A 144,179-nucleotide genomic window follows, 5' to 3' on the forward strand; every position below is an offset into this window, starting at 1 on the left:
GTGTGCTCCTAACAGATTTTGACCAAGATGGTCCCAGGAGAAAGAGCTGTTTACTTATGGGTTCAGATTTTTCCCTTCATGATTTACCACTGACTCTTTAGAAGGAACATGATTTTCAATATGGAAATAACATCTGGGGGTTGGAAGTCCAGAGTATTGCTAGTTTTAGGCTAAAGCAGAATTCGGATACAGCAGTATTGTTTATGGGTTGGTGCCCAGTAATTACATACAGTTAGTGAGGAGAGTTCCAATCTGCTTTAATTGCTCATAATGTTTTATGGTAATGATCAGATAATTTATCAGCATCCTACATTTGTCCAGCACAATTTCTGTTCACCGCTTTGAGTTGTGATTTTAATGGATTGTTTCTAACCAAGGTGCAGGATGTTTGTTGCTTCACTGTTACTTTTAAGTGGAAAGACAATCACAGCAGCCTGTCTCTTGTTTCTTTTCTTAAAATTTTTTTTATGACACTATTACATATATCTTCATTTTTGCTCCCCTTTTCTGTCTCCACCCATCCCCAACCTTGCCTTCCCTCTGGCCATCTCCAGACTGTTGTCTGTGTCTATGAGTTATGAATATATGTTCTTTGGCTAATCCCTTCACCTTCTTGTTAGCTTGTGTATGTGTGTGTGTGTGTGTGTGTGTGTGTGTGTGTGTGTATGTGTTTGTCATTGTCCTTGAGAAGCTTGGATGGATAATACTTTGCCTGCTTTGTTCTCACATATCTTTGATTATATTCATTTTCTCCCATAAAAGCATTCATTTGACACTCTGGTTGACTAGGTGCATAATATTTATCATTAACTAAGAATTAGAGTAATAAAACTAAGCTAGCAAACTAGATACTCACTTTTTGGAAAAAGTCAATATGGATGTGAAATGTACCAATTTTTCATAGAAATACAGTTTGGAAAAAGTTGTATAGATAATTAAACCTCAGTTTGCCTATTTCTATTTTCCCCAAGGTCCAATAGAATATGTTGGCTAGAAAAACTAGCAAAGTGAATTTTAAAATTTAACTTGTAACTTATTTGGCTTAAGGACAAAAGCACATAAATGAAGCTGGATGCCTTTCTCCTGAGAGAAATGGAGAAGGACTAGCACATTACTAATTTGGCTGTGGTAGCTGAGTTTATTACATGTTTATACCGCTGACTTAAGTACTTCATGCAGAGAAAGTGTAGCAATAGACAAGCTTTGCTCTTTAATCTACAATGTAGCTGTTTTTAGCTTGGCATTAAAAAGTAGCAGGTGGCATCACTTTATGCAGTAGATGTAGTCTGGAAAACGTGTTTGCAAATTGAATTTTTGTTTAAAAATAACATTAAATTTTCTGGAGGTGGACTTTTAAAATATTGTTCAGTTGCCGTTCATTTTCAATATTATTTTGTATTGGTTTCATGTGTACTGCTTAGTGGTTAGACAATCATATACTGATATTTCCAGTACCTAACTGGCACCATACACAGTTATCACAATATTATTTAGTATATTCCCTATGCTTTACTTTACATATCTGTGATTATTTTGTAAATACTAATTTGTATTTCTCACTCCCTTCACCATTTTCACCCAGTCCGCCGACACCCAGCTCCTCTGGAAACCACCAGAGTTCAGTCTCTGTGTCTATAAGTCTGTCTTAATTTTGTTTGTTCCTTTACTTTGTTCTTTAGATTCCACATATAATGGAAATCATATGGTATATGTCTTTCTGACTGCATTTAGTGTAATACTCTCTAGGTCCATCCATGCTGTCACAGATAGTAAGATTTCATTCTTTTTTATGGCAGAGGAATATTCCACTATATATATTTATAGTACTTTTTTATCCACTTATCTATTGATGGGCATTTGGGGTGCTTCCATACCTTGGCTATTGTATATAACACTGCAATGAACATAGAGGTGCACATATTCTTTTGAATTTTGGTTTCTTCGGATAAACAGGAGGTGGATAATTTTTAAGGGAAGATCTGTAATGATTGTTTTAAAAGGTAAAGCTAGTAATTCTTTTTATAACTTCAATCCTAATGTTTTAATTTTAAAACAGTATCATATATCAGGGGCCAAGAGAATGTAACTTAACCATCAAAAGAACTGCATTCCAATCCCATTGCTATTTCATTACTTTGTTACAGAATTGAGAGGAATGTATTAGGTGATATCTAAGAACTCATTAACATCTAAAATTCAGGATTCTAATCTCAATGTTTTAGTGGCTGGATTTGTTCAAAATAAAGGAGAATGAAGACTCAAAAGATGTTAAAATATTCTAAAGCTGCCATTTAATAGAGTAGCCACTAGCCATATGTGGCTATTGAATTCTTGAAATATGTTTGATCCAAATTGAGATGCACTATAGGGATAAAGTACACATTAAGTTTCAAAGACTTAGTAAAAAAATGGCAAAATATCTCATGAATTAACATTTTTATATTGTCTATGTGTTGCAATGATAATACCTTAGATAAATTAAGTAAAGCATATTAAAATGAATTTCATGTGTTTCCTTTTTATTATAAATGGAAACCTTTTTAAGTTCAATAACTTAAATTTAGGCAATTAATATTCTAATAAATTTAAAATAGAAAACTTTAACTTCCACACATACATCACTTTATGTTTTTCAGGGCAGCTCTTTTGCAAAAGGGTAGGTGCCTTACAAAGGAAGCCTCCTGAAGAGTAGGAGTCCTCATCACTGGTGTCATTCAAGGTAAGCCTTGATGATGTGGAAGAAATTCTTTGAAAAGGAGATGAGAACATTATTTTCAAAAATATAGTTCACTGAACACTAGTCCTACGAGGTGTGTCACCATAGCCCAGTGAATTTAGGCAACACTGTGCTGGCTACCCAACCCCCTAAATGATGCGTAGCATTCATTAACACCACAAAGCTCAGGGAAGCCAGTAACACAACCTGCTTTTCTTGCATTAAGCCACCGTTTCCCAAATTCATTTGAAACGAACTTATCATTTTTTTCCCTTAAACGATAACTAGTAGCATTTGATGGACTAAAAAGTTACTCTGGGAAATGCGGGTGGATGGGATAATAGCCAAGTCCCTTTAGTCTGCTGTTTATAGGCAGTTTACAGGCACTCATCTATAAACAAACCACAGTTACTTCTGTGTGTGCATGCTTCTTTCTGAAACAATCCTTTCTCCAGTCTACATATTTTTTTTTTCACTTTTCTAGGCTACTTGAAATATCACCAGTTACATGTGTTTGTATTATCCATCATCCTCTTAAAAATTTCTGACCCTGGCTGCTGTGCCTCAGTGGATTGAGTGTCAGCCTGCAAGCCAAGGGTCGCTGGTTCGATTCCCAGTCAGGGCACATTACTAGGTTGTACGTCAGGCCCCCAGTTGGGGGTGCAAGTGAGAGGCAACCACACAGTGATGTTTCTCTCCCTCTCTTTCTCCTTTCCCCCTCTCTAAAAATAAAATAATAAATAAACAAACCAATAAATAAATAAATTATTTTTAAAAAGATTCTGATTTTCCCCAGTCCCCAAAGAAAAGATGGAGTCAAGGATTGAAGGGACAAGGGGAGGGGGCACCAGCATGTATGGGAGAGATACCGAAGGAGAGGTGAGAGGATGATGAAAATAAATTTGTCCTGTTTGAAATGTTATGTTTAATGTAGTCCTCACTGAGAAAAGTGCTATGTTATGGGTTAGACAGATTTTTATGGACTAGCTGGAAAAACTAAATCTGATTTATAACTTTGTTTTCCAGAGAAATTGCATTCAGCACTCCCAAAAGCCAATTTACAAGCAAACATTAGGAACATAAATTATATTTGGACATTACATATATATACTCAGAAGCTCAGGAAATAGAAGTAATCAATATCCTGTATGTGTTTCAATGTCCTACCTTGCTTTTCATAATAATCCCTTTGCTTCCTCAAGCAATGAGAAGATGAAAAGGATAACAAGAAAAAGTTTTTATGATCATGTTTATAGGATCTCATAACTCATAAAGGTACATCACGAAGGCATCACCAAGCACTTCCCTAGGTTATTGAACAGTGAGGTTTTTGTTATTAAAAATACTCTGTCATAGAACAAATGAAATTATTGTCTTCACTCATGAAACATGTAAGTAGATTGACATGTACACATACACACAGCCCCAAATTCGGAAAGCCCAAAGACTTGTTCATGGTTCCTAAGGAGAATTAGGACGGTTTAGGTACACAAGAGAACAGAATGGCACATTCACTTGCAAGGAGTCTCCATTGACTGGAGGTCCTTTAGTCAGAGAGCCTGAAATGTATAGGCGCATGGAGCATTTAAGTGACACTATTATTTTAAATATGGTTACTTAGTTAAAAGTAGACAAGATGCATATTAAAAACCTATTCTGAGATGCTGAATATTTATTTTCAGTAGATTTCAGGATGGCTTTCTCTGACTTGTCCTTCTGCTGAATTCCCAAATGACAGATGTTTCTTTTCCTAATCAGCAATTTTGAGGTATAATTTATATCACCCAGAAGTTTCCCTTGAGCCACTCTTAACCTCAGACTCTGGTGATCACTGACCTGCTTTTACTACTGTGTTCCTTTTATAGAATTGTGTATAGATGGAATATTATCATATGTAATATTGATGTCTGGCTTCTTTTACTTAGCATAATGCTTTGATAATCATCTAATACTATGACTTTTTTATTCTTTAGTAGTATTTCATGGTGAAGATACATCATAATTTGTTTATTTACTCACCCATGAATGGGAACTTACTTGGTTGCCAGTTTTGGGGCTCTTTTTTTTTTTTTTTTTTTTTGGCAATTATAAGAAAAGCTACTGCAAATGTTAGCAGACAGGTCTTTATGTGAACATAGATTTTCATTTGTTTTGGGACATACTCAGGAACAGGATTGCAAAGTTGTGTGTTAAATATTTTTATCTTCGTAATTACATCCCAGACTGTTTCACAAAATGACTGCACTATTTTCTGTCCCCACTGGCAATGCATGAGAGTTCCAGAATGCAGACATTCTCACTGATATATGTATTGTCAATCTCTTTGTTGTAGCTATTATATTGGGTGTGTACGTTGTGGTTTTAATGTGCATTTCTCTAATATCTAATGATGCTGAGCACCTTTTCATGTAATCATTTGTCATTTATATATCTTTCTTTGTCAAATATCTACTCAAATCATTTGCCCAATATTTTAACCATATTATGAATCTTGTTGTTGAGTTCTCAGAGTTCTTTATATATTCTGATATACATTCTTGGTGAGATATTTATTTTCCACATACTTTTCTCCCCATCTGGCTTCCTGTTTCATTTTCTTAGCATATTAAAATGATTAATTTTTAATTTTGCTTTATTTGTACTTATTGTGTTCAAGAGATCCTTGCTTAGCTCAAGGTCAGAAAGATTTTCTCCCATTTCCTTATGGAAGTTTTTAAATTTTAGCTCCTATATTTAGGTCAATGATCCATTTAGAATTTAATTTTTGTACATGATGTTAAGGATGGGTTGATATTTATTTATCTCGCAGATGGATATGAAATTATTCCAGCACTAATTTTTGAAAAGAATGTACTTTTCCCACTGCTTTTGTCAAAAATCAATCAACCATATAAGTGTGGTTCTGCTTTTGGTCTTTCTATTCTATTCCATAGATCTATATGTCTTTTTGTACACTCATCGTCATCGTCATCGGCAGCCGTCCGTCTCGAGAGACGATGGTGTAGCTTCTTAAGAGTCTATCTGCACCTCCGAGAATGGCTGTGCAGTCCGACTCGGGAGTGACATGGTATCTGTCTCCTCCCGTGTTGAATCGACATCTTGCGATGACGCTGAAGCTACAGAGCCTGGGCAGGGTGATATGGAGGGTCTGCTGTTGCCCATGCAGCAGACACCCCCTCTCTTCGCAGCTGAAGGGTCCAAGGGAAAGACGGAGTCAATACAGCTTGGGTTCAGGTGCGCCGCAGGAGTTGCCGGTGTTGACTACAACATCAAACCGCCTTAGGGACTCCAGCTCCGGATTTTCTGTCGGGGTTTACTCCCTTAGCCTTTCCCCTGAAGAGGTATGCCACAAGGCAGCGGAGGTTTTTTGGAATCAGAGTTTTCCTTCTCTGATGTGCCCTGACTGGAAGATCGAACCAGCGACACTTAGCTCGCAGGCCGACGCTCAATCCACTGAGCTAAACCAGCCAGGGTTTTGTACACTAACAACATGCTATCTTAATTAGTGTAGCCTTATAATAAGAATTTAAAAGGAGGTAGTTTAACATTAAAATAGAATCATATATATGGGAATAGAGAGTTTGCTAAATGTAGCATTTCAAACCTATGGAGAAAAAAATACTTATGCCATTATTTTTCTCCCCTCAGAATCTTCCAGTAGGTTATTAGCTCAGGACAACTGAATTCAACTTGACTGATTAATTTTGACCCAATGAACTGGCTACTTTTTTATTATCCTCAAAGTGGAAATAGGCTGTTTTAATAAGAAAGCTTGGTTGGTATTATACTTAGAATCAAAGATGCTATGTTTATTTACATACATGTAAGTAGTACATGTTACATAAAAGGAAGGTCCTGAATGATGGGGTTTTCCCCTCAGTGCTGTGAGGCATATGAGCACAAACACAATATTTAAGAATAAAGTCTTTAGAATCTTAAAAGTAAAGGAAAGCAATACAAACAGCAAACACTGGTCGTGGTAGTGTGGTGATAATAAACCATATTCAAGAACACACAGGCTTCCATCATTAAAATACTATTTTAAAAACCACAACTGTTTATAGCCTTCATTTGTGGAAAAGCCTGGGGCATAAGAGGAAAAAGTAATTTATATTTGTGCAATATCATGTTCTTGTGTAATGACCAGTTGGCACTTAAGCCAGTGATTCTATGATTTTTTAACAAGCCTGGGTTTGTACGCATATGTCTAGAGAAGTTGCTGGTGTAGGTGACTATGAATTTCACTTTCTTAGTGTTTGGCCCAAGATGGCACCCATATATTTCATTATGTCTCCTTAGGAGCTTGCTCTTAGTAAGAACTGGCTGAGCTTCATCCCCAAGTACAGTTATGAGAGTATGAAATAGACTGTAATTCTAGAAGATGGCAACATTGAAAAAAATGACTTTATCCTGCTTTCATTTTCCCTTCCCTGTCTCAATGGACATTACTGAAAGTCAATCACAGCTAAGTCAGCTATTAGGGTCTTCAATACATGGCACCTAACTTTCAGTTTTATGAATTTTTGCCTTTTTTCTTGCTTCCAAATCACTTATTTTTTCCTATTAATTCCTCCCCTCTGTTATCCTTTCCTGTTTATCCTGAGAAACAATATATGTGGCTCTCTAAACTGCTTTTAATTGCCATACTTACCATCACCTTTCAAATCGCCATATTTTAGTTTCATGCTCTCCCTTTTGCCTAGAATACTTCCATTATCTAATTTTCCTGAAAAGCTTCTATATATTCTTCAAGGTTCTGCTCTGACACAATCAAATGAACTAATTTGTGTCAAGTTATATGTCCAACTTATATATAAATATTTGTTAATGAATAAATAAAAGCATAAATGAAGCAAGTCTTTCCTACAGTTTCTTCTTCCTGTGTTTTCATCTTTACAGCTTAAGAACAAGAGTCATATCTTAGTTTATTAATATTTCATGAATATCAGTATGGGCTCCAGGGTCTGATTTTGCCTCTCTGGATTAATTCCTGGTTCTACCCTCTAAATAACTATGTAAACTTGTTTTTTCTTGTGGCTCAGTATCTTCATCCCTGAAATTGTAATCATTGTACTATCTCTCCCATAAGATTATTGTAAGGATTTGATGAAATAATACAAAGTGCCTAAAACACACCTAAGCACTCCAAAAACAGTAGCTATTATTACGAACCAAAGTTTATTTTTTAATCATATTCACTTATTCGTCAACTCTACAATTCGATTGTCTCCTCAAGTGTCTCTTAGAATTATGAACATTTCATGTTTTCACAAGAAAGACTGTCCTAACATGAGAGAATGTGAAAATTATGCTTTTTATTATATTCACATAAAATAGTTATACCAAGTTATACAAATGCACTGGTGAATTAAAGCCTCCAACTCTTACAAATTTTTATACATATATCTATGCATTTATAAATACACACATATGTAAAAGATATATATTTTATTCTAAAATAAAGTGCCCAAATATTGACATATGGGGGCAATAAGGAAAAAAGAATCACAAAGTTTTATCAGTTATAGACTTTATTTTCACAATATAAGAATCTGTTTTATACATACTTATTCAGGTATAGTGAATTTTAATCACCCATTTTTTTTTCTGAATTCTCCTAAGTAAATTAATTTATCCAAAATACATGGTGGGGCAAAAGCAGGTTTACAGTTATGAGTATGTGAAACAGAGTTTATCCTTGTATTATTATTTATTAATTATTCTATTATTTTCCATATGAATAGCTGTAAACCTATTTTTGCCCCCTACTCTATTAGAAGTCATATAACCAACTTAATGAATCAGAAGCTATTTTTTCTTACTATTTTAGCACAGAGTCGTGGGTCCCCAATAGAGTGGTAGTTTAGCTTCATTCTTACTTTTCCTGGTTTTTGGATTGTCTTTCTGTGAAGGTGGTAAGCAGAGAGAAGCATGAAGCAGACATCTCCAATTCTAAGTCCTCTGTTAGGCTTCAATAAAGTCAGGGTTTGGTGACAAGATTTCTAGTGTCTTTACATCACCCTGGGCTGGTTGAGAAAGGCACCAGCAGGATCTGAACTGAGGGGTCCTGCTGCCTCTTTGTAAGGAAATCTTGTTGGAGCTACACAGGAAGAATTAGGGGTGATGATCAATAGATCTTCAAGAGAACCAACTCAAATTGAAATGGAACTCTTTTACACAATGGAAAACTTTGTGACAACATGTTAGAATTTAAGAACAAAATATGAGTTCAAGAAAAACTAGATAGTTTATGGTGATTTAGAAAAATCTATTCCCTTTTCCAATATTTCAGCTACTGTTCCTGCATTTTTACTGTATTTTCTATTATGTTAGACTTAAGGTGATCATTTGTAGACTTTGACAGGAAATGAAATTTGAAAAAGCCTTTGAAAAGAATTCAACCTACTGAAGCAAAGTGAAGATACCTAAAAATAGCGTAATATGAACCCAGCTATTTCACAATCTCTGGTGATTACATGTTCAAATTGCAATAAAGCACATCTTATTCAAGCAGGAAAGGGAGTAATTGCCAGCACTGTGCTGCATAACACACTCTGTAGCTGCTCAACATACAAGAGGCTGGGAATAAGGGGAAGCCCAGACATTTTCCAGAGTCAGAATAAGGAATGGAGTATTTTCTTTGGGGGGAGAAAAAAGGGACAAGGGCAAGAAAGCGTTTCCAATCACCCAACCCACCTCAGTAGGGCCTTCACAAGAACAGAGCTGCCTAACTACTGATTTTGGTGAGCATCTTGTTAATGGCTTGCTTGACGTGTGTGGTGGAGCTGCGTCGCCTTGTCTTGCCCTGGACCATCCTCCGGCGACGCACCTCTCGACACAGCTCATAGAATATCTCCGTGATGTTCCCTTCTCCAGTGCAGGCAGAACACTCATAAAAAGCACAGGCCATTTCTGTGGCCAGCTTCTCCCCTTCTTCTGTACTAACCTGTCTGGAGTGGTCCAAGTCAGCTTTGTTTCCAACCAAGATGAGAGTCACGTTCTTGGGCTTTTTGATCTCATCCAAAATGTTTTTAAGTGGCAACATTTCCTCAAAACTTCCTCGGTCAGTAATGTCATAGACCAGCACAAAGCCTTCCCCCCATCGCATGTGTCCTTCCCTCTGAATGGTGTCTTCCTGATGACAAGAAAAAAATAGCCGTCAGGAGACTTGGAAATAATCCCAGTGTGTAGATGTTGCTCATGTTAATAGTGATCCTTTAATTGCTATTCCTTCAATTCTGTGTCATTAAAATTTATTGAACTTTTGCCTGTACAAGCTTACCCTCTCAGTCAGTTTGGAATAGAAGCATTACTTAGTCATAGCAAGGTATTTCAGGGAGCTAAACATTTTCTATCTGCATAAACCTTAACTTTCTGCTTCTGATTTTGCATGGCACATCATTAAATCTTGAATCACAAGAACCATAAAGAAAGCATCATCCTAGTTGAGCATATTACCTCTGAGAGTTTTCATGACAATTAAAGGATTAACAAAGAGGTAACAAAGTGGACCTTACCTCACCCCTCTTAGAGATCAGAATTAGAGGCAGCATACTGAAACGGTTTTGTTTTTTTGTTTTTGTAACTCTTCATTCTTCAGATTATGGACTCTTACCCATCAGGGGCAGAGATACTGAATAACTCTATAGAGAGTCAAACTTACAGCTAGGGGCATTTGCCCCCCACCATCTCAGTACCCCCCAAATATTATGCAGTCCCAATAACAATAGAAACTCATTTAAAGCAATTTTCGAAGGGGGCAATCACTCCCTTCTAGGAAGGTAGCGTTATGATTTAGAACTGCATTGCCTTCACAGGCTCAAATCACCTCTGCCAGCATGCACTTCTCTGCTGCCTCTCTAGAGTTGTTCTGGGTAGAAGATGAGAGAATGTATAGAAAAATGGTGATGATGAGAAAGAAAAGTGTATAATTAGTTGCAAGGATATTTCTTGGATTAAATACTTTAATTCAAGTCTTCTTGGAGTCATAGGTCACTAGTAAACACCGTGGCATCCACCAGCCTCCTAATTCTCATTCCTACCTTTTGGAACTAAACCTCTCTATGAACCTGTTTGTCATCTCAGAACTGACTGACCTCAAAGCAAATTTACACTACTTTCCCTTAAAAATAAATTGTTATTGCTCAATGATATGGCTCAAATTTTTAATAAGATATTGTGAGGTCTAGAAAGATATTACAGGAGACATTCCTAAAATAAAATAGTCTGAAAAAAGATTCTGAGATCATTTAAGTTTGGAATATAATATATAATAAATCCCTTAAGGAGTCACCTTACACATAAGCATAATAAAGGCCCTGGGAACTTCCCTAGTAAAGATAACTGTTTAACTTTATCAGAGCATTTCAAGAACACTGTCAAATTAAAATCTACTAATACTTTTCAATCCCCCCAAAACGTAGGTGGGCAATGTGAATGTTATGGTATTTTCAAAACCTCTTTGAAGTACTGGGTAATTCACATAAGGGTGCATACACAGCCTGTTGCAAATATATTAACATTTCAATACTTAAACAATTAAGGAAAAATGTCTTTATACAGCATGAGTTAACTGTAGGAAAGTGCCCTTCATTCATATTATGCACATCTCATTTTTATTTGATGAAGAAAATATTTTAGCTGAACGCCTTAATCACCTGACCAGCAGTATCTAGTATCTCCATGGTGACAACTTCATCATCGATGGATGCTTGGTGGCGGTAGGTTGATTCTGAGGAAATGAGCAAGAAAAAAAAAAAAGATAAAAAAGTAAATAAGATCATGGTTTGAGTTGATCCTTAAGATTACAAATTAGTCGCAGGTGTATGTCTGTTGTGTAGCATAAAGGAATGTGCACACTGGGAGGGAAAAGATGGGTGTGCAAAGATGTGTCATCTCTGTATTCTTGAAGCTCCTGGAAGTAACACATAACAGACTTCCATGGTATAGCATTTGAGAGTCTCTTTGCCTCTTTGCTCATTTTATTCTCCTATGAGGCCAGCTTCCTGATGCTCTCTTCCTTCTAAAATAAGGCCTCCACATCCTAAAATCAGAAAGTTATTCCTACAAAATGCATCCTATTTTGATACTAAAAATCCAGTTTTGGGAAATCATTATTAATTACTGTTCCTGACAAGATGACATATAAGCAGGAGATGCTAAATTCTTTCCAGACCTCAACCCTAGAAATGTAATAGGCATTAGAAGAAGGTGATGGTTATCCATGTGAAAAATGACCATGTAAAGCCATGAGAAACCCTTGTGGCAGTAGACGGTGGTTGGTTCCTGGTTTGGAATTTGTGAGAAAAATAGAGGAGGGCTGGGCAGCATGCAGGGAGATGGAACAGAGCAGACTTCTCTGGCTCATGTTGCCCCTTTAAGGTAGAAAAAATGATGGCAGCTCAGCACCAGCTGGAGAATGGCCCCAAGATCTATTGGGGAGAGAAGTTAGCATGTGCAAGAGCTTTGGGTGGCTCTGAATGGGCCCTTCATCACATGAAATGGAAACCAGAGATTAAAGTAAATACCAGCTGGTGCTGCTCTATGAAAACCAGAAGGATTGAAATAAAGAACTCAGCAAATGATTCACTGAGCTGATGAAGGTCAGGTTGAGGAACTCTCCCAGAAGATATCAGTAAACGATAAGAAAAAAAATGTAAGAGTAAAACATAAGAGATATAGATAAAAGAAACAAGCATGTTATTTTCTCTTATAACATGAGCCTCAAAGAGAGAATTAAATACACAGAGGCTGTAATAACTGAGAGTTTCCCTGAATGAGAGGCATTAAAAAGCTTCAGAACAGAAGGACTAATAAGGTACACGAGGAAGTAAGTCCCGCATCTCAACCCACTACAGCATAATGCAAGGATATCAATGACAAAGAGTAAAATTCCAAAGGAGATAGAGGGAAAAAGCACATCCTCTACTAAAGTACATGACTCAGATTGACACTGGATTTCTCACCTGCAAAACTGAATTCAAGATCCCAATGGAGAGAAGTAAAGCAATAAAACTACATGAAAAGCATACCAGTGTTACAATTCTAGGTAATACCAATTATGTCAAAGAGGAGGTGGGGGAAGAGGCCAGAGGCAGGTTTCAAAGCACTTGTCTTATTCTGGAAGATGAAATGATAAAAAAAATTTAAAAAGAGAGAGCGAATTATTCAACTTAAATAATTAGAAGAGGAAAGCAGAATAAATTCAAGAAAAGAAGTAAAAAAGAAAACAGAGGGGAAAAGGTAAGTTTAACAAAACCAAAGCATGGTGTTTGAAAAAATTTTTAAAAATAAAAGAGATAGGAAGAGAGGTAAAAACCTGGCAATGTTATCCAGTAAATTAAGAGAGAGGGTGTGATTACACATAATTTAGCACAAAAAGAGGAAATAGCTACATATTCTGATGAAATAAAATAATATTATGAACTGTACACCAACAAATGTCAAAACCTGATAAATTCTGTGAGCAAAAAATGCATAGATAGTAGTAATAAGAAGTAGAACACTTAACTAGGTCATAGATAGTAAATACAATTAAATACTAATAGTGGATCTCTCCTAATCATAAAAAGTGATTGCATACAATCGACTTTATAGGATATTCCTATTAAACATTAAACATGTTCTAGAAAATAAAAAAAGGACAGCTACCCAATTCCTTTCATGGGACATTATGCTGGCTCTCATAAGACATATTACAAGAGTTATAAGACAAAAAAGGAAAATTGTAGGCTCATTTCATTCTTAAAATAGATGCAAAAATTCTAAATAAAATATTATTCAATTCAATCCAACAGTTGTAATAAGAAGAGTACATCATGATCAAGTAGAGTTTATTTCAGGAATGCAGAGTGTTTAAAATCTACCTATGCCATTTAACACATTAAAGGACTGAAGGGAAAAATAACATAATTACCTCTAGAGGTAAACTGTATATAAACTTAAAATGTATGTATACACAAAAAATGCTTTCTTCAAAAATGAGTTACCACATAATGCTTACTATTTGAATAAGAATTGTTCTAAATGCTTTATTCATATTAACTCATTTAACTTTTACAAATATCTCCTGAAATATGTATTACCTATAGATCCATTTTACGTGAAGAGACTGAGGCACAGTAGCATTAAATAACTTGCTGAAGGTCACACAGCGGTAAGTGGTAGACATGAGATTGGAACCCAGGAAGACTGGTTTTAGAAATTAAAGCTTTAACCACAATGCTGTTTCAAACATGTTAGATTATATATCTATGGGAAAGAGGAGGGCAATGGGGTCAGAATAGGGGATGTGAGAAAAATAAAGTGAAATAAAGGCTTTACATACAAATGACATGGTGCCAGGACAACAGCAGTATGATTAAGTATTAATTTAATTAGCACAGTTATTTTCATGTAAACTACCCAAATCACTAACCAATCAACAAACCTAATCAACCTACAAGTTTCTCTGTCATCGGGGTAGCTGTTAAGCTAGTGCTTTTAGTTTTCCCTATTTATTTCATGTTTCTGACTTTCATTTCTTCATATTATCAACTATCTTACTGTGCTTTTTTGAATACAGTTTTATGTTACTTTGCTGTAAATATAATGTACTCAAAACACACACTGCAGAAAGGAGGCTTAGCTGAGTAGCATAACCTGACATCAACCCTGCATGATAATAATCACAGGCATGGCGCATTGCTGACCTATTTCCTGAAAATTAAAATTTAAAAATGAAAGTATGGTCAATATATTTTAAGAAGTGTTTTTTATATTATTGTCATTCTCCTGGAATATGTCATCCATACGTGGTATGTCTGATTCTCAACTCTAGAACATTCCATCCCCCTACCCTAAGTTAAATGGGAGATTATTTTTTTGTATGATATAATGCTCTAAAATACCATTTACAGCAATGATTCATCTATATGTGTTCTCTCACTTATTTCCTTCTTCAGGTCCAGAGTTTCAGCTTGTGGAGGAGAGGCCCTGAGGACAGCACACAGGCTAGAAGCCACACCCTTTTTGTCTCTCCCTCCACCGTCTTTAGTGACCTTTGTGCTGCCTTCGTTTTTAAAAGGACTGGCATCAGCTGTGGGGCCTGGAAAACAGAGTTCTGGGCTCTAGTCCATCTCTTTGCACCAAAAGTCTGACAGATGGGGACATTTTTCTCTGCTGCTTCCATGATAAATAGGATATGCATTTCAACCACAGAAGACCGCAGTGGGGGGAAACAGAATATAACGAAAATTGGGTGAAGTTGTGTGATTCTCTGGCTGTTTGTTAACTGAAAGGAAAACAACGAGGACACGCAGGAAATGAGGGAACGTCTGCTACCGACAGAGCCGCGGGTGGCAGCAGACTTTCATCTGAGCTGAGGACTCGTTTCATGCCATGTTGAGCATTTTTTCTTTGAGTCTCTTCTCTCCTACATTGGGAACCCCTGTCTACATGTAAAACAGCGGAAGTGTTGCCCAGAGAGGCAGAAGGTTGTACATCTTTGTGCTACCTTTTCTAGAGAGAATTCTAAAAAATATATTAGGTACTTTTTGGAACTAACTTCATTTTAGAACATTGGAGAAAATGTGTGTGTGGAGGGTAGAAACATTTCATTTTGTTCATACTAACAGAAAATGGTAATTTTGAGTGTTTTTTTTTTTTTATGAAGGGTAGGAGGATGACTTTTTAAGAGGTATTTCTAAATAAACCATAATGTTGTATACTGTAAGAACAATATTAGTTTTAATATGGAATTAAGCATATTAAAATTATGTCTGGATCACACTGTATATGAGAGATACATGGTTTAAAACCTACATTTAGTAACACTTTTATAAATAGAAGTATATTTTGTATATTCTACGAGAAACTGAGCCCAAAGGGATGATGTATATGGTTAATCTTTTCAATAATTTAGCTTTTTTGGTGAATTGTAACATATTAATGTGGACAATTGGCCAATACAGTAAAAACAATAGTTAGTAATGCTGATTTATGCTAGAGTGGAAATTGTACTGATGAGTTCTATTGCTAGTCTAACCACAAACTGGCCACATAATTGTGGATAAATTTACTTGGTTAGATTTGTTTTCTTATGCCAAGTGCCAATCTCAAAATTTCTTTCTGTGACAAAATTCAAACTGCCAATATTAAAGAACTATCCCATAGTTCTTTGAACTGGTTAAGTACTGCTGCTTTAGTATTCAGTTCAGAGCTTTGTTCTGGGTGTGTCCCTCTCTTTGTATGAGCTATTCCAAGCAAAGGGAACTGTAGAGAATGCAGGCAGGAAGAAACCAGTCACAAAATAAAATATCATTGGGTCCAGTATGTCTCCCAATTCCTACCCTCATTCTTGTCTGAGTCATTACTGAGCAGACAGACGCCACGATTTATTGAAATACAGAGCCAGGTGCCTCCATGGGGCAGAAATAGTGGTCAGTGCTGAAATGCAATCTCTCCCTCTGAATACCCCCAACACACACAAACACACACAATTGCACATGATCTAAGCTTTTGTCTGCATTGTCTGCCATGTTCAGCATTTTCAGAGGGTACTATGACTCTCAGAGACATTCAGTTCTCCTATGGGACCTTAGCAGAACATGGATCCTATTGTTTTGCAACCAGAACATTGTTGCTACCACCATCAAGGGGTTTTGTTGGTTAGATTATAGAAGTCCAAGATCCCATAGGCTGCAGTGGTGATTCTCAAATGCTATATACATAAACCAGCTCTGGCCTCTGACAGAGATTTCACTGATACACAGTGAAAGAGAAAAAATTCAAGGAAAACTACAATTGTTCAAATGTAAATAAGTGATTGAACATTTTCTTAGGTTATTACATCCTTCAAAACTCCTAAATACTAAAAATATTTCCTTCTTTCATGAAATTCAAATGCCTATAAAAGGAGTAAGTTTAGTTCTTTCTTATCCTCTGCCCTTTGTTTATATCCCTAATTGTAATTCCTATGATGTTCCCTCTCCATTAAAAAACCAACACCAAGACAAAAGCAAAAACAAAAACAAAATTATTGGATCCTGAAGCTAAAGGTTTGGAAATCATTTGGTACTATAGTAGCAAACATTTCCTTCATAGAATTATTTCAAAGCAGTAAATATTCCAGTTTTTGTTAATATGTTGAATGGTGTTCATGGTCTTCATGGGGCAATAAGTAATTGTGTTACAGGCTGAAAAAACAGCCCCATGTTTCTAAGGACAGCACTGAATTAAGAATTCAAGATGATTTTTTTTTGCAAACATACCACATGGCTCTTTTCAAATTTTATTTTCCAGTTAAAGTTGACATTCTATATTATTTTACATACGTTTCAGGGGTATAGCATAATGGTCAAACAATTATATAATTTACAAAGTGGTCCCCCTGATAATTCAAGTACCCAATTTTGCTTTTTAATGTAACCTTCTCCTTTGGTTGTGGGTTTGAAACTCTATGAAAGTATGAAGTTGAGTCCAGGAAATGCCAACTGCTCTTGGATAAAATGCATTGGGGACTCCTCTAGGCTAGAACATTAATGACTCACACATGTACACACACAAATCCACTTTCCACCATGAGTTAATGAAACCCTCACCTGGGAGTGACTCATAGATCTGATATTCCTGAAGTCTGCTCATCGCTCTTGTTGCTTAGCAGCTGCAATCCTTTTAGAGCAGTACAGTACAAGGCCACTCAATAAAGTTTCATTATGCTTAGTGAAGGAAGCCTGCATTATAGGTAACTGACGCAGGCAGAATCCTATTAATAGCCGTTGTTTTTCAGAATGAATAAAACAAAAATAAAAGGGAAAATGGCTCACTAAGACATTAAAAATATTAACATTTGTTGCTGAAACATATTCAGAAGAGTTAAAAATTTTTATGAGATCACTTTTATAAGTTGCATCTTCAGTTGAGATGTACTGGTATAACTAAAGAAAATTAGTATTTTTCTACTGAATTCCCATAAATCATCAACAGTCTCAGGAACTTTGGAAAGGGTATGTAAGTAATAAAAATATAAGAGGAGAGTAAATATTTACTTAGGTGGAACAGGCAATAAATAACAAATGATATTTTTAATCAAATACATTTTTAGATCCAAATACATCATCTTAAGATTAGATTCTGGCAACACTAAAAACACATTTAAAAAATTGATGTTGAAAAACAATTTACTTAAAAGCAAGGACAGAGGCAAAGATCTCTTAAAAGATTGAATATCATAAAGATGTGAATTTTCTCAAAGTAATTTATAGTATTAATGAAATCTCAATTAAAATTATATCATGTTATGACATAGTTTTAAAAATTGACCTGGAAGAATAAACTGGCCATCATAGTCAAGATCATTTTGTAAAAATGCAAAGAAGGAAGACTTTCTCTACTGGGTATCAGTGTGTTCTAAAGAGCACACAGTTACCAAGAGTGTACTACTAGTGTGGGATATGAAATCTAGAACTGTATCCTGGTGTAAATTATCCAATACACTTGCATCTGCAAGTTCTACATTCATGGATTCAATTCAACCAACTATGGATCAAAATGCTTGAAAAGAAGCTACGTGTTGCTAATGTGCTTATATAGTTAAGCCTATGATGGTTGCGTCCGTACAGAATATGTACAGTTTTATCATTATTCCCTACACAATACAGTGTAACAACCATTTATATTGTATTGGTATTATAAATAATCTAGAGATAAAATATATGAGAGGATGTGTGTAGGTTATATGCAGATACTACATTATTTTACAGAAGAGAACCAACCCCTTATAGATACCAAGGATAACTGACCATAAAAGGCAGTATTGGAAGTAGTGGGGAAAGGTGGGACTATTTAGTAAATAATAGGAGAATAATTGGTCAACTATTTGGAAAAAATGTTAGGTCTTCACCTTGTACTTCTCACTAAAATATGTCCCAGAGAGATTAAAATGTTAAAATTAAATAAACAATAAAATCACTCTATCCTTAACTGTTCAATTTTCCTTCATAATACTTACCACCCTTGACATGCATTTATTTGTTTATTGACTTTTTTCTTTACTAGACAACAAACTAAAACAACAAAAACAAAAACAAAAAACACAAAGACTTTCTCTTTCTATTGACTTATCCTTAGCACCTAGAATAATCTGACATGTAGGAACATTTAACAAACACAAAGCCCCAAAACAAAAACATACAGGAATCATCTCTGCCCATTTCAGCATTTTGAGTAAGGCTAGCTTCTCCTGGAACACCGTGCCTGGGAGTGAAATACCGCACATCTTTCCCTCTTTTGCATTTCAGAGTTGTTGCCCTTCAGGATACAAACCGTGGTCCTGAAGCTTAGCAAACGAAAGCTCAAAAGCTCCACACAGAGTAAAACCTGAAGCTTAATTTAGAGCCCATGCATTTTTAGCATTATTTTGGAGACAGCTATGAAAAATACGTGTGATAAACACTTCATGTATCAACATCATTGCTGTTTTCAAGATACATGTATCACTTTTTGCTTCTTCTTCTGTACTTTTTAAATGGGTTTAAAACAGATTAATTGGCAATAAGAGGGGAAGCAACACAATTTACTTCTACATTTTCCCCAAATCAGTATTCATAAGTTTTATTCCACTATTATACTCCCCTCAACATGCCATCTTGTCCCACATCAAACTAGCCCTGTCTACTGTGTCCTCTGTCTACCATTGGAATGTTGCTACATTTCTGAGTGGAAGAGCATCATTTCTACCTATTTCCTTCTTGTCTCTGGTTTGACCTGATTAAAATCCATGCAATATATGTCTAGCTTCTTAGAGGAAGTCTTTGTATGATTCAATAAAGCACTTCCAAGACATTTGCAAGGTGTTTAAAAATGTTGTAACAGAAAATGCCATTCTCTCTTTTGAGTCATAAACTTCGATTGGAGAGTAAGAGAAAAGAAAATTTGACTTACCGAGGGTGGGATCATATTCCCAGATGAACCGTTTGGTCAGAAATCTCACTACAAGAGCTGTGGGAAAAAAAGAGTAACATTTCAAACAAATTTGCTAGTTTTCTTAGTTTATATCCTTGTAAGGAAGGAGAATTAGCCCATCAAACTATGTGCATTTTATATTTCCTTGGAATACAAACCCAGTACATTTATTTATGTTTATTTAAATACTTTTTTCAATTTTATACTGTGGCTTAAAAAACTGGTGTAATATTTTACTGGCTTTATTGTGCATTAATCAAGAGCTTAGATTTTTTTTTTTGTAAAAACAAGCAAATAAAAAACACCACAATGTGAAAATGCTCACGTATAAAAATTTTAGCCAAACAATGAATTCAGACATGAAGTATCACAATACAGGTATCTAAGGTTTGAATATTGATAATGATGGATAAAAGCAAGGTTAAAATGTGATATAATTTTTCCTGTAATGAAAAGACCACTAACTGGTAATTTATATTATACAAAATTTTCCAAATTAAGGATTGTATTAGTGACTAATTAAAGCTCCTCAAAAGTAATGCTGCTGAAATACTTAAAGTCAGGGAGTCAGGGTCAAGATCTGGAACTGTGTTAATGATGTCACTTACATGATCTCCTCAACCCTCACTTCTTCCCTAAGAGGCAGGTACTAGGATTGGTCCATTTTTTTTAAAGTATATTTTATTGAGTATGTTGTTACAATAGTCCCAATTTTTTTCCCCTTTGATCCCCTCTGCCCAGTACCCCCCTTCCCCCAGCAATCCCACCCCCCTTAGTTCATGTCCATGGGTCATGCATATAAGTTCCCTGGCTTCACCCTTTCCTATATTATTTTTTTAAGTTAATTAATTAATTTATTTTTATAACAATAAAAATAACAATCCCTCCCTCTCAGACTTAAGACCCTTTATAATCTTATGAGGGCCAATGGGCGAAGGTCTCATGCTCCTCTAGCTGCTTCAAGCTGGACATGGTTGTCGTCCTACCTACCCTTTGGTCCAGAAATCCCTAATAAGAGTGGGCGTGTAGTGGGGAAGGTGGCCTTCCCACATGGGGAAGGATCTTGCAGACCCCAGGTCAATTGGCTGTCCCCGGACAATGGTGTGCTTGGTTTAACAGGCTGGCATCCTTGTTGTATTAGACAATCACTCAGGTAATGAGATCATAGGCGTATGCCCTCTGGTTCAATTTTGCTCATTTGTGTTGTTCATTAGTCTCCTGTAATAGGTGATAGCATATGATATTTTTCTTTCATTGCCTGGCTTATTTCGCTAAGCATAATTCTCTCTAGTTCCATCCATGTTGTTGCAAATGGTAGAAGTTCCTTCTTTCTTTCTGCTACATAGTACTCCATTGTGTAAATGTGCCACAGTTTTTTGATCCACTCATCTATAGATGGGCATTTAGGTTGTTTCCAGTATTTGGTTATTGTAAATAGTGCTGCTGTGAACATAGGGGTGTATAAGTTCTCTTGAATTGGTGTTTCAGGATTCTTTGGGTATTATCCTAGCAGTGGAATTGCTCATTCAAAAGGCAATTCCATTTTTAGTTTTTTTGAGGAAATGCCATACTGTTTTCCATAGTGGTTGCACCAGTCTGCATTCCCACCAACAGTGCAGTAGGGTTCCCTTTTCTTCCCATCCTCGCCAGCACTTGTTGTTTGTTGATTTGTTGATGATGACCATTCTGACTGGTGTGAGGTGGTATCTCATTGTTGTTTTTATTTGCATCTCTCTGATGGCTAGTGATGCTGAGCATTTTTTCATATGCCTTTGGACACTCTGTATGTCCTCTCTGGAGAAGTGTTTGTTCACGTCCTTTGCCCATTTTTAAATTGGGTTGTCTGTCTTCTTGGTGTTGAGTTGTGTAAGTTCATTATATATTTTGAAGATCAATCCCTTGTCTGAGGTATCATTGGCAAATATATTTTCCCATATGGTTGGTTCACTTTTCATCTTGCTGATGTTTTCTTCAGCTGAGCAGAAACTCTTTAGTTTGATGTAGTCCCATTTGTTTATTCTTTCCTTTATTTCTTTGCCTTAGGAGATATATCAGTGAAAATATTGCTACATGGGATATCTGAAATTTTCCTGCTTATGTTTTCCCTTTAGGACTTTTATGGTGTCATGGCTTACATTTAAGTCTTTGATCCATCTTGAGTTTATTCTGGTGTATGATGTAAGTTGGTGGTCTAGTTTCATTTTTTTTTGCATGTCCCTGTCCAGTTCTGCCAACACCATTTGTTGAAGGGCTCTCTTCACTCCATTTTATGTTCCTTCCACCTATGTCAAATATTAGTTGACCATATAGACCTGGGTTTATTTCTGGGCTCTCTATTCTCTTCCATTGATCTATATGTCTATTCTTATACCAGTACCCAACTGTTTTGATTACCATGGCCTTGTAGTATAGTTTGGTATCAGGTATTGTGATTCTTCTTACTATGTTCTTCTTCCTCAAGATTACTGTGGCTATTTGGGATCTTTTTTGGTTCCATATAAAATTTTGAAGTATTTGTTCTAGGTCTGTGAAATATGTCATTGGTATTTTAACAGAAATTGCATTGAATCTATAAATTGCCTTGGGTAGTATGGACATTTTAATGATGTTTATTCTTCCCATCCATGAACATGGTATATGCTTCCATTTATCTGTATCTTCCTTAATTTCTTTCTTCAGTCTTATGTAGTTTTCTGAGTACAGGTCTTTTACCTCCTTGGTTAAGTTTATTCCTAAGTACTTTATTTTTCTTGTTGTGGTACCATTTTTTAGATAAGAAAAATGGAATAACACCTGAGGTTCTGAGAGGTTAACTAATTTAATTGAGCTCACCTAGCTAGTTAGTGGTAGAGGCAGGATTTTCATCCAAGAAGTCTGTTTCCAAAGCCTCTAATCTATCCTTTGTGCTAAATTGAATTTAAGGCCTAGGCCATCTGAATAATATTTAACTAGAAGATGGGTCGAAGAAAGAGAAGCGCTGAGATATATGGATGCTATTGTCCTTAAAAATGGATGGGAAACATGCTGAGCATTTTTTTATACTTGTAGTTGAAAACAGCAGTGTCTTTAAGAAATTTTTTTTGGAGGGGAGTGTCATAGACACCATAAAAATGCGACGAAAGCTTTGGATTCTTTCTCCGGAGAAATGGGTACACACACAGCTTGGCATATAATTTCAGCGGGCTCACAAGCCCTCCAAAGACCCTGGATTGTTTTCCTTGGATCCCAATGACCCTGACTAAAGCATCAATGTATGTTGTATTTTCCGCTTTAAAATATATTTATTATTTGGGTACTTTTATTTTTATGGAAATGCCCTGTATGTAGTAGTCTAAAGATACTCCTTAAAGAAACGAGACTGGTCAGTTGAAAGTTACTGTCAGTCTTTATTGCCTGAGTTAGAACACCAGAGGTCAATACCAACTACCACCGTGGCTGAGATGAGAGAGCACAGTGCAACTTGGAACCTCATAAAACAGACCACAAGCATATGGTGGCTTGGCTGGAGACTAAAAGTAGCAATGTTGTTTCTAATTACAGAGTGTAAGGCTGGATTTGAGCCGACATTTTTGCAGTGCCTAAAGTAGCGGGCCACTGACCCTGCAATGCTTCCCACAGTGAGCGCTGGGGTTTTAGCTTCAATTTGCAGAATCTATCACAGCTCACTCTCCTGAGACTGAGTCTTCTTTTTTTTGCATTAAGAAGTAGAAAGCACTGGACAAATATTTCTGTTTTTATTTTTTAATTTTTTCCAACTGTTGAAGAAGTATTTATTTATGTTTTTTAAAGGATGATGCAAATATCAAATAGAAATCTCATTTAGAGCCTATTGGATACATTTAAATGAGTAACATAAACAGTCTTATTTTAAAATTGTCAATATTTACAAGATATCAAAATTTTTACACTTTCTGTAGTTAAATTCACAAGGAAAAAAATTAGATGTAAATTTAAAAATATGCAAGAGGTCACATAGTTTTCCAAACTGTTTTTTAGGAAACATGCAAGCAAAAAATAAAATAAAGACTGATTCATCCTATTACTGATCTTTTTTAAAAAAGTTGAATTTATTGGGGTGACATTCGCTTTCAAAACCATACAGGTTTTAAATGTACAGCTCAATAAAACATCATCTGCCCACTGCATCATGCATCCACCTTTCTGTCCCCATTCCTTGCCCTCTCTTTGTCCACCTCCATGAGCCCCCACCCCCTTTCCCTCTGACTAACACCACACTGTTGTCTGTGTCTCAGTTTTATGTAGCTCAGTGGTAGGGCACTTGCTTCACCTGTATGAAGCCCCAGGTTCAATCCCTGGCAGCTCCACAAGGGTCCTTCTGTTTTTAAATAAGCAGCATCAGTAAACATCACTGCCTGCAGGATTCAAAGAGTTTCATCTTTTGGTGGAAAATGTAGCTTTAACTCTAAAGGTTACAATGTAGAAAAATGCATTTATCTGGCATCTTCTAGCAAGGCACTATTAAAATTAACAAAAATTTCTACATAACTAATGTTGGAAGTACTCCAGTTGCAAGACCATTAACACTTTAATCATTTCTCAAAGAAATATTTCTAAAATGTATCATTTCTCAAATAAATGTTTCTGAAAGACTCCATCGTCTTTCACAACTGAGAATACTGAACATAATTGAATCATTTTTAAATGTCCAGATCTTAGTCAAGAACCTTGATTAGTGCCCTGTGCGGTTATGTGGCAATACTTTTAGAAGCTGTAGAATGGTTGAGACAAAACAACTCTATAGAGTGCTAGGGCTTTGAGTATTTTTCGTTTTGAATATATATATTTTATATATACATAAATGTAATTTTTGCCTCCCTCAAATATTATAGCTTTCTCTTTTTTTGCCAGTCACTGAAACTATCTCTAATAACCTATCTATTCATCTATTTTGTTATTTTTATTATTCCAAAGACTGATTTGCCATATTAACAAGCTTGTTAGAATTTTGTCTAATATTGGAGTAAATTAAATTAGTTTTGGGGTTTCATTCTTAAGAACTTGTTCTGTTGATGTAAACATGATTCTGGTATACCTTTGAGATAGGACATTTGTTGTGATTAAGTGGTTCCTGCTGACTTCTTGGTTATTGGATCAGTTTAGCCCCCTTCCTGCAGGGCAGTGCTGCTGGGCTTAACTAATGAAATCAATATAAACATTTTTTGATGGTTGCTTTAACAACAGAATCATACATTTGTTTAAAAACTCAATCTCTTTCAAGTGAAAACATAAAAATCATTTTGAAAAAATTTTATTGTTCAATTACAGTTGTCCCAATTTCTCCTCATTGCTCTCCCCTGACCCACTCACCCCACCCCTTTTCCCACAGTCAATCCCCACCCCGTTGTCCATGTCCATGGGTCCTGTATACTTCTTCTTTGACTAGACCCTTCCCCTTCTTTCCCCATTATCCTCCTTCTCGTTCCTCCCTGGTCACTGTCAGTCTGTTCCTTATTTCCATGCCTCTGGTTCTATTTTGCTCGTTTGTCTTTGAAAATTGACATGTCATATGCTTTTTCTTTGAAAATGTGTTTTCATCTCTCTCACAGATTAGTCATGGAAAAGACAAATATGTTTTCTATTTTTAGTTTTTTAGTAATATTTTATTTTAAATTACTAGTCCAAGGATTGAAAATAATTTTACATCTGTGGATGTGATACCTATTAAAGTCTCTACTGTTACTTAAATCGTGACTGAGGTATGTGGGTGACATTTCACCATTTACTGATGTAATTATAAAATGTCACCAGTATTATTTAGTCCCCAGTTATAACTTTATTATGGCATACCATTTCCATACTTGATATGTCCTAGCGTTTCTCACCCCCACCATTACCACTTTCATCATGTTTTTACCTGTTAACAGTAATGTTCTTATTCCCTCAATGGCGCCCTACTTCAAGTGCACCCCATAACCCCCTTACACTGTTCTCCACCCAGAAACCAATGACTGCTAAAACTTAAACCACCTCCTGTCACATCTTTGCCTCCAATTCTCCCTGATCTCATCTCATTGGCTAAATAGTTATTAAGTACTTATTCTAAGTGTTGGGACTAATCCAGCAAACAGTTCAGATTAAGGTTCCTGACTTTACAGAGTTTATATTCTACTAGGAGTAAATTAGATACTACAATAGATTAGAGGTGATACATGCTGTGGGATTAAAGTATAGAGCAAGATAAGGGGGATTCAGCAATGGGTGATGAAGGTGTGAGTTGTTATTTAAGATAGGGTGACCAGGGCGATCCTCACTGAAAAGATGATATACAAAAGAGATGAGAGAAGATATCTGGGGAAACAGTCTTCCAGGAAGAGGGCACAGCCAATGCAAAAGCCTTAAGGCAGGAATGTGTGATTCATATGCTCAAAGAACATTATGCAGGCCAGTGAGGCTAAAGCAGAATGAGCAATAGCCAGTATAGTAGGAGATGAGGTCATTTCCTGCTAGTCTTCTGGTCAGGCATTCCATAAATACACTACTAACACCATCAGTAATAACAACAACAACAACAACAACAATAATAATAATAATAATAAATTAAAAAAACAAAACAACCAGAATGCTTATTTATTATTATTATTTTACTTGATTCCTTCTTTAGAATGTATATTCCATGGGGGCATAAAATTTGTTTTATTCATCACTGTTTTCTAGTATTGAGAAGAGTGTCTATCTGGCACACAGTAGACTAATAAAATACTTGCTAAGTAGATGAAAAAGATATATAAGTCCAGGTCACAGCTTACTCTCCTTAACCATTAAATAATAAGCAGGCATTGAGAGAATCAACAGAAAAATAACAGAACAGAACTCACAGCAGAACCATGTCATTATTCTACAATTTTTTTCTTAAAAGTTTACAAGAATATATAATCTAAAATGCCTTGCCTGTTTCATTATTTTAATACAAATTATATGTTTATAGTTTATTAAAAGTTACTATAAACTTGATCTGATTTTCTTTTTAATACCCTGCCCTCTCCATCCCCACTATTTTGAGCAAGTTTTTCTTTCAAAATAAAATGATGGTATTGATAACCTTTACTTTCCCTAGGAGTCTAATATAAAAAGTTGTTTCTTCAGAAATTTTAAGTTTTAACATGTTTGACTGGTTACAGTCAAGTCTCTGCATTCTGGAATGTCTGATTTTCTTTCCATTGCCTTAAAAACCCATACCTTTCCACCAAATAAGCCAAACATGTCTAATGGTTAATCTAGAGAAGAACATTTTCCTCATTTTGCCTAATTTATAACCTATGTGGATAATTCTTTCTCATATGTGGTTTATTTTTGGTGTTACTGGCACTAAATTTCCTTACTATCAATAAAAGCCAGTTTCTAAAAAATGAAAAATTCACTAAGTAGAATTTAATCCATTGAAATATTATTTCAAGTGACATCAGTGTAATAATTCAATAAGATAACATTCTATATATAAGCAAGGGCAAAAAAGCAAAATTTCTACATTAAAATAGTCTTGCTATTTCTAAAGGTTAACAAGTCTGGGCTAATTAGTCAAAATAACTCATGATGTCGTTATTAAAAAGAGGCAGACATGAGAAGTATGAACTTTAATGATCAAAATAATGTTTTAAAATAAAAATTAATTTGATATGATCTGTACAATAAATCTGCTTTTAAAAAGACATGAACTTTTCAAGGTAAATAAAAACAAACACACATGGTATTCTTATACTCTAAAAAAAAATTAAGTGATATATTTAAGAGAAATTCAGAATGACTTTCAAATGTTACTTTTTCAACTCACATTCTAAAAATACTTGTTATTTTATTGTTCATTTATACAATTAATGCAAAATGTGATTAACAGTGTATTCATTTATTGGATTAGCCAAAAAGTTAAGTTTTTTTTTCCAAAAAATAAACACATTTTTCACTTTCACCAATGACTTTATTGATTTGGATATTTTGAGTATGTCAGCCAGCTCCCACACGGTATAATGTTGATTGTTCTCAATTAATGTCTCAATTTGATTGCTATCAACTTCAACTGGTCTACCCAACCACAGAGCATCATTCAGCAAGAATTCTACCCTAGATTTTGGAGATAGTTTATTTCTGATTAAATTATTTTTGTGGAACTAAATGACTATTTATTAATCATATTACCTGTTGCTTTAAAGTATATATATATATATATATATATATATATATATATGCTTAGAAAATATCATTAGGTAGGTTTAAATAAACACTACTGGGACTTCTGGAATGCCAAATGTCAAAAGGGGAGTTTGTGTTGAATACTGACTACAAGCTTATTTATTTTTCATAAACACTCTTACAAGTAGGAATTAATATTCCTATTATGTACATTAAAAAACCTAAACTTAAAAGTAAATACATTTATCTATTTTACAGAGCTGCTAAGTGAGAAACTGAGATTGAATGCAGGTATTTTTAACTTTAAAACTCATATATTTTTTCAATATTTACCACTATATTTTAATATTTCTATGAATATGATTTAATTCTGATTGGTTGAAATTATTTTCCACATGAATATTTACCTTACAGAGAGGTATGCTTTGAAAAGTGCATTTTTGTTCATGACTAGATTTCTTCATCTTTAATGGAGGGAATATCCATGACCAGAAACCATGGCAACACAGAAAGTGATTATGAATTTCAAGGAGCAGGAAGGAAACTTATATAAATAAGATTTTTGTTTTTCTCTTGAAGAGGTCTTTAAGGATTCAGCAAAGGAGGAAAGCAAGAATATAATGATATAGACATAGAGTAGTATGTGATAAGCAACTGTTTCCTCACTTGTTTTCTCATTTACAAGTTCATTCTTTCAACAACAACAAAAAAAAAGATGTCAGGGACCATTTTAGGCAATGAAGACAGCAAAGAAAATATGATACAGCTCCTCTTCTTGAGGAGTTGAGAGTCTGCATCTTTTCATGTCCCAGGAAAAAATAAAAAGATACATGGGTAATTTAGAATATTATCCTCTTCAGGTCCTATAAAGATGCCTAACTGAGAAAAAAAAAAAAAAACAAAAGGCAGACCACACTAAGGTGAGTCTAACTGACTTAGTGCCTTAGAAAGGGGAGAACATCAAACCAATACATGTTTTCTGGGAGAGAAAATGTTAAAAGACAAAATCAGAGTAATAAGTATAAAGTGTTAATTCTGTGACCACATACATGAGTATCACACACATTCATTTAACCAATACATATTTATTCAACACTGTGTTAGGCACCAGGAAAAAGCAGGACAGCCAAATCCGCTATGCGAGATTGGGTGTAACATTATTTTCTGAGGTAGAATATAATAGGGAAATGAGTTAAAGTCAAGTAAGGTTGGACTTGAACCTGCTGAAAACGAGACATTAATGAAAACATCCAGATAGAGAAATACCATCTACCCATCCCACTATCCGTTTTTTCATCTATCCCCTATCCTTCCATTCATACATTCAGTATATATTTATTGAATGTCTATCATGTCCCAGGCACTGCTTGACACTGTCCCACAGGTAGCTGACATCACAGCCTGAAGCTGCAAGAAGTTATCATTGACACTTCGTAGTGACTGGTAAATGCATTGGGCATGTATAAGATGCCCCATGTGGATAGTTTAAAGTGAGAGAAGCTGATTTAGCACAGAACTTTATTTTTAGACCCCATTGCTTTCTTGTCTTCCCCACCTCAACTCCTCAAAATTTCTAGCTGAACAAAAAAAGTTACAGGATCAGCTAGGAGACAAAAGTTTGTTCATATAGCTGTAGTTTCTGAAGTAGCCCCATCCCGACCCCCTACCTCACAAGCTCCCTTGCTCTATTCCTGTACCAGTCAAAATAAATTGGCATAAAAAAACCCTAAAGCCCCATAAAATGCCAACATTAAGTACTTTAATGGAAATTTAAAATTAATGCAATATAAAAAGTGGATGCTTTATAATGCCAGAAGTTAAAATGAGAAGCAAATAAATTCCAAATGGGGGGCTAGGGATTGCTTTAAAGTTATTGTGTTTGTTTAAGCAAGAAAATTTTGACTTATCTGACAAAAATATCAGTCAGAGAAAGAATTACAGAATAAATTATCCTTGTTCTGTGCAAAGAAGTTCCTAAAGATAAATGGTGTAATCTCTAATAACTATTAGGGAAGCACTTTTGTTTCTCAAACTTAGCCCGGTAGTCTCGCTTCAGGGCATTTCAAATCCTGAAATTGACTTTTTGCTATGGAACGGGAAGTAAAGTTTCATGTGTGTTAAAGAGCTATTCTAAAACTACAGAAGGAAAAACAAAACAACAACAAAAAAAAGACAGAATGGCTCCTCCTTTGCTCCTATCCATTAGTAACTGTGTCAGGCCATGATTAGAATTTTGCAGTACGTGATCAATTCAGTCTGACTTATTTCACTTAGCAATGTGCATTTAAGGTTCTTCCACATCACATCCTGGCTTGAGGGCTTATTTCTATTTATTGCTGAATATTCCAATGTGTGGATATATGACAGTTACCAACTGAAAAACATCTTAACTGCTCCCTATTTTTTGGCAATTATGTTTTGGCTGTAAACATTTGCATGAAGGTATTTATGTAGACATAAGTTATCAGACAGCTTGCGTAAATATTTAGAAGCATGATTGTTGGGTTATGGTAAGATTATGTTTAGCTTTCTAAGAAACTGCCAAACTTTCCCAAAGTGGCATTTCCACCAGAGATGAGTAGTCTGTTTTTTTTAACATCCTTCTAGCATTTCACATTGTCAGTTTTGTTTTGATTTTTTTGGTTTGGGGGGAGGGGGGTGCGTGCATTTTTACCATTCTAATAGGTGTGTGTTATCTCATTTCCTTGCAATTCTCTAATAAAAAATGTTGGGAATATTTTCATATCGTTGTTTGCCATCCATATATCTTCTTTGGTGACGTGTCTGTTCAGATCTTTTGCCATTACTTTAAAAACAGAGTATTTTTTAGAGCAGTTTTAAGTTCTCAGTAAAATGAAGCAGGAAATAGAGTTCCTAAATACCAGCTAGCCCTACACATGCACAGCCTCCCTCACTCTGAACATCCCACACCAAAGTGGTACATTTGCTACAATTCATGAGCCTACATTGAGACATCATTATCACCCAAAGTTGGTTGGTTCCATTATGGTTCACTGTTGGGTTGTATATTCTATAGGTTTTGCAAGTGTATAATGACATATAATCACCATTATAGCATCATACAAAGTAGTTTCACTGCCTTTAAGAATTCTGTGCCTATTCATCCCTCTCTCCCTCATAACTGTGGGCAATCAACTGTGTCTCCATAGTTTTTCCTTTTGCTAGAATGTCATATATTTGGAATCATATAATATGTCACCTTCCCAGATGGCATTATTTACTTACTAATATGCATTTAAGGTTCCATCATGTCTTTCCATGGCTTGATAGATCATTTCTTTCTAGTATTTAATAAAATCCCACTGTCTGGAAATGTCACAGTTTATTTATCCATTCACCTGCTGAAGGACATCTTGGTTGATACCAAGTTTTGACAATTACAAGTCAAGCCACTATAAACATCTATGTGCACGCTTTTGTTTTGTTTTTGTTTTTTGGATATATGTATTCAACTCCTTGGGTAGATACCAAGGGGCACAATTGCTGGATTATGTGGTCAGATATGTTTAGTTTTTAAAGAAACTGTCAGAATACCTTCCAAAATGGCTGTACAATTTTCAATTCCCACCAGCTAAATGAGAAGTGCTGTTGCTCCACATTCTTGCCAGCATGTGGTGTCAGTGTTTTAATTTTGGCTGTTTTAATGGATGTGTAGTGGTATCTCACTGTTTTCATGTTCAATTCTGTAATGATGTAAGACATGGAGCATTTTTTATATAGTTATTTGGCATCTGTATATATTCTTTGGTAAGGTGTCTGTTTAGATCTTTTGCCCATTTTAAAATCAGATTGTTTTTTTGTTTTTGAGTTTTAAAAGTTCTCTGTATATTCAGTGGTCCCCAACATTTCTGGCACCAGGGGACCAGTTTTGTGGAAGACAGTTTTTCCATAGACCGGGTGTGGTTTGGGGATGATTCTAGCGCATTACATTCAAGCTCACCTCCTTCTGTGTGGCCTGGTTCCTAACAGTCCCAGACTGATACCAGTCTGTGGCCTAGAGGTTGGGGACCCTTGTCTAGATAAGTCCTTTATTAAGATGTCTTTTGACCCCTGACTGGTGTGGCTCAGTGGGTTGGGTGTCATCCCACAAACAGAAGTCACCAGTTGGATTTCTGGTCTGGGCACATGCCTGGGTTGCAGGCCAGGTCCCAGTTGGGGCTATGCAAGAGGCAACCAATTGATATTTCACACATTGATGTTTTTCTTTCCCTTCCCCCCTCTAAAAATAAATACAATCTTTTAAAAAGTCTCTTGAAAATATTTTCTTCTAGTCTACTTATTCTCTTGACAGTGTCTTTCACAAAGAAGTTTTTAACTTTAAAGAGGTTTAGTTTATTTCTTTCATGGATTGTGCATTTTGGTGTACTTAAAAATCATTGCCATACCCAAGGTCACTTAGATGTTCTCCTGTGTTGTCTTGTAGGAGTTTTAAAGTTTTACATTTAGGTCTATGATCCATTTTGAGATAATTTTTGTGAACAGTATAAGCTTTACATCAAGATTCTTATGACTTCTAGCCAAGATGGAGGCGTAGACAGACATGCTCTGTCTCCCTCCACAACTAAGAAGGAATACAACTACCTCAAAACTAGAAACAACCAGAAGTTCCAGAAAATCAAACTGCATGAAAGTCCAGTAAAGCTATAAAGAAGAAATACTCATCCAAACAGGCAGGAGGGGCAGAGCCGGGGCGGAGACGACATGGTGAGGTGGTGGCAGAAGCAGCGGCGGCAGTGGCAGGCCAGCAGAAAGCGCAGTCACACATTTTAAAAAGTCAGGAGGGACACCTGGGGAGCATTCCCAGCTCTTTACCAGACCTCCCAGCCCACAGTTGCGCACCAGGGAAAATCAAGCCTCATTGCTTCTGACTGTGTAGACCAATGGGGGTTGGGGTGGAGGCAGAAACTGCCAGTCTCAGCAGAGTCCACTTGTTTAAAGGGATCCACAGTCCTAGAATGTTCAAAGACCCTCCCACTCTGGGAACAAAGGCCAGGGCAGCAGCTAGAGGGGCGCCAGTCCGGTGTGGAAGTGGGAGAGGTGCCTGGAAAAGAGATGAGTGCTGGGCAGGCGGCATTTTTCCCTCTCGAACCCCTCCCTCACATACAATGCCACAACATGGTGAAACAGGTTGCCCTGTTCTGAGGAATCCCTAAGGCTCCACCCCTTACAACATAACAGGAGCAACAGTTCTACCTGGGACGTGGAGGCAAACAAATACAGAAGCCTGTCAGAATGAGGAGACAGAGAAGTATGGCCCAAAAGGGGAAACAGGTCAAGGTTCCAGTGGGAGAACTAAGCGATGAGGAGATAGCCAACCTAACAGATGAGGAGATAGACAACCTAACAGATGCAGAATTCAAAACACTGATGATAAAGATGCTCACACACTTTACAGATATGCTTGAATACGGCGAACACATAAGAGAAGAAGTGAAGATTATGCTAAGTGAAATGGTAGAAAATCCACACAAAACCAATGGTGAAGGGAAGGAAACCAGGGTTCAAATCAATGATTTGGAACATAAGGAAGAAAAAAACAGTCAACCAGTGCAGAACGAGGAAGCAAGAATTGAAAAAAACGAGGGAAACTTCCCAAATTTTGCGAAGGAGATGAAAAAAGAGGTCCAGGAAGTACGGAGGGTCCCAGGTGAGCTGGACCCAGAGGGGACCACACCAGGTTGCATCATGACTGAAATGCCAAAGGTGAAAGATAAAGAGAGAGTCCTGGGGGCAGCAAGAGAGAGGTGGAGAGTTGCCTACAGGGGGGTGCCTATAGGGACTATCAGCTGATTTCTCAGAGGACACTTTGCAGGCAGAAAAGGACTGGCAAGCAGTATTCAATGTGATGAAAAGCAACCTACAACCAAGATTACTCTATCCAGCAAAGCTATCATTTAGAACGGAAGGGCAGATGAAGTGCTTCCCAGACAAGGTGAAGCTAAAGGAGTTCATCATCACCAAGCCATTATTATATGAAATGTCAAAGGGACTTACTTAAGAAAAAGAAGATCAAAACTATGAACACTAAAATGACAAGAAATTCACAACTATCAACAACTGAATCTAAAAAATAAAAACAAAATTCAACTAAGCAAACCAGAATAAAAACAGAACCATAGATATGGGGATCATTTGGAGGGATATCAGCTGGGAGGGGGGAGGGTGAGAAATGGGGAAATGGTGCAGGGACTAAGAAGCATAATTAGTTGGTACAAAATAGACAGGGGGAAGTTCAGAATAATATAGGGAATGGTGAAGCCAATGAACTTATATTTATGACCCATGGACATGAACTAAGGGGGAAGAAATTGCTGGAGGGAAAGGGAGTACTGGGCAGAGGGGAGCAAAGGGGAAAAATATTGGAACTACTGTAACAATATAATCAATAAAATATACTTAGAAAACAAAGATTCTTGTGTGTGTGTGTGTGTGTGTGTGTGTGTGTGTGTGTGTGTGTGATTGTCCAGTTGTTTTGCTACCATTTATTGAAAAGACTACTTATTTTTCAAAGATAGTTAATATTATTTGTGTGGATTAATCTCTGGGCTCTCTATTCTGTTTCATGGATCTATTTGTCTGTTCTTTCACAAATACCACCCTGTTCTGATTACCATAGCTTATAGTAAATCTTGAAGTCAGGCAGTAATAGTGCTACAACTTTCTTCTCTTTCAATATTATGTTAGCAATTTTGAATCTTTCATCTCTCCATCTAAGCTTTAGAATCAGTTTGTCTGCATCCACAAAATAATTTGCTGGGGTTTTTATTGGGATTACATTGAATCTATATATTAACTTGGGAAGAACTATCATCTTGACAATTTTGAGACTTCCTATCCATTAAAATGGAATTTATATAGTTCCCTTTGATTTATTTTGTCAGTTTTGTAGTTTTACTGATCTACATCTTATACATATTTTGTTAGAGTTGTACCTAAGTATTTCATTGGGATACTAATGAAAATGACACAGTGTTTTAGGTTAGTTGTTTCTTGCTGATATATAGGAAAGTGATCGACTTTTGAATACTAACCTTGTATCCTGCAACCTTGCTATAGTCACTTATTAGACCCAGGAAGTTTTTTGATATATTCTTTCAGATTTTCTACATATGGTTACATCACTGTGAACAAAGACTTTTATTTTATTTATTTTATTTTATATGTTTATGTTATTTTATTGTCCTGTTATATTAGCTAACACTTCCAGGCCAATATTGAAGAGGAGTGGTGAAAAGATCATCCTTGCCTTGTTCCTGATCTTAGTTAAGGATAATGTTAACTGTAAGTTTTTGTAGCTGTTCTTTGTCACACTGAAGAAGTTCCCCTCTATTCCCAGCTTGCTTGAGCGTTTTTATCATAAATGGTTGCTGGATTTTGTCAAATACCTTTTTTTTTTTTGCATCTATTGGTATAATCATTGTTTTTTCCCTTTCTTTTGCCTCTTCATATAATATATACATTAATTGATTTTTAAATGTTGAACTAGCCTGCATATGTAAAATAAATCCCACTTAGTTGTGATACATAATTATTTTTATAGGTTGTTGGTTTGTTAATTTACTTTTAACTTGTATCTTTATATTTAAAGTACAATACAGTAGTTGGTTTTCTTTTTTGGAGACAATATATGGTTGTTCTTTTTTAAAATTGACTCTGACAATCTTTTATTTGGTATATGGAGATCATTCACATTTAAAATGATTATTGATATAGATGAATTGATGTTTACCATGTTTCTAATTGTTTCCTATTTGCTGGAATTATCATTTTTAATTTCCACTTTCTTCTTTTTCTGGTTTCTCTGGATTTAATAGAGAATTTTATATAATTCTATTTCCACTCCTCTCTTAGCATACCAATTTACTTCTGTTTGAAAAATTTTAGTAATTGTTTTAGAGTTTACAATATACATGTACAACTAAATCCAATTTAAAATAATACTGTACTGCTTCATAGGTAGTACAAGTTACTTTACAGCAGGGTATTTATAATCTCACTCTCCTATCTCTTATAAGATTAGTCATTCATTTCATTTATCTAGATGCTATAATTACCCAGTACATTGCTCCTATTATTACTTTGAGCTATAGTTATCTATTAGGTAAATTAATAATATGAAACAAAAATACTTTACCTTCATTTATTCTTGTCAATGCTTTCCATGTTTTAGTGTAAATCTGAGTTTCTGAGCTTTATCATTTTCTTTTTCTGTGAACAACTTCTTTTAGCATTTCTTGCACAACAGCTCTGCTAATGAGGAATTCTGTCAGTTTTTATTTGTCTGAAAATATCTTTATTTTTCCTTCACTTTTGAAGGATGATTTCACTGACTATATAATTCTAGCTTGGTGATTATTTTTTTCTTTCAACAGTTTAAATATATCACTACACTTTCTCCTTGCCCTGTTTCTGATGAGAAATCCACTATATAATTCTTAATGTTTGCTCTTCAAAAGATGAGATAACCCCACCCCACACCCAGCTTTTCCAGTTTGAATGTATTATGCCTATCTGTATGTTTTTGGTGTTCTCTGAGCTTTTTGGATTTATGGCTTTGGTGTCTGTCATTAGTTTTAGGATATTCTCAGTCGTTATTATTTCAAATTATTATTCTGCTTCATTCTCTTTCTTTTCCTTATGATATCCCAACTATTGCATTTTACACCTTTTGAAATTATTGTACAGTTATTAGCTATTCTATGGGATTATTTTTTTCATTCTATTTTCCCCTTCACATTTCAGTTTGGGAAGTTTTTATTGACATATAGTGGTGCTTACTTATTCTTTCCTCAGTTGTGTCTGGTCTACTGATGGACCCTCAAAAGCATTCTTCGTTTCTGTTATATTATTTTTGATTTCTAGTACATTCTCTTAATTGTTTCATAAAGTTCCCATTCCTCTACTTATATTACCCATGTATTCTTACATGTTGTCTACTTTTTCAATTAGAGACCAGTTCATAGTTCCATTAGCTTCTGTCCAGGTAAACTAAATTTGGCTATGATTTTCTGTATTTGCCTGTCTCTCTCAAGATTTGAGGATATGGTCGATTGTCCTGCAACTTCAAATTTTTAATGGTCCAAGAAAAGCAATGATTTTGTTTGCTCAGCATTTTTCTTCTTGTAAGTAGGTTCCAGAGCTCCCTTACCATGTTGCTATCACTGCCTCTTCAATATTTGCTTCCCTTTCTTTCATTATATGTATTCTAAGATTTTTTAAGTGTATTGTAACACTAAGATGAATTTCACTGATCTTCATTGGCACCATAAGGCTTGAAACAGAATTCAATGATAAATATTTAACATTTCCCAATTAGTTTTATTTAATTTATTTCTAACTTTTTCAAGTTATTTATATTCATCTAGCTCTACAGATTTTATAAGAATATGTAGTATATATATGTATGTATACATACTATGCATATATAATCACAAACTCCTGATTATGCTCTATTAATGATTAATGATGTATTAATTTTTTCATATACTCATCAATTTATGTGTTATCTTTTAGCCTTAATAATCCCAGAGCCATTACCTAATTCAAATTAGAAGGTTGCACTTCAGATTAACTTTGTTAATCTTCTTTTTTTCCCACCATATTCTCCTGCTAGCAACGTATTAAAGATTAAATTGTCAGACGAGGTCAAAATCTAACAGCTAGATATATATGGACACAGAACAATAATTGGAGTATTTTATAATAAGGTTTCACTTTAGAATTCATCTGTTCAATTCCTTTTATTCTGAAATAAATAAATTTTAAAAGCTCATCAAGTCATTATCATGTTCATTTGTTTACTGTGTACATGATCCTTATATGGATGTATGGTTGATAAGACCATGTGGTATGATTTGAATATTAATTATAGGTTATTGGTAGTAATTTATCAATTAGCCTTTTTTTCTGTTCTGTTTTTTCTAACATTTCTCTGGAGAAGAATAACATTTTGAGTCACAAGGGAGAGAAAAAGAAAGGGGAGGGGAGGAGAAGTAAAAATTGTAATACCAGTCTCTGTCATTAAACCACCTTAAAAAGCCATTGGCATATCTTTATACACACACTGTGAAATCATATTGTCATCTGTTTTGTTCTACTTTTGAAGTAATTGGCACAGATTTTGGTGCATATGTTTATAAAAGTCACACAACTTAACCAGCTCTCTTCTGGCTGTTCCAACCTCATTCATTCTTCACAGTGTGGAATATAAAAGCAATCTGCACCATAGCAGGTAGTACATTTGTATACAGAAAGAATAGAGTGACCTCAAAGAACCTTGATTTTAAATCCAAGAGATTTGGCTCTTCATTGATGTATGCTCTTCTGGGGAGGCAAGGGGAATGAATGGTATATTAAAGTGGTGGGTCATGTTGGTGGCTATTATCAAATTATATTTATATATATGTGTATATATATATATACATATATATAAGGGTGTGTGTGTGTGTGTGTATATATATATATATATATATATATATATATATATATATAAATAAAATGATGACATGATGCCAGGCTTGTATTGAGTTGGTCAAAAAGTTCACTTAGTTTTTTTCCATAAATAATAAAAGACACATTTTCCACTTTCACCAATAACTGCTGATTTTTTGATTTGGATATTTTGAGTATGTTAGCTATCTCCCACAAGGTATGACATTGATTGTTCTCAATTAATGTCTTAATTTGATCATTATCAACTTCAACTGGTCTACTCAACTGTGGAGCATAGTTCAGTGAGAAATGTCCAGCATGAAACTTCACAAACCACTTTTGACATATTTGATCAGTCACAGCACCTTCTCTATGCACTGCTCACATCTTTTTTTATTTTGTATTTTAGTTGTGTTTTTACCTTTCTTGAAATAATAAAGTATAGTATGCCAAAAATCTTGCATATTTTCTTCTCTCTTCAATGTTAAAATGGCTATACAAAAATTTACTAATTTTGCTTTCTTTTTAAATGCATGCTGATATGACAGCTATTACAATACAGTCTAACAAAATTGCTTCGAATGAAGTTAAAGACAACTAAACACTACTAGAGCCAGCTTACAGAAAAAAGAAAAAAAAACGAACAAACTTTTTGGCCAACACAATACTTAAGTGCACTAAAAATGAATTCAACAGTAATTAATGACTTCTTCCATAGAACAACCATAGAACAAATAAATCAAGGATACATATTTTCTTCTATGAGTTTTAGAGTTGGAGACAAATGCTCATAGGTGTAACTGATTTCGTTCATTCATGAAAGTCTTTACTAATCACTGTTATGTGCATGACATTGAGTGAGCTGGTTGCTAACAGTACTACCCCTGTGGGTTTTTTATTGTTATTGTTCATTCATTCATTTAATATTTATGGAAAAACTACAATGCCCCAGACTCCTTTAGGACCTAGAGAGGTAACCAAACAGACCAAAGTTTTGTCCCTGAAGCTTTATGGTGTTTAGAAAGACAAATATTAAATCCAAAAACAAGTAAATAGTGTGCTACATGGTGATAAGTGCTATGGAGAAAAAGAAAAAGGGGAAAAGAAAAAGGAGTGAAGGGGTTGGAATGGTGTATATTTTAAGAACAATGATCAAGAAATACTTCACTGATGAAATGTCATCTTGGCAGAAACCCAAAACAGGCCATCTCAATATCTGGGGAAGAGCAAATGCAAAGGCCCTGAGGCAGAAATGCACCCTGCATGCTCAAGTAAAAGGAGGTAGCTTTTGTGGCTGCAGTAGAGGTAACGAAAGAAAGAGAGGAAAAAGTGAAGCGAAGGGTGGGGAGGAGGTCATGCAGAGCCCTGCAGATGAGTGTAAGGATGCTGACTGGGGCAGAGAAACATCAGACCCTCCTGAGGAAAGAAGTGATGCAATCTGATTGCTGTGTGGATGAGAGCCTATCAGGGCTAGGGTGAAGGAAGTAGCAGGGAGAACGAGGAGGAGGTTATTGTGATAACTGAGATCATGGCAGCTTGGACCAGTGAGCGGCAGTAGAGGTGATAGAAATAGATTTGCTTCTGGACAGGCTGTGGAGTGTGAGAGAAAAAGAAGAAATTGGGAGAATGAAGTGCCATTTCCTGGGATGAGGAGAGACTGTGGGTTTGGAACGTTGTAGAGAAAAGGTCAGGAGTCAGTTTTGAACAAGATAAGTTTCTGATATCTTTTACACATTCCATGGAGATGTTGAGGCAGTGGGGTGCAAGGGCCTGGAACTGAGGGCAGAGATCCAGCCCAGAGACGTAAATTTGCAAGTATGTCAGTATAGAGATGGTATTTAAAGACACAAGGCTGGGTGAGGTCACCTGGAGTTATTGTTTTGTTTGATGACACTATTGTGAGTCACACAAATTTAGTGAGATGTATAGTCAGTGACTATTTAGTAGTGTACCAGATATAGTTTAAATGTGCAATGCTATAGAACCAAGGCTAGAACAAAATGAGAGTGGGAGATAATGTGGTAAAGCATTTACTTAAATGTTTTCTTTTTTTTCTTTAAGCAGGATATTTCTTGGATTTTTTTCCATTTTCTTTTCCTCTTTAAACTACCCCCCACGAGGGAAGGTAGGCCAGAGCACAAACACAAAGAGAAACCAGATCTTTATTCCTGGCTTTAAAAATTGGATGATAACCAGAACCCACTTCTCACCCCCAACCCTTAAATACCCTCATCCTCAGACGCCTGAGATAAGCACTTTTTCTGGCCTAGAAAGAGAGATGTGGGGCTAGAGAAGAAAGGAGCAGAGGAATCCCTAAGTAGGTTCAGGGCACTTAGAACATGGAAGGGGGCATCCCCTTCACAGCCTGTCTTGGCCCTGAGAGCTCTCATTCAATACCTCATGGCTAAGGAGGGACAGTAGGGGCAGCTCATGGGATGACCGAGAACTTAACTCATAAACAGGCTAGAGAGCTACTGCTCAACTAGAACCCTGGGCACAGCCAAATGCTTGCTCTAAGGCTCAAAAAGTGCCAGCGGTGTGCCGTCAAGAGTCAGCGGGCCTGGGCCCATCCTGTGGTCTGGCAGGGTGTTTCCACAGCAGACGTGCTCCAGTTCATCAGTGGACGGCTGCACAGTGGAAAAGCCACCTGCAGACCAACGCCGTAGACACCTGGAGGGGTGGATGGTGAAGAACTTCCAGTGCTTGATGTAAGCCCGCATTTGTATCTCACTATGTGCAGTAAAGAGGTAAAAGCAAAACTCTACAGCTGCTGAAGTGACCATCCATCTACTACAAAAGCCCTGAAATTACAAACCAGACTCACATAAAAAGGGACTATTTTAAGTTTCGGGTCAGAACACAAAACAAGACTTAACGTTAAAAGTAGGGTGCTTTAGAGAAACTGACCAACCACATGAGACCATAGTTGTGTAGAAAAGGTGTCGGCAAGCTCCTTGGGAGAAATTGTGCTGTGGAGGAATATGAGACGCTACTGGGAATGGTAAGAACTGAATTTGAATCCTAGCTCTGTCCCTTTCCCTAGAATCTCAGCAAGGTAATCATGCTCCCTGAGCTCAAGTGCCCTTCCTCACAAAAGGAGCACAAGCAGCCCTGGCTGGTGTGGCTCAGCGGATTGAGATCTGACCTGCAAACCAAAGGGTCGCCGGATCAGTTCCCAGTCAGGGCACCTGCCTGGGTTGCTGGCCAGGTCCCAAGTTGGAGGCGTGCGAGAGGCGACCACACATTCATGCTTCTCTTCCTCTCTTTCTCTTTCCCTTCCCCGCTCTCTAAAAATAAATAAATAACATCTTAAAAACAAAAAGGAGGACAAGCAAATACACCTCACAGGACTGTTGTGATTATCAAATGCCATAATATAGGTAAAGGTGTTTTATAAACTCTAAGGGTTCCACAACAAGAGGTAAAGAAACTGATACCAGGTGCTGCAAAGTACCAGGTTCCCTGTAGTGTGGTAAATTTCTATGTGTTTTATATTATATATTTATATTTAATATACAGGATGGGGCAAAAGTAGATTTAAGGTTGTTTGTGTGAAAAATAATACAATAGTTAATAAATAATAATACAAGAATAAACTCTGTGTTTTGTGTACTCACAACTCTAACCTACTTTTGCCCTGCCCTGTATAATATATGGCTATTATATTATATTATATTATATTATATTGTAATTGTATTATATTCTTGACTTTCCTGAGATAGACTTATTGCACTGCTATTGTCTTGGCATAAATTTTAATAATACCCCTTTCACTCTCAAAACCATTTTGGTTTGGATGATAAATTACATGGTCACCCTATGTATACAATCTCCTTGCATGGTTAGTGGGTTTTTTTTCCATAGGTGAGGTTTCTAAAGCTTAAGTAGCTTTAGCAATTTATCTGTGCTCTCACAGCTGTTCGGGCAGCTTATTGTAAATCAAATCTAGACCCATCAACTTGAAAGGTCTGTTCTATTTACTGTCCTATCCTGTAAGGTATAATATGAATTTTTTGATTTGCCAAAGAGTAGTATTACATGTGTGTAAATTGGAGCACTTTCTCTGAAGCACAGAGCACGGGTCCATTCAGACTGACAGCCACACGTCAAGACCAGAGCCAAGGCTTATCCTTGAATTCCTGAGCGGGCAGCCTCCCAAGTCCTGTTTACCTTCAGCGATTTGGCCTTTGCATTGGCTTGGGAAGCAGTACAAAATCATGCAGATTAGCTTTAAGCAAATAACTAAAAATTATTACATTAATGACCCACTTCTTGAGTTTTATTTTTATTTGGGTTTTATTCAAATATTCTTGAGAGAAAAATCTACATCTTCCTCAACTCTGCCTTTTTCTTGGCATTCTAAAGCTTTTAATTGTGTCCAGCTTATAAATCTAGTTTAGTGAACCTTCAAAAAAAAAAAAAAAGAGGCTCTGTTTGCTTCAGTTAAGCCTGGAGTGAAGGTTTATGCCAGATCTCTTTTGAACAGAATGAATTCACTATCCCCTGGTAAATACTGGATAAAATTTATAATTATACTGGTGACCAGAAAGAGTCTCTGGCTTTGGCTTATCAAATCATATGATCTTAAATTAATATTATAAATCAAAAAGATTAAAATCTGTATCTGAAAATGAACATTATTCCTATTGTAAAATTTGCTTCAGGCAAAAACGCATTTTGCATCATTGTTTAACTAAAGCTGGGTCAAACGAGATTGATATTTGAGGGAATAGTCTTTAGTTAATCCAGGCTGAAATAATCTAACAAAGATGGAGGGAAAGAAGAATCATTTTATAACTGTACTTATGCAGATATAGTCATTATTAGAATAGCAAGGACATAAATTATTATCCTCTCATACTGATAAAAAATGAAAAAACTGCAACTGTGTTTCAAAATATATGTATATGTAGACCATTATGCCCATTGACCCACACACACTGCTATCAAAATGTGATGAACATTCAACATCAAACAAAATATCACCCCAGAATGATTAACTGAAGACAACATTTAAATTCATTAAAGGGTAGACTGTGAGGAATGTAGGTATTAAGATGCTGAACAAGAAAAGAGAGACACTGAATTGTTTGCTACTCGGGAAAATGTATGTTTATAAAATTGAGTCTAATCCTTCTACAATTTATTTACAATAAAAAGGTGTTTCAGGGATCTAACAGTACCTCTACAAGTGTTGATGAATGCTAATAAAAAACCATATTAAACATAACATGCAAAGTACATTTGATTTCCTCAGAGGCGCATGGAGCAGTGTCCAGATCTGGGGACTTGCGCCCTGAGAGAGTCATCAGATAGATCCAAGGAAACACTGCAAAAGTCTCAAGCAGTCTTACAGGCCAGGGAGTGAGTGCAATACAGTCTTAGATGGTGTGAACTGAGAGAAAGAAAAGAAAAAAAAAAGCCAGAGGGTGATGTTTTCCAGAAGACAAGGTTACAGGTACATTCAAAGCAAATTATAAGTGAGTTGTGGGTAATAAAGTTAAAGGACACCCAGAAGTCCAGGCAGAAACAGACCGCTGGAAGTGCTAACTGGAATAAAACAAGGAGGGGTGAATAACGAACGCAGACCTGAAAACAATGACCTCAAAAGCAGCAAATGAAGGAGAATACCAGTAATGACCTGCTCCAGCGAGCCTCCTGTTCCTGAAAGGATGTGGAGCTGAGTGCTGCAAGAATCAAAGGTAAAGACACTGGGAAACATATTTCTATCTATGTCAGCACAAGAAACTTTGTCAGGAATCATTGTGTATTCATTATTAGGGAGTAACCACTGATGGGGGACATGAAGTGAATTAGATAAAGTCACTTTCATTAAACTACTTATTCCATAGGCATTTAGAGATTTAAAAAACTCATACATTCTAACTCCAATATTAAATATGTCTATTTAGTGCTGGAATTGTGATCTCTACATGAACATCAGCCCTTTAGACAATGATCCCATTAAATTCATTAGCAGTCTATCAACTGTTGATGTCACCTCCAACAGAGAGTGAGAAAAACAGGACTGTTTTCTCTTTCTTAAAATCAAAAAATTTTTCACGTGTTTTTCTATGACTTCATCTCAGGTTTCCCTTCTATAAACTGAATTCTGACACTTAATTCTAAGTACATAAAAATATTTAAATGTATTGTTAGATTTAAAGCAAAAAGAAATGTGTCTACATATTTACTATGGAAAAAGGAAAACAGCATGCTAGGCACTGTTGGCTGGGAAGAGAGATGAAATACAGAAGCACAAGAAAGAATTAATTCTCTGTCTTTTCAATTCAGATGGGGAGAGAGATGTTCACAGATAGCAACAGTTCACAGCGGAATGTGGCCTGAGTTACATATTGAAGGGCCAGAGTGCCGCTCTAATGGAAGGAATTTCACTTTTAATAATTTATCCCAAAACATTTACTGGAAAAATGCAGAAAGAAATATATACATGATGATTCTTATGTTAGTATTTAGCCTATGCTTGATTGTGCCAACACACCAATTACTCTGATACTGCATTTGGAGCAATAGAAAGTAAAGTATTTATATGATATCTAGGACCAGCCTACTGCCTCTCACTATCCTCCTTTTGTGCCTGTAGCAGACATTACTAACTGATGATGGCATATTTTCCTTAGAATCCTTCATTCTTGACATATGGCTGCTGAGAGCTGCTGCCCCCTGACTGAGGTGAGCGAGATGAGTGCATTGTATTATTCAGGATACAGGTGCTCCTTCTTCCATGCTCCTTGGACCTGTGGACGTCCTTGGGGTCTGCTAGGAACAATGTGGGGAAGGAAGAGGAAGGCAGAGCAGGTGGACTTCCGAGGTTTCTCATTTTTGCTTCTGCCACAGCAGCTCATCTGGTTAACATTTTGCATTTCAGAATAAGATTTCTTTGGGGCAATGGACCTGCTACTGAGAATTTGAAAACTATTAAGACTTTCTAAAGTGGGCCCTCTCTGCTTTTCTCCAGTCTCCTGAATTGATAAGGACAAGATCTCTGATATTGAACAGCTTGTTCTATGTGAACAAATACAGGTTGTACATGACTATAACATAATGACTGCATAATACACTTTCAAGTACACAGCAAGCAAATGATTCTGTTCATGAACTATTTTGCAATAAATACCACATCCTTGCTTATTCTTGATTTTATCCTTTTAAATTTAAATTTCATAATATTTCATTCATATTATATTATAGTAATTAACTGTGGTAGAAATGAAGAATTATTTCTATTGCATAAGTGTTTTAAAATAAAAAAGTGGCCTCTAATCATCTTGTATGTAGGTTAAACGTTAACTTGCTACAGTGTGTAAACTGATATAACATTTTGGAAAATTATATGGCATATCTACTAAAGTTAAACAATGTGCATACCATGTGACCTGACAGTTTTGCTCTTAGATTTATCCAGAAAGGCATACACGTGTTCACCAAAAGTCATGTCCAAGCATTATCATAGCAGCAATATTCACAATAGCCCCAAAATGGAAATCTCACAGATGTCCAAGAGTAGAATGAATACACTGACATGCCAATCAAGAAAACACTGTATAAAACTCAGGCTACATACTTACCCAACGACCTAATGAATGGCAGGCACTACTATTACAAGAACAAATGCTGGCAGAGATGTAGGTAAGAATTGAGTGTGGGCTAAATCACCCTTCTGTGGGAGGCAAATGGCAGCTCTTGGAGTAGGTTTTGAAATTCTGTGCTAAATGGCTGCTGCAATTATAAGGAAATTACTATACCTAATTTGAGACAGAAAATGGGAGTACGTAAATGCAATATTATCTTCATGCTTTATAAACAGAGAAACAGCTGCATGGAAGGTAAGTGATGTGCTCAGCCTCAGTCCAGTTGGAGCCTGCTCCCTTAGGATATACTCTAGGAAAACAGTCTAGCTTGTTAGGCTCGTTCCAAAATCAGTCTTGGCTGTGGTGGAACTGTGGGCTATTTTTCTCCCTCTGAATTTCCAACTTTTTCTATAATGAACATGCTTTATTTCACAGTGGAAAACTGACTTGAAAAGTAAAATCAAGTGAAAACAAAAATCAATTTCTGTTCAGCAATAAGAACCACATGTCTTTTAAATGGAAAACATGCTTATTTCTCCTTTGTTTCTTAGAAGCAGCTTGCCAGACACAGTCTACAGCTTTGAACCATTTACATAAACACACCCAAGCCAAGTGTTTGCACACAACAGTTAAATTGCACCCACATTGGCAATTTCAAGACTTCAGAAGGCAATGGTAAAAACTGATAGTCACTTCAGCTCAACTTACTATAAATGTTTCTTACGATCCACACACCGGTGATTTTCGTAGACTTTAGCATCCCAAATAACTTTGGAGGAAAAGCATATTAATCCTGAGATGGGGAAAAAAATACTAAGTGGTAGCAAAAGGTACAAATCACGCCCCTGAAATGAAATGTCCAGGAATTGTGTGGTGCATGAGAATTGCTACCATCCACCAGAGGGCGCTACCACTACTAGATACAAAACTTTCTCAAGAAAAATTCAACATCCCTTTTACCCCTCCCCCTTTCTAAGCAGAGAAAGTTAACGTGATGAGGTCAACAGAATTCCACTTTCATAGTGCTTGCTTTTCCTGCATAAATCAGGTAAGTTTCTCCTTCTTGGAAGGGATCATGTGTTACACTTACTGTTATGACTGCCTTAAATTGCTGCAACCATTTGATTGCAAAAATGTTATTTTACAATGTTGAGTGTTCCCCATGTGTTAAGAACTGACCTTGTCACCAGGTTATAAATTAATGACAAGACCACCTTCTTGCCTGTAGGTTGAAGATAAATAAAAGGCTCTGAAACAACTACAAGGCATGTGAAATAACCCAGGAACTTTAAAATACAGAAGGTCGGCCCTATTTTGTTCCTCACGGCTAAAACTATTGTTCGGTGATGATAATATTGGGCAAGCCACTGCGGAAAGCCACTTGAGGAAGGCAACAGAAGGAAAGCAGAAACCAGCCTTAGCAAAATCGTAGAGGAAGAAACTTAATTTTTAAAGAAAACTAGTGTTTTTTATTTAATAGTTCTGGCTGTGCCACACTGATTTGGAAAGGTTCTAAACGCACCAATTCATCTGCTTTAGAGACCAAGTAATATTTCCGCCCCACTTACTATAATAGGTGGGGTTTCGTATTTCCTGAAGCTGTCGTCCATAGCCTTTTCCTCTAACATAGTAGACTCTAAAAGCAAGCCACCTCTTGGAGACCGAGGTCCTCCGTTTCTCCTGCTTGATCCTGGATGTAGTAAGGGTTTGTTTTAAGAACAGAGAACAAGTGGTTCTGTCCCATTTGTACCCCAGAAAATTCAAATCATGTAGCAGTGCCCCAAGAGTGAAGTTGAACACGCATAACTTGAAGTGAGGAAACCAATCCAGCTGGAAGACATGCTTATGGTTTTCCATATGCTAGAATAGAAAGTTGCGATGAACAAATGTATTTTTTAAAATTAATTTTCACATAGTACTTGAAATTTAATAGAACTTTTCTTTTTTTTTTGAAACCAGACCTAGCACACATGTTCTTAGGTATTAAAGCCTAATACAATTACATTATTATTTGACAAAAAAAGAAATTTTTGTCATAATAGCTTTTCTTCAGAAATAACACTGCTTTTTACTTATATTGAATTCTCTACTTTTTTATGTTATGCTACGTAAGAAAATGCTATTTTTTTTTTGTTAAATTAGTATGTGCAGACAAGCATTTACTCACCATCCATCAACATACCTCCTTGGAAGTCTTTACTCCTAATATTTATGGTCTAAGAATGAGCTAGTTTGGGTGAGTCACATATTACATTTAGCCCAGAGATTAAGAAAAAAAAAATTAACACCACAATTTCCCTTAAGTAATGGAAAAATGTGACTTGTTACACATTTATTTTCTAGGTCACTGTTTTTCCAGCCATTCCATAGAGCCCACGTGTTACCCAAGATTTCTTTAGGTTTTCTTGAAAGAAAGAAAGGGGGGTGCATTGTGATGGGTATTAAGTTTTAAATGGGATAATAATTGTCTGTTACTTTAAGAGAACACAACTAACCACTGTGAAGATTACTGTTCTGGATAGTGAAAAATATGAACCAGCCATGGCTGATGTGAATCAGTGGATTGAGCACTGGCCTGTGAACTGAAGGGTTGCTGGTTCAATTCCCAGTCAGGGCACATGCCTGGGTTGCGGGCCAGGTCCCCAGGGGATGTGTAAGAGCCAATCACACATTTATGTTTCTCCCCCTCTCTTTTTTTCTCCCTTCCCCTCTCTCTAAAAATAAATAAATGAAATTTTAAGAAAACAAAACATGAATTAGTGGTATATACTTTGAATATCTGGAATGAATGGAACTGAATTAAATTTACCAAATAACAGAACCTCAGGAAAGCGCATTGCTTATAAAAGAGATTCTTTATGCCAATCTTTTATGTTGCTTATCCAACATAAAAGAGGAAAAGTCTGGTGTTTATAAATGAAAGAGAAACAATGAAATTTGGAAGAATGCCAACAAGGACTATGAGGAAATAATAGAGAGCGATGGTCCCTGGAAAATATAGGAATAAATGAAGAGTCTTTGTAATTCACAGAAAAAGAATATTCATGGGACATTACTTTTGGCATCCTATCATCTAGAATAATTAAATTCACTGAAGGCATATTATGTGATTTCTACAAATTTCACCAACAGTTACAAATTATTCTCTCTAGTGATTTTTCAGGATAGATATTGTTCTGGATTAAATTGACATTTATATCAAAATCTGAATCCTCAGACTATAATGTTGCCTTGTTTGGAAATGGGGTCTTTGCAGATGACTAAGTTAAGATGAGGCCATTAGGTGGGCCCTAACCCAATTTGAGTGTGTCCTTATAAAGAGGGGACATTTGGACACAGAAAAAACAGAGGTGTTCAGAGGAAAAATTATGTGAAGACACAGGGAGAAAACATCACCAAGCCAAGAAGTGATTGAGGGTACCAGAAGTTAGGAGAAAGGCCTGGAACAGGATCTGCCTCATAGCTCGCAGAAGGAACAAACTGTGCTGCTGACACCTTGACTTCAGACTTACAGCCTCCAGAACTGTCAGAGAATCAATGTCTGTTGTGCGAACCACCCAGTTTCGTGGCATTTTATTTTGGCAGCCATGGGGAACAAAGACAGCTATTCCTAATTCCTGTCTTCTGGCCTCCTGTTTAGCCATGGAGTCTCCTTGGCAATCAATGGACCATAGAAGTTGGGTCCAGACTGCTGTTACAGTCACCCACCTGATCTGGTTCTGGACCATCTCACATAGAGCAAGTTCCTTTTAAAATTTGCCAGAGCAAAGCGATTAGGAGGGCAAATCTGTTCTAAACACTCACATATTGCATTATGAAGCCAAACAAATTCTATTTTGTTTATTGCTCCTCATGAAGCAGTGACCCCAATCACCAGAACAGAATCAAGGGTTGATTTCATTTCATTTCCTTCCAGGAAAATTTGGCCTAATAGCTGGAGTCATCTGATTAATGAGGATTTTGCAGAATATAAAAAACACTGGAATTACGAGAAGTGACTATGGACATCCATTGACCGCCAAAGAACACAACTAGTCCTCTGGCGCTTCCATTATGTGGCAGCCCATTGGTCCCCGGCCCAATAGGGCAATCAATGTCAGAACTGGCCTCAGTCACACCCAGCAGTCATGTCTATAAACTGACCTCTGTGTTTTATGTGGGTAAAAGAAAGACTTAAAAACTATCATGCAAACAGAGTTTTCACAACTAAAAATTTTTAAATATGTTAAACTTCAGAATGAACCTGTCCTGATATTTGATGAAGGACCTTTAGGGCAGCTAATGTAAATAAGATAATAGTATCATAGGTATTCATTTTTTGAAATGGAAATTATACATGCTTAGGCATTTAGACACCACGTTTATCCTTGCTCCACAAAGAGACTTGAAAGAGGCACTGAGAAGTATATGTATCAAATGATCAGTTATGATAAGAAACTCAGCTAAGAGATATTCAGGCTGGAAAAAAAAAAGACCAGACAAGAAAATCTTGATGAAGTATACACTGTAAGCAATGAAAAATAAAGGGGAAAAAAGCAGGCATGGTATCAGAGTATATAGAGTAATCTAACACCACTAAGTTTTTTTCATCTTTCATTTTTCAGTAAGGATCTACGATGCTTTGTAACTACCAGAAAAATATGCACACACCTGGTGCCACCTGTATAGGTGTGACCAGGATCTGCCTGTTGGAATATAAAGGATTAAAAAAAAAAGAGAGAAATTAGAGAAAATGACACATAAAAGGACAACTTAAGTTTCCAGCAAAGCAAATATAGAGCTAAGTTGATCAACCCTCCAGCATAGTCTTCCTGGGCTGTGTTTTCACAAGAAAATGGGGGTGGAGAGAATCACAAAAGTCTTGGCTCTCATCCACCCTTGTGGCCTGCTAACACAGGCCCTACTCCCCAGAGCTCTGGGGTCGCCCTGGAGTTGCTGCCAGAAGAGATGCTTTCATTAAAATCGAGTTAGGAGGAAAATAGGCAGGAGGGTTGGGCAGAATAACTGCCCAACATTCTGGAACCTGGAAGAGGTTGGGGCTCGTGGGGGAGAATAGCTTCCCTCTTCTGATTGAGAAGCGCTGGCTTACATGTGGTGTAGTACCTCACAATCATCTTGTTCTAGCACTCAGAGCCTGTCTCCAGCCCAGGGCCACTGCAATACCCCTGGGACACTGAAAGCAGCCAGTTGTTAAGCCAGGGTATTCCCTACTAAGGCTCTTCCGGGTTTATGCTACAGAGCAGAATTCTTAACCATTTCTGTGTTGTAGCCATTTGGGCGTAATCTGTAAACCAGTCCTCAGAATAATATCTTAATATGCATATTGAACATATATAAAAACATGTAATTACCAAAAAACCCAACTAAGTTGAAATAGCACTAGTAAAATATTTTAAAATAGTGGCACACTGTTATAAAACGTTAAAAACCAAATTTGTGATATAGCAATTACATGGTTCTATGTTAACATATTAAATAAGATCAAGTCACAAGTTTAATAATTACCTAATAATTATCATAATCTTTAATTAGTTGTGAATATAAATGACATTTTGAAATATCAGCAACAACTGAACATGACTGAAACATCTGTGACTCCTGTCAGTGAGAAAGTCCCAGGCGTGACTTTCAATACTGTGATTCGCATCTACATTCTTCATGGAAGGCAGAGATAAGTTTCCCTCAAATAAAATTTAAAGGTTAGTGAAAATGAAGATGAAATGTGTTCCCATCCAATGCCACAGCCCCCTGAAACTGATCTTTAGACTCCTTGGTGGGTCTGGACCTGAGGTGAAGAACCCTGCTATAGAGGTTTATCCATCCTAGTACAAGAGTTTATCACAAATACCACATCCCTTTTTCAGCAATTGTATTAAGATTAACAGCTTCAAAAAGTTAATTTAATCTCTATCTCTTTGATGATTCAGAAGTCACATCAGAATCTTACAGTACGCCAAGAGGTAACATTGGGAGCATCAAATACTGCTACTGTCTCATAGATTAAAGGAATACTTGCTAACGAAGTTGCTGGGTTCAGAAAACCAATAATAGTTGTTGGTATTTTCTTTCTTAACCAGGATTGGCGACAAATTATATATGAGTGTGGAATGACATTATTATTGCACCACGAGGCCTCAGGAGAAAGCAGGAGAGTGGGGTGATCAATATGGTTATTAAAACAGGAGAATTAAAGCTTTGTGAGACACTGATGTTGGGCGAATTTTGTTCAAATCTCAGCCCCACCACCCACATTGGGCAAGTCATTTTACTTCTCTAAAATTTAGTTATCTGAGCTGCCAGATGGGGATAAAAATAGTGCCCATCTCAGAAATATTAGGGGACTAAAAGAGATAATACATGATAAAATATTAAACCAATGCCTGTTATAAAATGAGAAAAATGAGGACAGGTTACTGCTCTGTCAATCATCTCTGAGACTGTCTTCTCTTTCAGCTTCTTTTCATTAACCTGCTGTAAACTCTCCCTATAAGTGGATAGGCTGTTTTTCATTCTGGACTCTGGGTCTGTGCTTTCAAGAAGGTGGGAGAACATGGGAGAGGCCACTTAGATTGCGTATAAGGTGGATGCTCAAGCATACCGGAATAGCTTAAAACTATTTGTAGTCAGCAGATAACAGTGTAGGTCTGGCATCAGCTCTAAAATATTTCATAATTTGGGGAAATATTTTACAATCCGGCCACCCCCGGTTTTGCTTTGCCAAAATGTCATGAGAGACGTGCAAGAAGCTTGAGAACTAGCAAATGATTTGTCATATGAGTTCCCACCAGTTGGTGCTGGCTTGAAGGATGTGATTTATGGGCCATTCTTGGGAAACAACCATATTCCTGTTTCATGAAAATATGGTGCTAAGACTGATCAACTGCTTCCTGTCCCTAAATAGGCTAAACTTATCATTTTTACTCTTTTAGTTCCTACCTGACACTTAAAAATGCAAAAAATAAAAATAACCGCCCCCCCAAATTAAACAACTTTTAATTCCAAAACACACAAAGATAAATGATAACAAAGAAATGAGAGCTTTAGCTGCTTATTTCAGGAAGCTGGGTTTTTCTTTCTTATCCCAGTGAAATGCAAATGATTGGGGAAATTTTGCTTTTCAATACTTTTTGGTCACTTTTTTGGAAAGTACTGTTAAACTTCAAAAAAGCTATGAAAATAGAATAAATAACCTCATATACTCTTTATCCAGATTCACCCATTATTTACATCTTGTCCCATTTGTTTTATCATTCTTTCTCTATATACTCATATTTTTTCCTATTTTTCTGTATCATTAGAGATAGGTTGGAGATATTGTACATCCTTGCCTCTAAATATTTCCATATGTATTCTTAATAATAAAGATATTTTGGAATATAATAACTGTATAATTATCAATATCAAAAAATTTAATGTTGATATAATATTATCTAATCCACAGTTCATATTCAAATTTCTTTAATTGTCCCCATGTCTTTTATGTTACTTTTTATTTTCTGGCTCTGAGATCTAATCTAGGAGCAAACATTGAATTTAGATGTTATATTTCTTTGCTCTCTTTTGAATTAAAGTATTTCCTCAGTCATTTAAAAAAAAAAAACCTTTCAAGTCTATGGCATTTTTGAAGAGTACAGGCATCTTGAAGGGTATACAGTTTTTGAAGAAGGGCAGACTAAAATGCTCCTCAATGAGATTTGTTTAATGGTTTGTCATGACTACATGTAGCGTATGCATTTGGGGACAGAAATGCCAGAACAATGACATTGTGTCCTTCTCCATAAATCATATCAGGAGACATAGGTTGTTGGCTTGGTCCATCACTGGTGATGTTAATTTTATCCACTTGACTGAATGTAGTGGCATTTTTCAAGTTTCTCCATTTGTAATCAATACTTTTTAAGGATACTCTCTGAAGCTATGTAGGTATCCTGATCCTCATTCAGCATCCACTGATGACTCTTGCCTGAATCAATTAGTACTCGGACGGTTTCTCCAAGTGGTAATTTTTTACACCTGTCATTCTTTCTATATTTAATAGCTGGTATTCTGCTGTAACTTATTGTTTATATAGAAATGGGGTCATAGCTTCTTATTCAGTGAGTTGTAATCCATTACTATCAATACTTATTTTGTCTCAGAATTGGCCAGTGAGAGCCCTTTCAGACTTGCTTCTGTGTCCTTTTGACAGGCCCCCACAATCTGTTGAACAAAACTGTGATAATATGATATAAGTATTTAGTTCTTATATAAAGATGATTCATTTTACTTTTACAGGAAGGAGAATAATTACTGGTTTAAATATATATATAAATATGTGTGTATATATATATATATATATATATAATTTGTATTTGGCCCTGGCTGGTTTAGCTCAGTGGATTGAGCGTCGGCCTGAGAGCTAAGTGTCGCTGGTTCGATCTTCCAGTCAGGGTACATCAGAGAAGGAAAACTCTGACTCCAAAAAACCTCCGCTGCCTTGCGGCATACCTCTTCAGGGGAAAGGCTAAGGGAGTAAACCCTGACAGAAAATCCGGAGCCGGAGTCCCTAAGGCGGTTTGACGTTGTAGTCAACACCGGCAACTCCTGCGGCGCACCTGAAGCCAAGCTGTATTGACTCCGTCTTTCCCTTGGACCCTTCAGCTGCGAAGAGAGGGGGGGTCTGCTGCATGGGCAACAGCAGACCCTCCATATCACCCTGCCCAGGCTCTGTAGCTTCAGCGTCATCGCAAGATGTCGATTCAACACGGGAGGAGACAGATACGATGTCACTCCCGAGTCGGTCTGCACAGCCATTCTCGGCGGTGCAGATAGACTCTTAAGAAGCTACACCATCGTCTCTCGAGACGGACGGCTGCCGACGACGACGAATTTGTATTTGGATTTTTAGGACTTTTAGTTTTCTTTATGTTAGACATTTCTTTATACTTATTGATACAAGAATAAGTCAGCCCAAAAACAAAACAAACAGAAACGAAATCTAACCACATTTATCTTCCTGAGAATGGAAAAGGAGAGACTTAGTGAGTGCTTGCTTAAAACAATGGAAGAAAATTCTGATATTCTGTTGTTCATATATGAAGGAAGAGAGCACTGGGGATTACCTTAAATTTTGGAAAATGAGTGGGGAGAAAAATGACCATAGTTACTTGGCATCTATAACACATCTTTTTGTATAAAACTGCAAATATGTTTCATTATTATGGCTGTTATACTTTCTCTGTAGTTGAGTAGTTTTAACTTGCTGAGTTCTATATATAATGTGGCATATTTATGTAGTTTTTTCTTTAAATATTTTTCCTGATCTGTACTGAAGAAACAGTGTTAGACTGGTTGATTTCACTGATTCTCAGTATGAAGTACTCCGATCCTTGTTGGGTAGCAAGTGACCCTTTCTGGCCCAGGCCACTTCATGAGCTAGAATGGGCCACTGAAATGTGTTTTTTAAGCCCACGTTTTTAGAAAATTTTAAGGATTCCATCTATAAATGAACTTAGATATGTTATTTAACCTTTCAATTGCAATTTCATCACCTCTAAAAAGTTTGATAATACTTACCTTACCTATCCTAGAGGGTGCTGTTATAATTAAATGAGATACTGAACAGTAAAATACTTTGTATCTAACCAAGAGTCATGCTAATTATGATCACACTTTGATCAAAGACATTTGAAAATGTGGCAAAATGTTGAAAATTAAGAATCCATTTATCCCAACACATGGATGATAGTATAATAGAGATGGAAATTTAAGAACTGAGTTGGAAAAATATGTCTTAGAATATTCAATATGCACTAAAGCTTTAGGCGGAATTGTCTCTCACCAACACAGGTATGGTGGAATGTTCAGATCTACCTGGTATACATAAACTATCACACAATAAGTTTCCATGTGAGGGAAACCTCAGAGTTGATGGAAGTGTGCTCTCTGGAGCCTGTTCACCCTCCTTTAAGCCCTCTCCTGTCTCAGGGGTAGGCTATTTACTGACAGCTTTTTGCACAGCAGGCAGACCTGCTCTCCAAATGCTCTGAATCTTCCTTCCACCTTCTTCCCATTTCTATTTTGGCTGTTCAGGAGCCACGCAGACTCCCCTCACTCAGTATGAATGGCCTATGTACTCAATTACTTCTAGAAATACATACAGTTTAGGAAGAGACTTTAGAGATTCATTTTTTCATTTGTTTGTTCGTTCTCTTAAAAGACATTTATGAAGCACCTATTCTGTGTCAAGCCTTGTGTTAGGAATGTGGACTCTGGCCACACATAAGAGACACACTGTCTCTACTTGACGTCATTAGAGTCTGATGTCAAAGAGAAATAAATAAGCAACCAATAATGTTAATAATAATCATAACAATAATAACCATATTGTTGAGCACTTACAAATTACCAGGCACCATTCTAAGTGCTGTACATGAAAAATCCTCCCCTAAAACAATGGATGTACATGTATACTCTTATTATTCCCATTTCACAATTTAAAAAATTAAGTTTTGTGATGTTTAAGACACTTTTACATAGTTACTACATGGTAGAGGCAGAATTTAAACCCAATCTGGCTCTGGTATCTGTACTCTTTAGTAAGGAAAAGAGAGAGCATTATAGAAATAGATTGTAATGCACACTCGGGGTAGAAATGAACAGCTTTCCTGAGAAAGTGTTGTCTAGGCTGAGACTTGACAAATGAGAAACTGCCTTGCACTTGAAACCTATATAATCTTATTGCCCAATGTCCCACTAATATATTTAACAAAACAAAAACAAAAACAAAAAACACTGAATCTCCTGTGAAATTTTCAGGGTTCTTACACAGGACAATGGTAGGGGAATGAGAAGAGAAATGTTTGAGGACAGAGAACCCAAATCTAATTGTTGAAATGGCTGCCTGCTTTGGTTAGGAACAAAGTGGATTGAGGCCCACACAGAGTGCTAACAGGCACTGCCACCAGGAGAAAACACAGGGTGACTCAATCAGAGTAAAGGAAAAAAACAGGAGATGGTGTCTTTAAAGTTCATCCTCCAGCTAAGAGGAGTGGAGACCTTGGGTGTATGAATATTAAGTACACAAATGAAAATCCAGAACCAAATATCCCATGAGTCTTTTCTCCCATTCTTAGAGACAATTGCTGGCACATAGCTTTTAAAACAAAAGAATAATTAGGCATCCAATTAGTGCTGGGGTGGGAAAGGAGAGTAGAGAAAGGCTTTTTTTTTTTTTAATGCATGTAAGGATCTCTTTTGTTCTCAAGTAGGAAAAATTGACACAAAGAAGAAAAATAATCACAATCAAATTTACTGTACAGTCACAACTTTATGTTTTTTTATATAAATATAATTTTATATTTCTGGTCTCTCAGAGGTTTTCTAGTCCAATTCCCTTGTTTTGCATATGTGAAAATGGACCCAGAAAGAAAAGTCTTGTTTGTGGTCACACAAGTGATTACAGCAAGGAATGGAACCCAGGCCCCCTTACAATGTAGTGCCAGAACTTGGAATCCTAAAATATACGTTTGTATTGTGAACAGTTTAAATTGCTACTATTAGCAATAGCTTTATAGAGAGTTATTCACTTATTAAGCCTAAATTTGTGCTAAGAATTTTGACCAACTTTGCTGAAGCAATATAAGCTCTTGAGCCCCTTGCTGCGTTAATGAGGATCCTTAGCTTCATGGAGACATGGCATTTCTGCCTTTTGTTGAAATATGACAGATGTAGGTGGAGATTATTAGCACTTTCCTTTGCTGTGAGCCAACAATGCTGGAAGCACCTTGCAAACCTGAGTAGACACTACCCCTGCTAGGTGGCCTGACATTCAAAAACCAGAAAATGGGGAAAGGGTGGGGGTGAAGGTGGAAGAGCGTATAGGAGAAATAAATAGTGATAAAAAAATACATATATGTGCACATGTTAAAAAAAGGAGAAAGGAATAACATACTAGGAAAAGTGGATGGCTCAGTCTGGAGGGAAGAAGAAGGGATAAGAATTAATGCTGATAATTTAATTTTGTGATTCATAGAGCCCATTTTTTCCTGGATTGTATCTCAAACAGTGCCAGCGAATTTTAAGATGATTATATAGATTTGAGACAAGAGGGATGATGACCCAAAGGAACTGAAAGCTCAATATGTATGTGAAGAACTGGGCTAGGAAGGGGAAATGTTTCAGGTAGATGTGAAGACATAAATCTGGAATAAGGGAAAGGAAGTCACTTCGTGGTCAGAGGGTCTGTGACACAATTCCAGATCTGCTCAGTGGACCTGTACCATAGGGGCTAGCCAAGAAACTGGAACTTCTCTACATCTTTCAAACAGAGGGCATTTAATAGAGGAAAACTGTGATCTTCCAAAATGATGGAAGAACTGAGAAGCTGGTTAGGAGATGGGGAAGCAACAGCAGAAAGTTCTAGCCACAACCAGTCCTGAAGGGACCACAGGAAGAAGTTGGTAACCAGAGCTTAGCATCTGGAGCCTTCCAGAAGGAGTTGAAGCCAGAGGAGGCTTCCTTGTGGGAGAGGGGATCACCGAAGGAGAACCTTTTCTGAGGTAATTAGAACTCTAGAGGAGCGCAGCTACTACAGGGGAAACCAGAGGAAACAGAGAAAAGGGGGAAGAGATACTGTGGTTTTGCCTCTTTCTTGTCCTTTCATCTTCTGCCTCCCATTGGCCACACATACTGGGAAGACAAAGGCAGAAAATGTAGTTCCATCTGACATGGAGAAGAGCAGGGAAGGGGTGGTAATAAATCAGAAATTACTCAGTTAGTTGACCAGCACGGGTCACAGTGAATGAGGTTGGACACCAGCAGATCCTGCTCTATGGATCTCTGAGCCCATGCTGACTGAAGTAAGCTTTACATGAGCACCTCCATTATCAGGGGGCCTGGATTTGTAAGTAAACTCCAAACTCATTGTCTCTTTGCTAAACTTCGGAGTCTGTTTGATGTTTGGGCCAACATAGAGTTAACCTCCAGCTCACCACAAAAGCCTAGTCTGGACCTGCTGAATTTTTCCTGAGACCTGATAGCCTAAGTAGCTCTTATTAATTTTCTCTTCCAAGGGACATAAGCAAGACTTGAACCCTCGAATTTGGGTCAGGTTCAGATCCAAAGTGGGTTAATCATCAGGCACCTCAGTATAGCCACCTGTGAGATGTCCCTTATCACCACTAGTGAGCATCCCTACTCACCAGATTGGACCACCTTGATATGGTCAACAGGAATTTCCCATGAGGCACCATGTCTTCATCTGTAGGCTATCAGCCTTGGGGGCAACAGAACCATTGGTTTGTGCCCAGCACTTGGAGTGCTCCAAGTCCACTAAGCAGACATGTTAAGCTTTCCTTCTTTGTCTTTTCCTCAGTAATTTTCCACCCATGAGAGATGTTAATTAGCACAAACTTGTGAAAGGTGTATGAGAATAAGATAGAAATAAAACCAAATTTCCTGTGCAAACTTGACCTTCTGTCCCTGGAGAGAATCCCAAAAAGGGTGTTACTGAAATTTTCCAGTGAAGTGCTCTCTTCATTAAGACGGAGTGCCACTCTGAAAATTTAATGGACGAACAAATTGAAAATGGTCGTCTCAGCATTGAGGACTGAGCTCTCTCTTCAAGGCTCCCAACTGCTCTTCTAGAGCAGACTCTGAGTGAAATGGAGAGGGGGCACGAAGTGTAACCAGAACCCAAATGGATTCTGAGGACACAGTCAGATGCTCAGCGGTTTTCCTTCTGCCCATGCCCCTGCTGGGTCCTGGCGGCATTAGTCATCACAGGGCGGCAGCCACTCGAGACTGCAAATTACGGACTTCTGTCTCTGCATGTGAACTGTCACAGTGCAACTAAAGAGACTAGATTGGAACCCCGCATACCAACCCCTTCTTCTAGCCAGCAATCTTTTAACTTCTGCCAAGGCTTTTTTCACTAAAATAAAGTTGCCTGGGCTCCAAAAATAACATCTGTTGCTCGGAGTAACATTTTCAAACAACATAATAAACTGTACTTCCTGAAAATATCGTCTGTGCTTCCCTATGGGACCTCACAGAATGGATGATGTGGGATTCTGGGCTTCCTCCTCTCATGCGCTGCCTGCCCTTGGGCAAATTATTTCATTGTCATAGGTAATGCTAAGAATTGCTGTGCACAAGTTACCTCCTTTTGTATCATGCATCAAGGGACTGGAGTGGCTCTGAACAACAGCCCTACCGATGTGTGTACTGGGCAGGCTTTCATGAACAGAATGCTTTTTAAAAACTGGGGTCAAAATGCCCTGGAGTTGGTACCAGGCAGATCCAAGAAGGTTGATAAATAGTAACAATAACCATGAGACTCCAGTACTGTATACTTTTAGGCTCCCCTGGAAGTTAACTCTGCTCAGGCATCATCTATCCCCTCATTCCAAACCTCTAGGATGACTCTGCAGTTTGCTAATCTTAAAACCTTATCTTCTTCATCCTCTGTCTCAACCTTTTAGAGATAGAAGACAAAGGCAAGGAGGTGTTTGGGTAACAGTGTGCTCCGTGACTATCACGAGTTTCCTTGATCCTCCCCGAAGGGTAGGTCGCTAGTTACAAGAGAAGTGGAAGAGGATGTGTAGGTGGTGTGTCATCATTATCACTACTGGAGACAATTAAAAATACAGTATTTTAGAACCCCACCCCACCCCCACGAAGTAGGAACCTTACATTTATTCTACACTCTTAAGCCTATGTAACTTTAACAACATATGTATACAGTACTGCAAAATCACGCAATATAGCAAAAAATCCACGATAAGTATTTAAATATAATATTTTAAAAAATCCCACAATACAGTGAGGCCACGATAAGTGAACTGTGATACAGAGAAGAACCTACTGTACTCATTTCTGAAGTAGGGGGAAGAAGGACTCAACTCCACGAGAAGCCACCATTTCTATCATAATTTGGGCAAGAATTCCAAAGACATCTGTCTGGTTCTCAAACTTGAAAAGCATGAGACTGCCCCACAGTCTGCCTGGGCAAGGATGTGTGGTGGAGGCAATGAAAGGAAGTGGCTGCCAAGGGGTGAGAAGCAAGGAAACACAGCTCGTGGTCTGGGGATTCTTAGTATCCGAAAAATAGGGAAAAGGCATATCCATTATTGTGGGCTTGCACGGAGAATTTTTATAAATAAAACATCGTATTCATCCAATTCATCCAATTTAATTTAATTCCTTGATCCTATGGCTGTGTGATGCAAAGAGGATGGGAAAGGTGTGAATTTCAGTCTCAACTCTCCCATTTAATTTTGGGATTCTGGAAAAGTCACTCAGCCTCTCTGAGCTTCAGTTTCCTTAGCATGATGATGATAATGATGATACACACATTCCCTAATATACAAGTGACTTGAAAGTCACACTAGGTTATGAAATTATAGAATATATAGTACTTTACAAGTATTGTTATTATTAATATCTATACTGCCTGCCAAAGGGCTGGACTAGACAGCTTTTAAGAACCCCCCTGACCTAAGCTTCTGTTATCCTATGTGCTCATGCTCTCTCTCATCATCTAAGGTCAAAACACCAATGAGAATATAATGTCTTACAAGTAAGACAAGTCTTATTAAGGAGACAATGCATAAGCAAGCCTTGGGTATTCCCTCTGCCAATTGGAGAGGATAATTTTCTTACCATGCATAGTGCATATGTAAAGATTCCTAAGGGGCGCGCTGACTTGGCTTTTCCTACTGAGCCCACCTGGAGGCTCAAGCTCACCAGAGTTTCTCAGGGATTATATATGACCGTCGCCAGGTTGCCATGGGACAAGTCCACCCTCTAGATCACACCTCCCTGTTTGTTCCATAGTGAAATTAGAGGGGATTTAGGATCTGCATTGGAAGGACCTCATCTCACCCCCAGAACAATCCCTGACTGTTCTAGGGCAGTGGTTTTAAAAGTACAGAATCACCCCGAGGGCTTGTAACACAGAGATTGCTGAACCCCAAATTCAGAATCTCTGATTAGGTAGAGTTGGGGTGGGGCCTGAGAACTTGCATTTCCAACATGATGCTGTTGCTGATGCTGTTGATCTGAAGGCCACATGTTCAGAATCACTATTCTGGAGGAGATATTACATATGCTGGTATCCAAAATAATTCTGTAAACATGCCTCAGAAACAAGCAGTTTCGTGAGTTGGTTCCGATGGAAGCTGGATTAGAAAAAGGTGCTTATAAAAGTTGAATGATGTACACAAACTTTAAAGGTAATGTAACAAAACACAATAAACATAAAATAAAATACAAAAAATAAAATAAATAAAAAAATATAATAATTTAGTTATACAAATTACATATAAATAAATATAATTTTTTCATGTGAGATTTTTCTATTAAACATTTTATAAAGACACAAAATCATTTGGTATCTTTTCTGTTTGTTTGTTAAATCTTTTTCCCCTCTCTGGCTATAAATGTAAATAAAGTTATAATCAGTTCTTTGCCCAATCAAGACAAAAGCTTTCAGATTGGAAACACAAATTTATAATTTGTCCTTGAAAGTTGTATAATAAGCAGAAATTATGCTCCACGAGAAGGTAAGGTTGATTTTCAAACTCGGGTTTTCCCTTCATTGTACCTGCAAGTCTGGTTCATGATTGCTTCTCATCTAGGTCACCAATAAGCTCTTGGTCTCTTGTCACACTCAGAACCCCAAGGCTCCACTTCAGTAGAACATTCCATCATAACAAAATCATGTGCCATTCCCTACTTTCCTAAATATTACATTGCGTGAGGTTTATGTGTTGCTTTCATGTTTAGTATTAATGATGTGGCTGCATCCCCTGTAGCATCGATCACCCACCATGAACCAGAGTGAAGGGTCAGCTCGGTGCCTCCGGCCTCCACCTTCGCTCCCTGTTTGCCCTGTTAGCTGCCGAGCAACCAGCGATGAGAGCGCCCCGTTCTCAGTTGGAAGACTTGGCTTCACCCAGCTTGAAAGCTCATTGGTTCTAGAACCTCCAGGAACCGATGACTCCCCAGGCTTTTTCAGCTGTAAAATGGGGCCAATAATCTGTGCCTGAACTACTGCAGGGGGTTGTCCTGATGATCAAAATAAGAATGAGATATTAGTGAGAGCACTTTGGAAACTGTTAAGGCTTCAGAGCAAGGTCTCCTTCTTGGTGCCATGTTACGGGCACAGTGTATTCTCAGTGATGACTGTTAGCTGGCCTTACCCCATGCCCACAGGATGCCCTCCTGCTCCCAGGGAGCAGTTTCTCAAATGGGTGCTGCTGGTTCCCACCTGGAGACGGGTGAGAGACAATGATATCTCCGCACCCACTCACCACCACAGCAATGCTAACATTTCTCCACTGTGGGGTAGGTAAGAAAGGCACTTCCATATACAGGGTCCCTCTTAACCTTTAAAACCCTGGACACTTAATATTATTTCCCCCAATTTACAGATGAGAAAACAAAGACGCAGATTCCTTCTGTCTTTCCAAGTACATAAAAAGGGGCAGAACCCAGCCCTCTGAAAAAGTCCAAGATCTTTTTCTGTCTTTAATATTCTTCTCTTCTAGGAAACCAAATTTAAATGAACTGACAGGTAGGTGGGTGGGTGGGTAAGTAGGTAGGTAGATGGATGGATGGATGGGTGGATGGATGATGGATAGATTGGCAGGTAGCCAAAAAAAAAAAAAAAGATATTTTGCTAATACACTAAAGATTTCTTTTTCATACTTTTAAACAACTTTTGGAAAGAAAGGGTTTGAATTGATTTACCAGTCAAAGGAATGCCAAGGCCGGGAGGTAAAACAATAGAATGGGAGTTCCCTCTGGTTTACCAGTGAAATGAACCCTAACACCCGCCCCCCCCAACACTGCCAAAAAAGAAAGAAAAGAAAACCTTAGGAGGTTTGAAGTGGTGAGGTTTCAGCTCATGACAGGTTCTAAGCAACCTATAAAGACAGATCTGAAGTGTTTCTTCTAGCTATAAAGTGCTCCCTCTCAAATGTGTATAGTGTGTTATTTTTATGTGTCCCTAGCCAGGCATTCATGTGACACCAATCTCTGGCCCATGCTAAAATTCCTTTTTTAATGATTAACCCACAATTCTATAGAGAACAGGAGGTGGGAAAATTAATAGAAGCCAGATAATACATAAGCAATGAAACAAGGAGGGTCCACCTCAACACCTTATCCACTTAAAAGTGTGTGTGTGTGTGTCAGGAATATACAATGCAGGAATTCTGGGAAACCAGATGTTAAGACCCAGCTTGCAAAGTGCTTTGTATTTTAGTTGTTGTAAACTGCACCGAATTTAAGTGAAGTTAGAAATACACATATATAAATGGCACTCACTATTGAATTCAATTACTCATAAGACAGGATCACTTTAATATAAAGATACAATTTTATTTAAATAAAATCAATGCTCTTAATTATTTTAAGATAAATATTAAAAGAGTGAACCATAATTAACCTATAGACTTGGGCAACAATGATATGCCACTGTAGGTTCAATGATTGTGACAAATGTACCACTCTGGTATGGGATATTGATAGTAGGGGAGGCTGGGATGAGGGCAGGAGGTATATGGGAACTCCCTGTACTTTCCACTCGCTTTAACTGTCAACTTAAAAAATTATATTCATCGTTTTTTCAAAGCACAGTTTCTAGAGTTGTAGTCTTCAGAATCATTGCTACCCAGTGAATTTTACAAATATGAAGAGGCCAATGGCTTCCTATCTCTGAAACTGTATGTTGGTTTGGAGGCTACAGTCTAGTTTAACAGATGGTCCCAGGTCTTTGCTCTGAATGAATATGCTTTTTAGAATATATAAGGGCAGCCACATTATATGGAAGTCTGCAGAATTATGCAGTGTTAAGCCAAAGAACTTGGGTCAAAATGACATTTCCAACTCTCACTGAAGATGTTATAGCTTTCCCATGCACTCTGCCTTCTAGCTACTTTAGCTCTCTAAAGAGAAAATAAGCCTAAGCAACCACTTTTTAAAAATATAAATCACTTTTCTAACCACCAAAGAAGTAGAAATTACACTTATCTTTGACTACCTATGAGCACAAAGTTCTGCAGACAATTTAAAGAAGCTTTAGAAAATCTCAGCTACCTGTATGGGTTATTATTCTTTTCTATTTGTTTTCAGGGAAGTGTCTTAATTTCTTCTTCATCTTTGAAGCTTGTTTTTCCAGATATTGAGTTTTCAGTTGACAGTCTTTTCCTTTCAGCACTTTGAATATGTCTTCCCATTGTCTTCTATTCCCTGTGGTTTCTGTGGAGAAGCCAGTTGCTACTTTTAATGAGGATTTATTATATATGATGCATAATTTTTCTCCTGCTGCTTTCAGACTTATCTCTGTCTTTTGAAAGTTTAACTACAATGTGTATAGGTGTGGATCTCCTTGAGATTATCCTAATGGAATTTTTTGATCTTCCTGAATATGGAGATTAATGTTTTTTTTTTTAAATCATATTAGGGAAGTTTGGAGACATTATCTCTTTAAATAACCTCCCCATTGTACATATGTTGGTATTCTTATGGTGTCCCAAAGTTCTCTAAGGCTCTATTTTTCTCCCTTTTTTTCCCCCTGTTCTTCATGCTAGATAATATCAAGTTTACTGATTCTTTTTTCTGCCAGCTAAAATCTGCTATTGGATTTGCTTGTGAATTTTTAATTTTAGTTCTTATAATTGCAAAAGCAGAATTTTTTATTTGATCTTTTACTTACAATTTCTATCTATTGATATTCTCTGTTTGATAACTTTCATTGTCATACTTTCCTTTAATTGTTTTGACATATTTTTCTTTAGTTCTTTGAACAAATTTTATAAGCTTACTTAAAGTCTTGGTCTAGTAAGTCCAAAATCTGGGATCCCTCTGGGACAGTTTCTATTCACAGTTTGTTTTCCTGTGTATGGATAGCACTTTATTATTCTTTTGTGTATCTCATAATTTACATTGAAAATTAGACATTTCAAAAATTATGACATGAAAACTTTGGAAACTAGATCATCCCATCTTCAGTTTACATTATTATTATGTTCTTGTTGTTATTATGTTCTTGTTATTATTATGTTCTTGTTGGTGGTGCTGCTGCCATTTATTTGTTTCATAACTTTTCTGACCAAGCCTGTAAAGTCTGTATTCCTTATAGCATGTAACTGCTTACGTCTCTGTTCAGTTAACTTATTAATCAGCTAATGATTGGTCAGAGATATCTTTTAATCTCTTGAAAAAAATAATAAGTCTCCCAACCTTTACTGTCAGGCTCTGTGTGTGTGTGTTGGGGCCTAATTTCAACCCTCAGTAAGCGAGTTTATTATTCTCCCTTAGACTTTATTTTCTGCTTGCACAGAGATTCAGGGTCATCCAGAAGGGAGAGACTGGCATTCTCTCATGTCTTTCCTGGGCATGCATACAGCTTTGCACATGAGCACAGCCTTCTAGGTCCCCAGGAATATGTGTGAGATTTTCAAAACATCCTGCGGACATCATATTTTCCTAATCTTTCTTTTAAGTTTCTGGCCAGGTTCTTATTTCTCTTTGATATTAAACAATCACTACTGACTTTTTTTTTTTTTTTTTTTAAACAAATACCCTAGGGATAGGATTTTTTCTCCATCAAGTGTTCTGAGTCAGATCAAATAACTACAGCACCCTCAATGGGCTTTTCCAGAGGCTGCAAGGTAAGTCAAATAGGGTCTGAAGGTAGAACTTTTTGTGGAGCTCCAAATCCCTCTGCCTGCCACTCCCATGACTGCATGGCTACCATTTTCACAGCCACACTGGTTGCGAGGGTGCTGGTTTTCCAAGCTATGGCAGAGTTGGGAAAAGAGTGATTACAGTAGGTCGAGTTAAAGTGTCAGAAATCCTACAGTTCTCAATGAGGTTCATCAGTTTTCCCTGAGTAACTGATTTTCAATTTGTTACAAGATTTCAGTTTATTTCCAGAGTTCTAAAAGTTGATTTTGATGGTTTTGCCAGTGTTTTCATTGTTTATATGGAAGCATAAATTTACAGAGATCCTTATTCTGCCATTCCAGACATCTTCTGCCATTATTTATTCTTAAAGGGAAATAAAATTTGATTAAAACTTTTTATACATTATAAATAATTCTTTACCTTTATTTTCATCTACTTTATTTAGGTGATTGCATATTTCAGTTCAAAATGCATGAATTATGGCATGGCAAAAACCTAATTTTCCTACTTTACATCACATAACTCCTCATCAGTTTCCTAAGTGATGCTCCCTTCTGCTCTCCCTATTTTGGTTATGCCTTTCTTACCACTGGTTATGCCTTTCAGAACAGCTGGATTTTCTCATAGGTATTATGCTTATTTGCTGTTGTTTATCAGCATACACATCTGCTTGAGTATGTGAACTTACACAGATTCTTATCAGCTTGAAGTAGGACACTGGAGAGTTAAAATTGCACAACAGATGCTGAATAAGTTAGTTTTTTGCTATTGAAGATAAGGTACTTGAGCACATTGGAATTTGAAAATGGTTAGATGGCTAGTCTGCTAAAATACATCTTTACAATTTATAGATACTTTAGAAAACAATGAAAAGAAAAAAAATCTATCCATCTTTCATGATTATAAGGATCTAATTTAAAACACCAGAGCACACAAAATTTTAGTTAGTATTTTATTTTGTTGTTCCTTAAATATATTTTAATGTTTATTAAAAACAACAAGAACAATGTAAGATTTCTTCTTCCACTGGAAAAATGCATTATCCTACAGTACCTTTCTAATATTTGATCTTTCAATAAAAGAACTCACTCTCATTAACTAACTACTCACACATTCACAAACCTTAAAAAAGAAAATATGAAAAGGGTAAACAAATTTATTTGGCCGGTCAATCTTTCTGTTATTTTATAAAAATGTTATCATAATGTATGAAAACCGTTGATTTTATTGAAAATTTCCTCACCCACTGTTTCTATGTCTAAATAATATACTAGTATTTGTAATCCTGTGTTTATTTTCCAATAAATTTAAGAACCTATTTTGGCATGATAAATTCTAATTTTTAAAACTTTAAAACTCATATAAAAATTCTCCCAGTTATAATTTAGCAGACTAATTTATGAGTTTCTTATAAAATTAATATCATTGCTAAATAGAACACCTCAAGATAGTATTTCTTTCTAATAAGTTCAATGGCTCTATGTTTGAACATGAAAAGCAGTAAAAAAACAAATCACAGTATATTTTAAAACTGAAGACACCTAAGCTGTCAGCTTAATGAAAAATATTTGTTATCAACCTTCTATTTTATAGAGATAAAAGACAAAAAAAATTTTTTGAAAGATAGAGTCTGTGAAGGATATGAGGAATGAAGAAGCCAGAGACAATAAGAGATAAAAATTGTCATTTCTGTGATTCCATCTCTTTCTTTTCAACATACATCATCTATTAAATTATTTTTGCTCCATATAACCATGATATTACACTTTAATCTTTATGGTATTAACCAGAAGCACAGAGCACATGGAACAAAAGGAGTTGGAAGCCTCCATTTAGACATTTAAAAGCTTTAATCTCCAGATCACTCATTTTTGGCTTTTTTCCCAAATAGGTTGAAACTCTTCCCTGTATGGCTAAAGGAACACATTTCATAGTTTTATTGCTGAAGTGGTGCAGGAAAGGGGAAAGATAATTGCTATAATGGAGGAATATTCTACAATTCTCTCATTTTGACTATGTATATTAAGAACATGATTCTGTAATGAAATAACTTTAAGAATAGCTCTAAGCTCTCCAGAAATGGCTAACTATATTCTTTTTATCCCTTTCAACCATTCTTCTGACTAAAACATGCAGTCTTCCTACTCTTCTTAAAATGACATCATTGCACTTTCTGCAATGTTTATTATTATATATTTCTTTGGGTGTCTAGTAAAAATATAAACACTGGAACCTTAGCATTACCGAATGGACTTCATCTATACTCTGCAAGATTAAAGTATCAGAAATGATTAATATGTTATCAAGGAAGGCACCTAGGATCATATCTGTGTTTTTTCTCGTTAATTTTATAGACCACTGTTTTATTTGGGGAGAGAATGTGCTTTGAATTTATGGAGTCCTACATTTGCATTCTAGGTTCATCTCTTACTATATGACCTTATGTGAATTACTATGTTTGTGCCTCAGTTTCCTTATCTGTAAAAAATGGATAATGGAACTTGTTGTGAGGACCAAGTCATAAATATGAATTAAATGACTGCTTTGAAAGGAAAGTTTGACTCCTACAAACTTCCATGACATTTATCTGGACTCAGACACAGAACATTTCCCAAGCTCCTCAGTTTACATGGAGATTTATAAAGAGACCACTCCAATGGAAATGTGAAAAAAATCTGCTTGCCTGGAGCATGTAACTCTTTTCTGGAGTTATAGCTATGTTAAAAATCAGCTCTAATTTTTATCTCAGTTACATGAAGCAAATGCCCACAGAAAAAGTTCCTTAATTTGTCGCTGAGTTTGTATTGGGATTAAAACGTGCTACTTTCTGCAGCTGATGTGTTGCCTAAGATACAATTATTTTCCCATGCCCCAGTACAACAAAGATTTTGGACATCAGAAATGTAGAAATAAAAGAAAAAAGGGAAGGGACGGGGTGGGGGCAGCAAGAGAAAACATGTGTTTATGGGGGGGTGGGGAAGAGTGGGTGGTAGCAATGAGTGTACATGTGTGTCGGGGTCAGGGATAAGGTGCCTATACTTCTTAGCTATCCTGCCCCCAAAGTAAACCCCTCTATTGCCCTTTAATTAATACAATTGCTTCTAAGTACAGCAGTGATTTTCTCCTTGTGTGATTGGCCATAATTTTTTGCAATCCCAAGGGTAGTTTGGAACAAGAGTGTCTCCAAAGCCAAGGCAGTTTGAAGAGAGTCTGCCTTTCCCCATCAACAGTGAACTGCAGAACCACACTGCTCGCTCTGCCATCAGTCATTGTTCCAGGTCCAAGATGAGAGTTCCGTCCCTGATCGAAAGCAGGCCCCTGTCCTACAGTGCTTCAATTAAATGTATAGATTTCCTGAATTTCCACCAAGATTGTTTGAAGTATCTGGCTTATCCCCCTGAACGTATTACCTTCCATATTTAGGCTGCATCTTTCTCCAAAAAGTTGTTAGGAAACATTTGCTGGCTGCTATGTAACATCCAAAAATATCAGAACATTAAGAGATATGTCAGAAAATGCCTACGGTTTTCTCATTCCAGTTGCCGTCCCGGAAAGCCACAACAGAGTGATTCACTGCCTGTCACAGACAAAAATTACTAATCAACAGAGAAAGCAAAATGAGACCCTGAGGGATGCGGCGTGGGCAGCCCTAGTTATGGTCATGCTTTACGGCAGCTCATTTTGCTGCGCTGCGGGAGCTTCCAGTGATCATGGCTGGACGTTGCATGAGTGCTTGGAACAGCACTTCACAAGCTTGGACACACACCATCGGGGTCAGCGGCCAGGCCAGAGTGGTAATGAAAAGCAGGTGGGTGGAGTTTAGTAGTTTTGAGAAGAGTGAGGAAGAAGAGAGATGAAATTCACACATATGAACTTATTTTGGGAGGTTTCCAGAGGAGGATCCGAAAGGAAGAAAAAATAGGGCATTATTTCTTAGCTAGGAATTTACTTTTTTTTTTTTTCCTAAAGTGGAAAGTCAAGAAATAATATAATGTAATACTGTCCTTTCAAACAAATATTATTCCACAAAAACTTGGAATTTTATTGCAAAGGAATAGGAATTGAATAAGGTTTGAAGTATAAAATCAAAAATTAAAGATGTTGTCCTAGTTCGGGAGTGAAATGACCCACAAGGAACATCCTCTGTGGGTCCTGGGAGTCCCTGCCCTGGGCCATTCGGTCACCCATGAGCCTTCTGCAAATGTGTCCTCGTATTAGAGTAAGAGGTGAGAGAGCTGTGGCCCTTATGCCTGAGCTACTGGCTATGGCTCTGGCCTGAGGAGGCCTGCCTCTCTGCACAGTCCCGACAGCCAAGCTTCCTGCAAGCAGTAGCTCCGAAGACTGTGGCCAAGAATGTTCAAATGTGAAGGCCCAGGCTCTTAAGGCAAACCCCATTAATCACCTACAGCACCCTGCAACTAGAGGCACAGGCTTTGGGACTGAACTCACACTGGCTGAAGTCAGTAGGGATGATGTACAGTCCTCTTATCTGCTGGGAGCTAGATGGTTCTGAACTCCCATCCATCCTGTGCACTACTGATAAAGAAATCTCTGAGGCAGGTCTGTCAGCCTCACTCATAGGATAAAAACCTCACTTCTACTCCATGGAGATTGATCTTCCCCTTCTGATGTGGTCAGGAATGAGTGGAGGGGTTCCCAGCTCTGTGAGTGGAAAGCAGAATTTTTCAGTATTCCTTATCCAAACTGGGGAATAAGACCACACACCTAGGTTGCTTCTGGTTGTTAGGCAGATTCATGAAATATAAAGATATTTTATATGTTCTCAGTCTCCTTTCTTCTAACATGTACAAATGATTAATAGTGACAATTTTATTGTATCCAGACATTCATTTTTTCCACTGATTTTTTTTTTCCCTCGGGAAACATCCTTTGTCCAGGAAGAAATGGCATATGAACATCAATAGATTTAAAAATCTGGATTTGGTTCACCTTTTACATAGGGGACTCTGGTTTCATTTAGAACACTTTATAGCAGTCTTTATTTGGACTTCATAGCAGTTCAAATAAAGCCCCCAACCCTCCCAGGACAGTGGAGGCCCTAACTGAGTCTTATAATGACTGAGTCATGTGGATTTAACCCAAGAACCCAAAAGCCAGCAAGCTACTCTTTTTCATCCTGAAAAATCTTAATCCAAACAATATGTGAAATACTGAGCTGGAACACACTTTTATGAAATTCCACATTCAATTCAAAGGCTGGCACAGGGTTTGTTTCCTTGTTTGTGTTCACAGATACCCCATTCATCAAGATTGCTAATAGCTGGGCCTGGCAGACTTAGAGACTGAGCAGTGAGCTATTATCAGAGACAGTGCAGGGTGTCGGCAGCCAGGATTGCTAAATTTGAAATCCCGCTGTGTCACTCACTTAATCTCTGCTCCCCAATTTCCTCATCTGTAAGCAGGGATGTTAGCTATTTCATAGGGTTGTGAAGAAATTAATCAATGTACACAAAATGTTTAGAACAACCCCTGGAACATTAGAGGAGCTCAACACATGTTAGATTTTATTATTAGGTCTGGGAGAACCTACTCTCTATCCCATATAGGAAGAAAGAAAAAGATTAAAGCCTGCTGAGGTAGCCTTCAAAGTTTATGTCAATGGGAGGGAGTGGAAAATGGAGACAAGGAAATGAGTGATGTCACACATACAGGCAGGTGGAAAATGCTCCCTGAGGTCATTTCAAAGGTGTGGCCAAATAGCTTTGCTATTCACAGAGTAATCTCTGGAAGAATGTCATCATGACCACTGGCAGGAGTCAGCTGGAAATCCAAGCATTTTCTCTTTTATGCTTTGAAGAATTAAATTACAGTTCATGAGATAATTTTATCTCAGAAGAAGGAAGCAACTGACAGGTTAAGCTTCACAGGTTTAGCGTCTTGCTAAAAGAATTATCCATCACACCAGGTAATTCCTTCCAAGTCTTAAACATAATAGGACCAAAGGTTAACTATTAGCTATTAACTTTCAGAGGTTAAAAATGATCAAATATTGACTCATAGATACAAGAGCACATCATTGGTACATATCTTCTTCTCTCCTCATCTAAAGCCATTAAATCTATATATTTAAATATATATAATTCTAGGAAACATGAGCCAGTTTCTAAATTGCAAAACATGTGCTTTCTACACATACGTGCTGATTCCAGTATGGCATCAACAACAAGTGATATAAACAATTCATCTTTACATTCTGACTTAACAAAATGATTTTTCACTTCCTGATGACCTCAAAATATTTTACAGACATTATCTCATAAAGAAGGTATTAATGGGAAACTCCTGTCCAAACATTATAAAAAAGTAGGATGGGAGATACAAAAGATGGAAGACCTAAACTGCAATGAGTGTAAAGTTAGTAACTTTATACGTAATAATATAATATTGTGTAATAATCGTCGGCAGCCGTCCGTCTCGAGAGACGATGGTGTAGCTTCTTAAGAGTCTATCTGCACCGCCGAGAATGGCTGTGCAGTCCGACTCGGGAGTGACACGGTATCTGTCTCCTCCCGTGTTGAATCGACATCTTGTGATGACGCTGGAGTGTCCTCTCCAGTGAAGCTGAAGCTACAGAGCCTGGGCAGGGTGATATGGAGGGTCTGCTGTTGCCCATGCAGCAGACCCCCCCTCTCTTCGCAGCTGAAGGGTCCAAGGGAAAGACGGAGTCAATACAGCTTGGGTTCAGGTGCGCCGCAGGAGTTGCCGGTGTTGACTACAACGTCGAACCGCCTTAGGGACTCCGGCTCCGGATTTTCTGTCAGGGTTTACTCCCTTAGCCTTTCCCCTGAAGAGGTATGCCGCAAGGCAGCGGAGGTTTTTTGGAGTCAGAGTTTTCCTTCTCTGATGTGCCCTGACTGGAAGATCGAACCAGCGACACTTAGCTCGCAGGCCGACGCTCAATCCACTGAGCCAAACCAGCCAGGGGTGTGTAATAATAATAGTATAATAATCACTTATTATCTATCATCTTAAATGGTTTAGAAAATGCCCTTTCTCTCTTTTTAAATTCCTTTCCATTAACATTCAGTCTCCTTCTACCCCCTCCCCCCAGCAATCCTCACACTGTTGTCCAGCCCATGATTCCTTTTTCTTTTTTGCTCAGTCCCTCTACAACCTAACTGCCCCCACAACTAGCTGTCATCTTCTCTCCATCTATGAGTCTGTTCCTATTTTCCTTGTTGGTTCATTTGTTCATTAGATTCCACATATGAGTGAAATCATATGGTATTTGTCTTTCTCTGACTGGCTTATTTCATGTAGCATAATGGTCTCAATGTCCATCCTTAACGTTAAAGGGTAAAATTTTCTTCTTTTCTATGGCTGAGTAGTATTCCACTGTATAAATGTCCCGTAGTTGTTTTATTCACTCATCTACTGATGGATATTTGGGCTACTTCCATATCTTGGCAATTGTAAATAAAGCTGGAATGAACATAGGAGCACTTATGTTCTTTTGAATTAGTGTTTTGGTTTTCTTTGTCTATATTCCCAGAAGTGGGATTGCTGGGTTAAAAGGCAGATCCATTTTTAATATTTTGAGGTATCTCCATACTGCTTTCTACAGTGGCTGTACCAATCTGCATTCCCACCAACAGTGCAAAAGTGTTCCCTTTCTCCATATCCTCACCAACACTTGTTTGTTGATTTATTGAGGATTGCCATTCTGGCAGGTGTGAGGTGATATCTCATTATGGTTTTAATTTGCATTTCTCTGGTGATTAGTAACACCGAGCATCTTTTCATGTGTCTATTGGCCATCTGTATTTCCTCTTTGGAGAAGTGTCCATTCAGGTCCTTTGCCCATTTTTTAATTGGGTTGGGTTTTTTGTTTTTGTTTTTTTGGTATTGAGTTTTGTAAGTTCTCTATAAATTTTGGATATTAGTCCCTTATCAGATGTATTGGTGAATATGTTCTCCCATTATGTGTGTTGTATTATTTTCTGATGGTTTCCTTTGCTGTGCAAAACCTTTTTAGTTTGATGTACTCCCATTTGTTTATTTTTTCTTTTGTTTCCATTGCCTGGGAAAATATATCTGATAACATATTGCTATGAGTAATGTCCAAAATTTTATGGCCTATGTTTCCTCCTATGATTTCTATAGTTTTGGGTCTAACATTTAAGTCTTTGATCCATTTTGAATTTATTCGTGTGTGTGGTATAAAAAGGTGATCTATTTTCATTTTTCTGCATGTATCTGTCCAATTTTCCCAATGTCATTTATTGAATAAATTGCCTTTAGCTCATTGTATGTGTTTGCTTCCTCTGTCAAATATTGACTATAAAAGCACAGGTTTATTTCTGGGCTCTCTATTATGTTCCATTGATCTATGTGTCTGTTTTTATGCCAGTACCAGGCTGTTTTGATTAATATGGCCTTATAGTATAGTTTGATATTAGGCAGAGTGATTCTTCCAGCTATGTGGAGCTTTTTGTGGTTCCATATACATTTTTGAAATATTTGTTCTAGTTCTGTGAAATACACCATTGGAATCTTGATAGGAATTGCACTGAATCAATAGATGCTTTGGTAATACGGACATTTTAGTGATGTTGATTCTTCCTATCCATGAACATAGCATGTTCTTTCACTTATTTGTATCTCCTTTTATTTTTTTGTTCAGTGTCTTATAATTTTCTGAGTACAGGTCTTTTACATCCTTGGTTAGGTTCATTCCTAGGTATTTTATTGTTTTGTAGCAATTGTGAATGGGATTGTGTTCTTAATTTCGCTTTCTGTTAGTTCATTACTGGCATATAAAAAATACAACTGATTTCTGGATATTAATTTTGTATCCTGCTATTTACTGAATTCATTTATCAGTTCTAATAGTTTCTTGGGGAATCTTTGGGGTTCTCTATGTACAGTATCATGTCATCTGCAAGTAATGACAATTTTACTTCTTCCTTTCCTTTTGGATACCTTTTATTTCTTCTTCTTGTCTGATTGCTGTGGCTAGGACTTTCACTACTATGTTGAATAAGAGAGGTGAAAGCAGACATCCCTGTCTTGTTCCCAATCTTAAGGGGAATGCTTGTATTTTTTTGCCTATTGAGTATGATGCTGGCAGTGGGTTTGTCATATATGGCCTTTATTGTGTTTAGGTATGTTCCCTCTAATCCCACTTTGCTGAGAGTTTTTACCATAAATGGGTGTTGAATTTTAAAAAATGCTTTTTCTGCATCTAATGATACACTCATGTGGTTTTTATCCTTCATTTTGTTTATGTGGTGTATCACATTTATTGATTTATGAATGTTCTACCAACCTTACATTCCCAGAATAAACCCCACTTGATCATGGTGTATGATCCTTTTGATGCATAGCTGTATTCAGTTTGCTAATATTTTGTCAAGGATTTTAGCATTTATGTTCATCAGGGATATTGGCCTATAATTTTCTTTCTTTGTAATGGTTTTATCTGGTTTTAGAATTAGGATAATGCTGGCCTTGTAAAATGAGTTTGGGAGCCCTCCCTCCTCTTAAATTTTATGAAATAATCTGAGAAAGAGAGGTGTTAGTTCTTCTCAGGATGTTTGGTAAAATTCACTTGTAAAGCCATCTGATCCAGAGCTTTTGTTTGTTGGGAGTTTTTTGATTACTGCTTCAACTTCACTAGGTGTAATCTGTCTATTCATTCTCTGATTCTTCCTGATTTAGTTTTGGAAGAATGTATGCTTCTAGGAATCAATCCATTTTGTCCAGATTGTCCAGTTTGTTGGCATATGGTTTATAATATTTTCTTGCAAGCCTTTGCATTTTTTTGGTGTCAGTTATTTCTCCTCTTTAATTTCATAATATAATATTATGTAATGATAATAATGTAATAATACATCATTACCTATCATATTTAATGGTTTAGAAAATGCCCTTTCAGTCATGCTATCATGTAAATTTTAACATAAACCTATGAGACAGGCAAGCAAACATATACTTGTGATCAGGAAAGTACTAGAGTAGCCTGGGCTGGTGTGGCTCAGTGGATTGAGTGCTGGCCTGCAAACAATAGTCACCAGTTTGATTCCAGTCAGAGCACATGTCTGGGTTGTGGGCCAGGTCCCCAGTTGGGGGTATACGAGAGGCAACTGATCTATGTTTCACTCACACATAGATGTTTCTCTCCCTCTCTTTCTCTCTCCCTTTTCTCGCTAAAAAATAAATTTAGAAGACATTTTAAATATAAAGTACTAGAGTATTAAAATTGAGTAATCAACCTTGTTCAGAATTTTACAATAAAAATATAAATATCAAATAAAAAGAATTTTGTTATAAATTTAAATGTGGAATAGCATACTCATTTTTGTGACTCTAAAATGTGTGTCTTCTTCCTGAAATAAATACTGATTTTAAAAAGTTGGTTTTTTTTTTTTTTTTTTGACAGCCAAAAATCATAGCCATCTATCTCAATTTTCAGTGAAAGAAAACCAATGAAGGCAAGAAATATGGTACTCGATCCAAACTTCTAGTTCAGGCATATAATTTCTAACTGAGGAAGAACATTTTCCTGATGTTATGTAAAGTTTTATGCCTACAGCATATTTATTTTACAATCTGTCATTCTGGGATGTCAAAGAATTAGAAAGCTATTACAATATTTTCTTCTCTTTAAATAATAGAAATAAAAAATTATTTAATTATAGTTTATCCTAAATTCATACAAAACTCAGATCCTACACAGGCACATGAATAATGTGGGAAGCAAAGGCTCATCTTGATTAATGCTAAACTCACACACTTCTGGGTTAGTCTGCCATGAATCCAACTGGGAATAATGCCCAATTTTATCTGAACTATGTATCTCTTCATTTTCTATGAAGAGTATAATGAGGAGCCTGTAAGCAAACAGTATCTCTGATTTTCTATCAAATTTCTGTAGGAAGCCAAGTAACTTTTCTAAAAGGAAAATGTGCAATGTGAATTTATGGAAACCCACTCTACACTCCTGTTACTCTCCAGTTTCTGCAACCAACAGATACACATGTCATACCCAATGACACCCATGAGATGGGATGCACAGGTAAGCACAAACTGTGGAAGGGGAGACTTGGGGCACCACTTCATGCCTTTAGTCTGTTGCCTCATCCATCATCAGTCATCTCTAAAGGGGTGTTAGAAGCAAATGTAAACTTTGGTCTCTATTAATTTTAACCTCATTTTAAAAAATTTTATATATTTCTAATAATATGAATAGAGTATTAGTATAGTAGTGACATGTAGTCCAAATGGGCCTAGTCCAAACAAAAGGGAAAGATGTTCCTTTGTATATAGGACTCTTCTTGGAGGGAAGAAGGTCTTATTTATCCTCAAAAGGAGGAAGTTTGCATTTCTAAATTTATAGCTTGTTTCTTAAAAAAAGAAAGAAATATGACCAATGAAAAATGTTTTCTAAAGAAGATACAAGAAACCAAGAATGCTTGAAATTTTTGAATACAGTACAACCGTCTTCCCCATACATGCTACGTGATCATACGGGCTTAATTTATCAGGAATGCACTGAGATCCAAATCATTATCACAAGCTGTAAACCTGAGAACAGAGTGTGTTAGAGCTGATGAATTTGATAGCATGCAACACCAGCAAATCATAATGACAGAGGGCATGTCAAAAAAAGCATTCAGAGGTGAATTGTGAAAAATGCAGATCACCAAGTCAACTCTGGAGCGACAATGTGATTTTCCTGTACTTCTTACTTTTTAAGAGGGCCAACCCTCAGGAGTTCTTTCAGAATATAAACTGAGGTGCTTACAAAGTCCCTCTTAGATGGCATGATTTGAAATGTCACAAGGCAAAGTGGGGGCAGGCATAAAGAAAGGCATTCTGTTTTACAACTAATCTCATTTTCCCTTAACCTAATATACCACTCCCATGGAAAGTGACAGAAAAGCAGTTCCCGTAATTTGTCAGAGACAAATAACCCCATGTGATTTCCCCAACATCTACTTCATTTCTAAGCAGACGAGTTCTCAGAGAAGGGTGTGCATGGGTAGGCAAAATAGGCTAATAATGATAAATGAATAATACAATATAATAAATATATAGTACAAGAATAAACTGTGTTTTGCCTACTCACATCATAAACCTACTTTTGCCATCACGAATATGTCTACCTTTTTCTGATAGCTATCCTTATATAATATTCACGCAAAACAGGTAGATCTTATGTTGGTTGCCCTAACTGCCAGAATACACTTAAGTTGAACCCAAATGCTGCAGTGTTTCAACAACTAGAATATAGAACACAAAATACTTAGTTTCTTTGCTCCTGAGATGTGGTCTATATTCCTGAATAGTATGGGCTGGGATGAAATTCTTTAATCTACAGCTTGACATTCTAAGACCTTCATTATCTCTTCATATTTAAAAATGTGCATCTTTCATCTTTTTCATTGGGAGAGGAAAAGTCTCTGGTAACTAATAATTCAACCAGAAGCTGACCCTGCGTATAGAAATTCATACTTGCTAGAAAAAATAATTTATAAAGTATTGTTTTTGAATAAATTGCTAAAATTTCAGAAATTGAGTTAAATGAAGAAGGATTTAATTTTGGTGACTTGACCTTGTGTTTAAAAGGACGAAACATACTAAAACAAATGCTGTTGATCATTTTTAATGGAAACTAAGATTTATTGAACAGTTTATAGGAACTCTTAAATATGAGTGCAATTTTATCTTTACAACCCTATATGGTAGATGGTAGTTGCTCCCATTTTACTGAAATTAAAACTGAGTTTCAAAGTCTAAATAACAAGCTAGTCTAAGGCCATGGAGTGACACATTGCAGAGCACACTAATCCCACTTTTACTCCACACTATGCCTCTTTCACTGAGTTAGTTCTATTAAATGAAAAACCTAAGTAAAGTGCCTGTTGAGAATATTGTGGTGAACACACCCCCTAGGGTCACAACCATGAGACACAACCTTGTGTACTCCCTTCCCCTCTCACCCCTTCTTCATTATGGAACCTGTGACTAGCTTCTAACCAAAGAATATGGCAATGGTGACCCATCATTTCCAAAATTACATTATATCACATGAGACTGAAATGAGGAAGATCCCTTGCTGGCTTTGAAGAAGTAAGCTGCCATGTCATGAGAAGGCCACATGGGAAGGAGCTGTAGGCACCTCTAGAGCCAGGTGGGGTCCCTGGCTGATGGTCAGCAAGAAAATGGGGACCTCAGGCACACAGCTGCAAATGAATAAATTCTGTCAAAATCCCAAATGAGCCTGGAAGCAGACATTTCCCTAGTGAAGCCCCAAAAGGAGAACACACCCAGCCAACACCTTGACTGAGACCCTTAGTGAAGAACTCAGCTAAGATGATGCTGGGCTCCTGGTCCATGAAAATGGAGAGAGAATAAGTAGCTGTTGTGTTAAGTCACTAAATGTGTGGTACTTTGTTACATTATAGAAAACAAATAGAAATATCACCTAACTTTATACTACATGGGTGTTAAGGATAGAGGGTACAAGGTACTACACTGAACATCTGTGAAGATTAAATGGTTAAACTGCTTCTTCTATGGTAATGCACTTCTGAACAATGAGAAGTCAATGATATTCATCTATGCCAATCTATAAGAAACATCCTGTCTACCACCTTAAGGAATGCTGATGAAAGATGAGCTTTTAAAAGGTTCCCTACATGGCATGCAAGCGTTTTAGAAGCAATCAGCAGCCTATTGGCACTGCATGTTTCAACATGAGTCCATAGGCTCTGAAGTTTGGTTGGAAGTCAGTATTTTTTGACTTCCAAAATGGTAAGGCAAGTCAGCGTTTAAAATTGAACCTTCCTCATCTCCTCTCTTCCTTTACCTTCTGTCCTCAAATGTGCAATGAACATTCTTTCGCTTCTAGGAGAGAAGGCTACCTTGATCCTCACGGATTCTTCCCTTTATTTTATGTGCTGTGCAAGTCTACACTGACACCGACTATTATGTTCAGCACAACAGTTTGGGGGAGTGCCTAGAAGCCTCTGCATGCTAAACAGACCAATGTCCACACAGGGGAATTGTCTGTTTGCTTTGATGACAAGCTACCTGATTTGTCCATTGGCAGAAAGAGGCATCCTCACTCTATTTTCCCTCCCTGAAACAGCCTTTTCTGCCACAGTATTTTTAGACTTGTCTCAGTGCTCTAAGAACATATTAGTTTGACAGAAAACAAAAAAAAAATGAGCATACAGAAAAAAGAAAAAAAAACAGTAATAACAAAGACTCATTCCCTAAAGCTACAAATTAGTTGCTCCTGTCTGTTTTGAAGACTTGTAGGGCTGATTAATTCAGTATTTGGAAAACACTGCCATTTGCTCTCATTCTCAGCTATGATGAGGGAGTCAAGTCATGAGTGAAAGGTTCATTTATGCGATCAGACAAAAGATTTTTGAGCCTCTGTTGTGGGCAAGGAACTAAGCAAAGTTCTGTGCTGGGCAATGGCTCCAACCTTGGCTTCTCAAGGAAATCTCCAGAGGAACTTCAAAAAATTCTGAGGCCTGGTTTAAGATATCGCCTAAGATTTTTTAAAAGCTTCCATGTAATTCCAGCGTGTACCGCAGGGTGAGAGTCAGTGGATAAGGGAAACAATATGGGAATGAAAGCTCCTCAGAAATGCTTACAATTCACTCAGCTCTATGAATTGAATTTGAACCCTCCGTAACAATTATAATGCTTTTCCTTGAGAGGCTAATGGCCTTTGACCACCCCCTTTGCATCTTCCAAGCCTCCTTCCTTGGACTCCCAGGTCATCTCCATCACAAGTTCTCAGTGTCTTCCTCTCCTTTCTGAGTCCTGATAGCATTCTGGGCAATGCCAACCTTTCTGTGAAAGAGATATTCAAAGAACTCACTTGAAAAACATCATTATTAGATACCTGCTATGTCCTAGGTATTGTGTTAGGCACTGGGATACATAACAAAGGGATTTGGTCCCTGCCCTCAATAACTAGAATCTAATGGGAAAATACATGGGGCTTCAAACTACTGATGTGCTTTGTGCTTTTTCAAGGTGGGTACAAAGTGCAGGAGGAAAGTTGCCAAAGGAACACTAGTCTGATTAGGTAAGTTGAAGGATGCTGTAGGTAGAAACCGAGCTAAGCCTTGAAGGATAAATATTACTTGGACAAGAAGTCTATCAGAGGGGGTACCTTCTTGTGGTTGGAATGAAAAACATGTACAAAGCTATGGATGCCTGAAAGAGAATTGTGAGTAATGGACCACATACTGTGAATTTGTGGGGGAAGAGGAAGAGTAGAGCAGAAATGAGGTGTGGAGCACAGTCATCACGCTAAAAACCTCAATGATTTATTGGGTTCTTAGGAAGAGCGCACATTGCCTGCACACTTTATAAGTGTCTTCTTGTTTAAACTTCATAGCAAACATATGGGCTAGGTATAATTATTCCCATTTACAAATGAGAGAACTGAGGCTCAGAAAGGTCAAGAGTGTTGCTCCCGGTTTGTCGGCAGCAGCGCCTGTTCTACTCTAGGTCTGACCCCAGAGCTCAAGAATTGCCTGTTACACTATACTGCCCTCCCTTAAGGAAAAAAGGAGATATACGGGCAGGTGCCAGACTCATAACTATGTAATGACCTGGCCTCCAGTGGGAACCCTTAGTCTCTTCTTGTTGATATTTTCTTTGGAATTACTGAATGAATGCTTTCTCTCTCCCTATATCAATCCCTTCTCACATTGGTCTTGCATGTAGCTTAGACATTAGGATTTTTTAAGGTTTCCCCACTGAGTTCTAATGTACACCCAAAGGCTGAGAATCAATGGACAGGGGATACATCAATGGGTAGGAAAGATTCTTAGGGAACTTGTAATTCAATTCAGTGACTCTGCTCCTAAAACTCCTTATCACCCTAGGTCTGGGATGGTACTACTGTCCAATAGGAGAAGATGCTTCATGTAGTATCAAGAGGTATCATTTTATAGCAATAATGGGGTATGTTAAGAGAAAATGCTGAGGTCTGACTCCCTGGAAATAATAATGATTTTAAAATATCTTCCTGTATCATCAGGCTGTGGCAATTATAAAATTACTAGCACAATAACAACATCAAGAAGTGAATTTTAGAATTTTTTTCCTGGTCAGTTTTTATAGCACTACATATTGTCTGATGTTTGCTGGACCATATGGTCAAGCCAAAGATTGACCTTTATGGGGAAAAAAATTAAAAATCAATGCACACTTAATTCTAAAATTTTACATCTCCTTTTGAGTAGAAAGAGGTTAGAATCGATATAAAAATAGTTGCTATCCCTCTGATATATTTTTTAGAAAATCTGGCTTTGAGTCAAAGAGATGAGAAAGAAGGAGAGAGGAAGGAAGAGGAAGAAACTGTTTGAATCAGAAGAAGAAGAAGAAATAAAAAGGAGGAAGGATTTGAAGGCTACTTCTTCACAGCCATATGAGATACGTGACAAAGAACAGGCCCTGCTATTAGTGAAAATAAGCTGCCAAAGTACAGGGCCATGCAGAAAATAACAGAGCGTTTAATTATATGGTGACAGTTGCAGTCCTGGGGATTTCCCAGAGATTAATGGAACATCTGGGAAGAGTCGATGGCCCTGGGGACAGCCCAAATGATCCCAGTCAATGAATAATTCCCAGGAAAATCCTCTTGTTAACTTCACTATTAAGCAGAAAATGGAGGAGGACTTGGGTGCTTGGTTTGTTTTCTTATTTTTCTTCCCATTAAAAATAAATTAACCCAGGGATAAATTGGTTTCAATTAAGATTCCTACAGAGATAGACTGTCTAAGCTTATCTCTATTCAAATCCCTTCACTGTGGATAAAACTCTTCCACTACCCCAGGCTAAACTGGGAGTTATGACCCAGATAATTTTTATGGAGGTGGGAATTGGGGAAAAACAGACTTCATAAAATTTGAGCTTTGACTAGTCAACAAGTAGATTAAGGCACAATGATGAAATCCAAGTAAAAGACACTACTCTTTTTGGAGAGCCAACCTTACAATGTATCTGAGAATAAATGCAGTATTTAGCAAAACCAAATGTTAAATATTGATATATTATTACAAAATTTAAATATAATTTGACTGGCAGCCAGAAGGTTCTTTAGATCTAGGGTCTTAGGACTATTATGAATTTGCTCATACTTCAGTGACCAGCCATAACACTGATAGTTCTTAAGTTTAAGTACAAATGTGAATTAAGGCCATACATATTTACTGCTTCTTAGTCATTTGGCTATTTTTAATAGCAAAACTAAATACTCTGAGATCTTTTTTTGAGTTGTACTAGGAGAATTATATTGAAATAAACCTTGATTATAACTTTATACAAATACATATTATTTTCCTCTGCATTATCGAAAAATAAACAAATACAGATTTAAAAAAATATACAAATACCAAAATCCTAGATAATTTCTTCCCACCAGAGTAAGGAAGAGAACACCAAGCTAAGCGGTAGAGTCCCAGAGTGAGAATGGGTTCTCAGATGCATTTTATTTCAAGGATGAGGAATAAATACCCAGAGAGAGAGACAGATTACCTACTTGCTCAGGTCACAAGGCTAATTAGTGGCAAAGTCAAGACCATAACTTCTGGCCCGACTCCCACCCAATGCAATGTTCATGTATTCCTCCCAGTGTTTTCTTTTTCCCACATGGCCAGCTTTAATGCCTCCTTCATGAGGAGATGTTTATCATTCTTTAATAGAATAGACTTTGACAAAATGATAAGAAAGCACACTCTGCTCAAAGATCCCAGCTTGGATAACCACTGTTCCTTAGAGAAGATCACCACGTCTCTACAAATATATTAGGGAAGCTACACAAACACATATACAAAGATTTCTAGCCTGTTAACATTCTTCTCTGATCCTCATGCATGAAGAAATGCCCAGAAAGGAGGCAGTATACAGTTTGTCAATGAAAAGGCAATAGACTTGGGGTCTGCTCTTGCCCCAACACTAACTCCTACCATACCACTTATCTTCTCTGAACTTTGGCTTTACCAGTGAATGGAGATATGATATATTTTACATACTTAATGTGAAGATAAAAATGAAATAATATTTAAATTGTATTGAGCACATAATAGGTACACATAGTGTGCTTATCCTAGTACCATGTTAAGATTGTATTTAGCATATAATGGGTGCTCAATAATAAGATTTTATTTATTATTCCTTAAAAGGGCTTTTCCAGCAAAAATTATAATTCTTAGAGAAAAACAAATGTTCTATTTGAGAGAAGGAGGAATCTATTTCTCCCTTCGACAGCTTTTCATTCTCCATTGGCAGGAGTTAAGAGTACCTGGACCCCCTTACCCCCACTCAATATCCTCTCAGAGTTAAAAAAGAGATCACTGGATGTCTTGACATCTGTCACCAAAGGAAGGAAGCCAAGATATCCCACACTGTCCCTTTTCCCAATAAGTCAAATGAAACTTTCTGTGTTGATGGAAGTGTTCTACATTGGCACAGTCCCACCTGGATTATTGAAATATCCTCTTAACTTGACTCCCTGTTCCTACCTGTGTTTTCAATCCCTCATCCCCAACCACCCATCACACTTCATTCTTTGCATAGAAATTATAGTAGCACTATTAAAACATAACTCATATCATGTCACTCCTTTGCTTAAAATATTCCAATAGCTTAAAAAGAGTCAAAGTTTTTATAGTGACCTATAAGAACCTATATGGTGTCACCACCCCCAGGAATCCCTCTGACCTCTTTCCCTTCCTCCATTCCACTTCACCCCACTCTCCTCTCCAGCTACACTGGGTTTCCTCCCTGGGGTTCTTGCAGACATAGGACCTTTGCACTCACTGTTCCTTTTGCCTGGGATGCTCTTTATTCAGATAACTGCATGACTCCCTCCCTCACTTTCTTCAGGTCTTTGCTTACATGTAGTCTTCTCATTGAGATCTTCTCTGACCATTCTGTTTATAATTATAGCCCTCAACACTGTTTCTAGTCCCTTTAGTTTTTTTTCCCATTACCGCTATCATCATCTAACATAGTGTACATTGTAAATATTAATTTTCCTCTTATATCTCTTCCCTTTAAGAATGCAAATTCCATTGTTTTTGACTATTTTGTTCATTGCTGTATTTCCAGAGCCTCAGACAGTGGCTAGCTAGCATATCATAGGTAGTAAACAAACATTGATTGAATAAATAGTTCTACAGCTACAGTATTAGGAAGTGGCCTCTGGGGAAGAAATTTGCAAGACCTTCACCAAGGGGGTTAAGAAGAGGAGCACTTGGTGAATCTCATGCTCGACAATTCATAGAAAAGGCAGAAAGCCACAGTCTCCTAATTATCACATATTTTAGCAAAGAAACCAACCAGGAAGCTTTATATTAAGAAATCTGTATGAATTTTCAGACTGTACATCTCCAAGTATTTTGTTTTCATAATCATCTATCCATTTTCCCATAGTAATTTAAGATGATGCTATTCTTATTAAGAATAAGACAGGAAGGAGCTGAGGATACACTATATAGAGTCCCTCTTAGGGATAAGCTTAGAGGGTGTTCCAGGAATTATAAAAAATAAAGCAGGTGATGATGGCTTAAATAAAGCCTGAAAGCACCTTAGGTCTACGGGGTCTATGGTAAGGGACACAGGAGAACTTAGGAAGCCACCTTGAGTCTACAGTATGCCTTCACTTTATAGTAGGAAGACCTTTGGATGCTCTGGTACCTGAAAGCAAACATTATTGGTAATGTGTTATGGACACATCATAATTTCAATGGTGGTAAGATATTCCTTAATTTGTAAATTAACCCAGTTCTGGTACTAGAGCCAAAGAGAGGTTTTGATGTTTGGAACAACCAGGCTAAACAGCTGAACACACAGAATAGATAAAAGCAAGAAGAAAGATCCCTGGTTTAAGGCCCTGATAATGGACAGAGCTAAAAATAGGAAATACAAAAGAGGGAACAAAGGCATCTGGAACAAGTGAGTTCATTTTCTGTGGCTGCATAACAAATCACCACAAATTTAGCATATCAGAACACCCTTTATTATTTCATAATTTCTTGGCTCAGGAGTCTCTACCAGGCTGCAGTCAAGATGTCATCAGGGGCTTGACTTGGCAAAGATCAACTTTCAAGCCTCTTTCAGCTCTTCATGGTTATAGGACTAAGATTCATAATACATCTATCTATCTATCTATCTATCTATCTATATGTATATATATATATATATATATATATATTCCCCCCCCCCCCTCAGCTGTCAGCCAGTGGCCACTCTCAGCCCCTAGAAGTTGGCCATAATTCCTTGTCAGGTAACTTTCTCACAATATGGCACCTTACTTCTTAAAGCCAGTAATGGGCTCTCTCTCACTCTAGTCTGCTAAAACAGTGTTATATAATGTAACTTAGTCATAGAAGTGACATCCCATCACTTTCCCCATTTTCTATTGGTTAGAAGCAAGTTATAGTTTCTGCCTAAAATCCAGGAAAGGGGACATGACTCATTAGGGATCCCCTTAGGGTGTCTGCCACACGCACATCAGCCTCCTCATAGCTCTCCAGACAATCAGTGAGTCACAGGCCACTGCCACGCATGATAGCACAGATCTACGTGTAAGCTAAGAAATGACTCACAGATGCTAGATGTGAAATTAAACATTCTAAACAACAAATCCTCCCTGTTCCTTACCACCCTTCTAATCAAACGGTAACTTCTGTAGACTATACCTTCTTAAAACCTCTAAAATCTGTCAATTTTCTCAAAGCATTCACCACTGTGTCAAGGCCATTTTCACTTCTCGCAGGGGTCTAGTGCAATTAGCCTTCTAATGGGTCCCCCTGCCCCTCTGCCCCTGCCTCATCCCCCTGTCTAATCTACTCCTTACAGGAAAGCCAGGGTCATTTTTCTAAAATATAAATCTGATAACATCACTACCTGATGAGAGTTCTCCACAAGCTGACGCTCACATTTCAGTTAAGTTAGAACCTAACACGGCCCGCTTTCCACTTTCCTTTCTAGTTCCCCTTGACTATCATGATCCAGCCAAGTTAACTATGGTTTTCTAAAATTCCGTGTTTTCTCTTGCCTCTATTCTTGCGATGCTTTTTCTTCTGCCCGAAACACATCTCCACACTTCACCCCCTCCACCCTGCCCCTCATCTTTCCCCAGCCATTCTCTGCTTGGTTAATTCACACTCGTCTTCAGCTCTGTGATGTCTGATGCCCTCGACCTGGTTAAATATTGCTTCTGTTTTTTTCCCACAGAACCATGTACTTCCTTTTCCTAACACTTATTGTTTTGTCAGGATTTGTCTGCTTTGTTAGCTGCTAAATCCCTGAGACTAACACAGCAATGTGACCTAGTGGCTGCTGAGTAGCCATTGAATGAATAAATTCCAAGTTTTATTGTGAGCAGTTATCTTGCCACTGTCTTAGATGCCTTATACTTCATTTATTTTCCATCGCTGAGAACTACTGAGAGATAACTATCACCCATGCAATAACTTTTTATGTTGAGATAATTTTAGATTGACAAAAGACTTGTAAAAATAGTACAGAGAGTTCCATATACCCTTCACTTATGTTCATGTAATGTTAACATCTTACGTAACCACAGTGCAATGATCAAAACTAATAAATTAATACTGGCACAACACTATTAACTAGTTCTTCCAATAATGTCCACCCCCAACCCCTGCTTTTTTTTCTCTTCCAGGATACAATGCAGGATCCCATGTTGCCTTTGGTTGTCATGTGTTCTATCTCCTTAGTCTTCCTTGTCTTTCTCAACCTTGACACTTGTAAAGTGCATTGGCCAACTGTTTTGTTGAATGTCTTGTAAGCTGGGTTTGTTAATGCATGATTAGATTGAGGTTTTGCATTAGTGGAAAGAATGTCACAGAGGTTACATGCCGTTCTCAGAGCCTCATATCACCATGTCAGTGTGCCTTATTCCTAGTCATGTTCACCTTTGGTACCTGGTTATGGTGGTATCTGACAGGTTCTTTCCCTGTAAAATTATTTTTTTCTTTGTAATGAACAAGTGTTTATTTTAAGGGGAGTTATTTGGATATTACACAAATTCCTGTTTCTGCTAAACTTTTGCCCATTAACCCCATCAATAGTTGCCTGCAGCAATTATTTACTATGGTGTTCTAATGCTCTATTTCCCTCATTCATGCTATATTTCCAAATTGGAATTGTTTTATAAGGACTATTTGTCATTCCTTCCTCTTTTATTTATTCAGTTATTTGTTTATATCAGCATGACTCAAGGAAATCTGTTTTGTCCTCTCTGTTATAACCAATAAGTCGTTGGATTTATGTTATTTATTTTGCTCACATTGTTCCCCCTCCAGCCATTGGCAGCCCCTGTTTGGTAGACATGCCTCCACCCTGTGTTATTTGTCAGAACTTCCTTACTTTCTGCATCACGAGGTGTTTCATGCTCCTCTTTCATTTTCCTGTCCAGCCCTGGAACCAACCATTTCTCCAAGGAATTCTGGTTTATTGGAGAATTATACCTGCCTCTCTGAATACTGTGATAATCTTAACTCTGCACTCGTTCCCACACTCTCCACGCTGGTGTCCTCTCTTCCATTCCCCTCGAAGAAAGAGAAACTTAAGACGACCGTGGTAGAAACCTGTGTGTATCCATGACATAATGATGGACAAAAGGCAACACAATATAGCTGGGAGAGTGCTGAACTTAGAGTGGAGAGACAATCTGATCATCTTGTGTTGTGATTCTGAGTCTGGGTTTGGACAGAAAAGATACTGTAAGAGAAATGATAAATATCATTGCAAAGGAGAGAAATGCTCCTCAGGACGCTTCAGTATTATTTCCCCTGCATATGTTTTCATGTTCCCAAATATCAGTGGCAGGCAAATGATTCAGGTTATTATACTATAAAAAGAAGGCTTGCTTCCTTTTTATTCTCTACTTTCCCACCCCTCCCCCACAAGGATTTGAATCTGAGATTTCAGTTTGCCAGAAAGAAAAAAAGTAAGTACCTTTACAAGAACAATCAAAACAATGACTCACAAACTCTGCAGAGATTTAAGATGATTTCCCTGTTTTGAGAACCTTCAGGGGATTATGCTAAATCACATACTGAAGAGTGAAAAAGCAAGTGTGCAGCTGGAGGACATCTACATTTGCTTGACACATGTTCACAGGATCCAGGCTGGACTCTAAAAGAACTGACTTCAACAGCACATTCCAGACATGTGTTAGGGAGCAAAGGCAAAAGATACTTAAGTATGATCATAAGTGATCATTCAGAAGTCACCAGAAACTGATCTCTTGACATTCTTTTCCTCTCTTTCACATATTGTCAGCTGCTCCCCAGTTTCCCAAATATACATGTTCTCCCCTCAGCACCTAATGCTTTTGAAAACAGGATTTATTAGGCTGTTTTTAATTTAAAAGAGAGAGAGAGAGAGAGAAGGCTGAGCTACTGAAAAAGGTAGGTGTTCAGTGAAATCTGTACTAGGAATGGTTTTCTCTTTTACTAGCATTCCATTATCTCAGATTCATGCACTATATACACAAGGCTTGGTGTTGTTTAAAAGCCTGGAGCCCATCTCTTCCAAGAATGTTTAACATGATGTGCAGTGCACAGTTGCCAAGAAAGATGTTTCTTTTGCTTTATTGCTTGAAAGCAATTCTGTTAACAACAGCAAGATCTCTTGCTATGTCCATTTTCACTCTTTGCTTGTTGTGGAATAGTTGTCAGACCACTGAGAATTTGATGAAATCCACAGAGAAAATCTTACTGGTGGGTTCTCCAGGAATGATTTCCACAACCAGCTCAATATCCGGTGTCTCTGCAGGACCAGTTTTCAGGTTGCCAGATGGCATGTGACTTACGTCAAGGATTCATCCCTTCACGTCCATCAGAAATTGAGAGTTGTTTTGTTTTGAAAAAATCTACATGTATTGTCTTTCAGCATATACTTTGTGGGAAAGTTTAATGTACAACCTAGAAAGCCAGAGAGCTTATCAAATGAATGCTTGCAAAATGACTTGAATGAAGCTCTTCTGAATATCATTATAGTCATGGCTAATGAACAAATAACTGTTGAAATGGAAAGATTCTAATTAGCCACCTAGAGATGGTGGCAGAATTGAAGAGATTCCCATCTTGCCTTTGAGAGTTGCTTTGGGTAAGGTCCAATGGGCTGAGGATGAGCTTAAGGTGGCAGAAATAGAGCGAGGCGCAAACTGTGTAGGACCCCTTCGCCTTCCCTTTTCCCTTCCCTTCCTGCCTCACACACAATTGGCATGGGTGCTCAATTAAGAAATGAAGAGTTGGATCAACAGACAGAAATCATTGTTAGTCTCTCAGTCTTCTCTGCCCACTCATTTCTTCCTGCTAAGTAGGTGGCCTTCACCCTGTTCCACCAATGATTGATTGTGTATCCTGGTTCTGTAACCACCCATGAAAAGTCTTCGCTTTCCTTGTTAATGCACAGCAAGCTTGGGTGTGTTTGTTTTGTTCTGATTTTTTTGTTTTGTTTTGTTACATTTCTTCTGTTGAGTTAGTTAATTACCTAAATCTATTAGCATTTATTTGTCTCAAATAAAACTGAGGTGAAAACAAAATCAGTTCAGGAAGGTGAAAGGAAAAATGTTGGCTGCCATATGGCACCAAATTGAGGTAAACACATCCTTAGAAGTTGCATCACTTATGTTAAATACACTGTTAATAGCTCATCCTCCTCCCCAGACAGCTCGCAGCTCCAGATCCCATCCTACGCTCCTGTCCCTGATTATGGTTTAAATTGGATATATGGAAAACCTAAGGTGAAGAGCCACTCAGTCAGATGCTTTTCTGTTTTATGTACCTTGAGAACTTTACAAGCTGAATGCACAAGCATGCAGAAGGGACGCAGCCATCCACCCTAATGCTCAATGAGCTGCAAATAGCAACATCCCACAGTTGGGTGTGTGACTTTGGGTTGCTCAAGGAACATGATTTGATGACTTTCCTCCTCCTTTCAGGACATTTAAAATATATGAAAAAGGGATAGTCATTCCTTCACAAGCATGCATGAGTGAACCCTCTCTAGTCAACAACTTGTTGAACAGGATTCATCATAAGTCAAAGAGAAAGCAGCTTAGTGGTAGAGATATGTGGGAATGAGCCTGTCACCCACACCAGGGAAATGGTGTGGATGCAGAACTGTTATTTATTTATGGAGCAAAGGAACCTTTCATTCTACCCAGGCACGGCTTTTCTGACTGAAGAGATGAACCTGCGTTCTTGGACAGAGACAAGCAACATCATCAGCTCGTTACAAGGCTGGTATAAACATGCTAGAAAATGATACCTTGTCTTAATCATTCTTTTTCCCTGAGGAAGTATTTCTCAAACAGATGCAACACCAAGCATGGGCTTCATATTAGCAACTGTGTTCAAGTTTCAAGCTTCAATGTAAAGTCAATCAGGACTCCTGTGCTTCCAGGACTGTAGACCTTGCGCCGAACGTATGCTTTGAGTCAACTCAGATAAATGCATGAAAGAAGGGAAAGCTTTTGATGATTGGTGGGCATTTAGTTTAAACTGTAAACAAATGCCAGGCCACCTCTCTAGGGTGAGAAATTGTTAAAAACCTTCAGAGGTGGTGATTCCCCAATTACTGTCAGTAATTCATTCAGAGAAAGGTATTTTATACATAATTACACCAGGGAGGAAAGGCTTTTCTTAAGCAGTCAGAATACCATTTATATTTTACAGATACCATTTAATCCTTCTTAATTGCTGCCATTGAAACCAAACATCCTATATGAGAATGAGAAGAGAAACTAGGAAGGCCAGGAATGAGGGAGAAAGGTTCAGTCCTAAAATAACCAGATCTCATAATTGGCATCTCCAGGGACCGTGGGTCCCTTCGGTCACAGATCCAGGGCTTCAACTTCACGTATAACAACAGTTGCTAACATCAACTGAGCATCAAACACACAAAAATGCCTGTACTCTGTAACTGACATCTAATGCAACCAGGATTTGAATCCAAGAAGTCTGGCTGGGCTGTAAAATTATTATAGCTATTAGCAGGTATCATGAAGTGCAGCCTCTTCTAGAGACCAATGAGAAGCTCATAAATCACAAATATTTAAATGTAAAACAATTGGGAGATTATTTGCATTCTCTGACCTATGTAACTGAAGTGCTGAGATTGAGCTCTTTTGTGACGGGAATGGTAGGAGCAGAGCCTTAAACTGAAAGCAGCTACTAGTGTGGAGTCAGCACAGCTGGGTTCAACTTCTGGCTCTGCCATTTATTATACATATGCTTTGGGCAACTTGTTAATCCTCTCTGGGCCTCACTTCCTCATCTGTAAGAGAAAAATTACAATAATATTGTGTTTTGGTGAGCTATTTAAATGAGGTATTATAAACAAGATACCGTGTAAAGTGCCTTGTGTTATATAAAGTAAACTATTTTTATTATTTGCTGTTTATGGGCCCTCAAACCTAGACAACAGAGTATCAGAAGCTAATTTAAGTTTTCTTAGAAATGTGAGCCCTGCACATTATAAATTTCTGACTACGTGATTTGAAGCAGAACAGGGGCATGTAAGGTAATACATTCAAAAGTTCTGAAAACCAGAACATGAACATCTTTGGAATAATTTATTCTGCCCGTCAGATGCCTCTCTCTGGCCTCCAAAGGGAATTCCACATGCCAATACACTCATGCTATCATAAGTCTTCAATATTCTCAACACATTACAGTATCTACTCCAAGTTCAACATCTCTTCTAAACTTCATTAATTCAAAAGTCCCAAATCTCATTCTCTGCCTCACGTAAGTCAGGTATAGGTGAGGCTCTGGGTGGCAACAGAAGGTAGCCTCTTTCCAGTGCAAGTGTTTTAAAGTAATTCAGTTGTTGTTTTATAGTTTACATATTTTATCAAATGTTTCCTTTTGGGAAGGGCATTGTGAGGAAAGTTTTACTGAAAAGAGCACGCGTGTTTTTTTTCCCTGCATGCCCCAGTATATCTGGTATACGCCACTGCCATCCTCCCAATCAGAATGCAACTCCTACTTCGAGGGTAAAATTAGCCACATGTTTTTCTTATATTGCTATGTTCTAATCTACTGCTTGGAATAAAAAGCTAAACATGAGACTAAATGGAGACTAAGCATTAAGCCCATTAGTATCTTAACATTTTCCATATGTTGAAAATGTAGAAAACACTACCATTCATAATTGGTTTCGGCTCTGGTTTTTTGGAGTAGCTCTCTTTGCCAACACATACACATGCACACGCACGAGCACACACACACATTCATGAAATTACAGTGGAGATTTAAAAATTATCTAATTTAACCTAATGGCTAGTCCAATATCTTTAAAATATGGAGTGTGAGGAATTCCATTCGTTTTTATCTTTATCCTTTATAGAAAGTGTTTCAAATTAAAATAAACTTTATATTTCTTGGAAATTTTTTATTTTTGTTTGCCTTTGTTCCTCAGTAAAACAAAACCATTTCACTATAATAAAACTACACTGTGATAAATGTTGGGTCATTCAAACCAGAACATGTTCAAAATAAAACTTATTAATAGTGTGAATGATGCTGGAACTCAGCACAAAGTACACAGGACTTATAATAAACTTCACTGAGCAGACAAAGGTACATGGTAGACTACAGTGAATGTAGCATTTCATAACTACAAGATAATTTTAAAACTCTTGTTTCATGATACCTTAAATAAAACACATTTACAAGATGTGTTTTATTTAACAAAAAGCTCGTGTTTTCTCATGATGGTTGATTTGAGGAACTTCTTAATTTTTACTGAACAAAACCTTCTTTTTACTGAATCTAAAAAAAATTTTAAAAAGAAAGGCCTGAGAAAATTATATTGAAATATTCCATTTTGCCATCAAGTCTGTTTATGCCAATCATTCATCTAAAATAGCACCACCATAATATAATTTTGAACAATGAATTATGGAATCAGAACCAATCATTGTCTATGATGATAGTCCCTTGCATTTATAAGAAGTATCATAATCTTTAACAATATTTATTGACCTGTAAGTCTCCAGCAATAATTAATCATGAATTTTTCATGGCAGATAAAAGATCTCTAGTTATCTGATGGGATCCAATCCTACCCAATCTGCCCTCATAAAATGTTTGAAGCCTTCTGGCATTTTGCCCTGTGTAGAAGCTGAATTCTTTGGTTCACAAGAACATCTTGTATTTCAATAAGGGTGGAAAAAAAAAAAAAAAACCACCCTCCTATTGTGATAAATAATGAAGAAAATCTCTGTACTGTAATATTTTTAACACATAATATGATTTAAAATTTTTGACTTGATTAAATATTTTCCTTAATGTTAATGTGCTAGGACTTTCACATTTTTAAAAGCTTCTGAGTTTTGCTTTTGGGACTCTTCCAGGCCAGAGTATTAATGTATCCTCCCTTTCTACTGAGGATGTTTAACAAACTTCACATTTTTCATATATTAAATGTTAAGTTCTTCAGTCTTCCTTTAGAATTCCCATCCTTCTCCTTTACTATGTCCTTTGCATACTGCTGGGCCTCAAAAGCCAAGTAAGAGGTTTTAGCATGAAATCATAGGCAAAGTTTGGAATAGAAATATTATTATAAATTGAGCTAAAATGAAATGTAATATAGGGCTATAAGATCTCTTAGCACTTTTATCACATTTTGTTCTGGTTCCTTATTTTCTCTAGTAATGGTTTAAGTGAAGTAAAGTACTTTTCATAGATACTGATTAATCTAAATGAATATTCCTAAGTAACAAGGAAGAAAAGACAAGAGAGGGAGAGGGGAGAAAATGTTTGTTGAGCACCTATAATTGTACAGAGAATTTAGTTAGAAGTTTTGGGAGTGTTGTGGATACAAACACAGATACCAGAGGCAAAGTGTCTGGATTTGAGTCCTAGCTCTGCCAGAATTCTGTCACTACCTGTATGACCCTCTGCAAATTACTTATTTACTCCTCTGGACCTCAAGCTCCTCATCTGTAAAGAATAGATGTAATAGGGCCAAATGTATAAAGTAGTTGTGATGATTATATGAGTTCATATATGTCAAGTCCTATAACAGTGGTTGGCTGGTAGGCTTCTAGTCAATGATATAAGCGTTAACCAATTATTTTGATTGCTGATTTTATTATATATCATTTGGTTTTGGTGCACAACAGCCCTACTATAAGATGGTTATCATCTGCATTTTACTGAAGAGGAAACTGGAATGAACCAGAGCTAAGTAAGCCCACCATGCATGCAGTTAATAAATGGTGAGTCAGACTGGACTCCAAAAACCACTGAAGGGAAATAAGGATTGAAATGCTAGCTCTGAGAAGCTTTAAAAGGGCCTTCCCTGTGACTGAATTAACAAGACCCCAATGGCTCTCCTCCCTTCCTAACCATCACTTGGTTCTTACCCCTCTCCCCTATCATGTGGTTGTCTCTTTGCCTTTCTAATCCCAACATTAAGGACATTTTGGAGAAAAAAATAAGAGGGAAAGTTGTTCCACTTCTCACCATAATAATCCCACTGAATGTACAGTATTTTATTTTCACTGCCTCCCTCAAGGTCTCCCCAAGTAGTTCCCACCGAATTTTCTTCCTCTCACAGATTCCTGTAGCATTTACGGCCTGAACTAAGTGCCAGGTGGTTGTCTTATGTATGATCTAAAACACTAAATTGCACATACCTCAACATAACATCTCTGATAATAAGTGGCTTATCAGATTTCAGCTTTTGAAAACTCACGATGAGTTCTATCCTTTCTTGAAGGTTCTCCTTCCATATCCCAGCCCCCCACCAACTGTCTTTTCAAATTGACCCTGATCCTGAATTGTATTCAAGCCATACAACTGACATTGTGTCTGTATCAACTTCCTGGGCTTGATAATGTATTGTGATTATGTAACAAAGACGTTATTGTCAGAGAAAACAAGGTGAAGGGCCCAAAAGAACTTTCTGTACTGCTCTTGCAACTCTGACAATTTTCTAAAAATATTTCAAGACACAAATTTAGAAAAATCAATCATTCTGCTGAAACAAAAACTATCACTGGCTGATTTCTAATTGTAAGTCATACATGTCCAACAGCTTCTTCCACAAATATTGACAGTGCATTCAGCATTTGGTAGGAGTATGGAAAGGGTGGAAGACTTGGGAATATACGAGAAAGTTCCTAAATATTTGTAAAATAATGAGTGGGAGACATAAGAAATAATAGGTTAAATCTTAGGACTTGAGGACTTAAATGTACAGTTACTGTGCTCCCAATTTCACCTCTTTTGGAACACTGCTAGAAACACATATTCAACATACAAAATATTTGAATGGAAATATAGTCCCAGGCATTGGAACAGATAACCATTACTCATACTACCATGTGTGGCTGAGTCTTCTTTTAAAACATCTAACTCAACATGTGTTGCCAAATGACTATGAAGCTGGCTCAGTTGTTAGGTTCAGTTGTAATTTACGAGGTTCTTGGTACAAAAAGAGTCAAATACTTTTCAGACAGATAAATACTCACAATATTTTACTCTTACTTTTTTTGTTTTTGGCATCACTTCTTAAATTAGTGCCCAATGGCATAGAAAAAGAGAGAACTTTCTAAAATACTTAAAAAAAAAAAAAAAAAAAACCCACAGGAAAAGCATCATCAAGAAAGAGATGTTATCTTTCTACCCAAAACAGTGGAAACTTATGAACTCTTCTAAATGCTGCAGTTCTTTCTACAAAATCATTGCGTAAGTTTTAGAAATGCCACTGTCAAAGAGCAATTTAAAATCACTTTTCCCAAATGTTGCGGAAAGAACAACTATCTTACTTTAATTTAGTTCTACATTAGCCATAACTTGACTTGATGGAGCTTGGTGTTAAAAACTTAAAGTTATGGGTTCAATTCCTATGTGGTCTAATTAGTTTCTCTCAGCAGAAACTTTGGTACCATGGTCTTAGACAAGATGTTTAACCCCCAGACACTTAATACTGCAGTTTAGGCCAGCTCACCTCCACTATTGCTGAACGGCTCAAAGTATAATCTTAAAACCAAAGCTCAGCATGTCACAGTCATTGAGGCTTACACTTTTTTTTTTTTTTTAACAAAACTTACCATACTAAGATGTGAATGAAAAATTCTAGTCTTAATGGCCCACAGAAAAGCCTCACATTTGCTCTGCCCCACAGAGTACTTTTTGGTTTATTTAGTCTACTGCCATTAGAATATTAGCTTCATGGAGGCAGAGAGCTTACCTGTCTTGTTTATCATTATTATTGCCAGTTCCCTATGACAGTGCCTGGTACTCCATGTTTGTTACATGCAGCTCACAAAAAGCTATATGCTTTTCCAAAGCTGAAAGCACCTCCTTCAAGTGGAAATTGAGGACTTAGCAAACTTCACTATGGTTCCCAACATGTGGTCCCCAGACTAGCAGCCTAAGCATCATCTGGGAACTTGTTAGAAACACAAATTTTCTGGCCCGTCTACAGGCCTACTGATTCAGAACCTTTGGGAATGAGGTCTTAAAGCATATATTTTAACAAGCCTTCCATGGGATTTTGAGGCATGCTAAAGTTTGATATCTACCAATATAAGCCAACGCAAAAAAAAAAAAAAAAACCCTTTCCTGCACTCAGCTCTGATTTACATCAGCAGTCCCCAATCACATAAATTCAGTCATTCTAGGGCAAAAGCATATGTCCATACCTTGGAATGAGTCTCTGGAAAATAAATTTATGTGTAGAATAGATATTTGGACCAATAAAAGTTAATCACTCTTACACACTTTACATAACAATGTACCTTGAGTCCTAAGACAAGAATGTGAGACAGAAACAACAAATGTTAAATAAATATTAAACAAGGGATTATAACTGTAAGGTTTCCTCCCAGATCACCCATTTTATGGCAAATCTAAACATAGTTTATTTAATGAGTAGGGAAGTAATATGATATGATGTTAATGCCCCCACACCAAGAGCCAAAGACCTTTGTTTTTCTTTACTAGCTTTATTATCCCAAAACCTCACTGGGATTCTTTATCATTCCAATGAGCTAAATAATACCAAAGTGGAAAATTCTAAGATTCAATAAGAGCATCAAGGGCCTATAATGTTCCAAAGCCAACATATTTCTAGATGGCAGAAAGTAGGGAAGGATGGTACCTATGTTGGATCCAAAAGGCTCCTGAGAAGCCAGAGGATATATTAAATCAAACAAAACAGTAGTTAAAAGGATGAAAATAAACTTTAAGCTCAGTTAAAATACACATACTCAGGTATAGGTTTGAAAAGATGTGACTCAACAGTAGCATTTTTTTTTTAAAAAAAGACTCCTTTACAGTCAACTCCCCAGCAGCCAACAGTGCCTCCACTGTCACTCTGAAAGCAACAATGACTTGATGTCTTAGCAGAAGCAAAGCATCTAATTGCAGAACCATGGTTGTGCTCTGAGCTGGCCCGGGCATCCCACATCTGAAATGCTTGCATTTGCTTCCAGGCTCTGCACTTTATGGAGTGTGGGGAGAGGGGGACAGCGAGGATGGTGTGGTGATAGAAACCATGATCTCTGTAGGGAATATTAGGTGACTATGATTAAACCTGACCATGGAAGAGAAAACTCAAGCACGAGTTGAGGTGTACTAGCTTATCTTCAAATATGTTGAGCACTGTCATAAGGAAGAGGAATTTAGTGTTCTATGTAACTTTAAGGCATTAAATCAAAGTCAGTAAGTAGAAACTAATGAACGGTCTTTGGTTCCAAAGAAGGGGAAGTCACAAACAGGAAGAGCTGTGACAGTTTTCCATGCCCATTTGGCTGGGCTATAGTTACCCAGTTATTTAATCAAACATTAAAGTAAGGGTTAGTGTGACGGTATTTTGTAGATGTGGTAACATCTATAATCAGTTGACATTAAGTAAAGAAGATTAGCCTTAATAACGTGGGTGGGACTCATCCAATTACTGGAAGGCCTTTAGTGCAAAACCTGAGGTTTCCTGGAGTAAAAGAAATTTTGCCTTAAGACTGTAACATTAATTGCTGCCTGAGTTTCCAGCCTGCCAGCTTCTCTACAGAGTTCAGTCTTGCCAGCCCTGATAGACAGATGATAGATGGAGAGATAGATAGAGTGTGTCCTGCTGGTTCTGTTCCTCTGGAGGACTGTGACTGACATAGCTGTCCCAGGATGGAATGGTCTGCTTCCAGTCACTAGAGATATTCAAGTGAAAACCTTTTTGGTTATAATAGGGAGTCCATTTAAAATACATGCCTCTTAATAAAATTATGAAGCATGTATGGACTGCATAGTCTAACTCAATTTATTTGTTTTACTGAGGATCCAGTCTGTATCAATTACTGTGTGAGGCTCTTGGATATAACGATGAGCAGCAATAGCTACTGCTCTGCCTTTTTGGAATATACCTGAAATTTGTACTATGTGCAAGCTATTTTAGAACACAAAGTTGGTGCTCCACAGATACTTGTTGAATAACTGAATAAATAAAAGAACATATTTTAAGATTATAGGGAAATATACAGATACATACTTATATATTATTTGATAAGTATTTTTATCAATAATATTTAAATGTCTTAGAGCTTTAATTTTTTAATAAGGATGAAACTTGATTATCAAACAATCTTATAACATGCCATGGTTCCTTCTCCTAAATAGTTTAGACTCTTATCTACTGATCCTAAAAAAAAAAATCCCTGACTCAATATCTGTTCATTTTATATATTTGAAAGGTCAAATCACAAAGCATAGAAACTACAACCCCTGGATAATCTGTACATTGTGTACTCAGTGGAAGGACACTAACAGGCAACTGCTGGACTGAGCATGTTCCTCTAGACTCCAGCAATAAAGAGTGAGGGAACTCCTCACACTGCTTTTCCAGTCAGAAATGTTAAGAAATATAGCAGGAGAACTGTTGTCGGCGGCGGCGGCAGCCGTCCGTCTCGAGAGACGATGGTGTAGCTTCTTAAGAGTCTATCTGCACCGCCGAGAATGGCTGTGCAGTCCGACTCGGGAGTGACACGGTATCTGTCTCCTCCCGTGTTGAATCGACATCTTGCGATGACGCTGGAGTGTCCTCTCCAGTGAAGCTGAAGCTACAGAGCCTGGGCAGGGTGATATGGAGGGTCTGCTGTTGCCCATGCAGCAGACCCCCCCTCTCTTCGCAGCTGAAGGGTCCAAGGGAAAGACGGAGTCAATACAGCTTGGCTTCAGGTGCGCCGCAGGAGTTGCCGGTGTTGACTACAACGTCAAACCGCCTTAGGGACTCCGGCTCCGGATTTTCTGTCGGGGTTTACTCCCTTAGCCTTTCCCCTGAAGAGGTATGCCGCAAGGCAGCGGAGGTTTTTTGGAGTCAGAGTCAGGAGAACTGTATGCATTTCAATAACAAAGACATCATAGTATGAAGACCACATTTGTATCACACTTGTAATTTTTCAAAGTACCTTCAAAGCCTACCTGCATCAGTGCAAATAAATAAATAAATAAGCAAATGAATGTATCAGTTGACAGAGGAATAAAAAAAGACTTCATTGAGATGAAGCTGAAGCTTCGACCCTAATTTTTTCAATCAGGATAGTGGGTATTTTTTTAAAAAATTGTTACGTCAGATTGAGAGGACATATGCAATGTATTCTTTTTTGATAACGAGAAAGTTATTCTTAAGGTGAACATGATTCATCAGTTTCCTTACACTTAATGCAAAGCCATAAGAAATGGAATATTGCATTGCAGGGGAACTCTCTTATATAAAACAAGTTGCTGAGAACCTCAGCTGCACTGACAGGCAACACACCCAGGACTCCCAAGAAGCTTTGCCATGCCTTAGTTTATTTATTGAATACTGGAATTTAAAAAAAAACAAACTCATCAGTTTGATAAGTTTCATAATATAAAATGCTAATGATCATCTCATTTCCTAATGTAAGGTGTTTGAAAAGATGTGGAAAAGAATAGAGTGATACAAAATGAAAACATTTAACAGCAAAGTTGCAAGAATATTCAGTCATAAACAGGGATTCCAGACTTTGCTATGGCACCAAGAAGCTGGGTGATCTAAGTAAGGAGCTCTCTTCTCATATATGTATACACACACACACACAGATATATACTTCTCTCATACCATACATATATTTTTACTTTAAATATATATATTTCAAACTACCTTTCCTTTGTAATATAACTACTTTCATTTTTAATGAAATGGAAGAAATTATGACTGTTTTTCTGAAACCACATCAATTTTCAAAGGCAGCTGTAGCAACAGAGGTGCGTTTGCACTGGAATTTTGGCTTCAAGGCCAGTACCACCTTGAAAATTTGGCTCATTTCCCCAAACCCATAAGTTGGAAAAATACCAGGAATAAAAAGGGGGAATTACAAGGATGATTTACAATTCTCTTCACTCCCTTCCCTCAAAGTTAGTCCTTGTCAGTTGCCAAGAAAACAAGTCAAGATCAAAATGGAACCAAATGAGGACTGATAATTAACTACAGGAAAATATTTCAGTGAATAAATTAGTCATCAGTTACAAATAAAGGACAAATGAGTTTTAATAATATACTCCAATAGAAAAAAAGCAGAGACAGAAAGATGTCCTTTTGGTGTTGAAAAATAGTTCTTGATTTTGTTTTGTTTTGTTCTGTTTTCCAGGACTGTTTTCTCCATAATTATATTTTTCTTCACAGAACAGCCTAAGAATTGGTCATTGCCAACCAACAAAACATTTACCAACCCACCAGTAAACAACTGATTCCAATGACATTCATTTTTCTTTCATTTTCTTCCTTTTGTTTACTTTTTTTTTAGCCCGCATGAGCACCATTCCTCCCATTTGCCTCACTTCCTGGGCATGCAACAAAGGTCAGCATGACTTACGACTTGCACAGAAGTCTGACTTTTACACATATCCAAAGGATATACCTACAATCTGAAAATACCCTTTCATTCCTCTTGGAGTGGAGGAAACAAATGAAAATCAACTCACCTATGCTGTTTATCTCTTCTTATTTTTCCATCTTTGCAGGGAAAGAAAAGTATAAACACTTGAAAGTCTCAGATAACCAACCATACCGCCATATTTTATAACAATGGAATGGCTACTTTTCTAGCCCCATTCAAACTTGTCTGAATGCCACCGTCCTCCCTTAGGTCCAATCCTTTAAAAAACAGTTCTTCTTCTAACCACCAACTACACCAGGAACCAATGGGCCTCATTTCTGGAAATTCTTCAGTTTCCACAATCATCCAGGAAAGGCTTCCCCTCTCTCTCTCTCTGTCTCTCTCTCACGTGTGCGCGTATGCTCACGCGCACGCGCACACACACACACACATTTCCAGAAGCTGTGGAAGTTCTGTACCCACTTGGAACATAATCTGTCCCTCTTTTTTAACTAGACAAAATTTTCAGTAAAATTTAGCATTAGGATTAATTATATAGCCTTAGAACAAGAATGAGAGAGAACTTGATGAACTGTTTGGGACCATCAGTAGGAAAAGTACAGGACTGTGGCCAGTGCTCACGTTTCTGTCAAGAGACAACCTAAAGCTACTTCCTAAACTGTGGTCCTTCAACTGTCCCTCAAGCCTAGGTGTTACTGAAGCTACAGGTCAACCTGCTACACCTTCCTGAAGAGTCCATTTTAGTCACTGGGTTTAGGGGGAAATCACTTTTACATTCAAACATAGATATCTTATGGATTAATATTAAATTTTGCATACATTTTAAATCATCAATAAGGCTTGCTAAGTAAGTACATGACTGTAATGAGATGTTTACATACCGCCAACACCCTAGATTTTTCCTGTTCTTTTAGAAGTACTTGGAAAATAATGTTCAAGAAGCATCATATTACACCATTAACTCAGAATAAAAGGAACAAACTGGTTTAAGCTTCTGAAAGTAGAGAAATATTTCTAAAACACAAAGGTTAGTTCCCTAATATAAGGAAACCGATCTATCCAAGTGTTATTGATATTGTTTATACTTAATGTATATGAGAATATATAAAATCTCATAAACAGACTCCAGCCAAAAAAAATCATATATCTGTTAAAGCCGTGTTTAGAAAAGTCATGTTTAAAATCAAGATTGTCCCTATTCCACTTGAAAATAAGAGAAAAAATAATTTTCAAAACATTTTAGAATTCAGAGAGAGAGAGAGAGAGAGAGAGAGAGAGAGAGAGGGAAAACAGGCCAGAACAAAGAAAAGGATAAAGTAAATCACTTTTCTATGTGTCAAGGAAAAAAATTTCACAAGCTCATTTGTGTTTGGCACCCAATTTCTAGCTTAGCAATCTGAATCTATGAACTGAAGCCTTCATGGATGAGTGCTTTTGAATTAAAGGATAGCATTACCCAATTAACTTTGCGATTAGCCCTTCCAAGAAATATATTTAGTTATGGCACATATTTCAATTCTAGAATGAAAATGTCAACTGTAAAACTAAATTTAAGATTTCAGTTGTTTTTCTCTCAGCCCCTCCCACACTTACTACAAATTTGAATTCTGTGAATCCAAGAAGCACTTAAATAAATATGGTATACATCCTAGGTTGTATGGTAGGTCTAATCACTTTAGTTACTTGGAGACTGTCAGAGTATAGGCTGACACACACAAGTAAGGAAATCTATGTCCTACATGTCATGTTATTAGGGCTTTTCCCTTAGACGTTTGCCTTACTGGGGCAAGAGAAGATGACATGGGCTAGGAGTGGTGGGTCTAGGCTTTGCAGTGTCCCCACAGCACTCACCATGCTGAGCCAGAAAGCTCCCTGAGCCAACAAGTGAGCTCACCAGAAGACAGAACTGCAAGGCAAAATTAGGCAGAGGGAAGAATTCTCCAATACAAAGGACCATGTAAATGCAGCCATTATGTGTACAATATTGTCATATGTACACACACACCCCTCACATGTTTTATCAGTGTTTCTGAGTATTGAGACATTATTAAATTTTGCTTACAATGATACTCTTACTACAATGACAACCCGCCAACCAAAAAGTTCTGGTTAATGTTAAATTCTGTTTTAAACACAAAAGGCCTATATATTACCTGGGCTTAAGAAGCTGTCGACCACATACCAGAAGCACTTTCACATTTAAGGATGTTAATTTATTGATGACATTAACATATCTCTGGCTACTTTCCCAAAATTTCCAAAGTATAAGCCAAAGTGTGTGTGTGTGTGTTTAGGGTGTACTAAGTAGCGATAGAGAATTTTTGTCTTATAAGTTTTCTGACTTTTACTGAAAACCACTTGAATGTAAATATATCTTACATTCTATGTTTCACTAAATAAGTTACAGATTAAAATGACCATAACTCAAAAAATCGTAATCTGATTCTTGAGCACTTACTATGTGCAAGGTGCTATTCTAACAAACTTGCGTGTAATTACTTACTCAATCCTAACAACAATTGTTTGAGATAGGCACTATTATACCCTTTTTAGAGTTGAGGAAATTGAAAAGGTAAGTAACTTGCCAAAGTTGCCAAGCTTCACAGCTAATAAAGTGCAGATTTGGGAGTCAAATCTGACAGTGCATGCATTCAGTCTAGGCTATACTACTCTCTGTTAGCAAGTGGACAATATGGTCTTGTATAACCCAGATTCAATTTAGGATTGAGTGTGGGGAAAGTAGATGGGACAGGTAAGACTGGAGGCCTCCGAAGCAATTCACACAAACCCAGGTCAGAGATGCTCAGCTTTAATCACTCCAGCATCTCAAGCTGGTTCCCCCAGGAACACTTCCCTGTGCTGGCTGTGTAGAGAAACAGATAGTTGGAGCCCATGCAAACATCATGTCCATTTTGGGGGAAGCATATGGGTAAGGGAGGAGGAGCTGCAGTTGCATTCTTGTAGACTTAAAAATCCAAAAGTTACTAATATGACTGATACAGTCTGTGCGACAGGAAGGTGAACATGTGGTACAATGACTAGGCAAAGATATTATATATCTAAACTTACAAAGATTTATAGAATAAACACGGATTCTATATTGCTACAGCCTGATTTCAAAGTTGATAGCTATTATTTACTCTGTGGTTATTTTCACTAAACTATGGATAAATGTTTCAGAATCGTCTCCCATGCTTAAGTCAAACCAGTAGTAATTTTAAATGTGAGGTGTGTTTACAAGTCTCAGAAAACAGTCTGATATAGAAATAGGAAAATACTGTATGTATGACAAAAAGACAGTTGTTTAAAGGTATGTTGTCTATCACTGTCATTTTTACCTAACTGAAAATAAATATAAGTGATAGAATGTATATAGTCTAAAGAAGATGCATTCATAAAGAACCATAGGATTTCAGTGAACAAGTTCAACTTCTGCATTTGGCATAAATAAAACCAAGGTCATCTGAATTTGTAGTTGTGTGCAGGTGTTAGCTTCAGCTGTAGGGAGACCGTACAGAGGGAAAAGACAAGAAAATGGTATGCAGAGCCCTGGGAGCCCTGGGAACCCTGGTGTTTGACAGGTGGACCCATGAAGAGCAGCCTGTGAAGGCAGCTGGTTAGGGGCAATGGAGCGGGAGCAGGAACACCAAGAAGTGTGATGTCCTGGGAGCCTGGGAAGAAAGGAATTTTAGAAAGAATAAGTGATTTTGTCAGATGATAACAAGAGGTCACAGGGGAAAAACACTGGGAAACATTCACCATGTTTGTTGGTTATTGATACCAGAGACCTTAGCAAAAGCAGTTTCTGTAGCATGATTTCAATGGAAGCTTGTCATGTTTTAAGCAATGAATGGGAGTTTAAAAAAAATAAGTTAAGACAGTAAGGGCAAAGACTACATTCAATAAGCTTGGAGAAAAGAAAAAGATGGAGAAGTGGACAAAGAAATAATTAAGGAAAAATGATCAGTAGAGAATGGAAGAAATAATTTGGAAGAAAACAAAGAAAACGGGTCTAAGCTGAGGCTGATGGACTGGCGTTGATAGGAGGTAAATGGCTTACTCTGAGATGACTATGCACATAGCTAAGTGCTTCTCCCAACTGATCACTTTTAACTTTTCAAACCATGTGAAATTTATTTTGATAGTTAATATAAGGTTAATAAGCACCCTTCCCTTATTGCCTATGATAAATTTTGAATGAATGAATAACAAACAGCCAGCCCCAGGCCTGGACCCTTTATTCACAAAGGCCTTAGCTAAGCTGTTGCTGGAGCACAGGCCTTCACACATGCCCTCTGGCCTTTGCTCTCCACTCACTGGGACAGCTTCCTCATTCCCCAGATCCTTCCACCAAATACAGAAATCAGGTTCTCATACCATCAGGAAACACGTGAGAGTATGAGGAACGCCAACCACTCTCCTGCCCAATCCCAGGTGGCAGTAACAAAGACACACACACACACTCCAACGACCACAGCAAAACTTACCTGACTTGCCCACGCCTGCTCTTCCAAATACTGCCAATTTGACCTCTGCACTTTTTGCCATACTGGGTGTTGGTAGACAACTCACTGTTGTTCAAACTAAAGAGTGGAGAAGATCGTTTTGGTTCCAGCCTTTGGGTTCACCATATCATTGTAAATCTGAAATCCTTGGACAAAAGAGATTTAGGAATTCGTAAGTTACTGTAGAAAGGAATCAACATTTATTAAGCATCTCCTCTATGACAGCCACCATTCAACTTTATCAACATTTTCCATGGTGACCTTCACCACAATACCGTGAGAGGGCTGGAGTAATTTACTGTATGTAAGCTACTCAACTATTAAATGACAGATCTGGGACTTGAACTTCGATCTGTTTTGATTCTAAAACATACGCATTTTTACTCACAATAGCATATTCTAAAGTACTTCCTCAAAGAATTTTTTATGAAGGCATTGTTTTGTTAGTAATTTTAAGTATGTCACTACATATATTTACCATGTGTCTGTACACATCCAAGATGCAAGTATATGTGATAGGAGGAGTCACATTTGGAATTCTTTATTTCCCTTTGGGCCAAATAATATACATTCATATTAGTCAATCCTAGTGTAATATAATTGTATAATTGCACTTGCATTTCAAGATTTAAATTCCATCTCAGATCACACTAGATCATGTAATCAAGTCATGTGATAGAAGCACATGTTCCAGGAACTGATATATAATATTTTTAGATCATATTTTTATATTTTTCTAGGCACGCCCTGGTACAAAAACATAAATGCCATGCCATGATTTTTGACTCCTTTTCTATGACAACTTCAAGTAAAGTATGGTATTGTCCTAACACTTGGGAAATTATATTACATACAACATAAACACATTTTATATAGATGGGTACTTTAGGAATGATACCTAGGTTCTTAGTACCATAGAAATGTGAAGTTGAGAAGAGCCTTGAGGTCAACCAAAGAATCCTCCAACCATCACAAAAATCCTTTCTTTATCAGATAACCATCCAAAAACCATTCTGTGTCTAATTTACCACTATCAGGTATAGAGGGGAAAGGGGAGCATTAACTCAGCTTCTTCTTTCCTTTTGCTCAGAGCCCTTCAAGCAGCCTAGCAGCTATGAGGACCTTTTGCCCCTGACTCTACTTTCTAGGCGAAGGAGGGCCAGAATCCTCCCTTGTTCATGATGGGATGTATGGTGTTATGGGTTTTTTTACGCTCACCTTCCCTCTTCACCATATGCAGCTCTCCCCTCTGGCACTTGCCATTTTAATCACTCTAAAAATGTAGCACCCACTGCATTCACCACATGAGATGTGACCTGACAAACGGACCCAGCAAAAGTTCACTGAGATTTTTCCCTAAGGAATCTCTGGGCACTGTGGTTGTATGGCTGCACAACCACTCATATACGAAGGCTCGCATCTTCCACATGAGCTGCAGACTTGCCCATTCTGAACTTCTGCAGTCCATGTTTTAAACCTAAATACAAGACTTCACTTTTACCCTGTTAAACTTAATCACATCAGTCTTCAGTTCATCCATTTTTCCAGTCTGTAAAGAGAATTTTGAAACACAAATTTGTTATCTAAATACTCCTGCCAGCATTTTGTCACCTACGAATTTTCAAAAACAGCTCCTCCAGTGAAAGATAAAAGTAAAAATCCCTCTGAAAAAGTATTTCTACAAAGACATCAACATGTAATTCTTTTCTTCATTATGCATCTGAGCATACCTAACAAATTATGCATTTGCTGATTTCCAAAGTGTCAGAGCTTCTTCTGAAGGATGAAAAGGTCAACATTAACATTAGCTATTGCTTTTCATCCCCAATAATTAAAAAACCTTCTTAGTAGTCATTAATAGTACGAAACCCAGAAGCTTTAACATCTGTAATTTGTCCAGTCCCATATTTTGGCTAAAGATAAAAGGATTTCCTTATTTTGATTTTATATGCATTCATTAAGAAGAGGCCTCTATGCCTCGTGCTTCACCACAGAAGTTTCACAGAAGCATAAAATATAAAGATACATTAACTTTGTAAACTCTATATAAGAATGGCAAGTATTTTCTTGAAACATAGACCATGCAAGTGTCTGGAGCCTGTATAAACAACAATGCAAAACTGTTAACTCCCATGCACATAAAATCAATGTAATTACCTATCTGATTGATGCTTCATGAAAGTAGCCATCAAATGTGATTTAAAAAAAAAAACATTTGGTAAGTCAAATGTTTCAGTAACTCCCAAATGGCCTCAGAGGAATAGGAATTTCACATAAGAAAGACAAGTTGTTTGGATTAATTTTTTCATTTATAACCTAATAAAGATACAGCTGGTTATTGTCAATCTGATGTCATGTTTAGAAAAATGACTTAATGGAAGTCACAAACTAATGCATATCCTTCAATATTTTACTTCTCACATGAAATGTGAAAAGTTACATTTGACAAAGATAAAAAACAAAGATAAATGTGTGAATTGTTGTAATAAGTGACCTATTGCCAAATTTATGATGTTCAAAATAATTCATAAACCAAGACCTTCCATAACTTGGAGCTACGAAAAAACATTTGTTTTAATGTCATGCAGACATTAAATATTCTGGCTGAGTGTAGAAGCTGCCATTCACTTTCTGTGTAGACAGTGCTTTATTAGGACAAAAACTTCTGGGTTCCTAACATTCATAAAAAAAATCACACCTAGATATTTGAGAGATAAAGGTATGGTGATTTTTTTTCTCTAAACATAAAAGACCTAAAAGAAAGCTAAGGAAGAAGAAAAAGCAAAGCTAGCCTCCAAATCCTATGTTACTATTAATGCATTAATTGATTCATTCCACACTTATACTACGTGTATACAGAGTGGCTACCTTCCAGGAACTTACAATCTGTTAGACCTGTGACATTTTCGTCACTAATAACCTCATTAAAAAATATGTATTTAAAGAAAGGTTTCATTCATAACAAATCATTCCCAAGACTACTTGTCAAGGCCCATGCGTTCCACTTTCTCATGGCGGGGGTGGGGGGGAGGGGAGCAAGCATCTTTATAAGGTAATTTTTTTCTAACTTCTGTATTTATCATCAAAATATAGTGCAGCTGTTTAGGGAAGCAAAGAATCTAGTCTGGTCGTGGGAATGAGATTCTCTTCGGGCTGCGCCTTCTCTAGCTTTGAAATCAAGTTTTCCTCATCTCATCACTGGAAATTTTCCCTCATCTTACGACGCAGCACCCACAACGATGAGAATAATTGTACAAGACCCCTGGCTTTGCCGTTGCTCTGAAAGCAACAGGTATCTGGAATGATAAACAAACTGTCGACTGCAAGTTACTTGCTAGTAGCCTAGAGAGCAAACGCAGCCCAAGTCAAAAGGGTTTTCTTGGTCCCAGCTCGGAGGACACTGTCAAACTCTGGGCTCCAGCGCTCAGATCTCCCTCTCAGCGAACCTCAGAGCCTCCCTGGGGGACTCAGTGACCAGGAGGATTAAGCCAGAAGCGAGCGTTCAGGGACACGGAAGGGCTGCAGGAAGCAGTCTGGAAAGAGCCACCTGGGCACGTGCATGACACTCACCTGTTCACAATCTCCAGGCCCGGGAGAACGGCGGCCCCTGCAAGTTCGGAATCGGTCTCCGGGGACCGTGAAGCTCTCGCACGCACGCTGCGTAGCCCAGGGTGCAGGCTGCGTTTCCGAGTTGCTGGGCTGCGATCGGGGTTCCGAGCGGCGGCGGCAGCAGCAAGTGAGGGAGGACGCGCGGAGTCCCCTCGCTCGAGCTCGCCCCTACTAGTGGCCGGGACTGCGGCAGGACGCGCGCGAGCTCAGCCTGGCGGGGGCCCAGGCGCTCAGCAACCAGGAGGCTGCAGTGCGGCGCTTCGGCGCCCCCTACCGGGCCCGGGGGCCCCGCTCCTGCGGCGCTGCTGCCTGGCCCCTGGCGATGGCGGACTATGCCCCTTCTCCTGGCTGCACCGGAGTCAGATTTCCCTTATTTCCTTGCTCAGTTCCCGGCCTCTAGGTTTTTGCCCAAGGACCTCTTTCTTTAGTTAAAATGTTGTGTGCGAAAACACCACTACGTGATATTTTCTGTTCCTGACTTTAAATGATGCCTTTGAGGATCTTTTAATTATTCCCGTGAAACCCAAGAGGAAACTTAAAGAGGATCAATAACTTGTCCAAGGCTGGTATCTTGTCGGAATGAAGTCTAGGCCAGATTGGAAGCTGAGAGATTCTAGGAGGGACCTAAGTACTGAATTCAATTAAAACTTATTGTTATATTTTTGAGAAAGTTCCAAAAGCTTCGTGTCCTCCTTACAAAATCAGTATTTACAATATTTTAATCGAAGTCATACTTCATCATGCTGAAAACCTAACAAAGATAGTTAATTTTTGTGCTGTGTTAGATCTGCTTTCACTTGTCATCTCATTTGATATTTATTTCCTCCCTTGAGGTAAGCACTAGTTTCATGATTATTAGCCTTTCACAGATGAGGAGGTGAGTTTCAGACAGGTTAAAGGATTTCCCAAACTGTCAACGGAGCAGAAAACACCCAGGCGTGTTTTGTTTTGTTTTTTTAATTAAGGTTTTATTAATTTATTTTTAGAGAGAGGGGAAGGGAGGGGAGGAGAGGGAAACATCAATGTGTGATTGCCTCTTGGGCGCCCCCAGCTGGGACCTGGCTCACAACCCAGGCATGTGCCCTGACTGGGAAGCCAGCCTGCGACCCCTTGGTTCACAAGCCAGCACTCAATCCACTGAGCCACACCAGCTAGGGCACACCCAGGCTTTTATTTTATTTTTTTTTCTTCCTTCAGAACTTGGGCGTTCTTACCAAGATACCAGGTGACATCCAGAAAAATCACTGCAATGTAGAGCATTATGTCCCTGATGGAAGAAGAGATGGAATCAGGGCACGGTTTCCAGGGCCATTGCTGACCTGGAGACTCACTGTAGCCCTTCCGTGTGGGCCAGGCTGAGTGAGATAGTTAAATGTGTGGCAGATGTTGGCATTGCCCTGCTGTGCAGGAGTTGTCTTGCTAATTCTTTGAAAAAGCTCAGATTTTACCTTCTATGATCGTTAAGCTATCCCTCGCTCCCCAACGTACATGTGGAACAACAGATGACCTGATTCTATGTTATATAGCACCCTAGTATCCATCACCATGTTTACACTATACTTATTTTTATTTCTCAGTCTTCTCCATTACACCCGAACTTCCTGAATGTAGGGTTATGTCTTATGTATCTCTATTTCTAGCCTCTATCATCATGTCTGACACACAGCGGGCATTCAAAAAGCAGTTGTTCAATGAATGAAGAGAAATAACAGGTTGTGACAAGGGATATTTGATTTTTCTTTACATGTTGAATTTGGGGTAGAATAATCAGTAAGAAATTGACCATATGGGTCTGAAGTGCAGGAAAGAAATCTGGAAAAGAAATTTTATGTCTCAGCATGCAAAAAGTCTTTGAAGCCAGGTGTACAGAAAGAATTGCCTGGGTGAGTTATGTAGAATTTTATAGAAATTCAATTATTTAGAATTTTGTGGCATTAAGATGTTCAGGTCTCACATGTTACCTTCTTTCCTTAGCCAATCATGCATTTCTGGAAGGGTTTAATACAAAATATAAATATATATAAATAGATAAATGGATAGATGTATCTCCTATTTACAGAGACTTAAGTTGAAAGTCCCACTTTGCCATGCTTATCTAATTGGAATTATTGAAGAGGGCTCAAGCCAGTCCCCTTTTGTAGCAGTGCTTTGTGACCTTGTCTATGGAACCTGCATCTCTCTATGTTCCCACTTAGCCCATATAGGTCAGAACTCCTCTCTCTGCTAGGAAAGCATTTATCTGCACGCACAACCTACAGTTCTTGGGATGACTAGGTCAGGGGAGATGGGTAGCTGTAGTGGAGCCTGATACCCAGTGCTGTATCTTCAGCTTGTATCCTATATTCAATGGAATGTTTCCTTTGTCTCAAAAAGCAGCAAAAAGGAGCCAGTGTCCCTTCTACTACCTGCTTCATGGATCAGTAAAAACAGAGAACACTCCGTACTTATAGATTAACAATATGTGTTTGCTGGGCATAAATTTCCCTGGGGAAAGGTCTTGTCATCCTCCAGTCTCTAAGACTGGCTTCAGACTTACGTGAAAACTTTTAACACAAAACTAGTAAATGAAGAGTCAGTATAACCCCAATACATTAATAACTAGAATTGTGGGTGTGTTTATAGCTGCTAATTTTGTTCATTGTAAATAATTCAAGTAGAAGGACTTCCAGCCAAGGTGGATGAATAGACAGACACACTGCACCTCCCTCCACAACTAAGAAGGAATACAACTACCTCAAAACTATAAACAACCAGAAGTTCCAGAAAATCAAATTGCATAGAAGCCCAGCAAACAAAGATATAAAGAAGAAATACTCATCTGGACAGGTAGGAGGGGTGGATCCAGGGCGGAGAGGATGTGGTGTGGTGGTGGCAGCAGCAGCAGGCTGGCAGAAAGTGCAATCACATGTTTTAAAAAGTCAGGAGGAGCATTCCTAGCTCCTCACCAGACCTCGCAGCTTACAGTCCCAGCACTGGGGAAAATCAAGCCTCATTGCTTCTGACTGTGCAGACCAGTGGGGGTTGGGGTGAAGGTAGAAACTGCCCATCTCTCAGCAGAGTCCACTTGTTTAAAGGGCCCTCATGGTCCTAGAACGTCCACAGACCCACCCACTCTGAGAACAACAGCCAGGGCAGCAACTGAAGGGGCGCCAGTCAGTGTGGAAGTGGGAGAGGTGCCTGGAAAAAGGGGCGAGTGCTGGACAGACAGGTGACATTGTTCCCTCTTGGACCCCTCGCCCACATACAGTGATACAGCGTGGTGAAACAGGTCGCCCTGTACTGACGAATGCCTAAGGGTCCACCCCTTACAACGTAACAGGAGTGACAGATCTACCTGGGACATGGAGGCAAACAAACACAGGACCCTGTCAGAATGAAGAGACAGAGAAGTATGGCCCAAAAGGAGAAATGGTTCAAGGTTCCAGTGGAAGAGCTAAGTGACAAGGAGATAGCCAACCTAACAGATGAGGAGATAGACAACTTAACAGATGCAGAATTCAAAACACTGGTGATAAAGATGCTCACACACTTGACAGATATGCTTGAGTATGGAAAACTCATAACAGAAGAAGTGAAAGCTATGCTAAGTGAAACGAAGGAAAATCCACACAAAACCAATGGTGAAGGGAAGGAAACTGGGGTTCAAGTCAATGATTTGGAACAAAAGGAAGAAAAAAAGTCAACCAGTGCAGAATGAGGAAAAAATAATTGAAAAAAAATGAGGGAAACTTCCCAAATTTTGTGAAGGAGATGGACATACAGGTCCGGGAAGCATGGAGAGTCCTGGGTGAGCTGGACCCAGAGGGGACCACACCAGGATGCATCATAATTGAGATGCCAAAGGTGAAAGATAAAGAGAGTGTTCTGGGGGCAGCAAGAGAGAGGCGGAAAGTTGCCTACAGGGGTGTGCCTATAGGACTATCAACTGATTTCTCAGAAGACACTTTGCAGGCAGGAAGGGACTGGCAAGCAGTATTCAATGTGATGAAAAGCAACCTGCAACCAAAATTATTCTATCCAGCAAAGCTATCATTAGGTATGGAAGGGCAGATGAAGTGCTTCTCAGACAAGATGAAGCTAAAGGAGTTCTTCATCACCAAGCCATTATTATATGAAATGTCAAAGGGACTTACTTAAGAAAAAGAAGATAAAAACTATGAACACTAAAATGACAACAAACTCACAACTGTCAACAACTGAATCTAAAAAATAAAAACAATATCCAACTAAGCAAACCAGAATAGGAACAGAATCATAGGGATGGGGATCATTTGGAGGGTTGTCAGCTGGGAGTTGGGAGAGGGAGAAATGGGGAAATGGTCCAGGGACTAAGAAGCATAATCAGTTGGTACAAAAGAGACAGGGGGATGTTAAGAATAGTATAGGAAAGGGTTAAGCCAAAGAACTTATATGCACAACCCTTAGACATGAACTAAGGGGGGTGGGATTGCTGAGGGAAGGGGGATACTGGGCAGAGGGGAGCAAAGGGGAAAAAAATGTAACTACTGTAACATAATCAATAAAATACACTTAAAAAAATAATTCAAGTAGAGAAAATAACAAAGCAGTAGAAAGCTATCCCCCAAATCATACTATCTAGAAATAACCATTGTTTGCATAAAAGGACTGTCATTCCAGATACTGTAGAACATAGCTGAATCAATAGATATTCTAAATGTTATATAGTTTTGCTAACTGCTATTATATATTTTAAATAAATAATTAAAAGCTATTTTAAATTTAAAAATACACAAACAGAAGATAAAGAAAAGTAAACCTTGAAAGATGACTGAACTTTAGGTCTTTATATATATAATCATGAGCTATTTTAGCCTAGAGATGCCTCTAAAGTTAAATTTGTTATATAAGCTCAAGTATGAATTTATGATATTTAACCACATACTTGTTTATATTTATGTATTTATTGATATGGTTTATATTTAACATTTGTTTTAGTCAATATCCCTCAACTAATTACTATTTAAAAAGGAAGGAATCAGCTCTCTTATTATGCCTCTCACTTCCCCTTCCTTCTTCCTGTACTTTTACTTCTGTATTATTTATTCTTCATCAAGATTTATGTTTGTATTTGTTCTATAATTCTAATTACCAAAGTGGTCTAAACTTATTTTAAAGGGATAAATTTATTTAATTATTTTACCATAATTTTTCTATTACTGATTCTTCATTTTGGTTAATCTGTTCATTTCTTCATTAAGGAATGTTTTCAAGAAGATCTTGCAGGTGCAGTATTGTATAATTGAGAATATTTATCTCTTCCTTTTCCTGCTGTTTTTAATTTATTTTTGTCATTACCCTGCTTTTGTTTATTTTGATCCTTTTCTTCTTTTTTGCACATATTATACTTCCATTATGTTGTTCGTTTTTTAATCACATATATTTCCTGTAATACATAATAAGCAAATCCTACTTGGCTGTGTTTCTACCTTACGTGAAACCTGTTTGTTGTCTCTGTGAAGGAATGGTTTGAGGGCTCCACATTTCACTCTGTCTACCATCCTGAGATGAGAAGATAAAACAAAGAGAAGTCACCTGAGTCTCTGTGGAGCCTCTGTTAAAGGTTACATGATCTGCTGCTTTTCTCTGATGTTTTATTAAAGACCCTGTACTGAGACCTAGCGCAGGCAGTCAGGATCAGACAGCATTCCAAAGAAAAGAATCTTTCAGGCTTGAGGTGGCTTTCCTCATTCATCTTGGAGCCCTAGGCCATTTTCATGACAACGACTCCCTCTGTCCCTTCCTCATGTCACAAAAGGATAACTGCTCATTTATTTCACTCCAATTTTTTGAGGCATTCATTATGGGTATGAAAGAATACTCAGGATTTGATGACTCACCAATTCGGCTTCTAGAAGGCAGGGCAGTCTGTACCATGGTGTTTTATTTCCTCAGAAATTTCATTTTGAAGTTTAATGGCAAGAAATCGTATCCCTTCCGTCATTTTGCTGCTGTCAATGATTTCTCTTTTTTACTTGAGAGGAGACATATATTTTTATTGTTTAGTTAGTTCAATATTAAGTAAGGACAAATCTGATACAAACCACAAGCGGACTTTCCCTGTGATGGGAAACAACTATACAAGCTAACTAAAATATACACAATAGCTATTTGGAAGCATTTGGAAACAACCAAAGCAGGCCTGCCACCCCTGATAGAAAGAGTGCACTTGAGTTTTGTTTGTTTTGGGTTTTATTTTACTTTTTGCCTTTCCAAATTTTCTTCTGCTTTATTTGTTTATTTTATTGTTATTCAATTACAGTTGTCCCAATTTTTCACTGCCCCGCCCCCTGCTCCCACAGTCAATCCCCATCCTGTTGTTCATGTCCGTGGGTCCTTTACACTTCTTCCTTCACTAGTCCCTTTCCCTTCTCTCCCTTGTTACCCACCTCCCCACTCCCCTCTGGTCGCTGTCATACTGCTTATTTCCATGCCTCTGGTTCTATTTCGCTCATGTGTTTGTTTTGTTCATTAGGTTCCACTTATAGGTGAGATCATATTGCACTTGAGTTTTCAGTTTCACATTCACCACGTTTTCTTGTTGGGAGCGTTTTAAGGACCTCTTGTCCATGAAAGTGGAGCCCGGACAACAGTAAGAGTGAGAGTCCAGGGCTACTAACGCAGCTGGGTTCAGAAGGGTAAAGTGTCACAGCGGAGAGCCACAGGGAGGGAACTCCAGAGAGTTGTACAGAAGTGCCCCTGGCACCCTGGCCATTTTCTGGGCGGCACATTGTCTGGGGAGTCTCTGGGCAGCCTGGTAAAAGAGCAGCTGCCTAGAATCTGACAGCTAGGTGGGCATTTAAGAGATCTGATCCTGGGAACACACTGGGGGTGAACCAAGCCAGAGCTTAGAGAACTTTGTGAACCACATGGACATTCTAGAAGTGAGGACCATGCTTTAGGAATAAGGAAATAACTCAAACCTGAAATACAGGTAAATTAACTGCCTGCCAGAACAAAACTAAACTATCCTGAAAAAGATAGCATAATTCAGCGCCTTGTGGGTGAGGAACAAATTTTCCTCTACTGCCAGAGTTCTTCTGGCTAGTCTAATAATAAATAAACAGATTAGCAAGAGAAGATAACTAAATGTAATAACATGTGTGTTTGGGAACCCTAAATACATGAGAGAGTCAGACACTCTGTATGCATGAGAGAGTCAAACACAGAAAGGGGAACTGAGGCATATAAGACATCCTAAGCCAGGGATGAAGTAATACACCTTGGGAGTTTCAACGGGAGATTGCAGGATGGCAAGAAGAACAGACATTTAACAAACAGAAGCATGCCCTGCCTTATAGATAGTTCAAAGGAATTTATTTCTGATAATCTCTTATTATGAGCAAGGCCCCTGATTCAAATTCTTCCAGAAGTTAAAGGAAGGGACAGGAGTTTCTCCTGAACCTAAAGCTAAAATTGCTTTTAGCTCAAAGTAATATGAATACACGGAGGTACATCTTGGGGTGGCTCATTCTGAACTGCAACAGCCTCTATAACCATCATCTATAATGCCAAGCATTAGTTGACTTGGGCTGCCATAAAGACTGGGTAACATAAGTGGTAGAAATTTATTTCTCACAGTTCTGGAGACTTGGAATTCTAAGATCAAAGTTCGGGCAGAGTAGGTTTCATTCTGAGACTTCCTCTCTTGGCTAGTAGGTGGCTGCCACTCTGCCGGGTGCTCACATGCCCTCATATTTGTGCATTTGGACAGATACAGCAAACATCTTTTCTGATGAAGACACTAATCATATCAGAGCAGGGGCGTACCCTTATAAGTTGATTTAACCGTAAATACCTCCACACAGATTTTATTTCCTTGTGTAATCACATTAAGGGTTAGGGTTTCAACATATGAATTTTGGAAGGACAAAAACATTCAGTCCATAACACATACAATAAAAATCACTAGGTAAGCAAGGAACATGAAAAACATTACCAATAATAATTGTTACCAAACAAAAGTGGGGTTGGCTCCCTGCTGTCACCAAAAGGCAAACACTAGAGGCAGAGCTGGTGATAAGGGAAAAATTTTTTTTATTTGAATGCTGAACAAACTGGGAACACGGGGGGCTCCCTATCTCAAAGCTGATCTCCTCAAAACCCAGACAAAACCTAGCCATCCTCAGCATGACCAAAACAACAGGCAGTGCCCAGAGTTCCTGCTCCATTTTAAAGTATGTCCTTTGGTCATTCAGGTAGTTTAGTTTGTACCCAGCTGCTGTTCAGCTTCAGGCTCCCTCCTGGAAGCTGCGTGTGGATCTGGTGACACTCTTGGCCATGTTGCTTCTAAGGCCACAAAATCCTGTGTTCCTGGGCTGGACAGTACAGGAATGTACTGGCAAATGCTCCACCAGGTTGGCAAAAGGGAGAGAAAGACTGCCTCTTCAAAGTCATGGGCCACGTGGCCCTTGGAGAAGACATGCCAGTGCACCATTTGAGTGCAGGTCCTGAGAAACGAACAATGAGCAAGAGAAAGATTTCTTTGTTCCCCTGGGTTTACATTAGTTACAGATGTGGAACAGACCAGGTACTTTCTCAAAATGACCAATTAATCTTCTCAAACGTTTGCAGTCTTTGGGTGGGTCCACTTCCCAACCAGTCCCTTCTTTTCCTGGCTATACTGAGAGGCCTTCTTGGGCCAGCAGCTCCCCCTGCCACCATTTTAACTTCTACAGCACATGTGCCTGTCTTCTCATGACACCCCCCCCCCCAAGTCTGGTACTGGAAGCAGATAGGAGGGGTTTTTTACTCCTATCCAATTATCTTGCTAGCCTTGCATGTACTCAGTGTAAGAACTTTCTCCTGCTGCCATCTTGCCCAGGGGTCGGGGAGCATGTACTCGGTTTCCTGCGTAGCATGGCCCACCCATGGAACTTTGTACTGTCTCACCACAGCCCTGGGTTGTTGGTAATCTCCCCCCCCACCCCCTGCCCCAGCCCTCCGGCTGCTGCTCCCATTCCCTGCCCTCAGCCCACTCCCAGTGGTCCAGACAGGCTTTCTCTCAGTATCATAATGAAATAAAAGTAACAGAAGTAAACCAATGGACTATCTAGACATTGCAGTAAGTAGACAAGGACTTCAAAATTGCTAGGATTATTGTGGTAAAGCCAGTAGAGAAAATTATAGATACAAGTAGAAGAAAATATAAGGTATTTGTTATATTTTCACCTTTTTGAGCATTTCAAGAGAAAAAAATTAAATCTATGAAAATGATTAAAAGAAAAAACTTCAGAGCTATGCAATATAATACCTGAAATTAAGAACATTTGATGGGTTTAACAAAAGATGGAAAGATCAGCAGACAGAATAGAAAATTCACAGATATGCCATTAGAAAATATCCAAAATGAACTACAGAGAGAATAAAATGTGAAAACTGAAACAGCATGAGAAAATAGAACGTGGTCAAAATAAAAACATGTTGCCCTTTGAAAAATAATATAAAGTTAATACATACATCCTGGAGACCCTGGCTGGTTTAGCTCAGTGGATTGAGCGTCGGCCTGCGAGCTAAGTGTCGCTGGTTCGATCTTCCAGTCAGGGTACATCAGAGAAGGAAAACTCTGACTCCAAAAAACCTCCGCTGCCTTGCGGCATACCTCTTCAGGGGAAAGGCTAAGGGAGTAAACCCCGACAGAAAATCCGGAGCCGGAGTCCCTAAGGCGGTTTGACGTTGTAGTCAACACCGGCAACTCCTGCGGCGCACCTGAACCCAAGCTGTATCGACTCCGTCTTTCCCTTGGACCCTTCAGCTGCGAAGAGAGGGGGGGTCTGCTGCATGGGCAACAGCAGACCCTCCATATTACCCTGCCCAGGCTCTGTAGCTTCAGCGTCATCGCAAGATGTCGATTCAACACGAGAGGAGACAGATACCATGTCACTCCCGAGTCGGACTGCACAGCCATTCTCGGCGGTGCAGATAGACTCTGAAGAAGCTACACCATCGTCTCTCGAGACGGACGGCTGCCGACGACGACGACGACATCCTGGAGACAGTTGGGAAAGGTTGTCAAGGAAATCGGTCCATCTGCAGCAAAATCATCGATGCAAAAATGGATAAATGGTTGAATTCTGCAGAGTTTTAGCTCCTAGTTTAATGCTGCCAAGATGACTTCTATACTCTTCTCTGGTGGTTGTGAATAATGTTTTAGCCAGCATGCTCATAAGGGTAATAATGGGAAAGCATGAAAGTAAATGGAAAGAAGCTGTCATTCACGTCAAACTCTGGGACTGGGAAGGGGGACCCATGCTGCTATCAGTCCTGCTGGTCCGCGGCACATTAGTGCTACCCAGGGTTGACTGCACAAAGGACTCACTTTTATAAAAGCTGATTTCCATGCACTCACCTTTAGCTGCCTTGCTGAAAGCACCCTTTTCTACATTTCACACATAGTTTACCTTTACTCCCCCCCCCCCCCTTAAGCTAGGTGGTACTATCAGGAGATAATACTGTCAGCGCTTATTGAAAAGCAGACACCAAAATTTACAATTTACTTTTTAATACACACATTGTTCAGAATGTCAGAGATGGACAAAACAAATACTTAAAAAGCTATTTCTAGGTGGTTATTCAAAACACTGGGAGAAAACAATTTCCTTTACATTTTACTGCCTTTAAAATCTATAAGTGAAGTGAACTTTTAACTAATACAAGAACTCAGAATTCTTTAACTCTGATACAAAGAAGTGGTTGCCACAACTGAGGATGGAACAAGAATAACCTAATACCAGCAGAAGAATCTGGATTATGTAATAAATCTGGAACCAAGGAGCAAAGAGCTGGTTCTCCTAGTCAAGCGGCCACTGAGACTTCTCCTCATTCTCTAACAGGGATAAATTGCAAAATAATGTCAAAAGATCTTGTGCAATATATGCAAATGTATGCAATCGGTCCTGAGTTCACAACATAAAACAGTCATTCTCAGATGACCTATTTCTGTCATAAAGTCTCAAGTCAAAGAACCTCCTCAGAAGATGTAGACGAGGTGAAACCCACCAGTCATTTTGTTAAGATGTGAAAATCAAGGAAGCAGACCTCTTAGGTAAACTATTTTTTAAATTAAAAAAAAATTTCTTTTTCAATTGCTTGTGTTGTTGTGCAATGTATAGTGTGATGAATGCTCTGCAAGGGAGGACCATTTGGCTGTTTAGAGGCTTTGACATGTGCTGACCCTGGCTGGTGGGAGAGAAGGGGAGTGGACACCTGAAGAGAAGCTCTTACATGATAGCATGTGTTTGTTCTTACAGCATTGCACGGAAACCAGGGAAAACAGCTGCCTAATATTAACTGCTTTTCCACTCCAACCAGAGAACCTTTGTAAGGACTGGGGTTACAAGACAAGGTGAAAATATGCAAATATTGAAGTTTGGGGAGTTTTTGAAAGAGAGAGGCAGGTTTCATTAAAGTTAAAATACAGAAGCAAGAAACCTGGACCCAGGGACAACCTAAAGCAAAACCTGCTAGAGCTAAGTGCATCCTTTTGACAACTGTTCATTATAGGAATTCCATCCTCTTTTCCATCTCCTCCCAGATGCCCAAGTCCACCATGCTCTCAGCTGCAATGTATCTGAAATCTATGTTTTCTGAGCAGAATACCTGCATGGCTCATTTCCATTTGTCTTCCTTCTCTCACTTACACATCCATCAAATTTACCTGCCAGATGTCTCAGTTTCTTAGCTCCTGGCTCAGTGACAGAGCAGTCTGATAAATTAATTCCTGCCAGTTGTTAATTGGAGCAATGAAATCAAAGATAAGATAAAGAGACGCATAAGCTGGAATCTAGGCTTGGCCATTTACTAGCTGTGTGTATGGGCTATAGGTTTTTATGGCTGTAAAATGATGATAAATATGCTTGTTTTATAAAATTTGTGTGAGGATTGCATTAGATAAGTTATGACATGGACTTCAATGGTGACCAAAATTTAATTATTTTTGGAGGGCTAGAGAAGCTGGAGCTAACATTTGAAGTTGAAAATAGTTTTCTGTTTCTTGAGACATCAGGAGGGCAGATTCTTTCTGTTCTAGGAAAAACTACTTGGGATGCTCTTCGGATTATTAGAAACTAAGGTATTGTCTTAGGAAAAGAATTAAAGGGGAGGAGTTTGTTTTGCTTTGTTTTTGCTTGTCAAGAGCCTGAGTTTTAGTTACTGTCCTTAGGGAATATAAAGGTTGTATCCCTATAGCCCTCTTTACATCCATGAAATTAAAATAGAAGTAAAGGGAGACTTCAGGGGAAAATGGCATTATAAACTAGATCTCATTCCTTTTGAAGTTCAAAGTTATTGAACCTGACTGATGAATTGAGGTGACCTCACAGAAGCCATAAGCTGCAAAAAAGGCAAATAAGTATCATCAGACTCTTGAGAGAGAATGCTATGAGGAATGAGAAAGTCTGAACTGACTGGACTCAAAACCATGGCCTCACTTATGAGATAGGGGTGCTTCATGTACATGATCTGCTAAATTTCAATAGACTAGGCACAGGGCAGGAATTGAGAGATCTCAAATGGTGAGATCAGTGTTTCTAGCCTTGGGGAGCTGGCCATAGGCTGTCAAAGCAGTAGAATTCAGCAGGGATGGTTGGAATTGGCTTTATATGATACAAAATTCAATGGGCAGATTTTGAATGTAAACTGGAAGCCATTTTTTGTCATCTAGTTCTTACAGACTGTAGAGAAGTTGGGAATATTTCCCAATCTGTGTTCCTCTAGAAAGAAAATAGAGCAGAAGTCTTACTTAGTTCAGTTTAGTAAATTACACAGGGGAATAGTCTTTAACATAATTTTTGTTGAGTTCAATTTTTCAGCTGTTTTAGACATAAATAGGCATGCTGATTTCAAAACTGCAGTTAGTTTTCTTCTATCACATCAAGTTTTTCTCTACAGCTTATCTTAATGTGACCACTCTAGGCTGGATCAAGCCTGGATTGAGCCTGAATAGAGCCTGGATCAAGGGAAGCACTAGTGTTCTCCTATTGGCTGAGAGCAACCTCCCTCAAGTGGGAGGGGTGCGGGATGACCTTGGAGACCAGCATCAGGTTCATACTTGTCTAGGCTATTCAGTTACACATAAGACAGTGTGGTGAGAGGTTGTGTGCCGCTCTAGATAGTGAATTGTATTCTGAAGTGTAGTGCCAGTTCTTGTCTGTATACAAGGAGTTAGCAGAATTTATTTATTTTTATTGACATACATACTTATTTCCTTTCCTTCAGATCATGTCTGCCTCTGCTATTTCTCGTCATAAGTGCCTAAACAACCCTGATTAGCATTGTTCTATCTGTGGCAATTTCACCATTCCCAAAGGACAAACATCAGCACATTTGTCAGGCAAGCTTATTTTGCATATTTTAAAGTAAAACTTGGTGATCAAGATAAGTCTTGGGCCCCTCACAAGGTGTGCAAGCAGTGTGTCAAAAGTTTACGAATGTGGATGAAGGGAACATGTGATAAATTGCCATTTGGTATACCTATGGTTTGGCAAGAGCCCAGAGATTCAAGTAACTGTTACTTTTGTATAGTGAAAACGTCAGGATAGAACAAGAAAAATAAATGTAAAACAGAGTATCCTAATCTACCATCACCTTTATGCCCAGTGCCTCATTCAGCTGAAATCCCAGTGCCAGTTTTGACTGAACTACCCTCTTTCAGAAAACAGGAGTATGTTGAAGAACTAAGTGACAGCAACGATGAAGATTTTGAAATTGAAGATGACTCAGTTCGTAAGAGATTTGATCATCATGAGTTGAACGATTTGGCATGAGATTTGGGACAATCCAAAAAGGCTTCAGAACTCCTAGAATCAAGACTGTACAAGAAAAACTTGCTTGAAAAAGGAGTGAAGGTATCCTACTTTCAATCAAGAGAAAGTGCGTTTCTGCAGTACTTTCAAAGTGACAGTAGCTTTGTGTATTGCCATAATATACATAGTTTAATGGAGAAATTGGGAATTCCAATCTCTAATGCAACTGAATGGCAACTGTTCATTGATAGCTCAAAGGGGAGCTTGACGTGTGTCTTCCCCCACAATGGCAATTTATTTGGTGCAGTTCCAATTGTCCATTCAGTTTGTTTTCATGAAGAATATGAAGACATAAAGAGAGTCATTGATCTGTTATAATATCACAAGCACAATTGGATCATCTGTGTTGACCTTAAAACGATCTGATTCCTTCTTGGTCAACAACATGGATACACCAAGTATCCCTGTTTTCTGTGTATGTGGGATAGCAGAGCTCATATAAAGCATTGGCTGGAGTTGAATTGGCCTCCAAGATCTGACCTCAAACCTGGTGATCCAAACATTCTACATGAATCACTTGTTGAGAGAAAGAACATTCTTTTCCCACCTCTGCATATAAAACTGGGTCTCATGAAGCAATTTGTTAAAGCCTTGCCAACTGAAGGAGACTGTTTCAAGTATCTCATTTTGGCATTTCCTAGCCTGTCGTTTGAAAGATAAAATACCTTAATATGTATCTTTGGTAGCAGAACTTTATTACTTGTACACAATTTGACTTACAGTAACAATATATAGCCATTATGTAAATAAAATAACTCTAAATAAGCAGTATATTTAGGTAATTTTTTTCTTTATTTTCCTTTGTATGTACATTTTGTATGATTTGGGGGACAAAGAGAGGATATCCTATAGCTTAAAAAGTTGATATGATAGAGAAAAACTGGGGTCATTTTTTGGATTCAGATGCCAAAAGTTAGTCAAAAACAAGTGTCAGATCTAACTCACCAAAAATTGTGTTCCCTGGTGTTATCTATGCCTTTGATCATTTGCTTCAGGTATTTGGTGCACGTTAATAGAAGCTGAATACCACTCACATGTTTGTAAAGCTAAAAAAAAAAAAAGTGGAGGGCAATGAGATTAGGGTGTTCCAGCTTGGGAAGAGCCCTTGGAGGGTAGCATTACCTTTATATTTTCTATTAAACCATGGTCTGACCCTCAGGCTTCAGTTCTCAGAATTGATTATACTCAGCTGACTCATATAACTCAAACTTAGAAGATATTGAAGTACATGCATCAGGCGATCAAATTGTAATGGTGTACACCAATTTCTTGTGACCAGAAAGTTTGAGTTTCCCATTCAGGGCCCTCTCTTTCTTGTATGTCTGGAGAGCAAAATAACATTCACTAGGATTCTAAATAATATGTCATTGTCAAGGAGAACATTTCACTTAGAGTATAGCATAAAAACTTGTAGTTAATTTTTTTAGTTTTAGTTATGTTTTTATATCATTTTTCTTATTAAATTGAGAAATACATACCAGTTGTGCACATACAATGGGAGGGATTTGTCTGTATATTTAAAATGTACCATATACCCAGAAAAGAGAACCCAGCTTCTCTTTCTCTCTTCTTTACTGTCCACTCTTCTCTTTCCCTGAAGAGGATACAATAGAATTGATCAGGCAGTTTGATATTGTTACAATAAAATTCTATACCCAATTTGGAGTTAAAATACTTTTCAAACTCCTATCATCATCCAGTTACAGACAATCCATTATTTGCTATTGCAGATTTTACTAGTTTAACTTGTAGAAGATGAATTTATTTCCCTTATTTCCAAGCTTTCCAGGGGACACCTCAGTGCTACTTGCCCACTTAGGAGCCTTGTTAAGGTCACTCCATGACATAAAAGTTGGGATGCCAACTTCAGCATTGTTCCCTTTGTGTGTCATATTTATCAATAACTAAGCATACCTTTCATTATGCAGAGACACTGCTCATATAAGATTGACTTAAGAAAATACCTGCACATATTAAATAATCATTAAATCTATAAAATAGTATGAGAGTTGTGTATCCTGCAGATACAGCATTTGGAGTGCCCATCCTCTCTGCCTGTGTTGGAGTCCGGGAGGCACTGTTCAGAGCTTTAGCCTAGCTGATTGTCTACAGTTCACACGTAACTATATTCCTGGATCTTCAGTATTAAAAAAGAAACAACAGACCCCACATCACCAAACCAAGACTTCATACCTAACTTGATGACAGTTTCAGCCTCCTCCAGGAATGAAGTCTCAAACCAATCCATCTGAAATTACCTGGTCAGCACTAGTGAAGTAATCTGCCTGATAGACCCCTGCCCTCCCCTATAGGAAGGTGACTTGAACACAACCAATCTGCTGGTATAACCTCCTCATGCTGTTCACTTCTGCCTAGAAGTCTTCTACTTTGGATAACTCCTTGGCACTCCTTTCTATTTGCTTGATGAGATGCTGTCCTATTCATAAGCCACTGAATAAAGTGAATAAGATCTTTAAACTTTACTTAGTTGAATTTTGTTTTTTAACTCCAACTTTCAAGAAGCACTTTTGAAATTTGACTTTCATCATTATCCATTAACTTGAAAAATTCCATAAGGAATGATCTTTAGTCTTAGGAGACTGAGGTATCTCTTTCCCATGAAGCTTTCACAGTTATAAGGATGGAGGTTTTCCACCTTCCCTTTCACTGCTGTGGGGAGGGAGGCTACTCAAGGAGGAAAAATTCTCTAGCAATTTTGCTGGAATAAAAAGAGTTTGGGATTTTAGTGCTTCCTGGAAGACATTGTCCATCACTAGTCTAAACCTTCACTTTACAATGAAGTGAGCTTATTAAGCAACTCATTAACTTATGGAAATATCCTCAGGTTTAGTCTATATGGATAAAAACCATGCCAAAATTTTGCTATTAATATATTGTGACAATATACTTATGTTAGTTTAGTTCAAGATATATCTCACCTGTGAGATTAATAACAAGGATTTATTAACAGCAAGAACAGAAAATGGAACTTTTTGAGTTTTCATTTCTGCATTAGATAAACTTCATAAGGTCTTTAACAGTTGTTTCTACATTTTGATTTAAAACTGTAGGCTTAAAATATAAAACACAGATATAATTAAATTAAAATAATTGGCTGTTTCTTTCAACCATGGATACGTTTTTGCTCCACAGAGAAGAAAAATCTTAGGATTGATGAACTGGTACACATACTTGAATTAATATGTACAAACAACCTAACTGGGAGGCAGATATGCATTATTCTCATTATAAAGGTAAGGATTAAAAATAAATGATCTATCTCTTTTGCACAGCATATCAGAGGGAGAAAGCCAGGAAACGAGCCCATATAAAGTTGTCACTGAGATATGTTACTTTTATTATAATGCAATAAGCTTCCAGGTGATTGATAACCTCAAGCACCTGCAACAAACAAATTATCAACTTCAATTTGTCAATATGAGTAAAAATAATAATCCCTAACAGTTAGATAGCACTTTAATGATATTGTTTTCTTTCACTCTACAATTAGCTTTATTTTAGAGGTAAAGAAGGAGAGGCCCAAAGAGTATCTTGTCTCAACACACAAAATTAATAATGTTAAAAAAGAAAAAAGAAAAGAAAAGAAAGAAAGAAAGAAATAGGCCAAAACGGAGTTGCTTTTCTTAAATCACATCACCAAAACAAAACTTAATAACTAACCTAACTGCAGTTTTAGCCTCTCCCAGGAGTGGACTTTAAACCTATCAGTTTGGAATTCCCTGATCAGTACTAGTGAGGAAATCTGAATGAAAAAAACTCTGCATTCCCTTCCCCCAAAGGAAGATGACTTGGCCTAAAAACAATCCTTTCTTTTCTTTTGCTAACAACTCCCCTGCCACACCCTTCGGCCTATAAAAACTTTCCATTTTATACAACCCGTTGGAGGTCTTTTCTAGTTCCGGGAAGGGATGCTTCTTGATTCATGACTTGCTTAATAAAGCCAATTAGATCTTCAAGTTCCCTCAGTGGAAGTTTTTTCAGTTGGATACCACTTAATTATATTTTCTTAAATATGCACAGTGGATTTTGTTTTGTAAAATATATATTTGACTATTTAATCTTTTACTTATAGCTTATCTTTGCCATTTATTTATTTAACAAACTTTATTGAGGCCCTAATATACCCAAGGTATTGTGCTAGATTCTGAGGATACTTCAGGGAATATTTCAGACACAGGTAATTTCCTATAGATTTTACAGTATATTGGCAACAGACAGTTAATAAAAATGTTTTGATTCTTACAAAACACTAGAAACTACACAGAAACTTTCTTTAATATCATCTTTTCTCCTTTCTTTTTTCTTGATTCAAACTGGCCTCTTCCAGTCTAATAGGATCATGACCCACCCACCTCCTTCTTTCCTTACAAGTCTACTCCCTTAATCATGAAGCTCTTAGGATGTCAAATTCTGGTCAACATCATACAGTCTTAAGAACAAAGCCTTGGGTCTGTTGACCACAGAAGCAGAGTTTTGGTCAAACTAAAAGAAACACCTAGGCTTCAGTTGTGTTTCAGCTCCAGACCCAGAAAAATGGAAGAACCCCGCTGACCACACCCTTGCAGAGCCAGACAGAAATCTAATCCTAAATCCTTTAGTCACCATGATCAATGATGATTTTTTTCCTCTGTAACCATCCCCCCAAAGCCACCAGGGAGCCAGGTCTTAGCACACTACTCACCTATGTCTCCAGGTTTGGCACCATTTTCTTAAATAAACCTTTACTTTCTTTGCTGTGAACTACTGTTCACATTTGATTGGGCTTGGATGCACGCAGGCAAATGAACCCCTTTAGTTTGGTAACAATTTGGTACCCAACATAGGGCCTTTTGCCTGTGGGTTTAGTGACCCTGGGCTGTGGCTTGCCACCAGGTCCCCACCTAGAAGCAGAGGCTGGGTGCCCCCTGACCTATTATAGCAGTTTCGTTTGCAGCATAAGAGGTAAGGAATTTTGGAAAAGTTCTGGATTTGGAATCTGTTCTGGTTTTGAGAACTGAAGACATCTTCCAGTAAGGTTTCATGGTGACAACCCCATGAAAATGGACCTTTTCTGGGCTGGGGGAAACTCAGCAGAAATAGAAATGGTGACCACTCCTGAGAAATCTTAGTAAGTTTTAAGTTTGTTTTGCTAGTCTCTCTGAATATGAGGAAACTCAGCAGGAAATAAGAGGTAGATGATTCCTTAATAACCTTGTTAGTTTGATCTCATAACTGAACACAGGTCTGGCTGCCTGCTGCTATGAAAGCCGATACTGGAGAGCCAGGAGCTGATGTAAAGGATTACTTTCAGGTGCTAGCTACCTGGAAGATGGGGGACTCATGTCTCAAAACCCATCTTCACCTCTCAGTGAAGACAGAAGTTTTTATAAGAAGGCAGAAGGGAACAGAACAAAGAGACCAAGGAAGGGAGTTGAAAAGTCCTCTATGTGCAGATGAGCACAGTCTATTCTGCTAAGACAAGTGGTGGTCCGGTGCGCATCATCCTGGTTTCGTCACCCTGGATTCTTGTCATCCTGACTTTATGTCATCCTGGCTCCATGGTCCAAGGTCAGCAAATCTTCCAGAGCTGGGACGCTTAAAAGTTGGTGTCTGTATCTTTGAAGTTAGTTCCTAGGATTCTTATACAAACATGCTGTTTATCTATAAACCACACATTGGTCAGAGTTGGCACTTACAGGAACAATGTCAAAATTGTGTGGTGGGTTACAATTTCCCACCATTACAATTTTGCATTGTTACGTCATGACAAGGGGAAACTCAGAGAGAAAACTTGTGTACTAGTTTGTTTAAAACTATATTTGTTATTTGTTGAGTCTGTGTTTCATTTTGTGGGAAGGGGCTAATTCTGATTGCATTTTAGCAAACCTTGAAGGAGTGGGCAGCAGAAGCTCAACCAGCCTAACTCAAGGCTGCTCTTGTCTCCTCGGAACCGTCCTGAGCAGACCTTGTGTTCGCCGCCTCTGAAGGAGTAATACTAAGCATCTGAGGCACAAGGGAAAATCTGGGCCACCCAGCCCTCCTACCACTTTGTCTGTCTGCTCTGATTTGTTGCCCACCAAACTTTAGAATGATGTATGAGTTGCTGAATTGTTAGATCTTATAACTCTTCACTATTTTTTTTTTTTTGCCATTCTCTTTATAAAAACTGTCTAATCCTAGGACTTACTTAACACTGCTCCAGCTAAAATAAGTAATTACTTTGATTGATATAGGCCTTAATAACATGGGTAATTTCACCTTTGTACTCCAATGTAGCTCTCTGGGCTGTATTTTACAGAATTGGGGCACTTTTGCCAATAAACCCACGAAAAGAAAAGGAATGGATTTCAAATGAAGAGTGGCATGGCCACAGTATGCCTTAATTTAGGGAAACACTGGTCAGAGAATGGATCTCTAAATTACTCTTCCATCTCACAGCTAGAATTATTTTGTAAAAGATAAGAAAAATGGGATGAGGCCCCCTATGTCCATGTGTTCATACTGTGTCGGAAAAGACTTCTTCAAGAAAATGTAAAATTCTGGTACAAAAGATGAGGAAACTTCTAGGCCTATTTAGTCAGAAGGCTCCTCGATGAGGAGGAAGATGCTACTGGATTTAGCAAAGGCTCCCACCACTGCTCCTGGTGCCTGTTGCCCCACCCCCTACAGGAATAACTAAATTCAGTGCAGTGCAGGTGCCAAGCCTTCCAGGAATAGATCCCAAGACTATTGGTACAGCAATGGCCTCCCCTTCTTGTACCTGAAAGGGTACTCAATTTGGTCAGGAAATGCTCCAATCCAGGCAGGCAATACCCTTTAAGACAGATGTCAATGCAAGAGCTGGGTGCAAATGGCTAGCCAGCAGGAATGGTGTGTATATATGTACGCCTTTTTCCACCTCAGACCTTCTGAACTAGAGAAATATTGTATCAACATATAGAGAGGACTCTTTAAGCATGGAAAGTCTTTTTGTCTCTATCTTCACCTCCCAAAGCTCAGCTTGGATAGACATTCAGCAAATGCTGAATAATCTTCTTCTTGCCAAAGAGCAGAAGATCGTTTTAGGAAGAGCTAGTAAAGAGGCTAATGACCTACACAATGAGACCCTCAAAACCCAAATAGAGCAAAAGCTTCTATGGCTCTCCCCACAACCAACCCCAGTTGCAATGTTAGTGACGAACATTATAGAGAGTGTATCCCTGCTGGGTTAAGGAAGGGAGTACCTAAACAAAAGAATTTCTGTAAAGTTGAAATGCTCCAACAACAAGCTGAGGAAAATCCATCCAAATTCTTAGAGCAGATTTGTGAGGGCTACTATCAGTGCACTGACCTAAATCCTGATGCTTCCAAAAATGTAAAGGTCATTAGCATGACCTTTATAACTTGGAGTACTTCAGATATTGAAAAGAAACTCCAAGTGGTTGAGGGGGCTTATAGGATGCCCACTCACAACTAGTAGAGATTGCTTTCATGGTCTTTAATAACCATGCTTTCAAGAAGAAAAAGAGACAATAAAATTACACACCCAAATGCTGGCAATCACTCAGAAGCCAGGAGGACATGAGAAGGTGACAAACAAGGTAAGGCACCCTATGTCCTAAGCTAAATGGTCCACCTTCTGAGAATGCTCCAAACTAGGCCCCGACCAGTATGCCTAGTGCAAACAAAGACATTGTAAAAAGAATTGCCTGCTCCTAAGTCAGGATCCAGGATACTTAAAATCCAGCCAGAATGCACCATAAATGCCCCAGATTACAGAGAGTAAGCAAGACAGTACCCAGGGGCTCCATTACAGTTTAACCGTGCCTTCAACATCACCCACAAGGAACCTTAGGTCAGCTCAGCAGTGGGAAATGGATTAATTGGCTTCTTAATCAACACAGTAGCCACTTACTCTGTGTTTAATACCAGATTGAGCAAACTGTCTCGTGAAAGGATGTTAATAAGGTGGGTTGCAGGAAAACCCCAACAAAAGCCATTCTTCCAACCTTTGGACTATAAAATGGGAAAAACTTACCTGAGACACAGCTTTCTATATGCGCCTGAATTCCCTATGTCCTCCAGCAATGAGACTTACTGGTCAAATTGAATGCAGACATAATCTTTGCTCCTGGCCGAATGGACATTAAAGTTCTTCCAGAAGAAGCCTGCACCCTACAGGTGACCCTTTTCAACTATGGCAATGAAACATCCCTACTGAAATCCCAGACACAATCTTGAGGGCAGTAGCTCCTGAGGTATGGGCCCCAAGCAGGCCAGAACAGGCCAAGATAGTGACCCAGTGCATATCCAGCTACAGGAGAAATACATTATTCCTCATTTGAAACAATATCCTCTGAAAGATCCAGCAAATAAATAAATAAAAGAATTCAGCCTTTGATAATGGCATTTCTAGAATACCACCTTATTCATCCCTGCCACTCTCCATATAACACTTCATTCTCCTGGTACAGCAGCTAGGTACTAACCCTGGTTAGTCCCATATATGGTGTGTATCTTTCCACCTGGTTTTTGTGTCTTACAGTGTACTGATAGACCCAGATACATTGAACATTGGAAGATGGTGACTTCTGAAAACACTAACTCATCAACTATACAAGAAGTACTGACAGGGATGGGAATCAAGTGTTCCAGAAATTCAGGGTAACATGTAGGCTCTGAGGCTGAAATTCAATGCAGAGGTCAAGAGGTGAGCCTGAGCAAGAATACAAATCAGAGTTGCCCCAGGCAGGAAAGGAAGGAGGAGTATGTTGTTGGGACCAAATTCTGCATATGCATGGTCAGAATTCATAAATTATATTAAGTAGAAGAGGGTAAATGGTAGCCAAGAGGAGGTCATTAGCAAAGACTATAGTGAATCTCAAAAGGATAGTTGGGGCACAGGTGTGTTGACTGACAGATGCTGCCTTAATGGGGGTAACTCAAAGCTTCCCCTGAGAGCCTTCTCTGGGCTGTCTATTCTAGTCTGAAAGAGGAGAGTATTTTCAATCTTTTCAATCTCCTGAATGCAACTAATCAAATGAAAAACCTCTTTATAATTTCAATAAAATTGAGAGGGGGATAAATGGATCTTAAAATTTTTAACATAAAAATATCTTCTAGGTAAAGACTAACATTTGTTGGGTGACTCTTTTAATAATATGATTAGAAAAGCACAGAGAAGCTCTCAAGAGGCAAGTGGATTGTTGATAAATTGCTCTTTAAGGGGAGTGGGTCAATTACCCTGAGTAGTTCTTTAAGTGAGGTGGAAACTGACAATAGTGAATAATTTATACACTTGCAGAAAAAAATATCAAGAAAGTAAGACTATTGGCTGGTATACCTATTGGTTAAAAGAATCACTCTTGGAGAAAAAAGTCTAATGGAGATTAAATTGTTTGCTATGAGATAGTTGTGCAATGTAAATTCACTTCTTTATTTTGTTAATTAAAATCTACATTGCTTCTTAACGCTTCTGTGAAATGCCCTTGACTTTGGAGCACATGACCAAGTACTGAGTCATAATTAAATTTGGTACAGGGAAAAACTATAGGTTGTCATATGGAAAGCCATGTATGGGTTACAATATTAAAAATAGAGGCTACTTAGCACTACTATAACAATGTTTGCTTTGTGTTATCTTACTGAATTTAATCTTTACTTCAATGATATGTTTAGTGTGTAGTTATAGTTTTAATTGCTCTATCCTTAAATTGACATATATTATTACTTCTTTGCATCTTCCATTGGCAAAATTTTGTACCATGTAAAACTAGATATAAAAGGAGCTAGAAAATGCAGTCTCTGGCTGGACAGCCTCTTCCCAGAAACTACCTCTGTACTTTGAAAGACAGAACACACATCTGACAGAAAGCCAGCCATATAGAAGTGAACCAGATAGATAGTATTCTTGTTATACAAATAAGAAAACTGAAGTTTAGAGAAATTGATTAACTTCTTTAAAGTCACACAACTAGAAGCAGAAGAACCCGGTCCATGTTTAATGCATATGATTTAATTTAAATATAAGGCCAAGATTATTTAAGTGAAATGGATTAGATGAAATCAACTTAAGCTGTAGCCCCAAGTAACAGAATTAAAAGACAGCAGAAGTCAAAGGAATAAGTAACCTCTTTATGTACAGATAAGAATAAACTTCAGGATAAGTGTTGAATAGAAAAGAATGAACTGATACGATAAAATTTGTATAATTTATTATCTTTATGCACACACATACTAGTGCATACACAGACATCTCTGGAAGGAGGATATATAAGCTGGTGATACCACTGTTTCTTCTGGAGAAGGGAACTGAAGGTTTGGAGAGGTACTTACCTCTCATTGTCTACCTATTTATACCTTTAGAGTATTTTATTGTGTACCTACTAAAATTTTTAAATTTAAGTAAACCTACAAAAGGTGCTCAGAAGTAACCCATTGAGAATTGGTGGTCTTTCTCCAAGTCAGAGAGAACTCCTGAGGGCTGACCTCCTACCCACACTCTTGGCTGTTGTGCAGCCTGCAAGTATGCCATTCTGACTCCCTTTGACTTGAACAGTAGTGACTCCTGGCAACCTTAGGGGACACTGACCCTGGTCCCATTGCCAATAAACAGCTCTTTGGCATTGTTCTGCTTCCCTGTTTCCTGGCAATTGAACTGTCCAGGTGGAGTAAGCACCATCCAAAACTCATCAAATGTACAGCTCGTGCCTGGATCCACTCCCGAGACTAGAAGTCTAGCCAGGCTTTCTGGGTGACTGGTCCCAGCACAAAACACATGTAGAAAATCTCCAGAAGTGAACCGAGATGAACAACTGGCAATGAGTAACTTGAGAACAAAGGATAATGACATTTCCAATGTGAATTCCGACAATTAGGAATTTTAAAGAAAACAGGAATCACTTTTCTTTGTTTGTGTTTGTCAGAGCAAATCATTTGATTTTTATGCCAGCTCTCTAGTTAGGTCAAGCTTTACTGTAGCCAGAACTGATTTTCACAAACATGAAAGCAGGTGCAAAGAACTTAAAAATAGTCTTGAATGGAAATAATTACTACTTTATACGATCAAGAAGGCATATCTTTATGCCAAAAAGCCCTTTTTCTACTTGGCAAAGTTCTTATTACCACTGCTCAGAAAGAGAATTGATGTGTTAGTTGAAATTTCTGGATTCCAAGGTTTAAAGTTGTTTACTAGAGTTTAGAAAATGCTAAAAATTGTATTTTAGTTCAAAATCATTTCACAGGCAATAATTGTTATTCAAGTGATACATAAAATATCGCTGAAGTTCTTCTGTCTTACTTTTGAGTCTTTTTTTTTCTAGAGAGAGAGCCTGCAACTAAACAAATCTAAATATTAACTCTTAATCCTAACCACTAAATCTCCCTTTAAAATTATATACACAATTGTTGTCTCCACCAGAAGTTAAAATAATCTGAACTTCAAAGTGAAAACAAAATTTATAATTAAAAGGTTTTTAGAGCATAGATTGTATTAGGATAAGTTATAGCACATTTCTTAACTAGAACATGATGTTCTGTCTGGAATGCAGATGGAGAAATATTAATTTGTCTTTTGATATATTTTCAAATTCTTTACATTTTTTAGGGTATGGTACCATGGACAAACAAAAAAGGGGCTACTGTAATAAATCTAACTGAAAGTAACCTCACAGGATGATCTGATCATACATTTCTAACTGGGCAGCTCATGGTTGGTAGTCACGCCCCAGGCCTATAACTTCTTTAGCAAAAGGTTTATCTTTGCCTTGAATAAGCTCTGTTCTTCGTTTCTGTGCATCTAGGTTAACACACCTTTGGAATTTCTCCTTTTCATACCCCTTGGAAGCAGTAACCACCCTCAAGACAGCACCTGACCTTGTTAACCATCCTATGTCCAATTCCCAGCTTGCTTTCTCCCACCCTCATGTAATCTTCCTTATGTTCCTTCCTTAATTCCCAATGCAAAAAAGAAACTGCAAACTGTCATTCTGGGGAGCATTTCTCTCAGTCCGTTGTGACCTTGCTTCCAGGTTTACCCTATCTGTTGTTCAAATAAATTCATAAAAACTTCTACAGGTTTGGATGTGCTTACATCAACAGTACATATTACATATGTTCTTTCACTCGTCTATATATGCACTCATGCCAGACAAACATTTTAAAGATCATTCTTTTTAAATGTATTTGAACAGTAAAAAATGTCAATATACAACATGCTTATTCTACTTCTGCCTAGAAATGGCTGTCTCAGCTCAAATGTCAACTTTTAAAAACCAAATAAAAGAGTCGGCTATTACGTTCCAGTGTTTAGATATGAGAATGAAAATAAATACTGGCTGCTTTCCTAATGGTTTTTTGTTTGTTTGGTTTGTTTGTTTGTTTGTTTGTATTTTCATCTCATTTTTGCTTTTTTATTTAAATTCTTCTTGCCCTACAAAATTTTAAAACTAAAATGTGCTCCCTGGTACTTTCTGTTCATTAGACTTTGTTCCTGATCAAACAAACTAAAAGCAATTTACTTCTATTTAAAAGGTTGTTTCATGACATTTGGGTTTACCAATGCTTTTAATCTTATGATAAATTACAAGGCAACTTGACATTGACTAATGTGTTTACATCTGTTGAGAAACAACATAAATGTTTGCAAAAGCAAAGATCATCTCAGGTAAAGAAGGATCTAGACGGTAACTCTGCCTTTGCTCTTTAGAGTGATGGGTTGCTCTTTTTTTCTCATTGTCTTCAGTCCCTCCTAGACTCTGCAGGTCCCTCTTCTACCTTATCTAAGAATATTGGCACTGCTTGGCAACGGGGCCCTCTTTTTTCTATCTCTCTTCTGAACTTTTCTCAGGCAGTCCTATAATTTAAAGGCTGTCTGTGAGAGACTTCTGGCCAAGATGGAGGTCTAGACAGACATGCGGCATCTCTCTCCACAACTAAGAAGGAATACAACTACCTCAAAACTAGAGAACCAGAAGCTTCAAAATTTCAAGTTGCATGGAAATCCAGCAAACAAATATATAAAGAAGAAATACTCACCCAGATAGGTAGGAGGGGCAGAGCCAGAGCAGAGAAGATGCAGTGTGGTGGCAGCAGCAGTGGCAGGAGCAGCAGGCTTGCAGAAAGAACAGTAAAACATTTTAAAAAGTCAAGAGGAACACCTGGGGAGTACTCCCAGCACCAGATCACACAGCTCACTGTTTCAGTGCCAGGAACAATAAAGCCTCATTGCTTCTGACTGTGCAAACCAGTGGAGTTTGGGGCAGAGGAAGAAAATGCTAGTCTCTCAGTAGAGTCTGCTTGTTTAAAGGCCCCCCACTATCCTAGAATGTCCGCAGACTCACCCACTCTGGGAACGATTGCCATGGCAACAGCTAGAGAGATGCCAGTGTCATACGGAAGTGGGAGAAGCACCTGGAAGAGGGGCGAGTGCTGAGCAGGTGGCATTGTTCTCTCTCACACCCCTCCCCCACACATAGTGCCACAACGTGGTAAACAAGTCGCCTGTACTGATGAATACCTGAGGTTCCACCCCTTACTATATAAGAGGTGCAACAGCTCTGCCTAAGACACAGAGGCAAACAAACACAGGAGCCTGTGAAGACGAGGAGACAGAGAAGTATGCCCAAAAGAGGGAATGAATCAAGGTTCCAGTGGGAGAACTAAGCGATGAGGAGATAGCCAACCTAACAGGTGCAGAGTTCAAAATATTGGTGATAAAGATGCTCACAGGCTTGACAGATATGCAAGTATGGCAAAGGCATAAGGGAATAAGTGAAGGCTATTCTAAATGAAACGAAGGAAAATCCATACAAAACCAATGGTGAAAAGAAGGAAACTAGGGTTCAGATCAACGATTTGGAATGTAAGGAAGAAAAAAACAGTCAACCAGTACAGAATGAGGAAACAAGAATTGAAAAAAATGAGGAGAGGCTTTGGAACCTCTGGGACAACTTTAAACATGCCAACATCTGAATCATAGGGGTGCCAGAAGGAGAAGAGGAAGAGCAAGAAATCAAAAGCTTATATGAAAAAATAATGAAGAAAAACATCCCAAATTTGGCAAAGGAAATAGACATACAAGTCCAGGAATCACAGAGAGTCCCAAACAAGCTAGAACCAAAGAGGACCACAGCAAGACACATCATAATTAAAATGCCAAAGGTTCAAGATAAAGAGAAAATCTTAAAAGCAGCAAGAGAAAAGAAGAGTTACCTACAAAAGGGTGCCTCTAAGACTATCAGCTGATATATCAAAAGAAATATTGCAGGCAAGAAGGGACTGGCAAAGTGATTAAAAGCAGGAGCCTACAACCAAGATTACTCTATCCAGCAAAGCTGTCATTTAGAATGGAAGGGCAGATAAAGTGCTTCCAAGACAAGGCAAAGGTAAGGGAGTGCATCATCACCAAGCCATTATTATATGAAATGTTAAAGGTATTTATTTAAGTAAAAGAAGATAAAGTCTATGAATATTAAAATGAAAACAAACTCAAAACCAGCAACAACTGAATCTAAAAAATAAAAACAAAAACAAACTAAGCAAACAGCCAGAACAGGAACAGAATCATAGGCGTGAGGATCATTTGCAAGGTTATTAGCTGGGAGGGGAAGGGGGAGAAAGAGAGAAATGATGCAGGGACTAAGAAGCATAATTGGTTGGTACAAAATAGACAGGGGGACGTTAAGAATATAGGAAAGGGTGAAGCCAAAGAACTTATATGCATGACCCTTGGACATAAACTAAGGGGAATGGGATTGCTGGAGGGAAGGCAGGTACTGGGAAGAGGGGAGCAAAGAGAAAACATATTGGGATGACTGTAACAACATAATCAGTAAAATATACTTAAAAAAAAAAAAGGCTATGTCTGTGAGATGATGCCTACCTCTACTTAACACTCCGAAGACTGTGAAGCTGCCAAGCCCCAGAGGCTGAGAACAACACAATACTTTGCAAGGAGCTCCACATCCTAGAGAAAGTCTGAATCACTTGGGCCGTCATGCTGTGTGGGTGTAACACCAGCACTCCCAGCATTAACCCTCACCTGCCTTCAGAATCTATAAAGGAAGGCAGCGAGTCTATGGGAGTTTGCAGCAGCCAACACCATAGGTTCTTTGGGGGAATGTTCAAGGTGCAATAGATTTCTTCCTTGTTCTCCACTTAACCATTAGGTCTGGGACACAGCCCTGTCATTTTAGTCCATTTGAGTCAGGATCTGTGAGACCCATTCAGTGTTCAGTCAAACAGCTTTTGAAACACATAAGGACTAGTATTAGACTCCCTTGAAGAGCACATAAAGAATTCTAGAGATGGTGAGAAAAAATGGTTGCAGTCAGCTGAGTTGCAAGTTGTTTTGTAGAAATCAGTGACCAACTGAATTTAGAAATATCATGGGGGAAAGACTATAGGCTCCAAGAAGTTTTCGATAACAGGAAAAGGCTCCTTAGATATCGTGGCAAGATGAACGTGAGAAAAGGTAGATTATGAAATCCACATTTGACACTTAGAAAATATACATAGGAGTAAAGACATAGGTTTTCTAGGTGTCAGATGTGGACTCATGAACTGTCTTGAAAAAGGTCCTTCTCAGGAAGAATTTCTGCCATGAGTGAGGTGACCTTTGTAGGAATTAACTCAGAATATACCAACTGTTCACTTTTGCCCTACCCAGAGGGTGCCGAAGCTGCATCTCAATGATACCAATTGTGTCTCCTCTGTCCCCTGAGCCCATTGGGATCCTGCAGAGACCCAGAAAGAATCCTAAATTACTGGAAGAGTTGAGGGCAGGTCCCCCTGTGGGCCTCAGAATCCAATTGTGGGGCAGATGGGGGAGAGCAGAGATATCAAATTGGATGAGTATCTGGAACTTCAGTAGTTCAAAAATTACAATGAATTTTTATGTTGCCTGATACTGATCTGAAAAGAACACAAGATTTTCCCATTCAGGAGGAGGGAAAGAACAATTCAACAGAAAAGAGTTAAAAAGCACAGGCTGAACAAAGTATAAAGCTGCTTTCTACTTGTATCCAGGAGAGTAGAGATCTTTCCGAATAATGGTTGCAGATTTATCATATATCCAGAGGTGAAGATGCCTGAGCTCTAGAATCCAATAGGTAGCTGAATACTTGATACCTACATTTAGATGCTTTGTGGGCATCTCTGTCTCAGCAGGTCTAAAACCTGACTGTTGCCCCTCAATGCTGATCAGATTCTTTCTCCAGCCTTTCCCACCTCTTTACAAGGATTTATCATCCTCTCTCCCCTCAAGCCAGAAAACTGAGAAGGATCCCTCCCTCCCTCCTTCTACCATGAGCATCTACTATGTTAGCAAGTCTTGCTGATTCTATCTGCAAAATACATAATAAGTTCATTCTCATATGCCCATATGTCTGAGACATAACCAAATTTCACCCAGGCCACACTAAAATATTGCCCTAATGGGCCTCTTCTCTTTGGCAGCCCTTTCTCAATCTTTTAACATAGCAGCCACTGTGATTAATTATGTAACCATTCTATTAAGGTATCTCAACTCCTATGGTCTAAACATAAAGCAGGTTTTGCTTTTCCCAATAGTTGCTGAGCCACTGTTTCCTGTTAGGTAGCTACTTTCTCGCCAATATCTCAGCCTGATTCCCTACGTTTTCAGCCCGTTTTTAGTCATTCCATCTCACTCAGCTTCTAAGGCTCAGTCCTGTGCATTTGAATACTTGCACCTGATACCCAGGTAGGCTGTCCTCCCCACGCCATGAGCACTTGCCCTTCACTTGGCTCTGAGTGGAGGGCCTCTTGCTTTTCATGACTCCTTTCTCTTTGGATCTGCGGTAAGGAAAAGAGACAAGGGAGACAGAGAGCTTACCTCTATGACTGCCTCTGCAGGGCCACAGCCATCTTTGCTTGGTAGCTGATATCCTAGCTCATTGTCCATGACCTGCAGGGGACAGGCGGTAGCGCTCTCCTGGACCCTGACAGGCCTTTGTCACGTTCAGCCACGTCTGCAGGCTCTCACCCCACCGCAGCAGCCCCACACTGTGTATGACACACATGTCTTTTGTTCCACACCCAAACCCTGACAAGCCTACGATTCCATGCTTTCTCCAAACCTCTAGCACCTCTACAGGGAGCTGCGAGGTCCAAATTCCTCACTTCTCACAAACTGGGACCTATAGGGGAGTGTCAGGCTCTCACATGCACCTTCTTCAAACTCATTATACCTTTATTTCATAGCACAGGGCCAAACACTGGCAAAGCTCCCATTTGACCCCATCTGAACGACCAGGCTCTCCTTGCGTCTGCTTGCCACACCCCTAATATACTCTGAAGCTAGTATAGAAAGGATGAAGACAGGAGCACACAGGTTATGCAATGACCACATTGCCAGGTTCCAACAATCTCTGGAATCTGTTCTAACTCCAGTCTTCCTAGGATTTATGTAAATTAATACCTTTCCAACTGAAGCCAGGTTAGTCCAGTTTCTATCCCTTAGAAACCAGAGAATAGTGAACCCACTACATTCAATGCGCAGGGATCTAAATAAATGCAAACAGAGCCCAAGACCAAATATAAGAGCGAACTCAGCAGGAGTGCTTCCTTTTCTAATATGTGGCTTTGTGGGTGCTGCACTTATTATGTTTTTGCTTGCTTTGTTCTGTTTGTTTTAATAAATGTTTGAATAGTACAGTGTTACTAAGAGCGTGATCCACGGCAGGAAAAGTACAGACGTTGATAGGAAGCATTTAGAATTGAGAGCAATTTGACATATACTGTAACCAGGGAACTCATCTTGCTTAAAAAAGGAAGAGGCTTACTTTGGTGTTTTCTTTATATTTCATTTTTCTGGTAATTCATTCTCATTGTTTTTTTCAAAAGTAGCAGTCTGTAGTGGTATGGGAAGTGGGAGGAGGGAGAGAGAGAGAGAAGAGGAGGGACAGAGGAGAGGAGGGGAGAGGAGGATGGGAGCAGGGAGAGAGGAGAGAGGAGAGGAAGAAAGAAAGGAAGAAACTTACCTCTACACAAATAGTTTTGGAATTATATATAATATATATTACATATTCTCTGTGAATGGCCTGAAATTTATTATTATATAAAGTGGTAGATGATAAAAGAAGCACATAAACACTCAACTCTATAACTTTGGTGCTCTTAGCTCATAATTTGTTCTCCCTCCCACTGATGTTCTCTTTCCCACGCCAACCAGCCCCAGGCACCTACTCTTTTCCCCTCCTACCTGGCCAATTTCCTCATCACCATACTGCCAACCACCGCTGCTTTCTTCAATTGTGTTGCTTAAAGTGCTATTTAAACTTAAATGAACACATATTACGGTTCCTAGACAGTGCTCTTGTGTCCCTGAATGGATCATGATCCTCAATAAAATTTTCATGCACTATTGATTTGTGCTTAAATTTCTTTTCAATTTTTAATAAATTTACATTTTCACTTTTTTATGTCAGACATTTTACAGGTTATATGAGACTTCTTTCTTTAAAATATTTGTTCAGAAAAAATTAGTGCATCAGCTTGCATTAGAAAAAGCAAGCACTAAGAGAAACAGAATAAAATGTTTATATAATTGTGTTACACATTTTTTCTGAGTGCAATCTGTTGGAAACTCCTTCCAACTAAAAAATAAAGATAAGTAAATCAAAATCAGTCAGGTTTATCTCAGTTTGGTCATAGTGGTTAATATGTACCAACAAGAAAATTTTTTGTTAAGGATGAACTAAAAGATTGTCTTTCCCTCAACCACATTTGGCTTTTGGTCAATATCAGTTTAGAGTTAGTTTTCTCATCCCTATGGAGAAAGTATGCTAATATATCTGTCTACAAGGTAATAAAACAAGACCCAGAACATTTAGGTTCTTATATTTGGATTTCTCATCTACCTGGTTAAAGATTTGGTTAAAACTGAAGCATAGAAAATAGAGAATGTATTTGAAATTCTGTGAATTAAGAATTTATTTTGTAGCCTATTACCCAGTTTAGTGTTCAGAGATATATTACAGTAAAACTATAAATATTTAATACAGTTGAAAGATTCTGGAAATCAGGGAAGATGGAGACAGCAGTACAAAAGGGAGGATATGAGCAGAGACTTTGTGTGTGTGTGTGTGTGTGTGTGTGTGTAGCAGAAGAAAGAGGAAAAAGGACAGAAATGGAAATAGAAAGAGGAAAGAGAGAGCTCACAATAATTTTTTTCAAAAGATTTTAAAAGATTGAGACATTTTTTATCTCCCCATCATCCTATTTTATAATGTTTTTCATTTTCTCCACTTCCCCCTGCCCCTTGTCATTTATCACCTGAAAGAACATTGCTGAAGGAAGAATTGCAGGCATGCTTCCCATCCTCATTGCTGTAGCTGCAGCGTCCTAGGATTTCAGTGGCAAGTCACTGGACACAAAGACTCCCTGTGACCTTCCATTCCCTCTCCTTTACTCACATTTTATCTCCTTGGACTCCTTCCTTTTCTTTTCCCCATGCTCCACAGCCTCTAAAAAGGAGAAGAAAAAGAAGAAGAAGGAGGAGGAGGAGGAGAGGAAAAAGAAAAGACACTTAAAAAGAAGCTATAGTAAAGGTTACTGTGAGGGGGTTAACAAAATCAACAGCCTTTGAGTCAAACAGTAGTGCCATCGAGAGCCCAGAACTGGCCTATGGGAGGGAGATCCCTCAAAATCCACCAAGAATTCCTAGACTCAAAATGTTCTTCCTCTCTCTACCTCATGGCATTTGATCTTTCCAGGCTTCCAAGCTTGGAGTTTTTCATTGAACTGGTGGATGGTGGGAACTGTGTGAGGACTATCAATCTTGTGTTTTAAAAGCCTGGGCTGATGAAAGATATT

The 144,179-nt window shown here is 38.0% G+C and overlaps 1 protein-coding gene across 1 annotated transcript; it reads right to left on the minus strand.

Annotated features, from left to right (window-relative positions):
* Window positions 1-7,877: 7,877 nt before the first annotated feature.
* RERG (RAS like estrogen regulated growth inhibitor) lies at window positions 7,878-110,736 on the minus strand. The gene is made up of 5 exons (XM_090275463.1): window positions 110,509-110,736; window positions 106,921-107,084; window positions 19,637-19,693; window positions 11,374-11,447; window positions 7,878-9,851 (listed from the first exon to the last, which is right to left on the minus strand). The coding sequence occupies exons 2-5, from the start codon at window positions 106,979-106,981 to the stop codon at window positions 9,444-9,446; spliced, it is 600 nt and encodes a 199-aa protein (XP_090131589.1). The 5' UTR covers window positions 106,982-107,084; window positions 110,509-110,736; the 3' UTR covers window positions 7,878-9,443.
* Window positions 110,737-144,179: the final 33,443 nt, after the last annotated feature.

The sequence above is a fragment of the Furipterus horrens genome, unplaced genomic scaffold, assembly GCF_987537825.1.
Source record: "Furipterus horrens unplaced genomic scaffold, mFurHor1.1.pri manual_scaffold_4, whole genome shotgun sequence".
Taxonomy (NCBI): Eukaryota; Metazoa; Chordata; class Mammalia; order Chiroptera; family Furipteridae; genus Furipterus; species Furipterus horrens.

What these genes read in the sequence shown, in the direction of transcription:
- RERG (XM_090275463.1), bottom strand. Translation starts at nt 106,981, where the DNA reads ATGGCAAAAAGTGCAGAGGTCAAATTGGCAGTATTTGGAAGAGCAGGC. An exon ending in GGAATATGATCCCACCCTCG is followed by an intron (nt 11,448 to 19,636) that starts GTAAGTCAAATT and finishes TCATTTCCTCAG; the next exon opens with AATCAACCTACCGCCACCAA. An exon ending in TACTAGATACTGCTGGTCAG is followed by an intron (nt 9,852 to 11,373) that starts GTGATTAAGGCG and finishes TCTTGTCATCAG; the next exon opens with GAAGACACCATTCAGAGGGA.